We start from the raw sequence: 119,730 nt of genomic DNA, 5'->3' as shown, positions 1-119,730 counted from the left end.
ACACACACTTTACCCACATCTTCCTAGGATGTACTGCCTCATGATGCCACACAAGGGTATAAACTGATGTCAGGGAAGCATCAGTGAAGCCTCCTCCTTTCATCAAGACACCAATATCCAAAGAGTTTGTTGTATTTTTCTCCTATTTATCCAGTGTTTTTATTAAGGTGTGAAGTCTGGTGTTAAAAACTGGGTGTGTTTGGGGTCACCTGGATGGCTCAGTCGGTTAAGCATCTGACTTCGGCTCAGGTCACGAACTTGACGTTTGTGTGTTCAAGCCCCGCGACGGGCTCTGTGCTGACAGCTCAGAGCCTAGAGGCTGCTTCAGATTCTGTGACTCCCTCTCTCTCTGTCCCTCCCCTGCTCGGTGCACTCTCTCTTTCTTTCTCTCTCTCAATCCCTCAAAAATAAATAAAGGTTAAAAAAATACTAAAAACTGGGGTGTTTTGTCCAAGTTAGGTTGTTCAGAAATATTAAATAGCATGATGGAATGATGACATATTTTGAAAAGCTTTATTGAGATATTATTCACATACCATACAATTCAACCAAAGTGTACAATTCAGTGACTCTTAGATATTCACAGAGTTGTACAATCATTGTCACAATTTTATGACATTCTCATTACCCCCAAAAGAAGCCTGGAACCTCTTTGCTGTCACTTCTAACTCCCTCATCTTCCCAGCCCTAGGCAACCACTAGTCTCCTTTCTGTCTCTATGGATTAGCCTGTCCTACACATTTCATATAAATGGAATCGTACAATATGTGACTTTTTTTTTTAAGTAGGCTCCATGCCCAGCGTGGAGACCAACGCGAGGCATGAACTCACGACCCTGAGATCAAGAGCTGAGCTGAGATCAAGTTAGATGCTTAATCGACTGAGCCCCAGGTGTCCCAATATATGACTTTTTCACTGGCTTCTTTCACTTAGCCTAATGTTTTCAAGGTTCATCTATGTCATAGCATATACCAGTACATCATTCCTTTTTTATGGCTGAGTAACATTCTACTGTATGGATAGACCACATTTTATTTACTCATTTATCAGTTAACTGATGGACATCTGAGTTGTTTCCACTTCTCAGCTAGTATGAAGAATGCTCTGTGAACATTCATGTACAAGTTTTCGTGTTCACATATGTTTTCATTTCTGTTGGATATACACCTCAGAGTGGAATTGTTAGATCATATGGTAACTCTATGTTCAATTATTTGAGAAACTGCCAGACTGTTTTCAAAGCAGATGCATCATTTTACATTCCCACTTCCAATGTATGACCGTTTCAAATTCTCCACGTCCTCGTGGACACTTCTTATTATCTTTCTTTCCAAACATAGTCACCTTGGTGGGAGCAAAGTGGCATCTCATTGTGGTTGTGATTTACATTTCCCTGATGGCTAATGATATTAAGCATCTTTTCATGGGTTTATTTTATGACAATTGCTTAATAACCTTTCCTCTTCTGCATGCCACTGTTCTCAGAGAAAGCATTCTTCCTGAGGAAGTGTCCTGTGAGGACAAAACACACAGTGTGGCTCAGCAACACTGACAGTCATAGTGTACTATTTCATTTAGGCCACAGACTCATGGCAAGTCTATGCTTTCCTACCTACCCATTTATTTTAGAATTAGAATGTCCAAGATTTGTTAAAAGTATTTTATAAAATACCTGCTACCAAGCATGTCTACTCTACATCTTCACCTCTCGCATTCCTGAGAAGAAGCTCCATCATCCCATGTCTAGTTGCGTATTTTACACCATTTAAAGGATGACATAAAACATTCCACGTTTACTTCCGAAAGATCAGTGTTACATCTTTGAACAAAGTAAACACATCACATGTAAGTTAGAACACTTACCAAGAAATAAGACACGTGCTCAATAACCCTTCTTATTGTGAATACAACGCATGCAGAAAAGCAATGATGCATGACCGTGTAGCTTAATGAGTTACTGTAAATATCCTTGTAACCACTATTGAGTGCTAGAAATAGAGTATTGCCAATACCTCAAAAGCTATCTAGCCCCTTTCCAGATTATAATCTCTTCTCTCCCCTCTGACCTTTATGATAATGTGTTCCTGGGTTTTCTATATAGTTTTGTTATCTAAATAGGCATTTCTGAAGTATAGATTAGGTCAGACTGTTTTTGAACTTCACAAGAAAATTGTACAGTATGAATTATCTTGTGTCTGGCTTCTTTCATTCAAAATTATGTTTTATAATTTATCCATGTTGTTGTATGTAGGTTTAGTTCCATCCGTTTCACGTCTGTATGATATTTTATATGAATATGTCATTTTCCTTATCTAGTTTCCTGTTGATGGACATGTGGGTCGTTTCCAGTTTGGGCCATTACAATTACAGTGCTGTTCTTGTGAGTGTATCTTGGTGCACATGTACCAAGTTTGTCTAGGGCATACACCTAGGAGTGGAATTACTGTCTTATTTGTAAGATAATGCCAGATTATTTTTGCAAAGTGATTGTTAATTAACATTGCCATTAGCAGTATATGAGAAGTCCTGTTGCTTTACAGGCTTGCCAATACTTGCTATTGGTCAGACTTTTTAAAATCCTAGCCAATGGATATTAAGTGGTATTTCAGTGTGGTTTTTAATTTGCATTCTCTTAGTTGGATAATTAGGTTAAGCGTCTTTTCATGTTTATTGTCCATGTGGAATTCCTCTTCTGTGAAGTCTTCATTTCTTTTTTCTGTCTTCTTTATTGACTTGTTGGAATTCTTAATATATTCTGGATATGAGCCCTTTATCAGTTACACATATGGTAAATATCTTCTTTGCCTCTGTGGCTTGTCTTTTCACTCTTAATGGTACGTTTTAATTGTGATTAGCCTGATTTGTCTTCTCCTTTTTTGTTACTGCTCTTTGATACTTGGAGAAATCATTCTTTACCTCGGGGTTACAAAGTTCTCATATGGATATATAACTACCCCAGTGCCAATTTTCCACTTCTCTGCAGTGCCACCTTTGTTGTAAATCACGTGTCCATAGACAGAAATGTGTTTATGAGCTCTCTTATTTCAGTGGTCTATTCTTCTGATCTTATGCCAATACCACAGTCAGCAGTTACTGACATTACCAAAGCTCTATCACATCCTCCACAGTTTAGTAGAATTAGACCATTAGGATCCACAGAAAACCTGTTGGGATTTTGGTTGTGATTGTGCTAAACTTAGAGATCAATTTAGGGAAATTTGATATATTTACAATATCAATTTTTAAAATTCATGAACATGGTATATGTCTCTACTTTGGAGAGTCTTCTTTAATTTCCCTTAAAGTTTTATTCTTTACTTTGTAGAGGTGTCACATACTTTTTTTAGATTTATTCTACCTGACATTTAAAAATTTGTACACATGCATGTATGTATACTTTATAGTATCCTTTTAAAAATTAATTTCCTACACTTCTCTAAAGAAGACATCCAGATGACCAACAGGCACATGAAAAGATGCTCAACATCGCTCCTCATCAGGGAAATACAAATCAAAACCACACTCAGATATCACCTCATGCCAGTCAGAGTGGCCAAAATGAACAAATCAGGAGACTATAGATGCTGGAGAGGATGTGGAGAAACGGGAACCCTCTTGCACTGTTGGTGGGAATGCAAATTGGTGCAGCCGCTCTGGAAAACAGTGTGGAGGTTCCTCAAAAAATTAAAAATAGACCTACCCTATGACCCAGCAATACCACTGCTAGGAATTTACCCAAGGGATACAGGAGTACTGATGCATAGGGGCACTTGTACCCCAATGTTTATAGCAGCACTCTCAACAATAGCCAAATTGTGGAAAGAGCCTAAATGTCCATCAACTGATGAATGGATAAAGAAATTGTGGTTTATATACACAATGGAGTACTACGTGGCAATGAGAAAGAATGAAGTATGGCCCTTTGTAGCAACGTGGATGGAACTGGAGAGTGTGATGCTAAGTGAAATAAGCCATACAGAGAAAGACAGATACCATATGGTTTCACTCTTATGTGGATCCTGAGAAACTTAACAGAAACCCATGGGGGAGGGGAAGGGAAAAAAAAAAAAAGAGGTTAGAGTGGAAGAGAGCCAAAGCATAAGAGACTCTTAAAAACTGAGAACAAACTGAGTGTTGATGGGGGGTGGGAGGGAGGGGAGGGTGGGTAATGGGTATTGAGGAGGGCACCTTATGGGATGAGCACTGGGTGTTGTATGGAAACCAAGTTGACAATAAAATTCATATATTGAAAAAAATTTAAAATAAATAAATAAAAATTAATTTCCTCTTTTCATAGTTGAATATGTATAGAAATACAGCTGGGTTTTGTATGTTGACTTTGTATTTAGCAACTTCTAGGACATCTTTATATATTCTGGATGTGAGCCCTTTATCAGTTGTACATGTGGTAAATATCTTCTCTCCACTAATATGAATCATAGCTCTAAGTGTAAAAAGCAAAACTACAAAACTTTAGAGGAAAACATAGGAGAAAATATTTGTAACCTGGGATTAAGCAAAGATTTCCTAGATATGACATTGAAAGCATGATCCATTTAAAAAATTGATAATAAATTGGACCTCATCAAAATGAAAAACTTTTGCTCCAGGAAAGATACTGTTAAGAGGATGAAAAGACAAGCTACATAGTGAAAGAAATATTTGCCAGTCACCTATCTGGCAAAGAACTTGTATCCAGAATATGTAAAAAAATTTTTAAAAATATATTTGTAGGTACTGCTATACTTTCCAAATACACAATTATATTATGTGTAATGACTTTCTATCTCTTTAAGGAAATTGCCTTTATTCCAAATTTACTAAGAGTTTTTATTGTGATATTGAATGTTATCAAATACTTTTGCTGCATCTAGTGAAATGAACACAAGTTGTCTCCTTTATTAATAAGGACAAGTCACTTTTATTAATTTGTCAACGCAAAACCATTCATCCATTCCTGGTATAAACCTAACTTGGCTATGACATATGACATACTTTTTTTTTTTAATGTTTATTTATTTTTGAGACAGAGAGAGACAGAGCATGAGTGGGGGAGGGGCAGAGAGAGAGGGAGACACAGAATCTGAAACAGGCTCCAGGCTCTGAGCTGTCAGCACAGGGCCCGATGTGGGCCTTGAACTGATGGACCGCGAGATCATGACCTGAGCCAAAGTCAGACGCTTAACTGACTGAGCCACCCAGGTGCCCCAACATATGACATACTTTTATATAAAATACTGTATGTTTTTATATAATTACTAGACTCAGTAACTATAGAATTCCCTCTATATAGTGCTGGATTCCATTTACTATATATTCGCTCATTTTTATTTTACTTGTAAAATTATCATAGGGAACTAACCGTAAATGGTATTTAAACATTTTTAGTTTCTAACTATACATTGCTAGTATGGAGAAATATGATTGATTTTTGTGTGTTGACCATGTATCTTGCAACTTAGTCAAACTCACTTATTAATTTTAGGAGGTTTTTTTGCAGATTTCTTGAAATTTTCTGTATAGACAATTATAGGGACAACTTCATTCCTTCCTCTGCATACTCTTTTAAAATTTTAATTCTAGTACAGTTAACATACAGTGTTATGGGGCGCCTGGGTGGCTCAGTCGGTTGAGCATCCAAATTCGGCTCAGGTCATGATCTCACAGTTTGTGGATTCGAGCCCCGTGTGGGGCCCTGTGCTGATAGCTCAGAGCCTGCTTCAGATTCTGTGTCTCCTTCTCTCTCTGCCCCTCCCCACTCATGCTCTGTTTCTCTCTGTGTCTCAAAAATAAATAAATGTTACTTAAAATTCTTTGAAAAACCATACAGTGTTATATTAGCTTCAGATATATAATATAGTGATTCAAGAACTCTATACATTATTCAGTGTTCATCACAATAAGTGTACTCTTCAATCCCCTTCCTATTTCACCCATCCCCCCACCCACCGCCTTTTATTTCTTTTTCTTATCTTACTTTACTGGCTAGGACTTCCAGTGCAAAATTGAATAGGAGTGGTAAGGGAATATCCTTAACTTGTCACTGATCTTAGGGGAAGAGCATTCAGCCTTTCACCATTAATATGCCAAATTTATCATTAACATGATAGGTTTTTCATAGATGAGACTCTATAATAAGTAGATGTTGAAATCTGTCAAATTTTTTTCTGTGTGAATTATGTGATTTTTCTTCATTAGACTTTGAGTGTGGTGGATTACATTGATTTGTTTTTCTTTTCTTTTTAAAAAAATTTTTAATGTTCACTTTTGAGAGAGAGAGAGAGCAGGGGAGGGGCAGAGGGCAAGGGAAACACAAAATTGAAGCAGACTCCAGGTTCTAAGCTGTCAGCACAGAGCCTGACCTGGGGCTTGAACTCACAGACCATGAGATCATGACCTGAGCCCAAGCGGGACACTTAACTGACTGATCCACCCAGGCACCCCACATTGATTTGTTTTTCAAATATTGAACCAGCTTGCATCCTGAGATAAACTCCATTTTGTCATCATATACTGTTTTTTTACATGTTGATAGATTCAACTTGCTAATACAGATCTTTCTCGACTTACAGTGAGGTCATGTCCTGATAAACCCATTGTAAGTTGACAACAACTCATGTCAAAAATGCCTTTAATACAATTAACCTACCAAACATCATAGCTTAACCTGGCCTAACTTAAACAGGCTCATTTACATGAGTCTACAGTTGGAAAAAGTCATCTAACACAAAGCCTATTTTATAATAAAGTATTGAATATCTCATGTAATTTATTGAATACTGTACTGAAAGTGACAAACAGATTGGTTGTATAGGTACAGAATCATTCTAAGTATATTTGTTGTCTACTCTTGTGATCTGGAGCTACCATCACAAGGGAGTGTTGTATCGCTAGCCTGAGAAAAGATCAAAATTCAAACAGTTTCTACTGAATGAGTATTGCTTTTGCACCATCATAAAGTTGAAAAACTATACACTGAGCCAGCATTAAGTCAGGGACTGTATTCTGTCGGGGGATTTTTGCATCCCTGTCCTTGGGAGATATTGATTTATAGTTTTCTTTTTGTACTCCCTTTGTCTAGTTTTAGTATCAGAGCAATGCTTGCCTCATAAAATGAGTTGAGGAGTGCTCCCTTTTCTCTGTCTCTGTTTCTCTCTCTTTTTCGGGAGACATTGCTTAGAACTGGTGTTACTTCCTTAAATATTTGGCTGACAATACTAGGTAGATCTGGAGATATTTTTTTCCCTCGGGAGGTGACCATTTCTTAAGTGGTCATATGACTGTGCAGATTACCCATTTCATCTTTGGTGAGTTTTGGTAGTTTGTGGCTTTCAAGTATTTGTCCATTTCACTTATGTTGTCAAATTTACGTGCAGTTGTTTATAACATCCTGTTATTATCCTTTTAATGTTGCAGAGTATTGCATGTAATTTGTATCTTCAGTCTTGCTAGAGATTTATTTTATTATTTTTTCAAAGAACCAGATTTTGATTTCATTAATTTTCTCTATTTTTCTGTTTTCAATTTTATTGATTTATGCTCTTTATCATTTCTTTCCTACTGCTTCCTTTGGGTTTACTTTGCTCTATTTCTAGTTGCTTAAAGTGAAAGCTTAGATTATTTACTTAAGACATTTCTTCTTTTCTAATACCAGAATTTAATACTAATAACTTTTCTCTAAAACTACTTTACATCCTGAAAACTTTATATTTGTATTTTCATTCACTCAGGTGAAAATATTTTCTAATTTCCCTACAGACTTTTTGACTCATGGATTATTTAGAAGTGTTTTGTTTATGGGAATGCAAGCTGGTGCAGCCACTCTGGAAAACAGTATGGAGGTTCCTCAAAAAACTAAAAATAGAACTACCCTACGACCCAGCAATTGCACTGCTAGGCATTTATCCACGGGATACAGGTGTGCTGTTTCGAAGGGACACATGCACCCCCATGTTTATAGCAGCACTATCTGCCAAAGTATGGAAAGAGCCCAAAAGTCCATCGACGAATGAATGGATAAAGAAGATGTGGTGTGTGTGTATATATATATATATACACACACACACATGTATATACACACACATGTGTATATATATATATATACACACACACACACACACACACACACACACACACACACATGTATATACAGTGGAGTATTACTCGGCAATCAAAAAGAATGAAATCTTGCCATTTGCAACTACATGGATAGAACTGGAGGGTATTATGCTAAGTGAAATTAGTCAGAGAAAGACAAAAATCATATGACTTCATTCATATGAGGACTTTACGAGACAAAACAGATGAACATAAGGGAAGGGAAACAAAACTAATATAAAAACAGGGAGAGGGACAAAACACAAGAGACGCATAAATATGGAGAACAAACTGAGGGTTACTGGAGGGGTTGTGGGAGGGGGGATGGGCTAATCGGGTAAGGGGCACTAAGGAATCTACTCCTGAAATCATTGTTGCACTATATGCTAACTAATTTGGATGTAAATTTTAAAAACTAAAAAATGAAACAAGTTAAAATAAAAATAAATAAATAAATAAATAAATAAATAAATAAATAAATAAATAATTTCTATGCATTATGAAAAAAAAGAAGTGTTTTGTTTAATTTCCAAAGTTTTGGAATTTTCTTAGTATCTTTCTGTTCATCACATCTACTTTAGTTTCATTATGGTCACTGTATTTTCCCAATTTTTTTTGTTTTTGTAGTTTGTTTTTAAATTTTTTTAATGTTTATTTATTTTTGGGAGAGAGAGAGACAGAGCATGAGTTGGGTAGGGGCAGAGAGAGAGAGAGGCAGACATAAAATCCGAAGCAGGCTCCAGGCTCTGAGCTGTCAGCACAGAGAGCCCAACACAGGGCTCAAACCCACGAACCGTGAGATCGTGACCTGAGCTGAAGTCGGACGTTTAACCAACTGAGCCACCCAAGCACCCCAGGTTGTAGTTTGTTTTATGACCCCAAATATGTCTGTCTTGGTGAATGTCCCATATGCACTTGGGAAAAAACACATATTTAGCTATTACTGAATAGAGTGTCCTATAAATGTCAATTGTTCAGTCCTTCTATATCCTTGATTTTCTTTCTATTACTTCTTTCTATTAGTATTGAAGTCCCCAACTATAATTGTGGATTTGTGTGTTTTTCTTTTTGGTTCTGTTCTTCATGTATTTTGAGGTAATTGTTGTTACTTACATATACATTTAGGATTTTAGTGTTTTCTTGGTGAACTGACCCTTTTATCATCGGATAATATATGCCTTTATCCCTGTTACTTTCCTTGTTTTGAGTCTCCTTTGTCTGATATTAGTGTTTGCATGGTAGATCTTTTTTCCATCCTTTCCCTTTTGACCTATCTATATCATTCATTATCTTGAAGTTTCTTATAGACAGACTATAATTGGTTCGTGTCTTGTTATTCTAACAAACTCTGATTTTTATATTGGTGTGTTTATTTATTTTTAATGTTTATTTATTTTTGAGAGAAAGAGCACACTAGCAGGGAGGGGGAAGAGAGAGAGATGGAGAGAAAATCCCAAGCAGGGCCCCATGCAGGGCTTGAATCCATGAACCATGAGATCATGACCTGAGCTGAAATCCAGAGTGAGATGTTTAACTAACTGAGCCACCCAGGCGCCCCTGTATTGGTTTGTTGAAAACAGTTATATTTAGGGATGCCTGAGTGGCTCAGTTGGTTACGCATCTGACTCTGGATTTCAGCTCAGGTCATGATCTCATGGTTCATGAGATTAAGTCCTGAGTCAGTCTCTGTGCTGATGGTACAGACTCTCTCCCCCAAACTCTCTCTAAAAATAAATAAATGAACATTAAAAAAAAAAGTTTAATGACTTATTGATATGTTTGGATATAGGGCTTCCATTTTATTATTTATTTTCCATTTTGCCCCTCTTTTTCATTCCTCTCCTTTCTTTCCCACCTTCTTTGGGGTTATTTGAATATATTTTAGCATTCCATTTTAATATATTGTGTTTTGATAATATCTCTTTGTATAAAGTTTTTAGTGGTTCTAGGGATTACAGTATCCATACTGAACTTCATAGTCTATTTAAAATTAATATTTAACTACTTCAAGTGAAATATCAAAAACTTTACTCCATATAGGTCCCTTTACCCTCCCCCTTTATATTATAGTTGTCTTATATGTTACATCTACACACATTGAAAACCCCATCAGACACTGTTCTATTTTTTTTCTTTGCTTCTAAATATCAAGCATATTTTAAAGAACTCAAAAGAAAAAGAATGGTCTATTATATTTACCCAGATATTTATCATTTTTTCACTCTTCCTTCATTCTTGATGTTCTAGCTTTCATTTCCCTTTCCTCTGAAAAACTTCCTTTAGCCATTCTTTCAGAGCGTGTCAACTGGCCACGAATGCTCTCACTTTTCCTCCTTCTGAGAATGTCTTTATTTTGTCTTCATTACTGGAGGTTATTTTTGCTGGATAGAAAATTCTGGCTTGATAGTTCCTTTTTTCAACACCTTAAAAATATTGTGCCACCCCCTTCTTGCCTTCATGGTTTCTGATGAGAATTCAGCATTCATTCAAATCATTGCTTCTCTGCCAGAATGTATTATTTTTGTCTGACCACATGGAAGATTTATTTTCTTTAGTTTTCAGCAGTTTTACTATGATGTGTATGGGTATAAAATTCTTTGGCTTTATCTTGTTTGGAGTTCACAGAACCTTTTGAATATGTAGATTTATGTCTTTTGCCAAATTTGGGAAGTTTTCAGCTGTTATTACTTCAAGCATTTTTCCAGCTCTGCACTCTTTCTCTATTTCTGGAAGTCTAATGGAACAAATGCTGGACTTTTTTTTTTTTTTTTTATTGTTCCACAGGTTCCCTGGGATCTTTTCAGGTTTTTTCCCCCCTCACTATTGTTTAGACTAATGTTTACTCATCTTTATGTTCACAGACTCTTCCCTTTGTCATCTCCATACTGCTTTGGGATACATCCAGTGAGTTTTTAACTTCTGGGCTTTCTTATTTTCCAGTTCTAGCATTTCCATTTTGTTATTCACTATATTTTCTATTTCCTTACTGAATCTTCCAAGTTTTCCATTTGTTCCAAGGATGTTTACAATTGTTAGGGCATTTTTAAAATGGTTGCTTTAAAGTCTTTGTCACATGAGTCCAACATCTAAGTCATCTTAATATTGACACATGTTGACTGTCTTTATTTGTGAGTTAAGATTTTCCTTAGTTACTCGTATGCCAAGTAATTATTCATCTGCCAAGTTTAAGAATGTATCTTAAACATTTTGAGTGTTAAGCTAGGAGACTCTGGCTCTTGTTTAAATCATATGAAGAATGTTATTTTTTATTAGTATGCAATTGACCTAATTAGATTCAGGCTGTAAGTTCCAAACCAGTCTTGTGGACTGTGGTTAGAATTTCATTTTAATTTTCTCACTTTGCAATGGTGTTCAGATCTAGTCCACATGTGTGCTACCCAGTGGACAGCCTGGGACTTGGATGGTGGAAAGTGCAGTTCTCAAAGTCTTACCTACTGATTAAGACCAGACCTAAGTACAGGTCAGGGCTGAGCCCAGGAGTTTGTGAGCAATTTTATAGGGCCACTTCTCCAAGGTGCTCCTTCTCTACGATCTCCCTTGTACTATTCAGGTCTCTGGGGTTCTTCTTTTTGGTTCTCCACCAGGAAGCTAGAGCTTTGCTTAGCTTACTCTGCCTGCCATGCACTTTCATAACTGCACCCGAGTCTGAGACCAAGTGGCAGGAGAACCAGAGGATAAAAAATGGTGAATTCATTGCCAGTTCAGTGCTTCATATTTTGGTCTTCTTCCCCAACTTGTCTGCCACTATTTACTTTTCAGAGTCCTCAAATAGCTTCTGCTCCATGCATTCTGGCTAGGTTTTACAGCTGCATTCAGTGGGAGAGACAGGAGGAATGTGCTTACTCCATCTGACTCCCACTCATGGTTTTCTCAACTATATTCATGAATGACTTTGCCTGTAATTTTCCTTTCTCTACTGGGTTTTGTATCAAGATTATGCTTACCATAAAATGAGTTGGAGTATATCCTCCTTTTTAAAATTCTCTGGAAGAATCTACGAAGACCAGAAATTTCACTAATGAAGGCAAATGGAATTTGTGGGAAGCTTTCTGATTTATTGTTTTTACTAGTTATAGGAATATCCAATTCTATTTCTCCTTGTGTTATTTTTAAGTTATATTTTCTAGGAGTTTTTCATTTACTTTTTCAGTGTTATTAACATACCGTTGTTTGTATATCCTCTTTTGATGTTTATAATGTGTTTAAATTTTTAATGACTCCATTTTTATTTCAGATTTTGAATTTTAAAAAAGTACCATTCTCACATAGGTGTCTTTACAACTTTGGATAGGCGATGGTTTCTTAGATATTACTCCAAAAACACAAATAACCATCATCAAATTTAAAACCTATTGTGCCTTGGGGTGTGTGGGTGGCTTGGTGGGTTGGGTGTCTAACTCTTGGTTTTGGCTTGAGTCATGGTCCTGGGTTTGAGCGTGGGGCCTGCTTGGGATTCTCTCTCCCTCTCAGCTCCTCCCTTACTTGCTTGCACACATGCTCATGAGCCACATGTTGGGCTCCAAGCTGACAGCATGGAGCCTGCTTGGAATTCTCTCTCCACCCCTACTCCATTCACAATGGCTCTCTCTCTCTCTCTAAAAATAAATAAATAGGGGCACCTGGGTGGCTCAGTTGGTTAAGCATCTGACTTTGGCTCAGGTCATGATCTCATGGTTCGTGGGTTTCAGCCCTGTGTCAGGCTCTGTGCTGACAGCTTGGAGCCTGGAGCCTGCTTCTGATTCTGTGTCTCCCTCTCTCTCTGCCCTTCCCCTGCTCATGATTTGTCTCTCAAAAATAAATAAACAGTAAAAAAAATTAAACATAAATAAACAAAAAAAACATGAGATGTTACTTCATATCCACTAGGATCACTGTAATAATAAAAAAAATAAGTATTGATGACTCTGTGAAGAAAATGGAACTCTCATACGATGTTACTGAGAATGTAAAATGGTGTAACCACTTTGAAAAACAGTATGGCAATTTTCAAATGATAAAACATGGAATTACCATATGACCAGTAATGTATGTACTGGGTATAAATACTCACTAATTTCTCTTTTAGGTATATATACTTAAGGAAAATGAAAACACGTATGCACACAAAAACTTGTACATGAATGTTCATACATAATAGTCAAAAAGTGGAAACAACCCAAATCAGCTGATAAATGGATAAATGAGATATAACCATACAGTGAAATATTATTCAACCATAAAAAGAAACAAAGTACTGATATATACCATAGCATGATGACCATTGTAACTATTATGTGAAGTGAAAGAAGCTAGTCACAAAGAACCATACATTGCGTAATTCCAGTTTCATGAAATGTCCATTAACAGGCAAACCTATAGAGACAGAAAGTAGAAAATTGGTTGCCTAGAGCTAGGGAATTTGAGAGGATGGAGTGTAAAATTTCTTTGGGAGTAATGAAAATGTTTTAAAATTGACAGTGGTGATGGACGCACAACTCTGTGAATATGCTAAATGCCATTGAATTGTACACTTCACTTGGGAGACTTGTATGGGATGTGAATTGTATCTCAGTAAAGTTGTAAAAAGATACCATGCCTCTGTCTCAGTCATTCTTTCTCGGATTATTCACTCTGGAGAATGCCAGCTTCTGTGTCGTAACATTTTGAGGAGGCCCATATGGCAAGGAACTGAAGCCTCCTGCCAATAGCCTTGTAAGTGACTTTGGAAGTGGTTAACTTGTCCCCATCAAGATTTGAATGACCGTAGCCACTGCCGATAGATTGCTACCTCATGGGATCCGGAGTCAGGACCACCCAGTTAAGCCTTCAGATTTCTGACCCTCAGAAACTGTGAAATAATAAATGTTTGTTACCTAAAGGTGCTAAGTTTCAAGATAATTTATTAATAAGCAATAAATATACAAGCCCATCTAGCTCTTTAAGACAGGAATTTCTAATAAAATTTCACTTTTTATATTTAATAATTATGACATTTTCTGGTATATTTTGCTGCTTTGATTGAATGTATACTACTAATTATGTCAATCCAAAACAAAATTTTCACAGAGCCTTATGGTTATGGGATATTTTTTAAAAGTCAGTTATAGGGGCGCCTGGGTGGCCCAGTCAGTTAAGCATCTGGCTCTTGATTTTGGCCCAGGTCATGATCTCATAGTTTGCCGGATGGAGTCCTGCATCAGGCTCCATGCTAATAGCCCAGAGCCTGCTTGGGATTCTCTCTCCCTCTCTCTCTGCCCCTCCCACACTTGCTCCCTCGTACGTGCCCTCTCTCTCAAAAATAAACATTAAAAATAGTCAATTATATTTGTATTACATATTTTTGTTACAAAGAAGTATGATAAATTGATCGATAAGTCTTTCAAGCACAAAAACATTCTAACGGGGTAGAATTTAGGGGCAAGTGTTGGAATGGTAGTATGTGTTCAGGGAGCAAAAGTAAGAATCTGAAATTTCTTAGTGTTAATGAAAAGTTTTGCTATGTATTTTTTTAATGGATGGTAGCATCAAATCATGATAGATACCACTGGATACATTTAAAAGAGCAATACAACAATTTCGTTGGAAAGGATCAATATTTGTATTAGAAATTACATCCTTGCCACTAATTAAGTTATTAAAAAATTTAGATGTCAATTTAAAAATGCACAAGAGGCCTGTAGATTTTTATTGTTTATTTTGAGAGAGAGAGAGAGAGAGAGAGAGAGAGAGAGCGAGCATGAGCAGGGAAGAGGCAGAGAGAGAGGGTGAGAGAATCCCAAGCATCCACACTCAGCATGGCACCTGACTCGGGGCTCCATCTCACGAACAATGAGATCACAACCTGAGCAGAAGTCAAGTTGGTCACTTAACCAACTGAGCCATCTAGGCACCCCAAGGCCTGTAGATTTATTTTTTTAATTGTTTAAGGGAGGTTTTGTTTTGTTTTGTTTTGTTTTGTTTGGACATGCTTGGAGTTCGTGGTGCTTCTTGAAACTGTAGCTTGATTTGGGAAATTTGAGTTTGGGAAATTCTCAGCCATTTTATCTTCTAACACTGCTCCAATCTCTCTCCTCTCCTTCTAGCTACAATTATGTCTATAAAACCTATTCCTCATATCCCATATGTTTTTTATGTTCTTTTCTGTGTTCTTCATTCTTTTGACTCTATTTCAGCCTGGATACTTTTCTGCTCTATCTTCTGGCTCACTAATTCTCTTTTCAGTCATGTCTAATCCATTATTAAATTTATCCATTGACTTGTTAGTAACAGATACTATAAATTTTGGTTCTCAAATGTTTAATTTGAGAATCTGAAATTCTCTATTTTAATTCCCCTAAGTCCTTAATCATCGCTATTTTAAAACATAGGTCTGATAACTCCATTATCTGAATCCTCTGGGATTTCTATTATAGGTCTGTCTCTGAAAATGTCTCTGAGCATGTTTTGTCTTTTCATGCTTAGCTATTTTTGGATGAATGTTTTCTATTGGAATTTACTTTTGCTTTTGGCAGGCAGCTCTAGGCTAGAAGCACTAGAAAGCCCAGTCAAGGATTTGTAAGATTCAAAGCTGGGCTTTAGAAGAGCTTCACCTTGATTCCTACTGTACAGTCATAGCCCTCCTGGACCCCACATAAAAACCTGGTACAGGTTTCAGGGTTCTTCCTTTTTGGTAAGCCCTCAACTATTTTCTCCTCCTAGCCTTGTTTACTGAGAGCTCTACTTGGCTTCTCAGCTTCTGCTTTTAGAACTAACAATCTCCTTGAGAGGAAAAGTGGCTCCAAATGTTAGACTCACTTTTCTTGGCTTACCCCCTTCTCCTAGGACTTGGGTCCGCAACTCCTCACTGCTTTGGCAGTCAGTCCTCTGATGCCTTCAGAGAGATTTTGAAAAAACTGCTTCCCCAGCTTTTCTGGTTATTCTCAGCAGAAGAGTTGGCCCTAAGCAACTCTACCATTGCTAGGATTAAAGCCTCCTCTCCTAAATGTTAGACTGATTTCCAATATCCTGTTGAATGCCTCCTGAATACGTTACAGGTGCCCTGTGCTCAGTAAGAATCCACACTGAACTCTTCCTTTGTCTCATCTCCTGCCTCATGGCACTCAACTGGCTTTTCCTGTCGTGGCTATTTCTGTTCATGGTTTTCTAAGCTATAAATATTGTCTGTGGATCTCCTCCCTGCCTCCTAAATGTGGTCAGTTACCAAGTTATGTGTACATTACCTCCATTATTTTTCTTCCATCAGAGCCCGCTGCTCAGTTCCCTGGAATATCATCCTCGGTCCCCCTCGTCTCCCTCCTGAACCACTGTAGGTTCAGTGCAGCACCTTTCCTAACTGTCGTCTCTGCTCTCAGAACCCTCTATGTTTATCTTGCCTGAGATGCCAGATTTCAGAACAGGGTTCTAAGTTGTTGCCTGCTTAAAGTCCTTCAAAGTCTCCTCCCAGCCCCTGCAATTCAGGAATAATCCTCACCTGGGCACTCAAGCCCTCCCTGATTTGACTCTAATACGCTTGTCTTCAGCTGTATCCATCTACTTTCAAGAGTGAAAGCTGTCTCCCTCAGCTACTACTGTTGTGAGCATCCAACAGTTGTCTTCCTTGGCCCCCCTCATGGCTATCTTTTCCCATTATCCTCCACCTAGGGGCAGGAGAGATGGTTTCAAGGAAAAGATGAATGTGAAACTCCTTATGTTGTTGATAGTTTATGCTAGGGATGAGCATTAAACAAAAAGAGGGAGGAGAAACTGAATGAATTGCAGGCCTAAGATTTTAAGTTTCTTAAATGCTTTTCTTCAAAACTTTCTTACATTTCCTACTAAAAATAACGTTAAAAATACATGCTTTAAGCAAATAATTACCTCCTTTTGTCATTAAAAAAAATTTTTTTAATGTTTATTTATTTTTGAGAGAAAGAATGACAGAGCACAAGTGGGGGGGGGGGGGGGAGTGGCAGAGAGAGAGGGAGACACAGAATCCGAAGCAGCTCCAGGCTCTGAGCTGTCAGCCCAGAGCCGGATGCGGGGCTTGAACTTAAGAACTGTGAGATCATGACCTGAGCCAAAGTCGGACGCTCAACCAACTGAGCCACCGGGCACCCCATGTCATTAAAGATACATATAGTTTTCAAGAAACCACTTTCCTGTCCTTTGCTGACCATCTCAGGAGACATTTTTGACCTCTGGTTGGTTGGGTTTTGCTTTTTTCTTTTTTGGGGGGGGGATGGTGGGGGGTTAAATGTAATCACCCATTATCATTTTTATGGTGTAGACAAAATCCCGATATTAAATACTAAAAGAATTAAAAAAAAATTTTTTTAACGTTTATTTATTATTGAGAGACAGAGCGTGAGCAGGAGAGGGACAGAGAGAGAGGGAGACACAGAATCCGAGGCAGCCTCCAGGCTCCGAGCTGTCTGCACAGAGCCCGACGCGGGGCTCGAGCTCACAAACCGGGAGATCAAGACCAGGGCTGAGGTCGCACGCTTAGCTGACTGAGCCACCCAGGCGCCCCTATACTTAAGGAATTTTAAAGAAAACTGCTGTGCTTCGCTGACAGAGGTATGTACATACAAGAGGTTGTACCAATTCTGAGGTGCCCAGAAGACCTGGGTTTCCTCTAGAGCACTCCCTGGGTGATTAATCCCTTCCCACACAGGGGCCTGTTTCCCTATGAAATTCCTAGGTGATCCCTAAGGAGTTTTTCAGTTCTAGAAATGTATGTGTAGCCCTGGTAAGACATACTCGCTGCAAAAAGGCTTTATAAAAGGAGATATCTTCGCCTTTTTATAAAAATACTGTGGGGTAGAAAAATCGGAACGAATTAAGTTTAAGTAATCTCTACACCCACGGTGGGGCTCGAACTCACCACCCTGAGACCAAAAGTCACATGCTCCACGGACCGAGCCAGCCAGGCGGCCCTGAATGAATTACGTTTCAGTCAGGCGTCTCCACAGGTGAAAATAATCCAGGCTGGGTGAATGAATTAACAAATACAAAATTTTTAATAAAGCCAGTAAACAGCTCTGAAAGGATTCAGCCTTCCCAAGGAGCCTGGGAGGGAGGCAGTGCAAGATTCTCTATCCCATTTTCCAAACGAGGAAACCTGGGTTCAGAAAGCGTAAGTAGCTTGCCTCTTCCGTAATCCACCGATCGTTGTCGCACTCACTTCACCTCACCTCCGCCTTCAGCACTAGAGTCCCTCCGAGATGGTAGTCCAGGGTCAGTGCAGCCCCAAAGGCCAGGTGGGTAAGGCTGCTTCAAGTCAAGCCACTTCCGCCTTCCTCAGGCCTGACTGGGCTCACTACCCTCACAGCCCGCGCTGCCCGAGTCACGAGTTTTCCTCGGAGGTCCTCCCCTCCTCCTGCTGATTGGGTGGTTCTTGAACTATTTCTGTCCTCTGATTGGTTGTTAGCCCTTCGGCTCCCACCCCAACACCGCCTAGACCAACCGGATATAGGGGCAGGGTTTCCGCTTCCGCCTTCTCCCTCCCGCTAGTCGTCGGATCGCGGTCGCCGCCACAGCTGCCGCTGCGGGGCGCGGTGTCGGTGGGGCTGTTGGCTTGTCTTTCAACGTTGGTGTCCGTGCCGTTGAACTGCCCGCCATGGCTGAACTAGATCCGTTCGGCGCCCCCGCCGGCGCCCCGGGCGGCCCCGCGCTAGGGAACGGGGTGGCCGGTGCCGGCGAAGAAGACCCGGCCGCGGCCTTCTTGGCGCAGCAGGAGAGCGAGATTGCGGGCATCGAGAACGACGAGGCCTTCGCCATCCTGGACGGCGGTGCCCCCGGGCCCCAGCCGCACGGCGAGCCGCCGGGGGGTCCGGGTGAGAGTGCGGGCGCGTTTGGGGCGGGAGGACTTGTGTAGAAACTTGGCCCAGGGTGGGTCTGAGGGCTCTGTGTAACTTGTTTTTTGCTGAACGGGGTGGAGGGTAAGGAAGAGTGCAAGGAGGAAACGAGACCCTGGCACAGTCATTGCAGAAACCTAGGTTCGGTGAGCCTACTCTGTCGTATGAGTGTGTTTAAGTGCTCCTGGACGGGATAGAGCGAGAAAGCAAAGAAAATAGAGTACTTGTAAGGCTGACGAGCCTGAAGAAGCCGGTTCAGCTCAGGAACTTTTCATTGAGCACTTGCTGTGCTTTGAGCCTGGCCTCTGAAACATAGCCGCATTGGCGCAGTTTGGCTAGACTTAAAGGCAAGTCTGAACCCAGCACAGAACCAGTTACTGGGAAAGGAAGGCAGAAAAAATGAGCATAGTGCTGTCGTTTTGGGGATATACACCAACAGAGGTGGCAATACAGTTCGGCATTTAAGGACTTCAGGGGTGTAGAGTTGGATTATGGGGACGAAAGGAGGCGTAAGTAGGGAACTTCAGGAAGGTGGCCTAGCCCTGGAGGAAGAAACTCCAGCCAAAGAAGGATAAGAGTTTTACCATTTATCGGACGGATTACAGCCAGGATTTCTGGAGCTCTACTTCCTCTAGGAACAGCTTTGGTAAGCAGTGTTGCCTAAGCAGAATTTAAGATTAGCCTGGACTAGCCTTCCAAAAGGTGAAGAGAGAATATTGTGTGGCTTTTCCCAGCCAGGAGTCTGGCAAAAACAAAACCAAAAAACGAGCCTTAGGATGCCAGCCCGACCTTTGAATGCCTTAGCTGTGGGTGATGTTTGGAATTATGGTGGAAGGAAGAGATGAGTGGAAGAGACCTTTCTAGTCATATGGGGAAGTAGGAAATTAGCTAGAAGAAGTAAGACCTGGGTTTTCATTTACTTAAAAAAAAAAAAAAAAAGAATTAAAGGAGAATAGGGCACAGTAGGGCAGATAGGAGTGCTTGTACTACAGCCTTAAAGGGCCAGGCAGATAACATAAATGAGAGAAACCTGCTGGGAATGAGACGCTAAGGAGTATTGGAGACCGAGATTTTGTTGCACTGTAGTTGTGCTCTTCATGGAAGGATTCGGACTCAGAACTCTCAAATTACTGTGCCAGCCAAGCAGAACCATCTTTGTGAGTAGGAGTGGGGAGACTGCTTGTTTACAGACTCTTGAGTTTTTATGCTGCACCATGGTACCTCCTAAGCAAATCAGTCCCCCAATAAAAGCTTACATGAGAACATACGATACACTTGAAAATGCAAATTACAGCAAGCAGGTGGGACTGAACTGTGAACTGGGCTGTGGCAGGAGATGAAGTTGGCCTTAAGTGAATAGGTTTTTGCGGTTGGGTGGTGTTAACATTTGCCGGAGAATCATAAATTTACTTTTTAGATCCTTAGTTTACTTCCCTCATTTAATAAAAGAAAACTTGAGTCCTACAGAGCAATGACTTGCTTAGGAAAAAAGGGCAAGTTTATTTCTGTGCCCCAAGTCCCCCTGCCCTTTGGTTGTACCATGTTCTGTTGCAGTTGTGTCAACAGGGGTTTCGTGGGATAAGAGGTGGTCATTTCTGAAAGGTACAGAAGTAGGCAGTTGTGGCTACCTTGGGTAGGACAGAGTTCAGAGAATCAGGACCCATAGTTAGGAAACTGTCCTGATCCAAGGACAGTGTTACTCTTGCTCACGGTTGTGTCCCCAGTGCCTAGCAGGGTGTCTAGCACGTAATAGATACTCAAAGGAATGAACAAAAATATTAGGTCTGAGAGTCCTGCATAGAAAGACAAATGTTGGTGATGGGCAGTTTGGAGAGGTAAAAGGGAGGGGATAGGTCCCTGTGCATTAAGCTTTCAGCAAAGGGAAGGAAGGGATGGTTGCTGACTTAGTTTCTAGGAAGGACTTTGTTAGTGACCTAAGCGTTCATGGACTTGAAGCCAGTCCCCTGACAGTGCAGTTGAGATCGGTAATAGTGTAGTGGTCAGCACTTCCTTTGGGGATTAGAGAACTAGTTGGGCTCTGCTTTCTTTCCTTTCAAAGAGGCACTCTAGTGGTTAAGATTCTGTGCTGTCCTAGACTGCTTGAGCCCGAGTTTAACTTTGTGGTTTCAGGCAGCTTCCGTAACCACCGCTGCCTTGTACAGATCTACAGAGTTGATAGGATTACATTAGTACCTGTAAAGCGTTAACACACTGTACTTGGTATTACTTGGTAGTAATACCACAGTTACCTGGCTGTACTCTTATTCCTTGGGAGTAGCGGGGAGAGCGAGGCATTACGAGGCTTATGGGCCTTGGGGTGTGCTGAGGAAACAGATTTTAGGAGGAAGCCCTGTATCGGATGTGTTACCGTACAGAAATATATGGGCAGGATGCTCTAACAGATTCAGGAAAGAGGAACATACTTAAACTTTCCCCAGCCTTGGGGGAAACTCCCATGAAGGATGGGAACAGGCAAAAACCGGAGGGCCTGAGCCTTGGATGACTCCCTCGGTTGTTAGGAAGTCTGGAGAAGAGAGGTTAGTTTCGAGGGGGGGAGGGTGACCAGCTGAGTGAAGTGGCTCGCATACTGAAGAGCAAGTAGTCAGGAAAGTGGCAGCATAAGTCTAGACCTGTGGAAAAGCCTCGATCGTGACGGCTAAGGAGGGAGGGGAGACCGTGGGTAAGGAGCTACTGAGATTATGGCAGTGAGGCAATATTTGTTGTTTCTGACAAGTCTATCCTTGGAGAAGGAGGGAGGGAGGCACATGAATTAAAGTTTTCTGGAGGAGGAGAGTTATTTTCTTGGTAGCAGTGGAGGAGAGAATTCAGGGAAGTCTCATGCATGATAATTAGTAGTACTGCCTACTTAATGTATGCCAGCTTCTTTGTGGTTTCACATCCATGCAGTAAGCGCAGGCTAAGTAGTGGCGTCCTATTACAGGTAAGAGCTGATCATGGGGGAAGTTGAGCAGTTTTCCCAAGGTAGCAAGCAAATAACATGTCTTCACTGGAATTCAAACCGATGTGTGCCTGACCCCCAGTGGATGGGGAACGTGGGAGTCGAAGTGGGTTTGGGACAAAGTATCTTCCTTCTCTGGAAACTAATTCTGGCCTTTGTTTCTCTCTGGAGTTCCTGAGATGCCCTAGGAAGTTTCCTTCTGGAGCATCAGGTTACTTAGCTTAGTTACCCTAATAAATCAAGGCCCTAAATGTCGTCTATGCATGTTTTTGTAGCAATAGGAAATTCTTGGACTTGGGCCAGCTGAATGCCTGTACAGTAACTAATGAGCTCAGATCACTTGCCAGTGGGTTTTGAATGAGACTTCAGACCTAAAGGACAGGCAGCATGTGACTTAGGAGGAGGTATGGGATGACAGTTGCTTCTAGTTTTGTATATGGACTAGTGATCAAAGTCTCTTCCTGTTGGGAATGGCCCTGGGTTGGAATATATTAAGGACAGTTGGTGTGTTAAATGTAATAAATTAACCAGAATTTAGGCTTAGGCCTGACCATACTAGCTATTATAAGCTCTAGGAGTCAAGATCATCTCACTCTTTCTGTCTTACAAAAACTAAATTCCAGGTGGATTAAAGAGAGGCATTTTTGTCATTTTAGTATCAGAGGAAAAGTGACTATCTCAGAGTATAAAAGTCCTTCAGCATAAAAGCAGATACAGAAATCCTAAAGGAAAAATTGATAGTGTCCGCATACAAGTTAAGTAGCTCTAGTTGTTAAATATTATAAATCATACAAAATGACAATGGGAAAAATATTTGTAATAAGAGGACAAATAATACAAAGCGAATATTTAGAGATCAGAAGATACAAAAATGGGCAAAATTCTCACAATTCAGTAAGGAAGAAAATCAAACATCAGATACATGACTACCTCACAAGAAATAAGATTGACACAACAAAGCCACCTTAAGTTTTTTCCCTGCTATCAAATTAGCCAAAATTTAAAAACCCAAAATTCAGTCTTTAGTGTCATTAAGAGTCTGAGAAATGGGGGCACCTGGTTGCTCAGTAGGTTAAGCATCTGACTCTTGATTTTGGCTCAGGTCATGATCTCAACAATTGTGAGATGAAGGGCTCTGCACTTAGCACAGAGTCTGCTTGGGATAGTCTCTCCCTCCCTCCCTCCCCCCCCCCTCTCTCTCTCCCTCTCTCCCTCCCCCCCCCCTCTCTCTCTCCCTCTCTCCCTCTCTCTCTCCCTCTCTCCCCCCCTTTCCCCCTCTCCCCCCCATCCCCCCTCTCTCCTTTCCCACCCTCTCTCCCCCCTCTCTCCTTCCCCACCCTCCCCTCTCTCTCTCCCCCCTCCCCCTCTCTCTCTCCCCCCTCCCCCTCTCTCTCCCCCCCTCCCCCTCTCTCTCTCCCCCCTCCCCCTCTCTCTCTCCCCCCTCCCCCTCTCTCTCTCCCCCCTCCCCCCCTCTCTCTCCTCCCCCTCTCTCTCCCCCCTCCCCCCTCTCTCTCTCCCCACCTCCCCCACTTGTGCTTACTTGCCCACCAGCCTGCTTGTGCTAGTGCTCTCTCAAACATTAAAAGAAAAAAAAAAGTCTGAGAAATGGGGCAGTCATGTGCTGATGGTAGTAATAGAAATAGACTAAAAGGGGTCAGTTGGTCAATGTTTAGTTAAAATGTATATCCTGGGGCACCTGGGTGGCTTAGTCCATTGAGCATCTGACTCTATCGCTGCTCAGGTCATGATCTCACGGTTTTGTGAGTTCAAGCCTCACATCAGGCTCTGCACTGACAGTGTGGAGCCTGCTTGGGATTCTCTCTCTGCCCCTCCCCCACTCATGTTGTCTCTTTCATTCTCAAACATTAAAAAAATAAAATGTACATCCTGTGACCAGCAATTCTATATATATATATATATATATATATATATATATATATATATATTTAAGTTTATTTATTTATTTAAGTTTACTTATTTATTTTGAGAGAGACTCTTAAGCAGGCTTGAGCTTCTGACTCTTGATTTGGGCTCAGGTCATGATCTCAAAGAGTCATGGGATCAAGCCCTGTGTCAGTCTCTGTGCTGAGTGTGAAGCCTACTTAAGATATTCTCAGGGCGCCTGGGTGGCTCAGTCGGTTGAGTGTCTGACTTTAGCTCAGGTCATGATCTCACAGTCTGTGAGTTTGAGCCCCGCGTTAGGCTCTGTGTGCTGATAGCTTGGAGCCTGGAGCCTGCTTCAGATTCTGTGTCTCCCTCTCTCTGCCCCTTCCCTGCTCATGCTCTCTGTCTCTCAAAAATGAATAAATGTTAAGAAAAAAAAAATAAAGATATTCTCTCTCTCTCTCTTTCTCTCCTCCCCCGCCCCTCTCCCCCACTTGCACACTCCCTCTAAAAGAAAACAGGGAAAAAAAAATCAAGCTTTATTAAAAAATATGAGAACTATGTTGAAATAAGCAAGAACCATAACCAGCCATTGAAACATAGATCAAAATCCATGAAGGTAGGTAAATGCTTAGATCCTGGCTGTTTGTATTCATGTATCAGATGATCTTTCCTCTGACTTCCTGGCCTGCTGAGGTATTGCACCACTTTTGAAAAGCTGATTATCTCATAAAACATGCATTTATTATTTTTTCTTACATATCTTAAAAAATCAAGAGAGAATATACTGTCATTAATTATTTGCCCCTTCAAGAACACCTTATCTTTCAGGGAACCCTACACCTATTTTCAGGTCATTTGTGAAGGGCTGATACATCTAGGTTTATTGTAAGGATTAAAACTTAACGTGTATAAAATGTTGGACATGGTGCCTGGCACCTTGGAAACAATAGTAGTTTCTTTCATACTAAAAAAAATGAGAATTTAAGGACATAGATGAATGAATTCCAAGAAAGCATATGTTGTAGGAGTCTGGTTTCACTGAAAGCAGTTGCCATGTGTGTGCTAAAGGGTAGAAGCCGATGGGCTGAGCGTTGAAATTATATATTTCTTTCTTCTTTCTCTCTTTTCCTTTTTTTTTTTAAAAAGTGCCTTAGGGAGATGTGCTGGGGAAGTAATCTATAAAAGTTTTCAATACTCAAAGCCAAGAGGAGAGTAATTGGGAGAAGCAAGAGAACCAAAAGAATGGATAAAATGTCAGGGTTGGTTTGGAAAACAGGCAGTTCGAGTTGGGTTTAATTAGGAATCAAGAGCAGAGGAGTGGTTTAATGAAATCCTTGCCTGTTCTTGAGGGAAGGATAAGAGCATCCTGCCCCAGGCCTCGAGGAAAGCCCTGATGTTTCCATAGAGTGCCTTCTGAGGGCCTTGTTGATGGTGGCCCACACTAACTGCTTGCTTGGCGTTCTTTCACTGTGTGGGTTCTTGTGTCTTTTAGGTTCATCTCTTATCTTCCGTCTCTCGCCCCAGGCGACAAGATGGTCGTTGTAGTTTGAAAAAATTGGATACATGATAGAAGTCCTTCATAGTAGGTAGTAGATGTAGGTCGGTCAGCAGCTACAGAGTGCAGAATGTGTAGGTGGAAGCTACATTTTTATGTTGCCTGGATCAGGGCTTTTGAAGGAAGGCAGAGCAGCCACTCCACAGGAATGGCATTCAGTCTGTAGATTGCCTCTTAGTGACTGCTTTTGGATCAGGGCAGGGGTTAGGATGCAGGCTGATCAGGTAACTGAATTAGTGAGATACAGAATGGAGTTTAAAAAAAAAGTGGGACGGGGATCCCGGCAGATAGACCAGAGCACGCTGTATGTAAAGGCCATCCTTTCATAGAGGCCCAGTATTGCCAGGTCGTCCGTCTGCCTGCCTTCATCCCAAAACCTGGACATCCTGGTTTGGGGAAATTTTCTTACTTAGTACTTACTTGTGTTTTAAATATGTTTAGCTTGTGGACCACTGTTTTGTTTGTTTTTAATTTTTTTAATGTCTCCTTGCTTGCTTGCTTGCTTCCTTCCTTATTTATTTATTTAGAGAGCAGTCAGCGCAGACTCCCACACGGGGCTCCACCTCACGAACCGTGAGGTCATGACCTGAGCTGAGGTCAAGAGTCTGATGCTTAACCGACTGAGCCACTAGGCACCCTTGGACCACCATTGTGTACCATATGGATTGATAGTCTCTAGGTCTTACTTGAAAAGGCATTTTTTTACATTTCTCAGATGGACTTTCTCATTTAGCTCATGAGTAATTAATTGTGCAAGACTGGATGGTACACCATACTTTGAGTTTTTTGTAACTTGTGTCCTTGCAAACACTGATTTAATTTGGTATGCCCGAATCTTACTAGCCCAGGCTAATTCCAGGTAGTCTGGAGGAATTAGCAAGAAGTCAGGTGTAAACCCTTGGGTCTCTATAGGCACAGGATGGAGAGTTCTTACCTCCAAGAAAGCACCTTGGTTTGAATATGAAGCTGCATGTCACTGCTGACTGGATGATTCTAGGGCCCACTTTTGCTTTGCCTTCTCCAGAACTTTCATAGACACTGTTGCTCTCTGAGATTCTTCTGCCAGGCGTCCATGTGTTCACTTTCTAGGCCAGAAGATCAAAAGGTTTTGAACTAGGGGCTTGGTGCAGATTTTATCCACATTTTGGTGAAGTAATTTGTGTATAAGTACATCTTGATTTCATTAAACAGGAAGTCATTTGTTCTGTCTAGTGCCTAACAAGGGATAGTATTAGTATAACTTACAGTACCTGCAGCATATAGTATGGTATTATATGCCAGAGTGCTTTGGCCTAGCGTTTGACCAGCCCTGATTGATAGACTGAATTTTATGTCTTGCAGATGCTGTTGATGGAGTGATGAATGGCGAATACTACCAGGTACAGAGTACTCTGATTATGTTGAATGATAGTGGTCAAGGCTTCCTTTCCTGTGATTTGAATTCACTGATCTAGAAAGGACTCCACTCTTTTGACTTTCCTAGATGTATTAGTATTGGGTATGTTACCTGCTAGAATGGAAGGATTTGAAGAGAAGTGACATTGATAGAGCCTTCTTCTAAAATGTTACTGACCTGGCCCTAGTGTTACCAGTTTTATTCTCCAGAAATGAACCTTCGTGATGGTGATGGTAGCAGTGACTAAACACTATGTGCCATGTACTGTGTCAAGTGTTTCTGCTTAATCTCTAATTTTCTCAACAACCTGGGGAACCTGTACTATTGTCCTTCCCACTTTACAGATGAATAAGCTGAGGCACAGAGAGAGTAGTCTAAAAGTAACAAAGCTGGTATGTGGTGGGGCCAGCATTTGAACTTTTGAGATGATATTGAGGGTGGGGGTGGCTGGAATTTTTGGTTACTACCATTATTTTACCTCTTCCTCACTAAGCTTTCAGTTGCTAGCCCAACTTGGATTACCTTAAACACAGCGAAGTTTTAGTAGTTTATGTAATTGAAGTGTTCTCGGACTCTGGCCGCCAAGCATGCATTTTTGTGCTCTAGCTTTTTTCATGGTGGTCGAATGGTGGTCACAGGGCACATTGGGCTTCACGTGTGCATGTCCTTTTATCTAGAACAAGTGGAGGTTTCTCCTCTTCTCCCAAGCACCCAACAAGAGTTGTGTGTTTCCTTCTGGACCAAGTGGAAGTAGTCACTATAGCCTTGGGGGAATAGCATGATGCTTTGCTTATGCCTGGGTTTCTTCTGCCCATCCCTCAACCAATTAAAGAAGGATGTTAGTCTAATTGGTTTAAACCAAGGATGGACTAATTTTTTCGTTAAGTACCAGGTCGTAAACATTTTAAGCTTTGTCACGAAGGTCTCTGTCAGACTACTCTTGCTGTGCTGTGGAAGCGTCCATAGACAGAACATAAGTGAATGGGGACGGCTGTGTTCCAGTAAAATGTAATTACAAAAACAGGCAGCTGGCACGGACTCTAGTTTCCAGTCCCTGGTTTAGAGCTTAATCCTTAGAGTGAGACACAACAGCATTCAGATTCTGGCTCTGTCCCTAACTGGCTGTGAAGTGGCCATGTCAGTTCTGTGTCTCAGTTCTCCAGCTGTGAAATGGGAAGAAAAACTTTGCTTGGGGGATAAAGCTTTTATGTGCCTGACACATGGAAGGCGGTACTAAGTTTTGTTTGTTTTTTAGTTACTAATATTTTAAGTAACTCCCCTTCCATCTTTTATGGTCTGGTTAGGTTAATTTGGAATTTACTTCCTAGTTCAACAGGTGAAAAATCTAAAAGATAAATCTCTTAAAGATTAAATTCTGTTTGAGTCTTTATCAGTGTATCAGCTGTCAGACCTTAGCCACTGTAAAAGAACCTGCCCCCCTACCCCCCACTTGTGACTCATATTTGCTTGCCTTTTTATTCTTTTCTTTGGTGTGACTGTAGGGACTGCACGTTTTCTTTTGGACTCTTTTACCCAGAGTTCTCACATTTTGGTTAGGGGGCATTAAGTGATCTTTTTCCTACATTGTATAATGGCATTTAGAAGCCTTAGGTTCTAGGCCTTTCTGGGCTGTGTATTTACCTTTGTTACTTTGAAGATTCCACAGAAGTTGTGTGTCAAGTGGGGAAACAAAAACCGTTAACACTGTTTCCTAGAAGTCCATTATTACCCGCCTCCCCAATTTTCCTCTCTCCCACTCACGTCCCATTTATTAACAGGTAGGATAAAAACTACCTCCCTTGTAGATTGTAAGGATTCTGTGTAGTAATGTTGGAAGCTCCCTATTGGCACGTGAGGTTGTGTTGTTGCTTTTAAAGGTAATCCTTTAACATTTTACAACAGCCTCCGTGCTGTACATAACCAGGGGTTCTGCCACGGATGAAGTGTGTTTCAGGAAGGAACGTCTGGTACTGATAGAACACAATTGTGTTTTGTGTTAAGGAGAGTAATGGTCCAACAGACAGTTATGCAGCTATTTCACAAGTGGATCGCTTGCAGTCAGAGCCTGAAAGTATCCGTAAGTGGAGAGAAGAGCAAACGGAACGCTTGGAAGCCCTTGGTAAGGAATCCCTTTATATCTTTGGGTGTCTGTTTTCAGTGTGATAGTTGATCTTGACTCTTACCCTTTTTAACTAGAATTAGCCATAATGTCCTTGTCTCGTATTTGGGAAGATCTCTTTTTCAACCTAAATAAAGGCCCCAAGGCCACCCGCATGGCATGGAGACGCTTGATCACAGGCCATTGTGTGAGGATTAGGGCAGCTCGGAGAGTCGCCACTGGCCACCGAGTGCATCCTCTCAGGAAGAGCAGTGCTGTGGAAAGAGTCCTGAGCTTGGAGTAAAAGACTAGGTTCAAGGCCCAGGCTTAACTCTTACCAGCTCTGGGCACTTGGTTGCTCAAACCTTCCAGTGTCTGTTACTTCTTCTGTGGAATAAGATCAGTGTTACCAACCCCAAGGGTAGTCCGGGGTGGTATTTATAAGGGTGTTGTATAAACTTGTAGGTATCCTGTCCATGTGAGAGACTCCAGAGTCCATTTATCATTTGAAGGCTGAATTTAAGGTAATGCTTTAAGAGGAAAATGTAAATTGTAGGAAACATGTACAATTTTGTTTTCCTGTTCTGATAGCTCTGTAAGGTACGTTTTTACCTCTGTAGGTAGGTGAGGAATAGGAGAATCCCAGGATAAGTTTTTGAGTCACTTAGCTAAGAAGTGGTGGAGTCACAATTCAGCTCAAGTCTGCCCTGTTTCATAGTCCAGACCCGTCTGTCCCTTCACATTGCATTTAGTGAACACTATCCCACCAGGTAGGCCCAGCCCAAGATCAGTGCCAGCTGGCCTGGCCTTCGGTGAAGATCTGTGTATGGAGTGTCGCTTTTGGTCAGGATTGGGAGGCTTGGTATCTGTACTTGGGAGTTGCAGAGGTATGGCACAGTGTGGACATAAAGCCATGGGGCAGTCTTCTCAACTTTTCATTAAAATTTCAAACAGAATAGTTGAAAGAAGAGTAAAATGAACTTGTGTGTACCCCCTAGATTCAGTAATTAACATTTTGTCATATTGGGTTATCTTTATATAAATGTAATGTGTGTGTGTGTGTATGTTTTATACACACACATTTCTGGTCCACTTTCAGATACATCACGTATTTTATGCCTAAATATTTTATTGTGTATCTAGAAATAACGATGTTCTTCTGTGTACCCACAATGTCAGCGTTATTCTTTCTTGGGAACCACTGAATTAGTAAACACGTGAGTCCTATTCTTCGGTTGGGGTAGTTGACACCTGGAAGTAGGACCGAGTCTGTTATTTCTCCAGTCCAGTTTATGTGACTTTGAGATCAAAGGACACACCTCTATTTGAACCTTTATGGCACTATCCAGTAGTAATTTCTTTGATGATGGAAATACTACGTTATCTCTGCTCTCCAGTGATGGTAGCCACTAGCGACATGTGGCTGTTAAGCACGGGAAATGTGACTCGTGTGACTGAGCAATCGAATTTTAAATTTTAACAGCCACATGTAGCTAGTAGCTCCTGCATCGGATAAGATGAAAATTGTCCTCGTGGTGCCGGCAGCCTTGGTCCTGGCTGCTGCTTCTGAGTAAGCTGAGAGGCAAGACTTAGCTGGTATTAGTATTTTTCACGCTTCAGAACCCAACTTTATCTTTTCCCTTTCCCCAAAATTTAGTAGAGTTGTCTTCCATGGAGGGAGTACACTTTTGGTGTCTGGAAGAATTGCGTTTTTTCAGTTACCAGATTGGGCACCTTGGGAATGTTCAGTGAATTGTAGTTTTCTTAAGATGCTTTCTAAAAAATTTTTTTTTTAATCTTTATTTATTGTTGAGAGAGAGACAGGGTGAGCAAGGGAGGAGCAGAGAGAGAGGGAGACACAGAATCTGAAGTAGGCTCCAGGCCCCAAGCTGTCAGCATAAAGCCCGACACGCGGCTCGAACCCACGAACTGTGAGATCATGACCTGAGCCAAAGTTGGATGCCTAACCGACTGAGCCGCCCAGGTGGCCCCTTAGGATGTTTTTATGAAGGAAGTCAAACATGTGGCTTTGCAGCTGAATTAAATTGGTCTGTGAACCTTAGGTGTTTTTTCAGTTTTGTTTTGTTTTTTTTTCCTTGCAAGAACTGTGAGAAAGCACAGATGCTAAAAATAGAGAATCCATGTCAGTTGTTTTCAGCTTAGCTGTTGGCTGTGTCCTCAAATAATTTTCCTTTCCATGAGCAGTAATAGGGATTGCCAGAGAAGACAGCCGTCCATGTGCCCTGCTCTCTAAGGGGACTCTTCATCCTTCCCTCCCTCTTCTCCTGCCCAGATGCAGAGATTGTATTGCAGCTTAGATCTCTGCCCTGTTGTACTAAGCATTTAAGAATTCTAAATTCTTATTGCTAGCGTCCCTTCATAAATCTGTAAAAGCAAGTAGATGATTTAAAGAGGTGGTTTTATGCAGCGACTACAATCTGCAGATCACAATTTTTATTTAATTTTTCAGAGAAATAACTTAAAAAAAATCATCATTAGACTACACACAAAGGCAAATACTCTGCAGTCAAAAAGTAATGTTTTAGAAGTGATTTCACCACTCTTGAAAAGGTGACCTTCAATTTTAACCTTGGTACTCTTTGGTTTCTTGTCCACACGCACTGCCAGCTCACAGCATTTCCCATCGCATCGTGGCGTTCTCCATTTCACTTACACAACAGGCTACAGGCTAACAGCTGCTTTAGAATCCGAAACTTTTGGAGAGTTTTTAGGTGCCAGTAGGCTATTTCTAGTAGTTACAGACACAGCCTTTTCTGTAGGTTGTTACTATAAAATGTGCTTGCAAAGGCCCCAAAAATGCTCCCAAATGCTCAGTTTCTTTCCTTCAGGGGGTGACTGGCCACCACCGCTGCTTTGTAACCTCCTCGAGGATGCTACTTATAGGTCGGGCTCTGGCTCTGTGCTGTCCAGACTCTTTTCTGGAGCACTAGTGAGCACCTTCTAGTCACATCTTGTGATTTTTTTTTCTAGGCTTGCTTTCCTTGCCATCCTTCCCTTTGGAGGCAGCTTAATGAAGTAAGAACGTGTAAGCTTTAGAGGCAGATCTGGGTTTGAATCTTAGCTCTGCCACTGACTTTAACCTTTAGGAAAAGTTACTCAAACTTTCTGAGCTATAGTTTGTCTCAGTGCTGAGCATGGGTCTAGAGTTTACCTTCTTGGGATTGTTATAAAGATTAAATGAGGGGTGTATTATAAAACACCTGCGACAGGCACCTGGGTGGCTCAGTCGCTTAAGCATCCAACTTCAGCTCAGGTCATGATCACGGTTCGTGAGTTCAAGCCCCACATTGGGCTCTTTGCTGACGGTGCAGAGCCTGCTTGGGATTCTCTCTCCCTGTCTCTCTCTTTCTTTGCCCCTTCCCCCACTTGTGTGTGCGCACTTGTTGTCTTCTCTCTCAAAGATAAATAAACTTAAAAAAAATTTTTTTTAAATAAAAACACCTGCCAGAGAGTATTTCCTTAAGAACATGTTTAAAAGTGAACTCTCAGAGTAACTTCAGATGTCAACTGCATGTGACCTGCATTTCTGTCTCCTGCTCTCTACTGACTTGGTCTTTTTAGCTAAATGTCTTAGTGAATACTTAGCTGAGAAACTTAATGTTTGAGAATCCAGTATGGCAAACCTAAGTTTGCGTCTTCTAATTTCTAGAACCTTTTGGATAACTGTTAGTGATCCCCTACCCCACCTCAACCCCCAGCAATCTCCATTAGTTTCTTTTTTACTTCTGTCTTAGCTCTGCCACAGACTCACTCTGCAGTCCAAGCAGGAATAGCTATTTTGTGGTCCCCCTCAACATTTACCATCTATATTCTACCGCCTATATTCCTGAATCTTCTCTACCTCTGGTAATTTTAACAACAGCTCCCTGCTTTATAGAGGTGCTTCTACCATTTTTAGTTAAAAGAGAGTGCCAACTTATGTTTTACAAAACCATTGGTTGTCAAACCTAGGCTGTTAAATATAGTTTGGGAGAAGATGTTGTTAGATGATGTAATATTAATTGTCCACCCTGAACTAATATTGACAGCATTATTAAAGAATGGTCCATAGTTGTTTTTTCCCTGGTTGGTGCCCCCAAAGGCTTTTTTCTATTAAGAAAGTATTCCTGGGGCCCCTGGGTGGCTCAGTCGGTTAAGCGCCCAACTTCAGCTCAGGTCATGATCTCGCGGTCCGTGAGTTTGAGCCCCGCGTCGGGCTCTGTGCTGACAGCTCAGAGCCTGGAGCCTGTTTCAGATTCTGTGTCTCCCCCTCTCTCTGACCCTCCCCCGTTCATGCTCTGTCTCTCTCTGTCTCAAAAATAAATAAACATTAAAAAAAAAAAATAGAAAGAAAGAAAGTATTCCTCCCCTACCCCACCCCCAAAAGAAATCCCAAAATTAGTGAATCCACTAATGTCAGTGGATTGAGATAAAATATGAAACCCCTTGAATGGAATCCCTGAGATCAGAGACTGGATGTACAAACAGGGAAAACAGAATTTTGTCTTCCCTCCTGCCTAGTCTCCCGCCAGCACACAGCAGTTTTAATAAGACTAAAAAATTTATGGAGCAGACTTCGATTTGTGTTTCGCCTCATTTTATTTCTTTTCCTTCCCTTCAAAGATGCCAATTCTCGGAAGCAAGAAGCAGAGTGGAAAGAAAAAGCAATAAAGGAGCTAGAAGAGTGGTATGCGAGGCAGGACGAGCAGCTACAGAAAACAAAAGCAAATAACAGGTCAGTCCCCGGTGCTGCCAGCACTGCTTGCTTTCCAGGATGGAATCAAATTCATTTCCAGTGGCCAATGTAGTTCTCACGTGCTGCCTCTTTTAGTGTGAAATGTATTTGCAGGTTTTGGAAAAAAGTACTTGAAACATAAAGGTTGCAGGTCTCTCGGGTCTTATGAGCTTAATCCAGCCTGTCCTTTAGCCATCCCAGTTGTAGTGGATTTAGCTCTTCAGCTAAGAGTTTGGTTAATATGTGTTGCTTGTATCGGTATGAAGCAGCAAAAGGGAAAGTTATGTCATGGATTAAGTCCACATGCAGAAACGTAACCCTGAAATGAAGGGCTGCGTTATGAATATACCAGGATCTCAGTACTTTGGGGATTATAGACTTGGTCATGTTGCAGCCCCTAAATACAGCCTTGCTCTCTGAAAGCTGCTAGGCAGAGGGGCCCGTTAGCAGGGAAATGTGCTTTGTAATTCAGTAGCCAGGGATGTTCCGACACGGTGACTTGAGAACGAAGGGTCCTCCGCGTACATCTGAGAAAATTGACCTAAGATTGACCTTTTGAAAGTGCTCTTTATGATGTACTCCCTAAAGTTGAGGGAGAAACTAAGTGCCTCCTCCTCTCCCCGCCGAGCAGGAGCTGTGGTCTCCATGCTCAGTCTGCTTGGAAGTAGCTCAGAGAGGTGGAGACAGCACTGCTGGCCTTGATGTAGGCCAGTGGCTCGCCTTCCTGCTGCATCCCGAGCCCAGCTCTCAGACGGTCGCTTCACTACCTCAGTGGAAAGAGAGGCTAGACTGAGCCTGGGGATAGTTGTAATTTTCAGGGTAAAGCGCCTTCTTAGGTTCCTGCCTCAGAGGCAGAAGTTGGTTTAAGTGCTTTGGTCTCTGGCAGCTTCTTGCTGGAAATCTGCCAGAAAAGAAGGAGCAGACCGCTTTGCCAGCCAGCCTGTGCCATCGTGGGGCACCTACAGCAGAACAGATGGACCATTGTGTGCGGTAGGCTTCGGCTACCTTTCTCTTGTTGGCCATAGTTGGTTCTGTTGGCTGTGTCTTAAATGCCAAATGGGAGCCTAGTCCTGGCCCCCTTCCTGTGGGGAGGTATTTTCTAGGAATGCTTCTCAGGTTCCAGTGAAGTTCTAATATGGTGGGGACTGCCCTCTGGTCTTCACATTGAGTTGCTCAGGGTAGCATTAACTACCAGGGCTTCTCCTGAGCTTGTGGTCATTTTGAAGTGCTGACAGGTCCAGGCTGCTTTATTCTGTGCTCATTCCAGATGATTTACCACAGATACAAGTTCACATCTCTAAAGGGAGAGGAGCGAGTTCTTTGTGCAAGTACCGTGTGAGGCCCCATTTATTCTAGCAAGTTGCCCGGGAGTCCGTCTGCCCTGAAGTACTTGGTAAAACCGGGCTGACCCTCCCTGTTCAGGGTCCCTGGTGTGTAAACCAGTTGACATACAGATTCTCAGACTTAAAAAATGATTATGATGGGAATAGGCTTCTAATTGCGGAAATTTTTTCAGGCCAGTTTTGCTAAACTGTAGCCCTTCTGGAAAGAAAGGGGTTGTCTGTATACAGTATCAGTTAATCTTGGAGTAAGCACTTCTGTTTTCAGGAGCTCAGTCTCTAAGGTTTAGTCCCTCCAGGCATCGGTTTAGGGCTTTGGTACCTTTCTTAGAATCGTAGAATGTCGGGTTGGATGATGTCATAGGTGAACTTCCCAAGTTCCAAAGAGGGGAAAAGACTTAAACTTGCCACTCATGGAGAATGTGTAGCTGTTTCAAAACCAGGTCACGAAGCGCAGGGCAGACTCTGAGTGTGTAAAACTGGAGGCACATGAGCCATTGTCACCAGGGTTCCAGGATAGAAGGGGTGGTTTTTACATTTTACTCCAGTTAGTTTTCATGGACTAGCATGGGAGCCGTTTAGAGCCACCGTGGGGAACTTCTTCCAATGGCACACACCCCCTCCTCGAGATTGTGACATTGTTGACCACTCCCCCTCCGTGTTTGAGTCTCTAAACAGCATCCTGTGGGACTAAGTCCCATTTATATATGTAAAGGAACTCTGTTCGTAGGTGAAGAGTGAGTATTTTGAGAAAATGAAGTGTTCGTTTCAAGCATGTGCCCTTCTCTCTGGATGACTTTTGTAGCAGCTGGATTTTTAAGGGGGAACACAAAGATAAGTAGAGTAGTTTGAAAGAAGAGATGCGGTGGGTAGCAAGGGCCTATATTTGAGTGTATCGTCAGGCCTCCTGACTTCTAGGTGCCCCAAACTAAAACCTTCTAGGTGCGCAGGCGTGGTGCTGGGCAGATGACCGCAGATCTTGTCTTCACTGCATCTGTAGACTGGTGTCAGTCCTCAGATTGCATCTCCCTGCTTTTATCCCAACTCAGGGTGCAGATGCCACTGCACAAGAGCCATCAATTATTAGTGACAGCTGTGGAAACAAATTCCTCCTCCACGGGAACCAGTCAGGACAGTGTGTACTCCAGACCAGCCACAGACCATGTTCCCTTCCAAACTGACAGAAACATTTCCCCTTTTACAGGGGTCTCTGGTGCTAACTTTTCCCCTCTTTCAAGACTTCTAAAAGTTGGCAGACATTTTTCCCATGCCCCGTTGAGGCTATTGATGTGGGTCACCTCTTGAGCACCCTGTGGTCAGGCCCAAAGGCATTCCTCCTCCCTCCCCCTGCCCCCTTTCCCACAGGCTTCCATGAGGATTGCTGCTTTCAGGCCCTTCTGTCTGGTGGGTGAAGAACAAACAGGCCACTTAGATGATGATTTTCCATTTGTCCTGCTTGTCTGTAACCCGACGCGGATGGGGCTCTGCTGTCACTAACAAGCTCTTTAGTCTTGGGGCTAACTGCAAAGGAACAGAAGCCTGGCATTCAGGCTTTTGTTGTCTTAGTGATGCCTCCACTGGAGTCACTAAACCTTTATTTTCTTCCAGTAGGAGTAAGCACAAACTGAAATTGATTAGGTTTAGCCCTTTGTGTAAACTAAAAGGATTATGGGCTTACAAGCTGTCTGGCCTTTCCTTTCCCGCCCACTCATTGTGCCCACAAACAACTCTGTTTTCCTGCTGACTCACTGAGAGTTACAATCAAATTTCCACAAAACACCTCCTATGTATAAACCAAAATGGGAAAGAAGGCAGGCTGTGGGTGAGTCTAAAAATAAACTGAAATAAAATTACTAGAATTTCCCTTTAAATAAATAAGTGACCCTAGGTTAATAAACAGGCATGATTTTCCTTCCAAATGCCCCTCCCGCTCCTGTGCCCCAAAACCAGCCTGGCAAAGGACAGGGTAAGATTTCCGCAGGGAGGTTCCCTGCCCACCCACAATAGATGGGGTGGGCTGGCTGGGCCCAGGGATTCAGCCTGGGGCAACAAAGTCTAAATAAGCCAGCCTGTCTGTGGGGGTGTAAACTCCACCCAGCGTGCCCCCCTTCCCTTTCTGTCCCACAGAGCCCTGCCACTTTGATCCATTCCTGGTGTGAGTGAGAGGGGAAGTGAAGTTGGGGTTTCTGGACTGCACCTTGTGGTGGCAGTCCAGTCTGGCTGGACTGAGCGGACGAACCAGCTTATTCGGGGACACACAGGAAGACGGTGCCAGAGCCAGGACCCTGGGCTGCAGTCTTTCCGCCAGACCACTTGTGTCCGGCAACTTTTTCCTCATCTGTTCCCAGAATACTGAAAACTGATCCCATTGAGCCAGGGTGGTTCAGAAGCAGTAGTTGGACAGTGGCTTTGGGGCCTAGCGTGTTTGGTGTCGGGCAGCTGGCAGCGTTCGTGCCTAGCGAGACTCCCTGAGGCTGACGGGAAGGCGGCGTGGCTTCCCGGTCATCCGCCAGCAGGGAAGAAGCCTTACTGCACAGTGCAGAGAGCCAGGCCGGCCTGCTTCCGAGTTCTGCCGCCTGGGGTTGAGCAGGTTGCTTCATCTCTAGGCCTCCTGTTACCTGATCTGTAAAGTGTTGGTGAGACCACGTCCTAGTGTTCTCCTAGGTCGTTGGGGTTGAGGATTGGATCGGATGGATTCGGAGTCTCTAAAAGGGCTTACCTGGAAGCGGGCGCTGAGAAAGGCTCGCCGTTGTCAGGAGAAGGTGGGGAAGGAGTTGGCAGGGCTCCCTTGGGAGAACCCGCCCCTGGGGAAGGCCAGCAGAGAACCTTGCCTGCTGGTCTCCAGCACTTGAAGCCTTGCTGGGTGAGGACGGAGCCTTGGGAGCAGCGCCCTGGAGCACAGTCATGCCTCTACTGTGGATTTGAGATGTTTCTGCTTCTCAATGTTCTCTCTTTTTTCCTGCCTGCTTGCCTGCCTTTTGGACCTCTTGCTGTCTAGGGTGGCAGATGAAGCTTTCTACAAACAACCCTTCGCTGACGTGATTGGTTATGTGTATGTTGCAAAACTAATTCCTTTTCTTGTTTTGATTCTACTTTTTGTTTAGAGTTAATGTTCCTGTTATGTCACAAGTTGCTTTGCTTTCTGAATTATTTCAGATTGGCACTCTGGGGATTGCCTAAGAGTTATAAGGTTGGGGGTATGACCCATCGATTTGTCTTGCAGAATCGTGACTCCCTTTAACTCCGATAGCCCTTTTGCACATCCAGGGTTTTGGAGAGAAGGAAGCAGATTCCCTTTTAAAACGTGGGTCATTTGTGACCTTGTCTGGGAAGGCTGTGGGACGGGGGTGGGCTCTAACTTCTTGCTACCTACCTGCCCTAGGTGGGGATGGGACGTGTCCCCACCTGGAACACGTGGAAGCTCTGTGGTTGGGAGCTATTGGGGGCGGGGAGGGGGAGGGAGGCAGGATTTCCTACATTTAATTCTATAGAACGACATGTGGGGTTGGTTTGCTTCTCCCTTGGGGCAGCAGAGTCCAGAGCAGAGGAGGTTGCCTCATTGGGTAAGGGGGGAGCTCTGTAATTATTTCTCTATGGTTTTATATGTTGGAAATTGTTTAGTGGCCACCTTCTGATGCCCCATCCCCCTAGTGTGGCACAAAGAGGCCCCAAGCTTTTTAAGGTCCAGATGGCCAAAGCTGTCTGGTGTGGGCCACTGTGGTTTCTTCTTCCAAAGAAAACTACATCTTCTCTGGAAAAGTACTTAAGGATTCTTGTTTTCAGAGCAGTATTGCTGTTTCCTTAAGAATTAGGACTAGCTTTTGATACAAGGGAGATGAGGGTAGAAGGGTGGACAATAGGCTCATGGCTGTAGAGCCTCTTAGGGCCTGTGACCTTTACACGTTCATCCCTTTAGAATACAGAGCGGGGTTCCCTGGGTCCCCAGATGCATTTGCAATGAGATTTGTGAAATGCTGGACTTACAGGTGGTGTTGGATTGATTTTTTGCACATTCTCTCTGGAGTAGAAATGGAGACTGGAAAGGTCGAGTCTGGGTTTGCTGGGCAGCAGGGTGGCCCAGCAAAGCCAGCTGCACGTTCCCAAGTGTAGCTAGAGTGGCAAGGGCATGTCTAGCTTACTGACCATCTGCATTGAGCTCATTCTCATTTTCTATATCTGACCTAAAGTTTCTCTCCTTGTTTCTTTTCTTCTCTTCACCTTTAAGCACAAACATAAACCATCCTTGCTACAGCCTAGAACAGTTAAGTAAACCTTTCTCACTGCCCCTAACTGTGTGTGCCATGAAGTCGCAGTGTTGTAGTGGCTCTGGGCTTCAGCAGTGTCTGCCACGGCCATCCCTGTGAGAGTGCCACCCCCCGTCCCCACAGACCAGTCATCTCCATTGCTTTTGCTTTGCCCGTGATGCTTGTCGGAGTAGATGAATATAGTGTGTCTTCCCTCCTCCTTCCGCTGTCCTTTCAGGCTGTAGCTCCCACCAGTTCCCAACTGGGGGGTGGGCTGACCTTGACGTGAAAGATCCTTGGAGCAGCATCCTAGCAAAAAGCAACTGACATTGATTGGCTGTTCAGCCATCAGATGCCCACCCCTTCCAGAGAGTGCCCTGAGTGGCCCAAGGCACCCGGCTGGAGGGAAAATGGCCAACTTTGAGCTGAACTGGACAATGTCCTAACAAACCCCCTTCCAGAATGGCTTTAAGTCTCTAGTGCCTGCTCGCATGGGAGCTTTGTCTTGAATTCCTTTTGATCTGCCCTGTTTCTCTCCGGTCTTAGGGATAAATCCAGAGGCTATCGTGCAATGACCGGTGGGCTTTTTAGAAGTCTCTGAATTTACTTGAAACTCAGTAGAGCCCAACATAAACCACTGTTCACATTCTTGACCAGCCTGCTGCTTTGCTCCTGTTAATGAAGGCAGTGCATAGCTGGCCAAGGACTTGCTTTTTTAATGCTCTGTGTCAACAGAGAGAGAGAGTGAGCCCTGCACCAAACACCTGTATTCCAACATTTTACACAGCAGTCCCGGCCCCTGTGCCTGGGAGAACTGGCCACGTGTCTGCTCCTGAATCTGACCTGAGCCAGGCAGGGGCTGTTACTCTTTGGAAAAGCAGATGCCATTCAGTCAGGCATGAAGAGGCAGCCACCAGGTAGCTCACAAGGGGTTCTACATTAAACCAACATCTTTCATTGTTGCTTCCAGGGCAGCAGAAGAAGCCTTTGTAAACGACATAGACGAGTCGTCCCCAGGCACTGAGTGGGAACGGGTGGCCCGGCTGTGTGACTTTAACCCCAAGTCCAGCAAGCAGGCCAAAGACGTCTCCCGCATGCGCTCTGTCCTCATCTCCCTCAAGCAGGCCCCCCTGGTGCACTGAAGAGCCACCCTGTGGAAACACTACATCTGCAATATCTTAATCCTACTCAGTGAAGCTGTTCACAGTAATTGGATTAATTATGTTGAGTTCTTTTGGACCAAACCTTTTTGTCTTTAGAGTTGATCATTGTTTGTGATTGCATGTTTCCCTCAACTGTGTTCTCCCTGGCATTCAGAGAGGAGGGGGAGGAAGCCTCCCAAAGGTAGCCTCAACCTCTACTTTTGTGCATTATTCTGAGAATAAATTTGTTTCAGAAACAACCATGAAGTCTCATTATTGACCTCAAGATACACTGCACGTTGGAGTAAGATTGGAAAGGATGATGGATTTCCTTTTATCACTTCTAGCACTGAGGAGGCACAGCCACGGAGTGTCCACTCCCGCTCTGAACTGAAAGAGCTCCAAGTTACTGCCATCTGTATGTAGTAGGATGCTGTGGAAGTTTCTATTTGAAAAAAGGGAGTCCCGTGGCTGAAAATTAACCTCCCATTGCTCCCCAGAGAGAGAGCTGTGAATCCCCTTACCAACCCAGATATTTTTCCCAGCCGGCTCTTGTCACTGTCCCCTACTCTAGGGGCTTGGGTAGTATTTTTCACCAGGGGTCTCTCTGGGGTATATATTATTCCATCAGATTGACCCAGTAAACCTGAATCAGGATGGCATTACTTTGTGGCTAGCCCTGTTACTCTGAATTTCCACAGCACACATTGGGGTCTGTGCCAGCCCTAGGACTCCACTCTTGCTCTTGCCAAACCCTTCATGTAGGCCTGGCTAACCAGCACACTAGGCCCGTGTGCTTAAATTAATTAAAATACATTTCCAGCCCTAGATTTCATATGCTTAATGGCTGCCTGTGGTTAGGTAGCATCCCAGCCATCATCACAGAAAGTTCTGGACCATACTGATCTACATGACAGGTAGCACTAAGAGACTGTGTACTCCATTCAGGCTTCAACACGTGTTATATGCCTTTCAGCCTGTCACATTTTAGGTGATAGTTCAAGCAACTAATAAAGCCAAATCAGAAATACATGCTTCTAGTTACCTGATACTATTTCCAAGTTGGAGACTGCTGTAAACTCCTGTAATACCACCCAGGAGGGGTAGTAGATATTGCCAAGAAGGAAAGTTCACCATCTCTCCCATGGTAATTGTATCTGGAGGGGAGAGGAACCTTCATTACTTTTCTGCCCATGTCCCCACCTCTCTCGAAGTGCTTAGGTTGGGCATTCCTTGATCTGGCTCACATTTCTGGCCTCTGCTCACTCCTCCTTCAGCCACTTTTGATTGCAGTCAAGTAATCACTCGCTGTTCAACCATTTATTACTTCTGGACCTTGCTAATGCCATTCAAAATGTCAAAATCCATCTTAAGAACCAGCTCAAAGGTCGCCTCCAAAATGCTTTCCCTTACTCCCCTCGGTGAGCTCCCATGGCCTTCTACGTGGGGCAGCTTACCTTTCGGTATTCTGGTGGCAGTATCTAGGCTGGTCTTGCCTCTCTCACACCAGATGGGCTTCCTGAGGGGAGATGTGGTGGTTGTAAAAGATCCATAAAGTCTGACATTCCCCAGATCAAGAGGTGACTGGTTGACACGACAAAAGGACTGCTCTGTGACTTCCAAAGCTAGATCAAAGGCAACACAGCTTACAGCTGGTCTGTTGAAACACGCAAAGCTACACAGGCTGGTAAGTCCTTGAGTCACCCTGAAGCCAATTCTGTGAGGAAGCCCAGACCAGCCCACACAGAGAGATCCTGAAACTACAAGCAGAGACGTCTGGCCAGTCCCTCGTGTTCTAACTTCCCGCTAGCCCAGCTCTAGCCGCTGTAAATGCAAATACATCCGATACCTGGAGTCGGAACTGCCAAGTAGAGCCTTTCCTAAATTCCTAGTCCACAGAATCCGAGAGAGAAAGGATTACTGTTTGAACCTCTTAAGTTTTTAGGGTGGTTTGTGACAAAGCTGTAGTAACTTAGAATTGTTCCTGATAACCTGCATCCCCCACATGGGGTTTCATAAAAAGGAGGGAGTTCGGTCCATGGACTCAGTAGAGTGTTCAACATTCAGTTTCAAACTTCTTTCTTTGGACCACTTTGCTTTTTATGTCAAATTTTAAATGTTAACATAGTATTGGAAGTCCTAGCCAGAGCAATTAGGCAAGCAAAAGGCACCCAAATTGTCAGTTTTTGCAGATAAAATGACATATAGAAAACCCCAAAGACCAAAAAACTGTTGTAACTAATAAATTCAGTAAAGTTGCAGAACACAAAATCAATACACAGGAATCTTGCGTTTCTGTACACTAATAACTACCAGAAAGAGAAATTAAAATAATCCCATTTATAAAACGGCATCAAAAACAAAATACCCAGGGATTTTTAAACAAAAACATGAAAGACCTGTACACTGAAAACTGACATAAATGAAACTGCAGACAAATCAATGGAAAGCTACTCCATGCTTAGGGATTGGGCGAATATTGTTAAAATGTTCACACTACCCAAAGCAACCTACAGATTCAATGCCATCTCTCAAAATTCCAATGGCATTTTTAAAAAACACCCCTAAAATTTGTATGGGACCCCGAAAGGCTCCAAACAGCCAACACAATCTTGAGAAAGAACAAAGCTGGAGGCCTCATGCTCCTTAATTTCAAACTATATTATTACAAAGCTATAGTAATCGAGTATTGGCATAAATACAGACCTAGATTAATGGCACAGAATAGCCTAGAAATAAACCAATGAATGTATGGTCAGTTAATTTATGACAAAGGAGACAAGAATATATAATCAAGAAAAGACAGTGTATTCAATAATTGCTGTTGGGAAAATTAGGTCACTTATCTTACACCATACACAAAAGTTAGCTCAAAATGGATTAAAGAGTTGAATAGAAGACATGAAACCAGTAGGCAATAAACTCCTTGACATCAGTCTTGGTGATTTTCTGAATGTGACACCAAACGCAAAAATGAAAAGTGGGACTACATTAAAATAAAAAGTTTGTGCACAAAGGAAACCAACAAAATGAAAAGGCAACCTAATGAGTGGAAGAAAGTATTTGCAAATCATATCTGATAAGGGGTCAATCCAAAATATGTAAAAATTCCTATACCAGAACAAAAAACCAAACCCGATTGAAAAATGGGCAAAGGATTTGAACAGACATTTTTCCAAAGACATACAGATAGCCAACAGCTAGCTAGATGCATCGATGCTCAGTATCCCTGATCATCAGGGAAATGCAAATCAAAACCACAGTGAGAATGGCTATTATCAAAAAGACAGGGGGCACCGGGGTGGCTCAGTCGGTTAAGCATCTGACTTCAGCTCAGGTCATGATATCACAATCTGTGAGTTCGAGCCCCGTGTCAGGCTCTGTGCTGACAGCTCAGAGCCTGGAGCCTACTTTGGATTCTGTGTCTCCCTCTCTCTCTGCCCCTCCCCTGCTCATGCTGTCTCCGTCTTAAAAATAAATAAAAACATTAAAAAAAAAAAAAAACAACAACGGGGAGAATGTGGAGAAAAGGGACTCCTCGTACTATGTTGGTAGGAAGCAAATTGGTGCAGCCACAGTGGAAAATGGTATGAAGTTTCCTCAAAGATTTAAAAATAGAACCAATGTATAGTTCAATTGCACTTCTGGGTATTTTAACAAAGAAAATGAAAAGACTAACTTGAAAAGATAAATGCACCCCTTCTTCACTAGAGCATTATTTACAATAGCCAAGATCTGGAAACAACCTGAGTGTACATCAGTGGATAAATGGATAAAGAAAATGTGGTATCTGTGTACACATACATGTACACGTACACAAACACACACATACACACATTATTCAACCATAAAAAATGAAATACTGCCATTTGTGACATGGATAGGCCTTGAGGGCAAAGTCAGAAAGACAAATACCATATGAAATATCCACTTCTAAGTAGAATCTTAAAAAAAAAAAACAAAACTCCAAAAACCATGCTCATAGAGAAGAGGTAACACACTGGTGGTTGTCAGAGGTGCAGGATGGGGAAGGGGTGGGTGAAACGGCTGAAGGGAGTCAAAAGATACAAATTTCCATTTATTGAGTCATGGGGAAGTAATGCACAGTGTGGCAACTATAGTTAATAATACAGGCCTACCGGGACTCCTGGGTAGCTCGGTCGATTGGGTGTCTGACTTTTCAGCTCAGGATGTCGCGGTGAGTTTGAGCTCTGTGTTGGGCTCCGTGCTGACATCTGAGAGCCTGGAGCCTGCTTCAGATTCTGTGTCTCCCTATCTCTTGGTCCCTCCCCTACTAATGCTCTGTCTCCTCTCTCAAAAATAAACAAAAAATAAATAATACAGGCCTACCTTGTAGATATTGTAGGTTCAATTCCACACCACTGCAATAAAGGGAATACTGCAATAAAGTGAGTCAAGTGAATCTTCTGGTTCCCCAGTGCAAATAAATGTTTACATTATAATACTGTAGTCTGTTAAGTGTGCAGCAGCATTATGTCTAAAAACATACATATCTTAATTAAAAAATGCTTTATTGCTAAAAAATGCTAACCATCATCTTAGCTTTCAGTGAGTTGTAATCCTTTTTCCTGGTGGAGGGTCCTGCCTCAATGTTGGTGGCCCCTGACTGATCAGGGTGGTGGGTGCTGAAGGTTGATGTGGCTGTGGCAAGTTCTTAAAATAAGACAACGATGAATTTGCCACATTGATTGACTCTTCACAATTTCTCTGTAGCATTTAAATGCCATTTGATATTCGCCCACAGAACTTCTTTTGAAATTGGAGTCAATTCTCTCAAACCCCACACTGCTTTATCAACTAAGTTTATGTAATTTCTAAATCCTTTGCTGTCATTTCAACAGTCTTCACAGCATCTCCACCAGGAGTAGATTCCATCTCAAGAAACCACTTTCTTTGCTCATCCATAAGGAGCAACTCCTCATCCATTAAAATCTTATCATGACAGTAATAGCAATCCAGTCACATCTTCAGGCTCCACTTCTAATTCTAGTTCCCTTGCTATTTCCACCACATCTGCATTCACTTCCTCCACTGTAGTCTTGAACCCCTCAAAGTCATCCATTAGGGTTGAAATCAGCTTCTTCCAAACTCCTGTTAATGTTGATATTTTGACTCTTCCCATAAATCATGAGTGTTCTTAATGGCACCGGACTTGGTGAATCCTTTCCAGAAGATTTTCAATTACCTTTGCCCAGATCCATCAAAGGAATCACTATATATGGCATTAGAGCCTGATGAAAGGTATTTCTTAAACAGTAAGACTTGAAAGTTGAAATGACTTCTCGACCCATGGGCTGCAGAGTGGATGTTTTGTTAGCAGGCTTGAAAATAACATTAATGTCATTGTACCTCTCTATCAGAACTCTTTGGTGACCAGGTGCCTTGTCAACGAGCAGTGGTATTTTGAAAGGAATCTTTTTTTTTCTGAGCAGTAGGCCTCAACAGTGGGCTTAAAATACTCAGCAAACCATGTTGTAAACAGATGTGCCGTCATCCAGGCTTTGTTCCATTTACAGAGCACAGACAGAGTAGATTTAGCATAATTCTTAAATGCCCTAGGATTTTTGGAATGGTATATGAATGAACACTGACTGGTTCCAACTTAAAGTCACCAGTTGCCTTAGCCCCTAATGAGAGTCAACCTATCGTTTGAAGTTTGAAGCCAGGAACTGACTTCTCCTCTCTAGCTATGAAAGTCCTAGAAGACATCTTCTTCCAATATATGGCTGCTTTGTCTGCATTGAAAATCTGTTGTCTCATGTAGCCGCCTCCGTTAATGATCTTAGCTGGCTCTTCTGGATAACTTGCTGCAGCTTCTGCATCAGCACTTGCTGCTTCACCTTGCAACTTTATGTCACGGAGATGGCCTCTTTCCTTGAACCTCATGAAGCCACCTCTGCTAGCTTCCAACTTTTCTACTGTAGTTTCCTCACCTCTCTCAGCCTTCACAGAATTAAAGAGAGTTAGGACCTTGCTGTGGATTAGGCTTTGGCTTAAGGAAATGTGGCTGGCTTGATCTTCTATCCAGACCACTGAAGCTTTCTCCATACCAATGATAAGGCTGTTTCGCCTTGTTACCATATGTGTGCTCATTGGAGTAGCAAGTGAACTTTTCATTTCCTTCAGGAACTTTTCCTTTGCATTTACAACTTGGCTATCTGGCGTGAGAAGCATAGCTTCGGCCTGTCTCGGCTTTTGGCCTGCCCTTCTCACTCATTTCTAGCCTTTGAGTTAAAGTGAGAGATGTGTAACGTTTCCTTTTGTTTGAATACACAGAAGGCATTGTAGGGTTATTAACTGGCCTAATTCCAATATTGTGTCTCAGGGAATAGGGAGGTGTGAGGAGGGAGACAGATGGAGGAACGGCGAGTCAGTGGAGCAGTCAGAACACACATATTTCTTGGTTTAAGTTCACCATCTCATATGGGTGCAGCTTATGGTGCCCCCAAACACAACAGTAACATCACAGATCACCACAACAAATATAATAATGAAAAAGTTTGAAATACTGCGATCATTACCAACTAGTGACAGAGACACAAAGTGAGCAGATGCTGTTGGGAAAATGGTGCCAATAGATTTGTGTGACACAGGGTTGCCACAAACCTTCAATTTGTAAAAAAACAAACAAAAAAAAAACCAAAAAAGAAAAACCACATTATCTGTGAAGCGCAGTAAAATGAGGTACGCCTGTACCTCAAATACCATATATTTGAAAGTTGCTACAAGAGTCGATCTTAAAAGTTCTCATTACAAGAAAAAAAAAAGTTCTGTAGGTATGGTGATGGCTGTTAACTAGACTTACTGTGGTGATCATCTGAAATATATAAAAATACTATATAGCAGTACTCCGTATTATCAAAGATTATTTGTTTGGTTAAGAAATCTGTACTAGATGCCTTAAGAAGTTACATGACCTTCAAAAGGTAAGCAGTGCAACAACATAAATTTCTTCTGGGAAGGGATTTTAGCTAGACAGTTAATTAAGAAAACAAAATGCAAAAATGTTAGGATTTCCACAAAGAAATATATTTATTTTTTCTTTAGAATGTGGCTCAGAACAGTAACATACAAATATTTACACTAAAATAAATTAATATGTGATTTAACTGTCAGTAATAATTATGTTGGAATATATTAATTATCCTTTCTGTGAATTCAATAAAAACTAAGATTTGGTTTTAGATTTAGAACCATCCTTCCAAATATTTGGTATGAAGCCTGGTAGCAATGCAACCGTCTGGTGTCCAGAGCAGTTACAGATGTCGCCCAGGAACAACTGGTGTCCCTTCCCAGGACACCACCTCACCCCAGACGCTGACGCCAAGCAGAACTAGCTTCCTTCCTAGGAATCACGGTGGAATTTTTCAACAATAACCAGGACCTGGAGATTATTTCAGGGCCGGTGGAGTTCTTGGAATCAGCCAACCTATCTATTCACATTAACCCACCAGGAAGGAAGTAGTTCAAATGCAATAGTGATTCTTTCACACTTTATTTTGTATGCTAACACTGAAACAATAGAAACTTTCTGGTTTTCCTAAAATAAGAATCTGAAAAACATGCATATGCTTTCTTAGATCATCTGAAAGTACCCATAAAAACCTGTATTGGCAAAATGTCCACAGCAGAGAAGAATATTTGATTAAATTTATCACTGAGGGACAGCATCAAAGACAAATTGAGTCATCTGCTAATGAGACAGTCTTATTAAAGCTGTTGTTAGTCTGAACTAAATTAGGATATATTTACCTTCTGCAAGGTTTTTATTTGAGGGGTTGTGTGGCTTAGCAGAAAAGCACAGATGGACCTGGGAGCAAATCCTGTTTCTGAGAGTCACTAGCCACACAGCTTTAGGTGCCATCACTTAAACGCGCCAAGACTTAATTTGCGGTTGTATAAAATGGAAATTAAAACACCTACCTCCCAGGTTGTGAGAATTTAGAATAACGTATATGGAGCACCTAGTTCAGAACCTGGCACACAGTAGGCACTTAATAAATGGTGGGTATTCGTATTTCTTCCAGGTTGAAATTGATAGCAAGAACCCTAGCCTTTGTATCTAGACACCAATGAAAGCACAAAATCGTATTTCGCCAGAATCCAGATTCACAGATACAGGCTCCACAAACGCTGCCTTAGGAGATACTCCAGGGTCATACTCCACATTAGCATGAAAAGTTATTGAAGGGAGAGGTGTTTGTCCATAGCGAAGATCCTTTGGGGATGGTTAATCTCCTTTCAGAGGCTGTTAAGTCCTAGTGGCTTCTCAGCTGTCCTTAAGAAGATAAGGACAAGGTCACTTAAAGCCACTGTAATTCAGATCCCTAAAGTTGCTCAAGACTCTCCAAGAGTAGTAGCAAATAACATCTTTAAGCAGATGACATTTGGGGGTGACAGGTATGTCCAATGTCTTGATTGTGGTGATGGTTTCACAGGTATATACATATGTCAAAGCTTACCAAATTGTACACTTTTAAAAATATCTCAGTAAAGCTGTTTTTAAAAAAGTTTACTTTAGCCATTCACGGTGAGATTTCCTTCTGTTTCCTGACTGGATCCCTTTCTGCAATCTGAGTTTAAGGTCAGAGTAGGAAGGATTAATAATCCTAACTCCAGTATCAAGGTCCCATCTCAAGCAAGGCCTGCAGGTCTAAGTGGTACGTCTGGTGAGCAGAGTCCTAAGGCTTCCTTGTCTACTATCACAGCTCCTTTGGCACAGAAAATTGTGACTGGTACTTACAGGGTTTGAGCTAAAATGACCCCAGAAAGAGCAGCATCTACCAAAATGGGTTGGGAAAAGTGACTTTGGAAGAGGAGACTAAAAGCAAAAACTTAACTGCTGAAGTCACCTGCTAAATACCAAATTTGCTTTGTAAGAAACGCTCATCTAAAAGACAACCTGATTCCACGAAGAAGTTCTGAGTCTTGGTCCATGTCCCCTCCTGGGAGGCCTAGCAGATCCTGCGAGTTGTGTAGTCCAAAACCATGCTGGCGGCACCGAGCAGGGCGGGATCCACCAAATCCGAAACTACCACGTCCACATCCTGAACCGAGGACAAGGCTTGCTGGCGGATGACATCTTTGACGATGTGGATGTAGTGACTGGCTAGGACTCCAGAGAGGATCACAAGGGAAGGATTTATAGTGTGGAGGATGTTCACAACCCCAAGACCCAAAGCCGTTCCAGCTACAAGACAACAAAAATGAAAATAAGTCTCAAGGAGAGAGCCAAATCAAAAACACCAGAGGACAGTGGAAAGAGTCAGCCGCCCAGAATACTCACTACATTCACACTACGTAAGAGAAAGTGGTACTTTTAAAGCTGTTTGTGACTTATTCTTTTTTTTAGGTTTATTAATTATTTTTTAATGTTTATTTTTGAGATGGGAGGCAGAGAGAGAGGGGTACAAAGAATCCAAAGCAGGCTTGTGCTGACAGCAGAGAGCCTGATGTGGGGCTCAAACTCATGAACCATGAGATCATGACTTAAGGTGAAGTTGGCCATTTAACTGACTGAGCCACCCGCTCCTATTGATTTTGAGAGGGAAAGCGTACGCTTGAGTGGAGGAGGGGCAGAGAGAGAGAGAGAGAGAGAGAGAGAGAGAGAGAATATCCAAAGCAGACTCCTCACTGCCAATGCAGGCTCAAACTCACCAACTGTGAGATCATGACCTGAGCCAAATCAAGAGTCGGATGCTTAACCAACTGAGCCATCCAGGCGCCCTCATGATTTATTCTTAATATGAGAAAATGTTGTTATGCTTCGAAATTTAAAAAAAGCAAATATGGTAATACTACACCATATGCTCTCAACTATGTTTAAAAAAAAAAAAAAAACTGGAAAAGACTGGAAGGGAATGCTAATAGTTGACTATCTCTGAAGAGCAAAACTTGAAGGGATACTTTTTCAATTTTTTTTAATGTTTATTTTTGAATGAGAGAGAAAGAGCGCATGTGAGAGAGTGGGGGTGGGGCAGAGAGAGAGGGAGACACAGAATCTGACACAGGCTCCAGGCTCTGAGCTGTCAGCACAGAGCCGGACGTGGGGCTCGAACTCTCAAACAGTGAGATCATGACCTGAGCTGAAGTCGGATGCTCAACCGACTGAGCCACCCAGGCTCCCCAAAGGGATACTTTTTCCTACTCTCCTGTATTTCTCTAGATCTCCTATAAAATGAACAAGTAGTTTATTCATGGTTGTAAAACAAAACAAAAAACTTGTTTAATAAAGCAATGCTGCCAAATACCTTGAATGCCATTTCCTTTTTTTCACTCTCAGAAAGCAGGGAAAAACGGCCCTGAACACACATTCCAGAGCATTGGTCCCGAGGGGGGCTGGGTACGTGTTGGAGCCCTGGGCGGTCTGAGGGGCCCTCTAGGGCACAGCTGCCCAGAGCCACATGCTCACCTGTTCTCAAGATGCTCTGGGCCTTCACGTTGCCAAGTTTTGCGGCTTGGATGAGATGGACTGCACTCACGGCCTCGTCTTTTGGCACTGACATCCCTTCCACCAAGAGCAGGTCTTCTGTTAGAGAAGAGGCAAGAGGCAGCAGTCATCACTGAGCTGTGGCAGCCCTGCAGCAGGGCCAACCTTTTAAGTTTGCCTGCGGGCAGCAAGCCCCCAAGTGGGAAGACATGGTTTCTTTTCACATTTGCAAAGCTTTTTACCACGCACAAATGTCCACATACAGTTTCCAGAGGCCGCCGTCCTCTTGCTGTCTTGGTTACCTATCATCCAGAACTTCCCCACCTGGAAAATCCTCAACTCCAACCACAGCCTCCTAGCCGGCTCTCTAGTTTCTTTACTTCTCACCTCCACGTGAAACTGAGTCCTTAACGTTTTTTTTCCCCCAAATTATCAGACTCCTCTGTATTTATCTCCTTCCTTTATCCAGATGCAGGTCACATTACTGTGAGTGCCCCACGTTCCACGGCAGGGCCTGAAGAACTGACGCTGACGGGTTCTCAGTTGCTGGCGCTCGGCCACTACTAGCTGCACAACCCTGTCCACGTCACGCCACCTGCAGACCCTTCTCTTCTCTATAAAACGGGTAACACCATGTACCCTGGCAGGATTATGTGAGGAACTGAATGAGGTTAACAGATATCAAGTACTTAGTTAAGTGCTGGCCAGAGTCAATGCTCACTAAACATGTCTATTATCTATAGTCCTGGTCTTTTCTGCCCCTCACCCTGCCCGTCATCAACCCAGGTCAATCTGCCTCTTCGTCTGCTGTCATACTTGTGTGCTGATGAGAGAAAATCCCAGCCATGCAGGCTGCCGCCTAGACCCCATCCAAGGATCTTCTCGCAGCTGCCCCTGCCAGCGCTCTCCCGTCCCCCCCCCCCCCCCCCGTGGCTCTTCTCAGTTTCCACCACCTCACACCTTATACCCCACCTCCTACCACAGGATTTCCATCCTGCTGGCCTCTCTGCTAAAGGACACCAACAGGCAGCAGTCCCCTCACTTTTCTGCCCCCACCTATAGACATATCTGTTTGCACACCTTCACTCATCCTTCCCCTCCCTTGGGCCCTCTGTCGAGGCCTTGCAGCTCATCTCCTACCCCCTCACCAGGAGCTTTATAGTAGGGACTCAACTGCCCTTTCCCTCCCGCATTCTCAACCCTTGCTTCCATTCCTACTGTCTGCTTTCCACCGGCAGGTGGTCACAATTTCCATGTCTTCAAAGCACTTCTTCCCTCTCAGCGTAGTCAAGTTTCTGCTCCTGTGATTTGAATGTGCTCTTTCTTTTTTAATGTTTATTTATTTTTGAGACAGACAGAAACAGAGCATGAACGGGGGAGGGTCAGAGAGAGAGGGAGACACAGAATCTGAAGCAGGCTCCAGGCTCTGAGCTGTCAGCACAGAGCCCGATGCAGGGCTCGAACTCACAGACCGTGAGATCATGACCTGAGCCGAAGTCGGACGCTTAACCGACTGAGCCACCCAGGCACCCCGAATGTGCTCTTTCTTAAGACATGCATTTGCCCTGATGGGGACCAAAACTGGTTCTTGGGGGGTGGGGGCAGTTTATAAGCTTATTCTTCTTATACAAATAGTACATAAATACAAACAGATCAACAGATATATGGTATTAAAGTATTATGGGGGGGGGGGGGAAGACTAAGAAAAGTCTGAACAGGCTCCTAAGGGGGGCTGAATGTAAAAAATGAGGTTGAAAAATAGTTTTCAGGGCTTCAAATAGCGTCCTCATGGCCAAAATCAATACCTTTTTCTGATTTTCTCTCTCAAAAGCAGCACCTGACATTCCCAACTATTCCCTCCCCAAAGCACTCTCCCTTTTGGCTTCTGTGCCTTTACCCATTCCTGGTTTTCCTTTCTGCCCATTAAACACTGTTTTGCAAGGTTCCACCTCTAACTCTTGCCTCACTCCAATCTCATTCAATTCAAAGGTTTAACTGCCACCTCAGCACTGATGATTCCCAAATCCCCACCTCTAGTCCTCTCTCCCGAGCACCAGACTCCTGTAGCCAGGCTCTGCCTACACATCTCCACCCTATGTCCCATAAGCACCCAACCATCATCTTCTGCCACAACTTGCTCCTCCTTTCATATTCTCAACCCCCAGCTGTCCGACTAGAAAACGGGAAGTCACTCTAGAATTGTACTATTTAAAGCCACTCCATTTGGAGGGATTAAGGCAAGATGGTAGAGGAGTAGGGTGACTCCAAGCTTGCCTCCTCCCCCAAACTGCTAGATAAGTATCAAATCATTCTGAACACCTAAGAAATTGACCAGAAGTCTTACAAGACAAAACTGCATGTCTACGAACAGAAAAAACAACCTATGCAAGGTAGGAACTGTGGAAGGTTGAGTCACTGGAAGAAAAGAATGGCTGACCCTGTGAAGGGGAGGGATCCCTGATCAGGGGGAGGGGAGACAAGAATGAAGAAAAAAAATAAAATAGTGAAAATACATGCAGGGGACTACACAAAAAAACTGTTCCCCAAAACCAATGATGGGGAAAAACGAGAGGGTGGAGTGCAGAGTCTGAAGTTTTAGAGGTCAGTTCCCTCGAGGAAGCAAGGCAGAGCCCCGGAGTGGGCAGTGTGGTCTGAGGATCCCCTGGAGTGCATTTGGTAGAGGCGACATGGCCTCCCAAGCAGGCAAAAGCCCTGGTGGGTACCACTGAGCTGCCCCATTCACCAGTATAGGAACAAAGATGCTGGCTGCGTGTTGCAATTTACCATAAACTCTAAGCCACTGCTGCTGCACAGTCGCGCAACTGTTGCTTAGGACAAGCCGGCACCAGCCACAGTGCAGCAAAATGTGGTCCCACAGGATTCAATGCAGGCCCAAGCTGCAGGGGCCTCTGAAATGTGGGGTTTTGAAACACAGCTGTGTCTGAGATAAAACCCAGGAGGGTGGCACCATATGGCAGGTGGACAGCGCAGACAGACACAGGGTGAATGAAGGTGGGGAGCTGACAGAATCTGGGGACACAGGAGGATGACTGATTGCACATCTGTGGGGGCACAAACTTCCCTCTCTGGAGACTACAGAGTGGGGTGAAGCCATTTTCACCCCTAGCCCATCAGCACTGATCAACCTCAGTGAGGTAAACAGCGCCACCAAGTAGAGAATGGAGCCACCAAGTGGAGAACAGAGCCAATACACCAAGCCCCGCCCCCTTGCGCCCTCCAGGCACATCTCTGGTAGAGCAAGTTGGCCTGAGAATCAAAGTAGTAGGCCCCTCAATGAGAAGACCAACACAAACCGCTTCCATGCACTAGGTCTACAGATCATAGAATGCTGCAAAGCTTCAGCTCTAGGGGAAACAGGATCTAGCTTCCTTCGGGTTTTGTTTCTTTGCTTTGTTTCTATTATTTGTTTTTGTGTTTTTTTTCCTGGGATACAGAAAGCAAATTTTTTATTTTTTATTGTATTTTATTTTTTTTAATTAAAAAAATTTTTTTTTTACCTTTTCTTAATCTTTTTTCTTCTATCAAGCTTCAAGCTATACACCAATGATCTAGCTTCCTTTATTATTTTTTAAATTCCATTTTATTACTTTTTTCCCCTCCAAAATGACAAGATGGATGAATTCACCCCAAAAGAAAGAACAGGAAGAAATGACAGCCAGGGAATTAATCAATAGAGATATAAGTAATATGTCTGAACTAGAATTTAAAACAACAATTATAAGGATTCTAGCTGGGCTTGACAAATGCTTAGAAGACTGTAGAGAATCCCTTACTGCAGAGATAAAAGCTAAAACCTAGTCAGGCTAAAATTAAAAATGCTATAACCAAACTGCAAACCTGAATGGATGTCACAACAGTGAGAATGGGTGAATCTGAGAAACAAATCAGTGATACAGAAGTTAAAATTATCGAAAATAATGAAGCTGAAAAGAAGAGGGAAACAAAGATAATGGATCACGAAGGTAGACTTAGGAAACTCAACAACTTATTAAAACGGAGTAACACTCTTATCATAGGAGTCCCAGAAAATGAAGAGAGAGAGAAAGGAGCAGAATGTTTCGGTGAGCAAATTATAGCTGAAAACTTCCCTAATCTGGGGAAGCATGCAGACATCAAAATCCAAGAAGCATAGAGAACTCTCATTACATTCAACAAAAGCTGGTCATCACCAAGGCATATCATAGTCAAATTTCACCAAATACACAGACAAGGAAAGAGTCCTGAAAGCAGCAAGGGGAAAAAGTCCTTAACCTACAAGGGAAGACAGATCAGGTTCGCAGCAAATCTGCCCAGAGAAACTTGCCAAGCCAGAAGGGAATAGCAGAATATATTCAACATGCTGAATGAGAAAAATATGAAGCCAAGAATACCTTATCCATCAAAGCTGTCATTCAGAATAGAAGGAGAGATAAAGAGTTTCCCCCAAAACTGAATGAATCTGTGACCACTAAGCCATTCCTTCAAGAAATATTAAGAGGGACTCTGGGGGGAAAAAAAAAGACCAAAAGCAACGAAGACTGGAAAGGAACAGAGAACGTCATCAGAAACACCAACTTTACAGGTAACATAATGGCAGTAAACTCCTATCTTTCTTTCAATAATCACCCTGACTGTAAATGGACTAAATGCTCCAATCAAAAGATACAGGGTATCAGAATGGATACAAAAAACAAAAACAAGACCCATCTATAACCTGTCTATAGGAGACTTATTTTAGACCTAAAGACATCAGCAGATTCAAAGTGAGGTGATGGAGAACCATCTATCATGATAATGGATACTAACAGAAAGCTGGAATAGCCATACTTCTATCAGACAAACTAGATTTTAAACCAAAGACCATAAAGAGAAATGAAGAAGGGCATTATATCATAATTAAGGAGTCTACCCATCAAGTTCTAATTGTAAATATTTATGCCAACCTGGGACACCCAAATCAATTACTAACAGACATAAAGAAACTCACTGATGAAATACAATACTAGTAGGGAGTTTTAACACCCCACTTATACCAATTTACAGATTAAGCAGAAAATCAACAAGGAAACAATGGCTTTGAATGACACACTGGACCAGATGGACTTAACACATATAGTCAGAACATTTGATCCTAAAGCAGCAGAATACACATTCTTTTAGAGTACACACGGAATATTCTCCAGAATAGATCATATATTGGGTCACAAATCAGCCCTTAAAAGACTGAGATCAACCATGCATATTTTGAGACCACAACGCTATGAAACTTGAAGTCAACCACAAGAAAAAATTTGAAAAGATCACAAATACATGGAGGTTAAATAACATCACACTAAAGAATGAATGGGTTAATGAGGAAATTAAAGAAGAAATAAAAAAAGTACATGGAAGCAAATGAAAATGAATACACGACAGTCCAAAACCTCTGGGATGCAGCAAAGGCAGTCTTAAGAGGGAAGTATCTTGCAATACAGGCCTACCTCAAGAATCAAGAAAGGTCTCAAATACACAACCTAACGTTACACATAAAGGAGCTAGAAAAGGGAAAATAAAGAAAGCCTAAAGCCAGCAGAACAAGGTAAATAATAAAGACAGAGCAGAAATAAATGATACAGAAACAAACAACGACAACAAAAAAGAACAGAGCAACAAAACTAAGAGCTGGTTCTTTGAAAGAATAAAATTGATAACCTCCTAACCAGACTTGTCAAAAAGAAAAAAGAAAGGACCCAAATAAATAAAATCACAAATGAAAGGGGACAGATCACTACCAACACCTCAGAAATACAATTATAAGAGAATATTATGAAAAATTACATGCCAACAAACTGGGCAATCATAAAGATAGACAAATTCCTAGAAACATGCAAACTACCAAAACTGAAACAGGAAGAAATAGAAAATTTAAACAGACTCATAATTAGCAAAGAAATTGAAACTGTAATCAAAAAACTCCCAACAAACAAAAGTCCAGGGCCAGATGGCTTCCCAGGGGAATTCTACCGTACCTTGAAAGAAGAGTTAATACTAGGGTGCCTGGGTGGCTCAGTAGGTTAAGCATCTGACTCTTGATTTTGGCTCAGGTCATGATCTCACGGTTTGTGGGATTGAGCCCTCTCTCAGGTTCCATGCTATTAGCATCATTGGGATTCTCTCTTCCCCTCTCTCTGCTCCTCCCCAGCTTGCGCATGCACATTGTCTCAGAAATAAACAAACAAACTTAAAAAAAAAAAAAAGTAGTAGTAATACCTATTCTTCTCAAACTATTCCAAAAATCAGAAATGGAAGGAAAACTTCCAAACTAATTCTACAAGGCCAGCATTACCTTGATTCCAAAACCAGACAATGACCCCAATAAAAAGGAGAATTACAGGCCAATATCCCTAATGAACATGGATGCAAAAATTCTCAACAAGATACTAGCAAATTGAATCCAACACTACATTAAAAGAATTATTTACCACAATCAAATGGGATTTTTTATTCCTGGGCTGCAGAGCTGGTTCAATATGTGCAAATCAATCAACGTGATACACCACATTGATAAGAGAAAGGATAAGAACCATATGATCCTCTCAATAGATGACAAAATACAGCATTCATTCTTGATAAAAACCCTCAACAAAGTAGGCATTGATGGAACATACCTCAACATCATAAAAGCTACATATGAAAGACCCACAGCTAATTAACCATTCTCAATGGGGAAAAACTGAGAGCCTTTCTCCTTGAGGAACAAGACAAGGATGTCCACTCTCACCATTACTATTTAACATAGTACTGGAAGTCTTAACCTCAGGATTCAGACAACAAAAAGAAATAAAACGCATCAAAATCAGCAAGGAAGAAGTCCACCTTTCACTATCTGCAGACGACATGATACTCTATGTAGAAAACCCAAAAGACTCCAGCAAAAAATTTCTAGAACTAATACATGAACTGAGCAAAGTTGCAGGATATAAAATCAACATACAGAAATTGGTTGTATTTCTATACACCAAAAACGAAGCAGCAGAAAAAGAAATCAAAGAATCAATCCCATTTGCAATTGCACCAAAACCCGTAAGATACCTAGGAATAAACCTAACCAAACAGGTAAAACTCTTGAAAACTACAGAACACTTATGAAAGAAATTGAAGAGGACACAAAGAAATGGAAAAGCATTCCTTGCTCATGGATTGGAAGAACAAACATTGTTAAAATGTCTATATTACCCAAAGCAATCTACACATTTAACACAATCTCCATCAAAATACCACCAGCATTTTTCACAGAGCTAGAACAAATAATCCTAAAATTTCTATGGAATCATCCCTAATAGCCAAATCAATCCTGAAACAAACAAAACTGGAGGCATCACGATTCTGGATTTCAAGCTATATTACAAAGCTGTAGTCATCCAGACAGTATGGTACTGGCATGAAAACAGACACATAGATCAATGGAACAGAATAAAAACCCCAGAAATGGACCCACAACTATAGGGTCAACTAATCTTCAACAAAGCAGAAAAGAATATCCAATGGAAAAAAGACACTAAATTCTACTCCTAAAACCAATACTGTACTGTATGTTAACTAGAATTTAAATAAGATTTTGAAAAATAAAGCCACTCCATTCAACTACTATTTTTCTCCCAAAAAACAGAAAAAAATTCAGATCTGACCATGCTTTTCCCCTAAAAGTTCTCAATGGCTTCATTAGCTGCTGGTCCTGGCCTCCCTCTTGCTACGCTCTACCCTACCTTGCCCTTTATGTACCCATACCACTGTTTCCCAGGCTTGGAAGCATCCCTGGCTCATCCCAACTTGCCCTGCTAATTCTACTTACCCTCTCTCAACCTCCAGACAGCACCCTAACACTCCCTTCCCCATATGAAGAGGGCAGGGAGAGAACGCTGGTGTCCTTCTATACGTCTACATTCCTTGGCCATCATTCTCAGTGCACTTGACAATGTATTATAATGATATTAAATTACTCCTTTTTCTTAGGCTAGAAACCATCCTTTTATTAACATGTCCAGAAATAGCTTTAACTCAAATAGACTTCTCAGACTTCACAACTGTAGTATGTTAATCCATTTACTTCTTCATTAAAATGTGTATTAAGTGGGGGGACGGGGAGCGCCTGGGTGGCTCAGTTGGTTGAGCACCTGACTTTGGTTCAGGTCATGGTCTTGGAGTTTGTGGGTTCGAGCCCCATGCCAGGCTCTGTGCTAACAAACAGCTCAGAGCCTGGAGCCTTCTTCAGATTCTGTATCTCTGTCTCTCTGTCTCTCTGTCTCTCTCTCCCCCCACTCCCCAGCTCATGCTCTGCCTCTGTCTCTCAAAAATAAATACATGTTAAAAAAAATTTTTTTAAATGTGTATTAAGGGGGCACCTGGGTGGCTCAGTTGGTTAAACATCCAACTTTGGCTCAGGTCACGATCTCATGGTTCACAAGTTCGAGCCCCACATCAGGCTCTGTGCTGAAAGCTCAGACCCTCGAGCCTGCTTCAGATCCTGTGTCTCTCTCTTTGCCCCTTCCCTGCTCACACTCTGTTTCTGTCTCAAAAATAAACAAACATTAAAAAAAGAAAGTTTTAAAAATGTGTATTAAGCACCCACCCTGTGCTAGAGGCCGAGGAAACAAAAATTAAAAAAATCCTCCCTGCTCTCCTGGAGCTCAAGACCCTTGTCCACCCCCAGCATTGGAGAGGAAAGTGTTAATATGGGTCAAGACTAAGGGTACCTGGGAGTTTTAGTATGAGGAACCCCATCTTTCCTCCAGGAAGTGAGAAGGGTAGAAGTTCTGGCTTCAGTGTTCAGCTCTTTTTGGAATATGTACTTTGAAATACTTGTCTACAATTTAGCAATTTAATCCCTCAGGAGAAAGAAACCAACCATCATGTAGCTTTTTTGCTTCCCTCTGTAAGGCCATTCCAGAGGCATATGCTTCAATACACCCATGACTTCCACAGGAACAATCAGGCCCATCCAGAGACACAACAAGGTGGCCAAGTTCTGCAGCACAGAAGGAGCTTCCATGGATCAATTCGTGCTGATGGATGATACCCCCGCCAATTCCTACAGCGAGAGACAATAATCACTGAGGTGGCTCTTCCCCTGAAACAGAAAGCTGAAATATGGCAATGCCTCATGTGTTTAGCAAAGCTTTAGAATGTGTGATTCTTTATGATGCCCCTTTTCCTAAATAGCGGAAACTTACTAAGTATTAACACTTCACCTGGAAGCATTTTGGAGGAAAATCTATCTAGCAGATCCTCTGATGCCCTGTGTCACACCTACGTGGCTCACTGTGATTTCAAGCACAGCTGTGGGGAACAGATCCATGCAGGCTCAGACTCACCGTGTGATGCCAGTGTACCACCTCAAGCTCACAATGCCTGTTCTCACCAAGGCCATCTCCAACACTAACGTTAGAGCCTAACTGTCCACGTGAGCACAGGGCATCCTCAACCAAGCAAGGTAAGAGCCAACAGATTCCAGTGGACAATTCTGGATGATATTCCACAGGCTTCTTGGGAGGTTCTGGTTGATTTCAGTCCCCACTGCCCTCAAGGCAACTTGGATAACGGTTTTCCATCTACTCTGTTCTACTCTTCTCACTCCTTTACTCCTGCTTCTCAGGATCACCTCCAACATAAAATTCTCACACCTAAGTCCTCATCTTGGGATCTGCTGTGGGAGAAACCCAAGATAAGACCATCTTTCCCAAATGTATCGCACACCACCTTTCACACACCACTTTCTTCCTTAAACAGAGAATATTAAGATTTTGCCTCTTAATGCCACCATGTCCAAAAATCTATGATTCAATGATTATGAATATCAATGACTCTTGTTACCAAGTTTAGGAGGAGTTATTAAGGAGGAAAGCCTGAGAAGACTATTTTTAGAGCTCTCTTGCCATCAGTTACTTCCTGTGGCACCTACTCAACTCCACCCTTCTAATTTGCAAATTACCTGCTCTGAACTAAGAAATGATATCCAAGCTTGCTAAAACTGTATCTGCAACTAAGAGAAGAAGGGCCTGAGCTTCAAGAGGAGGTAGCATAATTCAGAGTTTAAAAGCACACAAGTTTTGAAGTTACATATATCTGGGATAAATGGTGGCTCAACCACTTACTAGGTCAGTCTGTTTTTCATTCCAAAAGTAGGACATCAGCAAAAATGGCAAAGTAGGCGACTCCAAAAGTCCATCCCTCCACTAAAGCAATGAATAAACTGGCAAAAACTCTCAGAACCAATTTTTTTTGGAACTCTGGAAACTAATCACAGGTTTTGTAACAACCAGGGAATGCTTACTCGAGAAAAAAAAAACAACTGAGTCTTAAGAGCTCCTTCTGGCATTTTCTGGTCCCACCACCCACTCCCCAGTTTGGTGGCCTTGAACCAGCCCACATCCTGCACAGAGACGGCAGTACTGGAAGAAGCAGGACCAACTTCATTCTCGAAAACCTGTGGTTGCTTGTTCTGACCTACTTGGCGGCTAGTGGAGGACCAACTCGAAGAGTTCACCTTTGTGTCACTGACCTCAGAACTCCCCTAGAGCTGGGGAGGCACTCAGGTGGCCTTTGCCAAAAACATTTAAAGGCAAAATATATTTATTCGTCTCTACTGCCTAGGGCGACAGCTGAGAGATGACGCAAATAATATACTAACCAAGAAGACTGGGAGGCAAAGCTGGGAATGAGAAGCTTTGGGGAGTAAGAGCTTTGAACAGCTCTGACAAGTTCCTAGCAATCTGAGGTCCACACACATGCCCAGGGCAGGGCATATGCCCAGGAAAGACTGAGAAGGCCCTAAGCTCTCATGTGGGGCTCACCTCCTGGCTCTACTCAGGCAGGAAGTGAACACTAAAGCACACTCACAAGCTGCCTGCTGGTGCTGAAGGCATGCCCCAACACCCATTCTAGCTCCTCAAACAACCTCTTACTCCTCTTACCTGTACCTGTGATAAGTGTCACAAAGTTTTCCAGGCCCTTTCCTTGGCCAAATTTCCTTTCCGCCAGGGCAGCACAATTGCCATCATTGTCCACCCACACAGGGAGATGTAAGGTGTCAGACAGGGGGGTCCTGAGGTCCACAGAGTTCCATTCTTGAATCAGTTTAGTTGAATGCAGCACAATTCCTTCCCGAGGATTTACCCGGCCACCCGTGGAAATACCTGAGCTCCACCACACACACAAGGAAAATAATTCTCATAAGCAACCTTAGAAAGTATGCCAACTTACTGGGTTTCAAACACAAATTAATTCACCCAAGATCTCCTAAGACAAGCATTACCAAAGATTGCAAGGAAACGTCAGGCAATTCTGAGCAAAATCTGTAGCTCCCCACTAATGTACCCATAACAATTACTGGGGTTCTAGGAAGTCCTCACGCTTGGGGCCCACAGATAGGCCCTGGAGCCATCTGTACACAGAGCAGTGACATGATGGTCAGTCATGCATCAGAACTTGGAAAACTCTGTATGTCAAAATGAACATTTCTTAACAAATCAGGAGACTATAGACGCTGGAGAGGATGTGGAGAAATGGGAACCCTCTTGCACTGTTGGTGGGAATGCAAATTGGTGCAGCCGCTCTGGAAAACAGTGTGGAGGTTCCTCAAAAAATTAAAAATAGACCTACCCTATGACCCAGCAGTAGCACTGCTAGGAATTTACCCAAGGGATACAGGAGTGCTGATGCACAGGGGCACGTGTACCCCAATGTTTATAGCAGCACTTTCAACAATAGCCAAATCATGGAAAGAGCCTAAATGTCCATCCACTGATGAATGGATAAAGTAATTGTGGTTTATATACATAGTGGAATACTACTTGGCAATGAGGAAGAATGAAATATGGCCTTTTGTAGCAATGTGGATGCAACTGGAGAGTGTTATGCTAAGTGAAATAAGTCATACAGAGAAAGACAGATACCATACATTTTCACTCTTATGTGGATCCTGAGAAACTTAACGAAGACCATGGGGGAGGGGAAGGGGGGAAAAAGTTACAGAGAGGGAAGGAGGCAAACCATAAGAGACTCTTAAAAACTGAGAATAAACAGGGTTGATGGAGGGTAGGAGGGAGGGGAGAGTGGGCGATGGGCATTGAGGAGGGCACCTGTGGGGATGAGCACTGGGTGTTGTATGGAAACCAATTTGCCAATAAATTTCATATTAAAAAAAAAAACGAACATTTCTTGAATATGTAATTCACAATCTCACCTACTCCCAAAATTCTGCAGTTCAGTTTTACAGCTTCTGCTGCAGCTTCAACACACATCTGTAGGATTAAATTAATCCTCTCTTCATAGGTTTTAGGATTGAACTGAGTATACTTCTTGACAATTTCACCCTAAAAGAGAAAAAAACAAGCCCTGTCTCATTGATCTAAGCTAAGAAGCAGCCTGTGAATCTTCTGACCTTTTTCACGATACATCAGACTTCACTATAGGATACAGAGTACTGTAGATTTAGACGACTGCCAGGAAGGGAGCTGCTCTGATGTGGGCCGGCCGTGGGGTATGTCCAAGTAGTTTCCTGAGAAACCATTCTGGCACATGGCTACTGAAGCAACAACAGCTCACAGCAAATCACGGCGCCCCTCTTACGCATAAAGTCAGTGCTGGCTAATCACAATCTTCACGAAAAGGTCACAGTTTACTCTTTCAGGCTGAAAAAACTTCCTTGCTTAAAAACTGAGGCACCTAAATATATATCCTAGGGAGGTAAGCGCTGATCACCTCCCATAAGTGAAGCCAATAATGCCATGGTTCCAAAATGTTTAAATTACTGTGCTTTGTGATCTGTTTTAAAGCCAGTCAAGGAGAGTCTCTCCCAATTATGGTTTTTAAGTTTTTTCTTTGCTCTTCTCACTTGTGCATCATTTTGAGTAAATTTCAGAATAATGTTGCCAAACTTTAAAAAAATCCCACTGAAATGTTGACTAGAATTGTATTAAACTTGTAATTCAATTTGGAAAAGTGCTGACATTTTAAAAATACTCAGCATTCCCATCTAGGACACTTTTCAAGCCTTTACATTATTTGTTGAAGTTTTATACTTTTCTTCAAATAGATAGATTGCGTAAGTTGTTAGTTTAGATGATTCTTACAATTTTGGTTGTTGTTCTGAATAGGCTCTTTCCCAATCTTTTGTTATTAATGGATTTTATCCATTTACAAGGGTTAAAGCAATCACTAATGATTGTCATTAAAAAGACACCGAAAGTGGGGCGCCTGAGTGGCTCAGTTGATTAAGCATCTGACTTGATTTGAGATCCACACCGGCAGACTCTGCGCTGACAGCGAGGAGCCTGCTTGGGATTCACTGTCTCCCTCTTACTCTGCCCCTCCTCCACTTGTGCACACACATGTGCAAAAGTAAATAAATATTTTTTTAAAAGGTAAACCTAAAGTTGTGTTTCTCAACCTTCAACAAATAGTGAACAAATAGTGATGCCCTGGACCCCACCTGCAGAGATTCAAATAGCCTGGGCATCTGTGTTTTTTTTTAAAGCTTCCAGGTAATGCTAATGGGCAGTCAGGCTAACAAACTCACCAAGAGGAAAACTCAAAAATCTGCCTAAAATTTCATGTAAGTAGAAAGTTACTGATCTTTTTAAATTTTATTTATGTATCTTGAGAGAGACAGCACAAGCAGGGGAGGGGCAGAGAAGGAGAGATTGTGCTGTTTGTTCCTTGCTTTATCCCTTTGTGACTCCCCCAGAATTATGTGAAATAATGTTGCAGAAAACGTTTCTTTTCTTCTTGATTTTCTCTAGAATTTCACCACTACAAAGGGTACTGACCACTGATACAGAATAGATCATCTTCAGGTTAAGAAAATCTTCTATTATTTTTTTGAATGTTTATTTTTGAGAGAGAGAGAAAAGAATGCGTGAATGCAAGCGGGGGAGAGACAGAGGGAGAGGGGGACAGAGGATCTGAAGTGGGCTCCACACTGACACAGACAGCCCAGTGGGGGGCTCAAACTCACAAATGTAAGATCATGACCTGATCCGAAGTTGGACACTTATCCAACTAAGCCACCCAGGTGCCCATTCTATTAATACTTTTTAAAGAGTATTTACAAAGGAGACCACCACTTCTTTTGAGAAAATTAGGTTTTGTTTTGCTCTATTTGATCTAAACAACTTTTATTTATGTTTTTTAACGTTTATTTATTTTTGAGACAGAGAGAGAGCATGAACGGGGGAGGGTCAGAGAGTAAGACACAGAATCTGAAACAGGCTCCAGGCTCTGAGCTGTCAGCACAGAGCCCGACGCGGGGCTCGAACTCACGGACCACGAGATCATGCCCTGAGTCGAAGTCAGACGCTCAACCGACTGAGCCACCCAGGCGCCCCTAAACAACTTTATTTTTTAAGACCTTACTATTTTTCATGGACTCCTAAAACTTTATATATCCACAAGATTTCAGAACCTTCTCTGGTAGGCTTTTTTTTTTTTTTTTTTAATCTTTACTCATTTTTTAGAGACAGAGCACAAGCAGGGGAGGGACAGATAGAGAGGGAGACACAGAATCTGAAGCAGGCTCCAGGCTCTGAGTTGTCAGCATAGAACCCAATGCAGAGCTAGAATTCACCAGCCTTCAGATCATGACCTGAGGCGAAGTCAGATGCTCAACCAACTGAGCCACCCAGGTGCCCCTCTGGTAGGTTTATTCTTAAGTCATCAGAGATCTTTTAACATGAACAATTTAGTGTTTTTATGATGCTCTCTCAGTCTCTGTCAACAGTGCTGATTTTTTGGTTAAGGGACTGAAGTATGCTGTACTCAACTAAAAATCATGTTCTAGAGGAGATGCAATTCCCTTCCCCATTTGCTGATGTCTTCCTCTGGATAATGACCGTAATCAACATGCTACATGCTGTTACCAAATATAGAATTCCAGGTCTCCTGGGTGGCAAGAGCCCTCTCTGGTGCCTAAGGGGTCTCCCATGGTTAATTCAAGTCTCACTAACTTGGATTCCGGAGAATTTTATTTCTCTGAAATGTCAATAATTTGTAAAATACTGCGAGACAAACATTGTAATGGATCTAAAAGTCAATCCTGTGGGCAAATGATTATAAACTCTAATGTATGTTTCTAGTCCTACCTTCCAACCATACTTTAAAGAAAAGATCAGTTATTTATATGAGGTATGAAGTTAAGACTTAGGCATTATTTTACCTTCATGCTGACTATTGCAACTCGGAGGTTTGTCCCACCGAGATCAACAGCCAAGGCACTTAGAGTTTCAAGAATATGGTCAATATCTTGAGAGATATTCTCCTTCACAGGAGGAAAGCAGAATTTCTTTTGCAGTGGCTCTTGAAGATCAATAGATTTGAGAAACTTCAAAATCCTTGGAACAGCATTTCCATCCCCATATATCTTTGAACTGCAGTATCAAAAAAGTCAAATTAAATGCTTCTCTCATACATGTGAAATGGTATGGAGGACACGGTACTAATAGAAACCAAGACTTCAGATAATAAAGTTGTGCTTTTCATTTTAAAATAACATCTGATATCTTCAGCGTATTATCAACGGAATGTCTAACTCCACTGTTGGTTGAAATACAACTATTCCAGACTGGGATACCATTAACAAATGTCTCTATCATCAAAGACAAATTACCTTTGTTAAGCCAATTTCAGAATATAACATAATTTGGGACAATGAATCTATTTATTTATTGCTTTTTAAACCTTTACATTCGTGAGGAAAAAAAAGTTATTTTCAGAATTCAAACATTTCAAACATCCAAATAAAAGAAAATCTCATTAATTTGAAACAGAAAGGTGAGGAGTCTAAATTAAAATGCTGAACTAGACTATTTTTAAAGAAAATCAGTTATTTTCTAATATTTATAAAAAGTGAAAGTAGGTTAAGGCAGTATTTCCTGGCAGAAGTGCTATATTAATTAACTGAGACAAATAAAAAACAGCTATCCTCCATTGGAACCCCTGGTAGAGTAACAGGGGTTCTACTGCCAAGCCCTGTCTCCCTGACAGCTAGGGACCCCTAGGGATATATAACAAAAGCTCTGTTAAAATGACTGAAGAATGATCACAGCTTAAAAATGGTGCCCACAGCTCCCCCTTTTAAATCACTTCTTTAGAAAGGGTATATACTCACCAAGGGTACTGTTTGCCAAACTGAAGATGCAGTGCCTGTAGTATTTTGTCTTGGGTATCAGCATCCCGGACATGAAGGACATTCTCCCCTAGATGAACCCAGTGACACATTACAATGATTTGGAAGTGGAAATATCCAAAGAATAAAGAAATTAGCAATGTGTTGTGCTCATTATTAACCCTGAAACCCAGAGGACTTCAAATGAGTCTATCAGAGAAACATCGACTTTTCTCCTTTATACCTTTAAAGCACTTTCAACAAGATTTCCATGTACCAAATACTTAAGGACACTAGGGTCCTTTATTCCCAAAAAGAATAAATCAAGTTTTTGTTGATTTACTGAAATAAATGATGTACATTAATCTAGTACCCACTTACCCCCCACCCCTCATCTAATCGTTCAGTGCGTCCATTCTTTCAATCCACCCTGCTTTCCATCTACTTGGCCAGGTGTTCATCAGCAGTCAGGCCAGTTCGTTCCATTAGTCTATCAGCCAGTCAGCTGTTCAGTCACTTTTTCTCCATATATTTTCTGACCAGTGCAATGGAGTAAATACAGTGAATAATGGCCATATTTTTCAACAGACCTAGCTAAGAAGAGAAGAGCTGGAAAGAGGCATGGGGTTGAGGAAGGGGTTGGTTTTCAGACGTGAGAGGCGAAGGCATGTTTAAGTGATGAGGAGGCTAAAGAATCATGGTAGAGAAAGGATACCCCTGAGGTCCCTGAGAAGGCAGGAAGGGTACGGATCTAGAACACGGGTAGAAGGCTGAGCAATGGGCAGGAAAGAGATGCCAACCCTTCCAATGTAAAGAGGTATGGAGGAAAGGATGGATGGACATGTGTTTATAGAAGTGTGGTGACAAATGACAAAGTACAAGACTGCCTTTGACTAAAGACCCGATGCCAGATCCAGTGTTCAATTCTTCTTTCACATTGTCCTTGCGTTCAACACCATCTCCTGGAAACATTTTCTTTTCTGGGCTTTAATGCTATCACACTCCTGGGTTTCCTCTGGACTCACTGGCAACTCCTTTTCAGTCTTCCCACTGGCCCCCTCCTCCTCACCAGAACTCTAAATGCTAACTAGCTCCGGCAGTTGGTTGTGGATTCCATTCTCTTCCCTATTTACATGTTACCTGTTACAGGTTAATCTCCTATAATCTCTTCATTTTATTTTAAAAAAAAATTTTTTTTTGTAACATTTATTTATTTTTGAGACAGAGAGAGACAGAGCATGAATGGGGGAGGGTCAGAGAGAGGGAGACACAGAATCTGAAACAGGCTCCAGGCTCTGAGCTGTCAGCACAGAGCCCGACGCGGGGCTCGAACTCACAGCCCTCACGGACCACGAGATCATGACCTGAGCTGAAGTTGGCCGCTTAACCGACTGAGCCACCCAGGCGCCCCAATCCCTTCATTTTAAATGACATCTCTGGCAGGGTGCACCATTATCTCCATATCCTTTGTCTGTACTAGCATCAGAATTTTTAGCCAGGCATCTGATAATCCAGCTCAAGACTATATTCTTTACCTTCCCCTACTGCTAGCTGTGAGCCTGTGACTATGTTCTGACAGGATACATGAAGAAATATTTGAAATTTACAGGTTGTGCTTTTAAAAGAAGGACATCTTCCCTCCTCTTCCTTCCCAATGACTAAAATGTGGACTTGATAGCAAGATTAGCATCCCTCAAGCAGACAGATGGAGGCTAAATTTCTGATAACCATTGAGTTATACGAATGAGAAACAAAGAAAATCCCACTTAGGCACTATTATCTTGGTTCTCTCTGTTACAGCAGATGAACTAATATCCTAACTAAACAACATCCACATGCCAATCACTCTAAAACTTCTATCTCCAACTCTGACTCTCCCTGGAACTATCTAGCTGCTTGTCTGCCATGTCCACTTTGATATCTAATAGGCATCTCGAACTTAACACAGCTATTAGAGAACTCTTAATTGCACCCCTCCCAAATGTGTTCCTCCCACGGTGTCCCCTATGTCAGCAAAGAGTGCCCCCACTGCTCAATCCAAAAATCTGCAAGTTTCTTCCTTTCACTGCTCACATCCAAGCAGCAGCAAGTCCTATAACAATCCCCAAATCTAACTTTTGTCCATTTCTGTTATTATCATGTACTCTAAGCCACTATCAACTCTCATATCAACTGAAATAACCTCTCAAGTAGTCTCCCTGCTTCCACTCCTGTCCCACCACATTCCACTCTCATAGAGCAGCAGAGTGGTTTTTCCAAAATGCAAGTCACATCGTGTCATCCTCCCATAAATGGCTTTCCATGATACTTGGAAAAACCCCAGATTTTTTACCCTGGCTTACAAAGGTCTGCCTCCTTCTCTGACATCATCTTGTATCGCTCTTCCTCCCGCCCAGTACCCTCCTGCTACACTGGCCTTTTGCTGCTCAAATACATCAAGCTTGTTCCTGTCTTAGGATCTTCTCACTGGCTGTTCCCTCTGCTTCTCTCTGATCCTCACACAGCAGATTCACTGTTACTCAGATCTCAGCTGAAGTGTCATCTCCTCAACGAGGCCTTCCCTGATGCAGTCTAATGTAGCCCGGCACATCACCTGCAGGTTACACCCTGCGCACTACACATAAATTCTGACAGTCTTTTTTTTCCTTTTTTGTCTATCATCTATCTCCCCTCCCACTAAAATGAAATTCTACGAGAGCTCAGCCCTTGTTAGTCTGGTTTACTGACAAATCCCAGTGCCTACACATACTAGGTGTTTATTAAATATTTTCTTAATGAATGGAGTCAAAAGAATTTCCATTCAGTGGTTTGTATTTTCTCTGTGAAGTGGGGAGCAAGGTAATATGTCAAGAATGAAAGGGGATATCAAACTCAATACCCAAAAAACAAATAATCCAGTGAAGAAATGGGCAAAAGACATGAATAGACACTTCTCCAAAGAAGACAACCAGATGGCCAACCAACACATGAAAAAATGCTCCATATCACTCATCATCAGTGAAATACAAATCAAAGCCACACTGAGATACCACCTCATCACACCTGTCAGAAGGGCTAACATTAACAATTCAGGCAACAACAGATGTTGGCAAGGATGTGGAGAAAGAGGATCTCTTTTGCACTGCTGGTGGGAATGCAAACTGGTGCAGCCCCTCTGGAAAACAGTATGGAGGTTCCTCAGAAAATTAAAAACAGAAATACCCAAAGACCCAACAATTGCACTACTAGGTATTTATCCAAGGGATACAGGTGTGCTGTTTCAAGGGGACACATGCACCCCAACGTTTATACCAGCACTATCAACAATAGCCAAAGTATGGAAACTGCCCAAATGTCCATCGATGGATGAATGGATTAAGAAGATGTGGTGTATATACACAATGGAGTATTACTCAGCAATCAAAAAGAATGAAATCTTGCCATTTGCAACTACATGGATGGAACTAGAAGGTATTATGCTAAGCGAAATTAGTCAGAGAAAGACAAGTACCATATGACCCACATGAGGACTTTAAGACACAGAACAGATGAACACAAGGGAAGCAAAAATAATATAAAAACAGGGAGAGGGACAAAATATAAGAGACTCTTAAATATAGAGAACAGAGAGTTACTGGAGGGGTTGTGGGAGGGGGGGATGGGCTAAATGGGTAAGGGGCATAAAGGAATCTGCCCCTGAAATCATTGTTGCACTATATGCTAACTTGGATGTAAATTAAAAACAAATAATAACGTAAGGGAAAGAAGACCTAAAGACAACAGAAAATTAGGGTAGCAATTACGAATAGAGAAAAAGCAGAGCTGAAACTAACCTCCTTGATTCTAGTCTTGTTCTTTTTTCACAAAGTCCATACATTTTTCCATTAGCTACAGAAATATATTTCCATGTATAGTATTAGAATTTAGACTACTATTAAAAACAAGATCTAACTCAATTAGCAAATTAATAATAAAATTTCTTTATCCTTCAGTTATTAAGGGAGCATCTTAGAGTTTTCATGCTCAAAACTACTCACTAAAAGTACTCTACTGTACCCAAAAATGAGACTAGCATTCATATACTTATAATACATTCAACCATTCTAACTTACCCACAGCCATCAAAGACCATAATCAGCTAAGAAACTCTTAGCTCTGATATTACAAAGACAATAAAAATAAATGTAGAGCCCTAAAAAAATTTGGTAATCACTTTGTGCTATTTACAGATTTTAGGCTACAACTGGTCATTAACCTCATTCACTCACTGATTCATAAAAATATATGCCAGCACTGCCTTGTAATAATTCATACACAGAATTTTAAAGATGTTACAGATGTATGAGGGGGAGCCAATACTTAATGCCTCTTCTCTCACCTTCTCCTAGCTACTGCCTACCATGGGAGGCCAAGTTACTAATCTGATTGGTTAGACAGCAGGGCAATGACCACACTGTGCTTGCCAGAGCCACTGCTTTCATATATATCTCTAGATAGCTGAGACATGGACAAAGGTAAATACCTGTTTCTCTTCCAATCTGACGTGTTCCAAGATTAATCACAGGTGTTCCAAAAGCTCCAACCTCTCGTACTCCACAGCTGCTGTTCCCAATCATACAACCAGCATGGGCAACCAGCTGTATAAACTGGTCAAATGGGACGTGTTTAACTGCACGGAAGTTGGGATGATGCTCAATGCCCTTCTTCCGCATCACTCGAACCATCTCTTTGCTCCCTGTGAAAATGAAAATCAACTGTTAAATGGTTTATGAGATTAAAAAAACCATTTTCACTGGCAAGTATAGCCCCACTTAAAGAAATTGTTCTATGCAGATGCACAATGGTTATTAGGGAGATAATAATTTTAATTACTGATCTTTCCAGGAATGATGAATATTTAAAATGTGTGGTCAGCTCTCTGCTTCAACTCATCTAGGAACATTAAACAGCATTCATCAAAGTAAATACCTCTTACTAATGCCCCAATAAAAGCCTTTACATTAAACAACAACTAAGAAGCAAGACCGGCCAACAGTCTCTCTCTCTTAAGCTGGGAGTTCCTAAATTGAAAGGTCTCGGGCTCCACACACCAAGCTGATTAGAGAGCCTCTGCCTTAGCTATGCTCATATTTACCCTAACAACTGCTCAACTGGATAGCATCCCTGATTACATGGACTAAACTCCAATAAAATGCATGTAGAACCTGATATTGTGGCTGGTATTTTATATTAAATGCAGGATTATTTAAAATGGTACAGGTGTATGAAGGGGGAGGCAATAATTAATGCCTCTCTGCTTGCCTCTTTACTCACCCTTTCCTAACCAGCATCTAACAAGGGAGATAAGGTTGCTAATCTTATTACTTAGACAAGACCGTGAGCACCAAACTGTGTTAGCACACCATATTTAATGGTGGGCGGAGCCACTGACGTAACAGAAGTTGGGCACACATGTGCTTTCTCTCTTTTTAACTTTCTCTATGTGGCAAGGTAGGTGACAGACTCAGGGTCTAACTCCCTACCGCAGGCCTGGCCACCCCTCTCTAGATCCAGTTCTGCCAGAGCACGTCAGTTATCAACTATAATTATTGTAGTATTTAGTACGCCAGAAGGTAGTACTATTCTGAGATTCAGATTTAGTCTCACTGAAGGCTTTCTCTGGCCTTAAGCCTAAACCACAGACACTACTTCTATTCTCCTCCATTGGGGAATTGGGCACTAAGCCTCATAATGATAAATGGATGCCGTGATTCTTACTTCCCTAAAGTTCCTTGTGTTAATTTTATCAAAAGCCCCGTGAGGAGGAGAGGGGCATGTAGCAGACATGATTTGGGCATTCCTGGGACCCTTTATTTTCACTGGGGAAAAATATCTCTAATTCTAAAGTGTGTACAATCAGGAAAGTATATTATAAACAGAGTATCGCGGACAATGAATATTGAATCAGAGATATATAATTACATTACCAAATATTTATAGAAAATTTAAAGGGTTAGAAGAATCAATATTAACATTTTTGAAATACTAATATGTTACCGGGATGAAACCTGGGTTGGGAGTTCTTCTTTTTTCCAACTAACATCCTACTTTGTTTCCCCTAATAGAAAAGATTATTCAAGAGACACTAAGAAGGATACTTTCAGAGTAAGATGCTGACATCTTGATACTGCAGAGAAGAGTCCTGCCTCCTTTACCAAAAAATGCCTAAAAGCTCAGCAACGAGTGGTGTCAGCTAAACCAGTACTTGAAAATTCTGTAGCACCAGGCCCGGCTCTGCATTTCTCACTTATAGCTCACATTCCCATTAACCTGCCTAAGGTCTCACTAGCACCAAAGGCTACAGTACCATCCACCAGTAGGTGATCAACCAGGTCAGGCTTAAGGACAAACTGGTTGGGGACTCCGGATCTAAACTGCCTGTGCTCAAGATTAAGGTATAGCTAATATAAATAAGGGAACAAGAAATAACAGTAAGGGCTATTTTGTTGCACTCACTCGGATCATTACTTTCCTAGAGATACCCTTTCACTCTCTAAGGTTTGTCTTTTAGCTACTGCATTTTCTCATTGGTGGAAACTGGGGGACAGAGACTAAACTTGGAACTACAGTGGGGATTAGAGAAAACTTTTTTTAAGTATTTCTTTCTTTCCTACCCAGTTTCTATCAGACTTGGTAAAAACATCACAAACTTCAATCTACTACAATATTGGTGACCCCCTAAAAACTGGAATGCATTTCAGAATACAGTGGCCTTCAATGATAAGATAAGATAGGAGGGGCAGTCAAAAGGGGACATAATAGAAACATAAAATCAGAAAAGGAGGTGGCATAATTTCATTTCCAATTACCTGCATCAATGTTTGGAAACAGAACTAGGGTCCGCTTGTTAAATGAGATAAGCGCATCCAATGTTAATTCAAACATTTTTATGGAATGCTTAATGTCAGTGGTCACAGGGTGCTGTAGCGCAACAATGTAATCTTTAGATTTTACATCATCACCTGTTTAAAGAAAATCAAACCCCGTTGCTTCATTAGTTAAGAATCTTAAAGAGGAAGAAGCAAATTCTAAAACGTTAAGACCCCAAAGTCTGTGTTTTCAAAAGTTTTAAGGAAAAAACAGTTTGTCACATTCCAGGTAGAGTATCTGGACATAGGATCAAACACTAAGAACTTGGAGCGCCTGGGTGGCTCAGTCGGTTAAGCATCCAACTCTTGATTTTGGCTCAAGTCATGATCTCACAGTCCTGAGATCAAGTTCCGAGTTGGGCTTGGCACTGGATGTGGACCTTAAGATTCTCTCTCCCTCTCTGCCCCTCCCTGTGCACTCTCTCTCAAAAAAATAAAAAAAAAAATAAATAAAAAAGTAAGAATTTAGAGCACCAAGTCCAAGAATCCAGCAAATTTTATAAAGGTGCTTGCTACCATAAACAAAATATCTAACTTTAAGTAGCTGTCACTAGAACCCATTGTTTTAAAACCCAAAATAGTTCAGGGGCACCTGGGTGGCTCAGTTGGTTAAGCATCTGACTCTTGATTTTGACTCAGGTCATGAGATCAAGCCCCACGTCAGGCTCTGCACTGACAGCATGGAGCATGCTTGGGATTCTCTCTCTCCCTGCTTCTCTCTGCCCCTCTCCTGCTCACATGCACACTCTTGCACTCTCTCTCTCTCTCTCTCAAAATAAACTTTAAAGTAAATAAATAGGGGCGGGCACCTGAGTGGCTCAGTCAGTTGGGCATCCAACTCTTAGTTTCAGTTCAGGTCATGATCTCAGTCTGTGGGATCAAGCCCCACACTGGGCTCTGCACTAACAGCATGGAGCCTGCATGGGATTTTTTCTCTCCCTCTCTCTCTGCCCCTCCCCTGCTTCTGCTCTAAGTGAACATTAAAAAATAATAATAAAAATAAATAAATTAAATAAAATCCAAAATATTTCAAAGCATTAGAAAAATGTAAATCTTCTCCGTTTCTAGCAAATTACCAGCAGTATTAATGAATCGATGAAACTCAAGATTGCTTTAAGGTGTAGCTAAACATGATCTCAGGGTTCATGAGTTCGAGCCCCACATCAGGCTCTGTGCTGACAGAACAGAGCCTGCTTGGGATTCTCTCTCTCCCTCTCTCTCTGCCCCTTCCCTGCTCACACGTGGGTGTGCAGTCTCTCTCAAAATAAGTAAAAATAAAAACTTGAGAAGTCTCAGAGAGGTGAAGTCATGCCATAAGGTGAGATCTATGAACTAAAACTTTAGCCTTCCGATTTCTAATGGAATAGTCTACCTACAATGGTTTCTGAAAGAACTGAAACATACCCAACACCGACAAAAACCATTAGAGTGAATAGAGTTTGATACGTACCTAACCACATCCGAATGATGCTCATGTAGTCTTTGTTCTTGGCAGAGAGAAGTTTGTCATAGGAAGGGCAGCCTGCCAGAAGGATGCGATCATGGTCCTCACACATGGATATCAGGTGCTGCTCTGCACTTCGGGTGCAACACACATGATAATGAGCCAGTTTTGTTATGGCATGTCTGATAGAATCGTCAATGGTCCCACTGACTTCTCCCCCTTCAATATGAAGGATTCGGATATTCATCAAGGCAGCAGAAGTAGCCAGAGCCAGGGCATCAAATCTGTCTCCATGAACAATCATGATATCAGGCTTCAAACGATTAAGGACATCTGGTAGCTTCACTAGGGCCAGGCCTACTGACTCCACCATGGCTGCCTCATCTTCCCCCCTAACAATCGTGTGTAGCCTGGTGTTAATGTCAAAGTCATCTTGTTCAATCATGCGATATGTGTTCCTAAAGCAGGAGAGAAATAAAGATATGAGAGCATGTTCTTCAACACAGGACCATAAAAACATATGAAAAACCAATCTAAGAGCAACCCTGAAGGGAGAAATGTTTTATAAAATGTACTTGTTAAAATAGACAAACTGAGGTGTAACTTACACACAAAAATTAAAAAGCATAGATCATTAATGTACAGATCCCTTGATTATCTTACATAAATACCCCTATAGCTACTACCCAGATCAAGATATAACATATCCAGCACCCTCACTAGTGTCTCACTAGTGTCCTGGCCAATACCTGGGCACTCAGGGTATTGGGGGAGAATTTTTTTATTAAAATAGAGACCAAAGTTTTTGGTGGTTGACTTTTTCTCTTTTTATAAGTTTTTTTTAAAACAATACGCTACCTAATTTTAAAAAAATGTTACTTATAAAAGCTCATTTTTTATTAAAAAAAAATAGGCAATCAGGATCCCTGACATGTCACTATACTATAAATTTCTGAATGATGGAAATTCTCTTCTGAATTTGTACTGTACCATTAGTGCAGCATAATTCTGAATGGGGTGTAAATGTAGGTTTTACAGCATTAAATTGGCTATAAAATGTAATTTCATGTCTGTTTCATGCTTTAGTAACAATAGCAATTCTCAGTGCCTCAAAGTTTCCTGTCTGTTATGGCTGATTTAAAAAGATATGGTTTTTAATAAACATGTAATAATGTAATTCTGTATAATTTTTCAAAATCTGTATTTTTAAATTGGAAAATATAGAAAATTATCCTCCCTAAACCTACCACTCAGCAATATCAGTGTAATCATTTTTATTTTTCTTGCCATTTTATGCATGATATCTTAACATGGGGAGAACACACACAATTTTATAATCTATTTAATCCATTTCACACAATATTTTCTCTGATCATGAAAGATTCTTTACATACCTCATTTTACATCATGTGGATGTGCTAATAGTCATTTTACAGATTCCTTGGAATTTTCCTACACAAACCATCATGTTGTCTCTAACAACGGTCTTTACCAGATTGAGTAATTTCCCTTCTATTCAAAGTCTGTTAAGAGCTTTTATCATGACTGATTTAATTTTGTCAAATGCTTTTTTGACCTCTCTTGAGATGATCAGGTATTTCCCCTTTATTCTGTTAATATGTGAATAACACTGATTTTCAAATGTTCTATCAGTCTTGATTTCCTGAGATAAACCTACTTGGTTATGATGTATTAGCTGTTTTTTATATTGCTGAATGTGATTTGTTAATATCTTGTTAAAAAATTTCATGTCTATGGGGGCACCTGGGTGACTCAGTCGGTTGAGCATCTGACTCTTGACTTTGGCTGAGGTCATGAATCACAGGGTGACAGGATCGAGCCCTGCATTGGGCTCTGTGCTGAGCATTTAAGGTCTTCTCTCTCTTTCTCTCCCCGACCCCCACCCACATGCTCTCTAAAATTTAAAAAAAAAAAAAAATTATATCTATGTTCATAAGGGATACTGGTGTAATTTTTTTTTCTTACAATGTCTCTGTCAGGTTTTATTATCAAGATTATGCAGATTTTATAAAACAATCTGGGAAAGTTCCCCTCTCCTCTATTTTCTAAAAAAGTTTATGTAGGATTGGTGTTATTCCCAGGGCGCCTGGGTAACTCAGTTAAGTATCTGACTCTTGATTTTGGCTCAAGTCATGATCTCATGGTTTGTGAGTCTGAACCCTGTATCGGGCTCTGCACTGACAGCATATCGTCTGCATAAGATTCTTCTCCCTCTCTCTGCCCCCTCCCTCACTTGTGCATGCTCTCTCTCTCTCTCTCTGAAAAATAAACTTAAAAAAAAAATTTTAATATAGAAGAATTTTGGTGTTATTTCCAAACAAAGGGGGAAAAAGAGAAAAAGACAAACCAAGAAACAGACTCTTAACTGTAGAGGACAAACTGATGGTTACGGCGGTGGGGGGGGGGGGGGCGGGCAGGAATACATGAAATAGGTGATGGTGATTAAAGAGTATACTTATCATGATGAGTACTGGGTAATGCATACAATCATGATATTATATACCTGAAACTAATATAACACTGTATGTTAACTATACTGGAATTAAAATTAAAAACTAAAAAAAAAAAAGACTGGTGTTATTTCTTGCTTAAATGTTTGATAGATTTCGTAAGTGACCCCATCTCTGTAGGAAATTATTTTCATGGGAAGTGTTTAATAATGAACTCAATTTCTTTGATACAGGACTATTGTGATTTTTCTATTTCTTCTGTGTCAGTTTGGTAAGCAGTGTTTTTTTTCAAAGACTTTGTCCATTTTATATACACTGATTGCCAACTTTACTGGCCTAATTTTTTTTATTCTTTTAATGGCTAGAAGATCAGTAGTGATATCCTCTTTCTCATCTTAAATTGGTAATCTCTGTGTTCTGTTTCTTATACTCTGCTAGGAATTTGTCAACTTAATATTTTTAAATATAATTCTTTTATTGCTTACCCTACTTCTGTTTCATTGAATTCCACTCTTCATTCTTTTCTCCCTTCTACTTACTTAGGTGTCTTCTCATCTTTTTCTCATTTAAGAAAGTGAAAATAGACCATTAACTCAAAACTTCTCCTTTGTTACCTAAGTACTTAAAGCTATAAATTTCCTCCAAGCACTCCTTCATCTGTACCCACAAATTTTGATATACTGTAATATTATTCAGTTCAGAAGATTTTCCAATTTCCCTTAAAACTTACTTGGTCCACAGGCTTAGAACTCAACAGTAAGAACGGGGTGCCTGCGTGGTTCAGCTGGTTAAGCATCTGACTTTGGCTCAGGTCATGATCTCACAATTCGTGAGTTTGGCCTTGCATCAGGCTCTCTGCCCTCAGCTTGGAACCCACTTCGGATCCTCTGTCTCCCTTTCTGCCCCTCCCTCACTTGCTGTCATGCTCTCTCGCTCTCTCTCAAAAATGAATAAACATAGGGGCGCCTGGGTGGCTCAGTCAGTTAAGCGGCCGACTTCGGCTCAGGTCATGATCTTGCAGTCCGTGAGTTTGAGCCCCGCGTCGGGCTCTGTGCTGACAGCCTGGAGCCTGTTTCAGATTGTGTCTCCCTCTCTCTGACCCTCCCCTGTTCATGCTCTGTCTCTCCCTGTCTCAAAAATAAATAAAACGTTAAAAAAAATTTTTTTTAAATGAACATTAATAAAAAAATTAAAAAAAAGAAGAACTCAGCAGTAAGAGAACACAACCTCATTTTTTTAATTTGAGAGAGAGTGTGCATGAGCAGTGGAGAAAGGCAGAGGGAGAGAGAGAATCCTAAGCAGGCTCCACACTCAGCCAGAGCCTGACACAGGGCTCAATCCCACGATCCAGGGATCATGGCCTAAACCAAAATCAAGAGTTGGATGCTCAACCAACTGAGCCACTCTGGTGCCCCAAAACAACCTGATTTAAAAATGAGCTAAAGACCTTAACAGACACCTCATCACAGATGATACAAAATTGGCAAATAAGCATATGCAAAGCTGCTCCCCATCATAGAACACAGAAATGCAAATTAAAACGAGATACTGCTACAAACCTATTAGAATGGCCAAAATCAGAACACTGACAACACCAAATGCTGACAAGGAAGTGGAACAACAGGTACACTCACCCACTGATGGTGGGAAAACAAAATGATACAGCCACTTTGGATGACAGCTTAGTAGTTTCCTACAAAACTAAACATATTCTTACCACACAATCCAGCAATCATGCTCCTTGGTATTTCCCAAAGGAGCTGAAAACTTATGTCCACACAAAAATCTGCAAAACGGATATTTACAGCAGCTTTATTCATAAATGCCTCAACTTGGAAGTAACTAAGATGCCCTTCAGTAGGTGAATCAATCAATAAACTATGGTATATCCAGAAAATGGAATATTATTCAGTGCTAAAAAGAAAGGAATATCAAACCATGAAAATGCATGGAGACTTAAATGCATATTACTAAGTGAAAGAAACCAATCTGAAATGACTGTGTACTTTATGATTCCAACTATGACATTGTGGAAAAGGCAAATCTATGGAGATGGTAAAAGGAACAGTGGTTAAAGAACAGATTTTTAGGGCAGTGAAAGGAAACGACTCTGATACTATAATGGTAGATACGTGTCATTATACATTTGCCGAAACATATAGGATTTAAACCACCACGGTGAGCCCTAATGTAGACTATGGACTTTCGATAATAATGAAGTACCAATTTAAGTTCAACTGTAACAAATGTACCACTAGCGATGGAGGGCTGATGTGGAAAATGAGAAAGGCTATGCATGTGTGGAGGCAGAACCCTCTGCTCAATTTTGCTGTAGACCCAAAACTGCTCTAAAATTTAAAAAAAAATTTTATTACCAACTCCTAGGAAATGAATGAACAAATGAATTTCTAAGTAGTCTGTTGTTACTTATTTGATTTTCTTTTTCACCCAATTCTTAGGAGTATAAAAATACTACGTTTTTAAAAAATGTTTATTTATTTGACAGAGAGAGAACACACACGTGGGTACAAGCAAGAGAGGCAGAGAGATGGGGGGGGTCGAGGCGGTGGGTAGAGAGAGAGAATCCCAAGCAGGCTCCATGCTGTCAGCAAAGAGCCCCATGCAGGGCTCAAACCCGTGAACCATGAGATCATGACCTGAGCCGAAATCAAGAGTCAAATACTTAACCAACTGAGCCACCCAGACACCCCTAAAAATGCTGTTTTTAAAAAAAGTACCCAGGTAGTTGAAATAGAAGGTAGCTTATTTTTCTGTTGTTTTAATGTCTTTTAATATAATAATACATTCGAATGGTTTAAAATTTAAGATACAAAAGGTTCTACAGGGAAAAGGCTACCTTCTCACTTTTGTTTCCCAGTCATCCAGTTCCTCTCCCAGAAACTTATGTCAGTGTACTTCATACAGCATTTCCATTAAGTACCAGTCAAGTTTCCTATCTATCAGTCTCACCAAACAAATACTGCCTTTCTAACCTTATAGTGGCTGGCAGATAAGAAACCTAGCACAAGTTCCTTCACAGCCTCTCTTCCACTAGTCTTCCTGTCAAATTCTTCTCACAGAAGTAAAAGAACCACTTAGACTTTCATCTCAGGCTCTGGCTAAAATTTCTCTTCTACTTTGCTCTATGTACATACGAAAACCCAGTGGATTTTCTTAGATAGCCAGAATTCATTTGACATGTTTAAAACCTATGAATTTTTGAGCTAGCCATAAGTTTCTTCTCTACTTTATGTATTTACCTAGAGCGGACTGGTTTTTAGAGACAGGTTTTTGTTTGCTTTTGCTGTTGTTGTTGTCTTGCTTTTAAAGAATAGTCTGAAAAAGGCAATTGTACTTTAACACAAGGTTCTCTCACATGTAATAGTGTATTATTGATATCTTTGGAAACTGCATTAATATTTTTATGCCACAAGAGTGCACTAAATGCCACTTTATTACACAGAACACAATGAATGTTTATCTCTGGTTTAGACATTCTATTCCAAGATTTCCCAACTGTCATTTTTTCAAATTTAGACTGTGATCAATAATAAACCTAATATCACCAAAATAAATACCAATGGTAATGTAACATTCTACCTTATGTTGTAGATCAATTAGATTTTTAAAATCTTATTCCATATCTACTACTTGGGATGCTGTCAATCTATACATGAGTTTTAACAAAGTACCATTAGAAGTCACAAAATACATTACAGGTAGCTACATTATTGTAGTCACACAATATAGATTTATAAGTAGCATTTCTCCTGAATGTAACAAGTAATAATAAAAATATTTATGGCTTTCATTTATCAAGCACCTATTAAGCAGCAACACTGTGATGGACGCTTTACAGCACAATCTCCGTTCTCCACAGTAACATGCAACATAGGTTTTCATTCCATTTTATAACTGAGGAACCTGAAGATGCAACTTCTCCAAGCCATATAAAAACTAAATGGCACAACTGGGATTTGAAGCTAGGTCCACATGAGGCCAAGAGCCAAGCTCTCTGCACACCTTGTTGCAATTAAGAATATCATAAGAAAATGCTTTCATCTTACCCATAATCATCTATCAGATGAGAGCCAAGTACCACCACATCAAGTTCAAAGAACTCAGGTTCCATTTTAATGCCAAACATGATCGGGGCAAGTTTAGAATAATCAGCACGGTTGCAAGTCGCAACACAAACCCGAAGCTTTCGGTTATTCCCATTCTTCTCCATGACTTGTTTCTTTTGCTTTGAGAGATTCTTAAAATAGAGTTCCTAAAGTTGCAAAAACAAATTATTTATAACCAGAATGATAGGTCCTAGATACAAACACAGAATTCTGCAGTTCTAATAAGCCTTTAACCAACATTTAACACAGTGCTTCTTAACCTTTTTTCCACCCCCACTCCTGTGCGACACACCCACTGGTACACCCAGAGCTAAGAAATTCCAGCTGACTAATTCCACTCCTTTCTGTGACACTTAAGAAAACACACTGGAATGCAATTAAGAAACAGTGATATAAATCAACTCCTCTTTGAAGGGCAAGGAACCATCAGCTCTTAATTAGTTAGAAACCACTTTCAATGTCTCACAACTGATCCCAACATACCGGTCTACTACAAAACTATGACTGAGAATAACTGATCTAGTTCAACTCTCTCTTTTACAAAAAGGGAAACACAGGTCTTGAAAGAGGAAATTAACTCAAGGTTCAAGATCACATTTTATAAGGGATAACATCTATTCACCCTCACACTAAATACCCACTATATACAAAGCACTGTGATTAGTGCTGAGGAAGAGAACGGTAAAATAAAAACCCCTACCTTCAAAGCCTCATTAGCACCTACAGCCAGTGCCTACAAACTTGACAACTCCAAATGCCTACGAGACATCTCTTGTCTTATACACACACCTTAAAGTCAGTAGCCCAACCCAAACTTACTTTTTTTCCCCTCATTTCTGTTCCTCCTTCCTTGTTATGTAAGTCAGTTATGAACTTCCATTCATCCAAATGCTCTGACATCCTTGTCTTCTCTGTTCCTTACCTTGTACCTCCCAAGCTCTGTCAATTCCACCTCCTAAACAGCTTTCAAATCTAGCTCCTCCTCTTCCTCCCCACCAGGACATCTCCCAGCCCAACCTCTCATTTTAGGTTTGAACTACTGTTAAGAGCTGCCACAGGGATTTGCCTGTTGCCAGTCTTTGCCTGCCTCGCACAGGCTTTCAGAGTGATCGGTCCAAAGTTTGTAAATCTGATTACCATGATCAACAGAATACATAACCTATGGATGAAGTACGAATTGCTGATCTGGGCCTAGCCCATCTTTCCAACCACTTCTCCTCGACCTACAATTACCTGTACTCGGTGCCAAAGCCATACAAAAGTGCCTGCGGTTCAACCAGTGAGTCTTCAAATCTCTGTGCCTTTCTAGATAGAAGTACCTCTACCTAAAACTTCCTTTTCCCCTTGCCCGGCCTCCTCCCCATTCTTCAAAACCCGGTCTCAGGGTTGCCTCTTACTGAAAACCCTGACGTAAACTTTGGTCCCTCTCCACCTCACCCCTTTTAGTTGCTATCTTCCTCTGAGCAGTATGGCCTTACCATACACATATATACTTTTGTTCAACTCCTCTGCCCTCCTGCCATCTACACCCTTCATTCAAAAGTAAAAATTGGTGGCAAGGGATAAGAGATGTTTTATGGAGCATTTTAAACTTCTCTATATCAATGTAAAATTCCACCTTATGGATGCAATGCTTTTGCTTCAGGAAGTGTGTCAATATTTAGAACTTGCAATCAGTAATACAGAGAAGCTTGAGTAAAGATGCCAGTAAAAGGGGAGCTGCCTTTTAGACCAGGATACTCTAAAACCCGCTGGAAATCTCATCAGTGGCCATCTCACCTCTGTATTGGGCTAGAACTTCTGTGAGCACACAAACTGCCCCATCATTAGGCCCATTCTGAACTTCACAATCTCTGGTAAAAGCTAATGGCACCCAACAGAAATCATTTATAAAATAATGAAATAAGCATCTGTCAAGACAGTTGTATTCATAAGCTCTAAGCAACTACCAATATCGTTAAAGGCAAAAATATTTTTCCAAAAATGGTTATTTTAAATGTTCTTGTGCATTATCCCTCTTTCACTGATGATTAAATTTGAGTTGAATAACTTGTTGGTGATATTCAACTTGCTGGGTGGGGAAAAGCAAATCTTTCATGGTTGGTTAATTTGTTTTCATTTTAGAAGAACAGTAAACTCTATCTTGCAATACTAAAATACTTAGTATTTACCGAGTCAAAGATTATTCTAACAAAACTGAGAGTAACCTAGCTAAATAAACCAACAATGAAAAAGGCAAAAATGTTATTAAGGCCAAAGCTTTAAGGAAAGAAAGTTAAATCTTAAAAATATGGTAAAATGGCTTAAGGGGAGAAGTTTTATATATATACATATATATGTATATATATATATATAATTTTAACTTATTTTTTGATTAGGTAATACATTTGCATGGTTTAAAACTAAGAAGTCACAAGAGGCTACATAGCAAAAATTCTTCTCATCTGTGTTCCCCAGCCATGTAGTTCTTCTCACTGGATGCTATGAGTTACTATATTCTTATCTATACTTCTATAAGTAAACTATATGCATATATAAATACAGATGTATTTGCTTACAAATACATACAGCACATATTATACAACTGGTAACATTCTACAAACTGATATCGATACCTTGCTTTTTAAAATGCTTTTAATTTGGGGGCATCTGGGTGGCTCAGTCGGTTGAGCATCCGACTTCAGCTCAGGTCATTGTCTCACGGTCCGTGAGTTTGAGCCCCACATCAGGCTCTGTGCTGACAGCTCAGAGCCTGGAGCCTGTTTCAGATTAGTCTCCCTCTCTCTCTGCCCCTCCCCTGCTCATGCTCTGTTTCTCTCTGTCTCAAAAATAAATAAAAACATTTTTTTAATTTAAAAAAATAAAATGCTTTTAATTTTGTTTCTGAATTGAATGGGGAAATTGGAAAACTTAAAAGGCACTGGAAATATTAAACCTAAAGGTGCAAAGTTTTGAAAATTGCACCATCAACTCTTCAAATATATGAAGGGTATGAGAACCCCAAAAGTAAAAATAATCAATGTCACAAACATTTATGTGCAGAAAACTATGAAGAGAGCTGAGACAGACACAGAGCTGAGAAAGACCTAGTCTCTGATTTTTAGAAACTTAAATCTAATACCTGACACCAGGCCACATAATAGATCTTAACTAGCTCACTTTCCCAAATAGAAGCACCAGAAACAAAATAATTTTTTTTTCAGCCCAGTATACATTATCATTTATTCTGCATAAGAGGTCATACCCAAAGATACATTTTTATACTGAGAACTGTGACCAGAGTCCCCATAACCAGTATAGAATGAGTAAATGTGTCAAAATGGACTTAAACTATACCAGCATGATTTAAGTTGCATAAAGTGCAATGTAAAGGAAACAAGATAAAACTCGTTTCTTTACACTCTGGAATGCCAGACAGCAATTAAAAAGAATGGATATGTCTATATTTGTCCACACTTATGAATCTCAGCAACAGAACATTAAAGGAAAACAACAAATTCTAAAATCTTAGATACAATAAGGTACCATTTTTTTGTAAATGTCTTAATGCATAATGTACTGTTTAAATGTATAAAACATATGTTATTTCTCTACAGTAAAGTTACACACCAACTCAGGAAAGTAGTTATTATCTCTGGAGAGGGAGAGAAGGGAAAGAAAAATGGGGCTGAAAAGGCTTAGGTAACATTTATTTTTTTAAATCATACCATAGGCAGAGATGTGAAACAAACATGGTAACATATTAATATGTGTTAAATCTTGGTGACTGGTAGAGGGTGTCATATTGTCTTCTGTCCTTTTCAGCATACTTGAAATTGTCACTATCAAAACAAGAAATCTTTTTTTTTTTTTTAAGAATCTTTTAAATAGACACTGTGAAGTAGGTATGTTGCCCACATTTCCCTCAAGCCTAAAGCTCAGAAAGTCAGGAGGGGCTGGATATTTACACCATTTCACCTATTAATTCCAGAATTGTAACTAAAATATAGCTAAATTTCAAAGAAGTATGCTTTCATCTCGAATTCACTGGCAGTCTCTGAGAAACCCAATTCTTAAAGCCCACTTCCTGCATTCTCTCAAGAGTGACCATTTTACATACTAACAAAAGGTGATCAACATGATCAACACTTCCCAGAAAAATATTCCTCTGGACCTCTCAACTGAACTGTTGGAAAAAGACTCACCAGCACTTGGCTCAAGTAGTCACTGAGCAGAGGAAACAGTAACAGTAAGCATCTGCTAAGTACTTCTGAGGTGCTAAGCACTAACTATATTTAGAGCTTTACATTAACCATCTCATCCTGAGAGCCCTCTCACCAATCCCATTTTACAGACGGGGACACTGAGGTACAGACAAAATAATTTACCTGCCCCAAAGTACAGTTTGTTGCCAGAACTAAAAATCAGACCCAGCACGCAGGATATTACACATCCAGTGTTTGCCTAGTGTCTGTTCCTTAACATCCACGGGCCGCCTTCGTGGCAGGTCTTGCCAGGCTCCACAGCAATTAAGAGAACATGACATACCACTCTTCCCTCGATGCAGCGGGGATGCGACTTACAATTAAGACGGAAGGAGCTATGTAAAAGCGGCCTGAAATTTCTGACGCCTATTCCTGAGCTGTAGTTTGGTTTGGCCTCTTCCAGAGCTTCTCTGGCTGGGTTAGCCAATTATCTAGACTGCTACACGGCACTCCTCTCTTTCCGAGGAGCCCAGAATACTTGTTCGTGCTCTTAACAATTTTACAGGTGTGCTCAAGATTGGAGAGGAAAATAAACGCGCATCAAACTACTACGGAAGCCCAGACTCAGAATGGCAGGGCTGGGCGCAGACCTTCAAAATCATCTTTTAATCCAACCCTTTACACCCCAGGGCAACTTGTCTGTCAAGGAGCTCTCCGCCCTCTTTTGCACACCCCCGTAACAGAACCCTCACTATCTCCCAGGACAGCCCCTTTCCTTACTGGGCAGCGCTGCCCGGGGGAGGGAATCATGCCAGGCCTCCGGCTACCCGCCCAGGGCCCGCAATGAAGCGGTCTGCTCCGCGGGCCTCAAGACGGAGCCCGTAACAGGAATACGGAGGGGCCCTGGCACGTAGGCCTGCGAAGACCGGGCGAGGCCAGGGTCTGTGCCGGCCTGGGGACGCGGAGAGGTACCGGGCGGCCGCCGGACCCCGGGGGCCACGAGGCGGGGGTCGGGGGAAGAGGCCGTGGGGGTCCGAAGGATGCTCTCCCCGGCCCGTCTCCCGAGTCCCGGCCGACGCGGGGCCCTCACCACACGCTGGCGCGCAGCTCCCTCGCACGCCGCCGCCGCCCCGCCTCGCGGGCAGAGCCGAACACAGCACCAGCAAGCGGGCCGGCCCAAGACCGCCCCCGCGGCTGCCGCACGTCGGCCGAGCGCGCGGACGACTCGGGTCTAGATCCCAGCCACGCACTCCCCTGCACACCCACCCCGAGCGCCGAATCGGCGAACGCGCCCTTACGTAACCTGAGAGCGACCCTGTGATTGGCTGCGCCTTCCCGTGCCCCACCCCCTAGCCAAACGGTCTTTGGAGGGGGTCGGTGCGGGGGCGCCGAGTGCCTTCCGTTGTCGTGGCGGTCGGGGTCTTGCTGGTCTCGCTTTGTTCCCGCCCCGACGCCTTCTCTTGCGCCGCTACGCACGCTCGGGAGCCCGGGTCCTCACCCAGGGTAGTGGTTTTGGCCTTGCACCCGGGGGGAATTAGGCCTTGTATTCCCTCCGGCATTTTATAGGCTATCACCAAAACAATTCTGCCGTGCAGCCGGTTAGCCACAGAGCCATCTCTTGAGTTAAACCCTTGTCGCTCCAGGACCGTGTCTCCTAGAAGGCTCTGATGGAGTGTTGATGACCCAAACAAGCCACACACCGGCTGATCCTTATAAGACGCTCAGCCTAGGCCTCCTCTTTAGGAAACTTCCCACCAGCCCTGCCCCAGGGACGTCGGTCAGGGAACTTGGCAACAACAGAAAAGGTGTCCGGGAAAAAGCTCCCACAGCTCCTAATAAAGACTTTTTAGTGATCTTTTCAAATTGCTAAGGCACCAGTGACAAACGTTGAATGAGTTGGTGTTACAAAACAGTAAAACATTTTTTTACAATCCTTAAGTAATTTACCACAGGTAAAACTATTTAAATAATCTAACAACCCATCCAGAGTTGTTGCTATAAAGCAAATTTCAGGGGCACCTGAGTGGCTCAGCTGGCTAAGTGTTCAGGTCATGATTTCACAGCTCCTGAGCTCAAGCCCCAGCTAGGGCTCTGTGCTGACAGCTTAGAGCCTGGAGCCTGCTTCAGATTCTGTCTCAATCTTTCTCTGCCCCTCCCCTGCTCATTCACTATCTCTTCAAATATAAATAAACACTTAAAAATTTTTTTTTCAAATCCAATCAAACTTTTGCACATCGTGTATTTCAATTCATGATGAAGTTCTAGGGGTGCCTGGGTGGCTCAGTTGGTTAAGCGTCCAATTTCAGGTCAGGTCATGATGTTACAGTTTGGGAGATAGAGCCCCACATTGGGGCTCTGTGCTGACAGCTCAGAGCCTGGAGCTTGCTTTGGATTCTGTGTCTCCCTCTCTGTCTGCCCCTCCCCTGCTTGTGCTCGCGCGCTCTCTCGCTCTCTCTCTCAAAAATAAATAAACATTAATAATGAAGCTCTAATTTGCAGAGTACTCAATGTACTATCAGTTACCCTGCAACTAGCTTGGAGCTACTAGAAGGTCATATCAGACACAAAAGGAGAGATCTTAAGGGGATTTGTGTAAGGAAGTGCCATCAGATTTCTTTTTAAAATATCACTTGGGCTACTATGGGGAGAATGGATTAGCATTTAAAGAATAGCGGCGGTGTAAAAAAAAAAATTACTGAAAGGATGCGTAAAAAACTGGTAACACCGACAGGCTGCAAGGGGATGGACTTTTCCAGTGAATACCTATTTATAATATCTTTTGCATTTTGCAATACATATACATATTTCATATTAAAGAGAATACAATTAATTGTAAAAAAAAAATCATGGTGGCAGTGAAACTCAACTGAAGCGGATGGCTATGAGGTTGAGTTTGGAAGTAGAACTGAAAATTCGGGATTGGCTATGAGGGAATGACAGAAAAGGAAGGAAAAGAAACAAGGGTGACTTCCAGGTATCTGGCATTAGTAATTGGTTGATGGGTGCCATTTACCAAGATGAGAGAAAAGCTGAGGCAGGAACCAGGTTTGGGGAGTTAAAAGGGAAGCTTTAATTGGGTATATGTTTGAGATGCCTATGAAGTAGCCAGATGAAGCCACTAAGTGAGCAGTAAGATACATGATTCTGGACACGGATTCACCAGAGGGTGTCTTAGTTTCCTATTGCTGCTATAACAAATCACATCAAACTTAATGACTAAAAACAAATATATTATCTTGACAGTTCTGGAAGTTAGGAGTCTGAAATGGGTTTCACCCAGCTAAAATCAAAGTAGCAATGTTGTTATCATCATAAGAAAAAAATTATAACTATGTTTGGGGATGGATGTTAGCTAGACATTGCGGTGATCACTTCACAGTATATACATATACCAAATGTTTATGGTGTACCCTTGAAACTAATGTAATATATATATAAAATATAATATATATGTCAATTTTTTTTAAAGGTATCAGTGGGGGGTACCTGGTGGCTCAGTCAGTTAAGCAGCTGACTCTTGGTTTTGGCTCAGGTCATGATCTCATAGTTTTGTGAGTTTGAACCCCACGTCAGGCTCTGTGCTGACAGCACGGAACCTGCTTGGGATTTTCACTCTCTGTGTCTGCGCCCCCACTCTAGCCCCCAGCTCATGCTGTCTCTGTCTCTCTCAAAAATAAAATAATTAGGAAAAAACAAAAACTTTCAGCGGGTCTACCTTCCCTAGGGAGCAAGTAACAACGTTTCCTGGCCTTTTCCAGCTTCTACAGGCTGAATTCCTTGATTTGTGGCCCTCTGACCTCTGCCTTCCTTGTCACATCTCCTTGGATTCTCCTCCTCTTTCACTTAAAAAGACTCTTGTGATTACATTGTGCCCACTTAAATAGTCCAGGATAATCTTCCCATCTCAAAATCCTTAATCACATCTGCAAAATCTCTTTTGCTGTATTAGGAAACATTCACAAATTCTAGGGATCATGGCTAGATGATCATGGCTGTCTTTGGGAAACTACTATGTTGCCTACCACAAGTGCTATTGAAACTCCCAGGAGATGTTCAAGATGGGCATATTGCTTTTAAAGTTACATGCCAGGGGCACCTGGCTGGCTCAGCTGGTGGAGCATGTGACTCTTGATCTCGGGTTTGTGAGTTCACCCCATGTTGGGTGTAAAGATTATTTAAAAATAAAACATTTAAAAATAAATAAAGGTACACGCCACAGCAGCAAATATCCAGAAAAGAACACTAATTTTTTTCTTTTGAAAGTTACAAAAAATTATTTTTAAAAAACAATGTAAATGTTCAGTTTTTAAAAATCTGGGTGCTTATTACATGGGTGTGTTTAGTTTATTAGAACTCAAACTGTACACTTAAGATATCTGCACTTTTTTCTATGTGTAAATACAATATAATTTTTAAATGTTTATTTATTTTGAGAGAGAGAGAGAGAGAGAGAGAGAGCAGGGGAGGGGCAGAGAGAGAAGGAGGCGGAGAATTCCAAGCAGGCTCCGCACTGTCAGCACAGAGCCCCATGCGGGGCTTGAATGCACAAACCGTGGGATCTTGAGCTGCAATCAAGAGTCAATGCTTAACTGAGCTACGAAGTACCCCCAAGTACAATGTTTTTTTAAAATACTTAATGCAGGGGCACCTGGGTGGCTCAGTTGGTTAAGTGTCCGACTTCGGCTCAAGTCATGATCTCATGGTTCATGAGTTCAAGCCCCACCTCAGGCTCTGCACTTACAGCCGAGAGCCTGGAGCCTGCTTCAGAGTCTGTGTCTCCCTCTCTCTCTGCCCCTACCCTACTCGAAATCTGTGTGTGTGTGTGTGTGTGTGTGTGTGTGTGTGTGTGTGTCTCAAAAATAAATAAACATTAAAAAAAGATGATAGCTAGGAAAAAATGTAACTAGAAATATAAATACATTTTGTAAAGATAATACAATTTTGAGAATTTGTGCCTTATTAAGCCACTTGTAGATTTTATGTTTGCTTGACCAATATTGAGAACTGTATATTTCCATATACAGTCTAGTAGTTCTGTGTTCATGGAATCCTTTCACCTTGAAATGAAAATGAAATGAATGAAATGGCCCTCTTTTTAGAATTTTCCCCTATATTCTCTTAAGATGTAGTTGTAGCAAGGAGCTGTAGGAGCATTTCCCTCTGGCTTTTTGAGATCACATTTCTATAGGTAATATTATAATTCTGGATCTCTGTTACTTTGCTATTTAACAGAGTGAATTAACATATCAAAAATCTTCCCAAGTCATTACATTCTGTATGCTTGGTTTGGCTTCCTTTGGCTTTAATCTGAGGGCTCTACAAGCTATAAAAAAGTACTTTTATGGCTTTATAATACAATAAAATCATATTTTTCTATAGATTACTCCATAAACAGAATAACTTTAAGCATTTATGGCATAATTAGGTTATCAGAGAATCCTAAATCTTTTTTCCTTTGAGATAAAGAGAGTGAGTGACCTCGAGCGGGGTAGGGACAGAGGGAGGGAGAGAGAAAGAGAGAGAGAGGGAGGGAGAGAATCTTAAGCAGGTTCCACACCCAGCATAGATCCCGATAGTGGGGCTGGATCCCACAACCCTGGGATCATGACCTGAGCCCAAGTCAAGAGTCAGAGATGTTTAACCAACTGAGCCACCCAGGCACCACAAGTATCCTTCATATTAAAAGATTATCTAACCCACCCTTTTCATTGAAGGAGGAGACCTCTCTAAATCATCCCCGACAGACGTTCATCTGACTTTGGGAACATTTCTTCTAATAGGGACTTATTTTCCTCTTTTATTTGGTGGTTTAACTAAAAAAGTACTCTGCTTCTCTATAAATTCTGCCCATGTATTAGTACTCTACTATTCTAAAGACTTTATTTACATTCCCTCAGTACTCCTAACAACAAAATTGTAGATTTCATCGCCCCCATTTTATAGATAGGGGGAAACCACAAAAGGGAAAGTTGCCTATGGTCACACAGTTGTTATACCGAAGAACCCAGGCCTTGATCCCACATGTTTAGCCACTACCCTATATTTTCTCTTTATACTAAACAGAGTCCTTCTTATGACAGAAACCTATCTTCAGGTTGAACTTGCTCATCAATCTTTGGGTATGCTGTTCCGCTAGTTAAGAATTACATAACTCTTGGGGTGCCTGGGTGGCTCAGTCGGTGAAGCATCTGACTCCTGATTTCAGTTCAGGTCATGATCTCACAGTTCGTGAGTTCGAGCCCTGCATAGGGCTCTGCGCTGACAGTGTGGAACCTGCTTGGGATTCTCTATCAGTCCCTCTCTCTCTGCCCCTCCCATGTTCTCCCTTTCTCTTTCTCTCTTAAATAAATAAACTTAAAAAAAAAGAATTCACATAACTCTTCTATTATCCAGCCACATCTCTCTGAATTGCATACATAAATGTCTTAAGAGACTTTTAAAGATATCTCCTTTAAAATCAAGGTATACAATGTCTATGACAGTCTTCTGCCACTCAAGTTTTATAAAGCCTTCAAAAAAGAAAATGAGATTGGTTTGGCCCTTTTTAAAAAAAAATCAACTTTTTATTGAAATATAACAAGGAAACTTGCACATAATAAGTATGTGTTGAATTCTGAATTTTCATAAAGTGAGTATACCTGGATAAGTACCACTAAAATGAAGAAATAAAACATCGCCAGTGTCTGTGGGCTGTGTACCCAAGGACTGCCTGTCCATGGCCTATGAAAAGACCTAGCACCAAGGCTATGCTTACTAATAGACACTAGGGTACTGATTAAGCATGCTATACTAGCTCTTGGAAGCATTTAGACTGTGGAATACTGGGAGGACTGGCTAGTTGGTAGTGGATTGGAAAATGAGGCACAAATCATAGTCACAGCAGATATGTTATAAAAGGTAGAACAGGTGGGCCATAGGGAAAGAATCCAGTCCCTGACTTGCCTTGGATCCTGAACAACTTCAATCCATGTGTGTCCTTAAAATAAATCCTCTTTTTCTTAAGGTGCCCTGTTTCCTTGCAATCAGAAGATACTCACGTCAAAAACGTAAACCGGGAAGAACCCCCAACCCCATCATTTCAATTCCCAACTCTGACCATTTGGTAGTGGCTGCTGAGAAAACTGCGTGGAAAATGGAAAAGACTGTGTTCAATGGAAAAGAGTCTTCTGGTATCTGTTATGTTGTTTTGGGGTAGGATGGGAGGAAGGCAGGGACGGTGCCACGTACTTGCCATTCCTGCCCTTAGCCAGTGTCATGAAGAAATCAAGACATGGAAAAAATTGAGCAACTAATCACCATATTACGCTGGATATTTCCCCTTTAATAAATATCCTTTCGTTAACTGTTCCCCTCACCCTACTCTGTATCTCAGGCACAACACTTTTAATTGCCGGAATCTCTTGAGGATATAAAAAAGATAAAACACATCTTACAAACCAGATATCACTGCGTAAGATTGTTTATAGCCTAACCAAGTCATATAGGCACCTTCATAGAACAGACAGGATTTCTCTTACTGCTCTGACGAGGCTACACTTCATAGGGGGAAAAACAATTCTTTTCCCTTTAGGAAAAGCACATAAGGATTAAGGTTACATTGACTGAAAATAACTCAGTAACGTCCTAAACTGTATGCCAACTTCAGGTTTGCAAGAGCATGAGCTGGAAAGATATGCTTACAAAGGTACTGATTAAGGTATTCATAACAAGAAGAGAGGCCTTTTGAAATTCATATTTCAGTATTCATCACTATTCATTAATCACTATTCATATCCCCAATGGCTAATCAGTGTATTATGTCAGCCAATCAGCTTTTTAGAGCACCTGTGGTTGTGAGCCATCCCTGGGCCAGTTTTCCCAATTATAGAAGAAAAGTACAAATAAATGCAATGACCATGTGTTTGCTTTTGTGAAATGTTGCCCTTTTTTGGGATCTTTAAGTCTATCTTTATTTTTTTTTTTTAAATACTTATTTTTGAGAGAGGGAGAGTAGAGACAGAGAGAGTGCACGAGGAGGGGAGGGGCAGAGAGAGAGGGGACAGAGGATCCGAAGCGGGGTTCTGCGCTGATAGCAGAGAGCCTGGTTTGGGGCTCAAACTCACAAACTGTGAGATCATGACCTGAGCCAAAGTCGGATGCTCAACCGACTGAGCCACTCAGGTGCCCTAAATGTACCTTTCTTTATGAGCTATGAAAGGATCATATTTCAAACCAGTAAATAATTTTATTTGTCTGCTCAGGGAATGTGGTAAGCCAGAGACAGCTCAGCCATCCCTGACCAATCGGAGTCCACAAAGTTTAATTTGCACAGCTCTTCCAGAAGAACTGGAAAAGTGTTAAAAACTAGTTTGTCTTTAACCTTGGCTCCGTTATAAAAAGTTAGATCAACAAAATTATGTTCTAAAATACCTGCTTATTAAAGACTTCTGAGAGAAGGATATTCTTTTGGACCTAAAAGGAGCTGGCTAAAATGAACAGCGCTCAATACCAGCAACAAGCCTTTGGGGAAACTTCATGATTTCTCAGCATAGGCTGAGGAACCAGCCGAGATACTGGTCCAAACCCCCTGGAGCTGAGGAATAGCCCCCACCTGGTAGTGAGCCTGCAGCTAAGGATGAAGGTGGGTCCCACAGGGACATTCCCTTGGACTGAAGTGGGCTCCTTCATACTTGTGTGAATGCTTGAGACACATCCAAGTACACATAATTAACGTCTATAAATCCTAAGCATGAGCATAAAGCCTCAACCTTTCCCTTCTCATGACTTTCATGCCCCTACCCTGGAACGAATCCAATCCAACCTTTCATATCATTCTGTGTTTCTTCCCTGCCCTGCTTCCTGTCTCCAAATGTGGGTATTTCCTAAGGATTACGCCTCTGCCCCCTGTCCTCTACATACTCCATCCTTCAGTTTTATTCACTTTCAAGTCTTCCATTTTGACTTCTGTGTAGATAATTCCGTGGATGCACACTCTAGCCTGACCTTTCTTCCTAGTTCTAGGCCCATGTCCCAATTGCCTGCTAGACTTACCTCAAACTCAATATATAAAATTTGATTCATTATTTTTCCTCTTGACTTCCCCATGTCTTTTAATGGTACCAACTTGCCACTTGCATTCAGACTCAAAAGCACGGTGTCATTGTAATCTTCTCTCTGACTTTTAATATCCAGTGTCTCAACTTCTTCAAAATGGTTTTGGATTTGTTTTTTAAAGTTTATTTATTTATCTTGAGAGAGAGAGAGAGAGAGACAGCAAGCATGGGTGTTTGTGTGTGCGGGGTGGGGGGGAAGGCAGAGGAAGAGAGAGAGAGAGAGAGAGAGAGAGAGAGAGAAAGAGAGAGAATCTCAAACAGGTTCCATGCTGTCTGCGTAGAGCCCACATGGGGCTCAATCTTACGAACTGTGAGATCATGACCTGAACCAAGATCAAGAGTCAGATGTTTCACCAACTGAGACACCCAGGCATCCCTCCCTTTTTTTTTTTTGCAGCTACTCTTTCTTTCCTATTCCTACTATCACTATCTTAGTTCATCCTGTTATTTCCTTAATTCTTTTTTCTTTTTTGAGAGGGAGAGAGAGAGAGCAGGGGAAGGGCCAAGAGAGAGAGGGAGAGAGAGAATCCCAAGCAGGCTTCACGCCCAGCACAGAGCACAACATGGGGCCCGGTCCCATGATCTGTGAGATCACGACCTGAGCAGAAATTAAGAGTCTGATGCTTAACTGACTGAGCCACCTAGGTGCCCTTATTTCCTTAATTCCAAATTGCCTACATTTTTATGTTTCATACCTAAAATCAAGATTTATCTTATAATCAATGTGTGCATTTCATGTAGAATTATTTTTATTACAAACTCTGTTATGTCAATAGTGTCTTGGAATTAGGAAAACATGGCATCTTAGACCTAAATTACTGTGCCTCTACCTGCTCACCCAGCCTGTGTTCCCTTGCTTTGTAATCTGTCCTGCACATTACCACCTGGTCAATCCCCCCTTAAAGGACTGCTTTCATGAAGTCATTTCTTTGCTTAAGAAAAACTTCAGTGGCTCCCCATTCCCTGCTAGGCAAGGTATGCCTAGGACATCAACTTTGGCTTTGAAGGTCCCCCAGAATCACACCCTGACCTCTTCCTGTCACCCACATTTTGTCCTACCCAAATCCTTTTGTCCTGAACAGATCCTTCTCTGCCTCACTTTGTGTCGTTGCCCACAATGAGAAGGCCTTCATCCCTCCAGCTACTTACATGCCTACTCATGCTTCAGGTCCTATCTCTGTTTTAAAACCTAATCAGAACACCCTATCCCAAAATAATCTCTTCTTCTTCTAAATGCCTGTAGCATTTGTCTTGATTACTCATTTCACACTTAATTACCTGGTATCTTTGAATGTATATATTTATGACTGTAAAATAATGGATCTGATCTTTTATAAGGAACCTAAGAAAATTGGTCACTTTAGTTACTCACTCTCTATGTCCTATTTTTCTCATCAGATCAGAAATTCCTTGAAGTTTGTTCTGTTGGGTATATTTGTCTCCCTGATAGTTCCTTGAACCATGACTTATGTAAGAAATGCAATCTGGGGGGTGCCTGGGTGAGCTTCCGACTTCAGCTCAGGTCATGATCTCATGGTTCATGAGTTCAAGCCCCACATCGGGCTCTGTGCTTACAGCTGGGAGCCTGGAGCCTGCTTCAGATTCTGTGGGTCTCCCTCTCTCTGCCCCTCCCCACCTTGCGCTATTTCTCTCTCTCTCTCTCTCAAAAATGCATAAACATTAAAAAAAAAACTTTTAAAAGAAATACAGTCTGGGGCGCCTGGGTGGCTCAGTCAGTTAGGTGTCCAACTCTTGATTTAGGCTCAGGTCATGATCTCACAGTCACCAGGCTGTGTGGTGATGACATGAAGCCTTCTTGGGATTCTCTCTCCCTCTCTCTCTGCCCCTCCTCCACTCGTGGGTGCACCCATACACGCACTCTTTCTCCCTCTCACAAAATAAAGAAATAAACATTTTAAAAAAGAAATACAATCTAATAAGCATTGAGTGAAATGGGGGGATCCTATCTCTTATCAAAGAGTCATTGCCAGTCAGCTGGCTGGCTCAGTCGGTACAGCATGTAACTCTTGATCTCAGAGTTGTAAGTTTGAGCCCTATGTTGGGTGTAACGATTACTTGAAAGAAATAAAGTCTTAAAAAAAAAAAGTCCCTGTTCCTTTCTCTATGGCTAGTCCATGTCACTTGGATTCAACTTCCCCATCTCCCCTCCTCCAGCACCCAAGCTTATGATCTTACTAGTACAGCACCAATGCTCGGACTTTACAGGGGATTCAGTGTAAAAAAAGCATGGTGCGTTGAAGAACAGGGGAAACTTAATGGTGTTATACGCTGGATGTGGAGGCAGAAAGCAACGAGATGCAGCTAAGATATGGGGTAAAGCCAGGTCAGTGAGGGCCTTGTAGGATGTCTTGCTGAGGAGGTCAGGCTTTCTTTCTCCTCGCTAGAACGGGCAGGTTTTGTAAATCAGGGGAGTGACGTGAACAGATTTGCTTAATTACAACTGTGGAAGATGGGTCGGGAAGAGGGGGAAGGACTAGAAGAAGGCAGACCAGTCAGGAATCCTATTTCAGGACCCGAATTAAGGTGGTGGTGTGGGAACTAAGAGGATGGAATCAAAAGAATGTGGAGAAAGCACGGACCGAACTTGATGGCAGAGATGAGATGGGAGGCCTGATGATGTAGGAGAACGACTGAGGTTTCTATTTCAAGCAGCTGGGTGGCCAGCAGAGCCGTCTGAAACAGAGAAGGAACAGGTTCTGGGATGGGCTGGAGGCGGTGATAAGATAGGATCTCTGATTTGGATATGTTGAATTTACAGTGCTTAAAGGGCATTTTCCTTTGATTGGGGACCTAGAGAATGATATGGGTCAGAGATTCCTATTGTGATACGCATAATTCATCCAACAAAATTCAAATCTATTTTGAAATACACCGCCTGGCACACTCTAGCCCAAGGCACCCAACTACATTTCTTGTTCTACCTGTTTCGCCAGACATTTTTAATGCCCCTGATGCCCAGCCCAGTTTGTTATACTTTTACTCCTGGCCGGTTCAGCACGCTTTTTCTAATATTCTACATATAACAGTTTTCTAAGTCCTAGATGATTAGACTCTTAGACATTATCAGGGTATAAAACTCTGTGGAGACCCAGAGACTTCAGTGTGTTGTGTGCTATGTCAAACATTCAGTGGTGTTTTCCTGGCCAGTTCCCTCTTTACCCACTCATTTTTTCCGATTGCCCGGGCCCTTAGTCTTTTCTGCCCTTCGGCGGCTCTTCTCTTAACCCCTTCTTTACACTTGTCACTGCCTCATTCTTCCAACTTTGTACTTCCCAGGCTTCCATGACACCTGATTTCCTGCCCACCCGCAACCTCTCTGGCTGCTATCCTTCCTCAAACCACTAACCCCCAAAGCTCATGTTTTCTAGGAATTCCCTTCTTAGCTTACACTCATCTCACTTCCCTATACACCTAAGGTGACCTCATCCACCTACATGGCCTCACAAACTAGCATTTTAGGTTTTTGCTAAATGTGAACCTCCAGCCCGGTCTTCTCAGTCCAAACCCAAATAACCAACTCCTTTCAGGACATCTGCGTTTGACTGTGTTCCACCGGCACTTCAAATCCACTTGCCCAAAAGAAATTCTCTTCTCCTCCATAAACTTGGGCTTTCTCTACTCTAATTCTCCGTGAAGGGTATCATCCTCCACCCAGTAACTGGGAGGCTTCTTCGACTCCTGCCCCATTAGCTCTCAAATTCACTCTGTCATGAAATCCTATTAATTTTACATTTTAGATAGGCATCTTTCGAGAAGAGAACATGGTGTGGTTGAACATAATAAGGGAGGGACAATAATATGTAGAGGAGACTAGCGTGACAGGAGAGAAGTTTTGTTGAGGAATACTGGAAAATATGGGTGTAGTATTAAGGGGAAGAGTATCTTGAAAGGGAGCTTAGAAACTACATACAGTATTTCAGAGTTGATGTGGTTGTAGAACCACCAGACATTAGGCAGATGGGTGAAATGGTAATTTCAAGGCGCATCAAAAAAAAAATTAGTCCCATGAAAAATGGGAGTCAGAACAACCATTACCTTTGTAACTAAAGACAACCATTTCTTAGATTTCATTGAAGACATGACAGGGGAAAAAAAAAAAAAACCTAAGAAGTTCCAACTCAGAACTCAGAAAATCTGACCTTGAGCCTAAACGTAAGTGCAACTGCTACAAAAAAATAAAGATAATAAATTCTCAGTGAGGAAGGCAAATTGAAATTAGGCATTAATGATACATAGCTGGAAGTCGACTGTGTTGACAATAATTGCAAGAATGATGTTATTTGATTGAAAACTGCTCATAAACCATTCCTTAACTGTAGATGATCTTTATTTTTTTAAATATTTTATTCTTTTAAGTAATCTCTATACCCAATGTGGAGCTTGAATTCCCAGCCCTGAGACCAAGAATCTCATGCTTTACAGACTCAATCATCCAGGTGCCCCTATGTGATCTTAAAAACAAACTATATATATTTTGTTGTTGTTGTTTAATAACCAAATTGAAATGTGATAATTCCTAAAACATCTGGATTTCCATACACCTTAATAAAAAATTGAAGTTAAATAAGTTACATTATAATATACTACAGTATATGACATAGATATATTTTAATAAACATGGTAATTTCCATTATCATTGGATACTAATTAACTCAGAGTAAACACACTCTTCTCCCCCATGTGGTTAGTCAATAGTTAAATAATTGGGAGAGAAAGGAGTATCAGCTGGGCCCCTCTATGCATCATGTACCAAAAACAAAGGAGAAAGTAAAAATAGTTGCAACAAACATCACACTTTGGGGAATAAACTGCATTTATGAAGCAGAGTTTCATAAAGTAAAAGCAAACCCACTTTATCTGATGAAGACATTAGGAATCTGAGGGAAAGAGTTCATTTTCAGCTCAGTTTAGAAATGCTAAGGAGACTGGGGATTTCAGCACAGTAACTGAGAAATAAATAGGAACCACAGAATGACTAACCTGAGTTAGCAGTAAAAAGAAGACGTTAGGAAAAAAAAAAAAAAAAGATGGCTGGGACAGACTTAAAACCAAAGCTTTCCTCTTCTTCCTTGTAATGTCCTCATTTTTTCTGACTGCAATTTTCATGATGAAGCTCTATCGAATTGCCAAATTACTTACATGAGGTCCTTGAAAACATAACTTCCAGTGAGGATACACATTGATTTCCATCCCGGAGCAAAAAGCTTTGTAGCACAAGCTCTGGACCTGGTGTTGTTCAAATTAATGAACAGGGCAGCTGTTTGTTCTCTTGGCTTAGCTGCCACAGAGCAGTCATTAATAGGCATCTGAACTCCAGACTAAATCTTGAGCCCCGCCTCTCTGAAAAGGAAGACCAAAAAAAAAAAAAAAAAAAAAGATTCTAAATTCTTCCTGTATTCCTGGACAGTAGCTTGAAAGTATGAGAACAGTCAGTGTCTGTTACTTCTCTGTTTCTACCATTTGATTCTAGGTTCCACTAGAAAAAGTATTTTCTTCTGAGTTTATTGAAGGTAGAAACAAAAATCTATCAGAATCCCAACTGATGTACTACTCGAGCAAAGGAATAAAGCAAAGAACTTAAACTAAAATTAAATTGAAACTAAAATAATTTAAAAATTTAATTGAAACATTAAACTAAAATTCAAGGAGGGTTTCAAGGTTTTTAATAGTCACAGACCTCAACAGATTTAGAATCCTTAGTTTCATGAGATTGAAGGAAAAATCAGTACTGTTACATTTTATTTAAGCTAGGTAGAATAGAAAATTATTGCAACATTTTATCAAGGATGTACCTTGCACTTTTGGTGCTCAGGAACCCTTGCAGCCAGATTGGTGGCAAAGGGTATAGGCTGATCATCTGCTTATTTCCATTTCATTGGTGTGTGTTCATTTGAACACATCACCAGCCTAGCTTTATCTACTACACAACTTTACATTCTACTTTGGAATACTTTATATCGCTGTTTTTAAAACCAATGAACAGGGGTGCCTGGGTGGCTCAGCCAATTGGGCTTCCAACTTCAGCTCAGGCCATGATCTCATGGTTTGTGAGTTCGAGCCTCATGTCAGACTCTGTGCTGACGACTCAGAGCCTGGAGCCTGCTTCAGACTCTGTGTCTTCCTCTCTCTCTGTCCTTCCCCTGCTCATACTCTGTCTCTCTCAAAAATAAATAAGCATTTATTTTTAGTTGGTTCAGTCGGTTAAGCGGCTGACTTCAGCTCAGGTCATGATCTCGCAGTCTGTGAGTTCGAGCCCTGCATCAGCACAGAGCCTGGAGTCTGTTTCCAATTCTGTGTCTCCCTCTCTCTCTGGCCCTCCCCTGCTTGCTCTCTGTCTCTGTCTCTCTCTCTCCCAAAAATAATAAGCATTAAAAAATTTTTAAAAATAAACATTAAAAAAAATTTTTTTAAAAAACAATGAACAGTGGGAAGCATATACACTAGCATAGGCTAGCACATTTACTGAACCAGCGCAAGCTAGCACAAATCAAAAATGAAATTGGTTTTAGGGCGCCTGGGTGGCTCAGTCGGTTAAGCCTCCGACTTCGGCTCAGGTCATGATCTCACGGTTTGTGAGTTCAAGTCCTGCGTCGGGCTCTGTGCTGTCAGCTCAGAGCCTGGAGCCTGCTTCGGATTCTGCGTCTCCTTCTCTCTCTGCCCCTCCCCCACTTGTGTTCTGTCTCTCTCTGCCTCTCAAAATTAAATAAATGTAAAAAAAAAAAATAAAAAAAAAAAGAAATTGGTTTAAAGACTCCCAATCAAACAAATAAGATCAGAAATGAAAGAGAAATAACAACCAATACCACAGAACTACAAAAGATTATAAGAGATTATTAAAAAAAAAACTTTTTTAGAGAGACTATTACGAAAAATTATACACCAACAAATTGGAAAATCTAGAAGAAATGCAGAAATCCCTAGAAACATATAACCTCCCAAAACTGAATCAGGAAGACACCAAAAATTCAAACAGATCAATTAGCAATGAAATAGAATTAGTAATCAAAAAACTATCAACAAACTAAAGTCCATGACCAGATGGCTTCAGACATGAATTCTACCAAACATTTAAAGAAGAGTTAATACCTTTTCTTCCCAAACGATTCCAAAAGATAGAGAGAAAGGAAAGGTCCCAAATTCAATCTACAAGGCTGGCATTACCTTAATAGCAAAACCAGACGAAGACACTACAAAAAAAGAAAACTATAGATGAACACAGATGCAAAAGTCCTCATCAAAATATTAGCAAACTGAATCCAATGATACATTAAAAAAATCATTCACCATGATCGAGTGGGATTTATTCCCAGGATGCAAGTCTGGTTCAATATTCACAAATCAACCATTGTGATACACCACATTAACAAGAGGAAGAATAAAAACCATATAACCATTTCAGTAGATGCAGAAAAAGCCTTTGACAAAGTACAATATCTACCATAAGAAAAATTCGCAACAAAGTAGGATTAGAGAGAACATAGCTTAACATAATAAAGGCCATATATGAAAGACCCACAGCTAACATCATCCTCAGTGGGTAACAACAGAACTTTCCCCCTAAGATCAGGAACAAGACAAGGATATCCACTCTTACCACTTTTGTTCAGCATAGTACTGAAAATCCTAGTCAGAGTAATCAAACAAAAAGAAATAAAAGGCATCCAAATTGGTGAGGAAGAAGTAAAGCTCTCACTATTTGCAGATGACATGATACCATATATGGAAAATCCTGAAGATGCCACCAAAAACCACTAGAACTGGTAAATGAATTCAGTGAAGTTGCAGGATACAAAATCACCGTAAGAAATGTGTTGCATTTGGGGTGCCTGGGTGGCTCAGTAGGTTGAGCGTCAGACTTTGGCTCAGGTCACGATCTCATGGGTCGTGAGTTTGAGTCCCGTGTCGGGCTCTGTGCTGACAGCTCAGAGGCTGGAGCCTGCCTCAGATTCTGTGTCTCCCTCTTGTTCAGCTCCTCCCCCCCCACTCTCTCTCTCTCTCTCAAAAATAAATAAACATTTTTTAAAAATTAAAAAAAAAGAAATGTGTTGCATTCCTACACACTAATGATGAAGCAGCAGAAAGTGAAATTAAGAAAACAGTCCCATTTACAATTGAACCAAAAACAATAAAAATATCTAGGAATAAACTTAACAAAAGAGGTGAAAGACCTATACTCTGAAAACTATAGTAACACTGATGAAAGAAATGCAAGACAATGCAAAGAAATGGAAAGACCTTCCATGCTCACGAGTTGGAAGAACAAATAATGTTGCAATGTCGATATTATCCGAGGCAATCTACACGTTTAATGCAATGCCTATCAAAATAACCACTGTTCACAAAACTAGAACAAATAATCTTAAAATTTGTATGGAACCACAAAAGACCCCAAATAGCTAAAGCAATCATGTAAAAGAACAGAACTGTAAGCAACACAATCCCAGATTTCAAGATACACTACAAAGCTGTAGTAAGCACAACAGTATGTATTGGCACAAAAATAGACACATAAATCAATGGAACAGAATAGAGAGTCCAGAAATAAACCCGTGATTATATGGCCAATTGATCTATGACAAAGGAGACAAGAATAAACAATGGGGAAAAGGTAGTCTTTCAACAAATAGTGCTAGAAAACTGGACAGCTACAAGCAAAAGAATGAAACTACCACTTTCTTATGCCACACACAAAAATAAACTCAAAATGGATTAAGGACCTAAATATGAAACTTGAAACCATAAAATTTCTAGAAGAAAACATAGGGAGTAATCTCTTCGACATTGGCAATAGAAACATTTTTCTAGATATGTCTCCTTTGGCCAGGGAAACAAAAGCAAAATTAAACTGTTGGGACTACACCAAAGTAGAAAGCTTTTGTGCAGTGAAGGAAACTCAATAAAACAAAAAGGCAACCTACTGAACGGGAGAAAATGTTTACAAATGCTATATCCAATAAGGGGTTAATATTCAAAAAATAGAAAGAACTTACACAACACCAAAAAAAATTCCAAATAATCCAATTAAAAATGGGCAGGAGACACTAACGGTAGACATTTTTCCGAAGACATACAGATGGCCAATAGACACATGAAAAGATGCTCAACATCACTCATCATCAGGGAAATGCAAGTCAAAACCACAATCCAATATCTCACATCTGTCAGAATGGCTAAAATCAAAAACACAAGAAATAGCAAGTGTTGGCGAGGATGTGGAGATAAACGAACACTTGTGCACTGTTGGTGGGAATGCAAGCCGTTGCAGCCAACAAAAATAATGAAAAAAAGTTTGCAGAAAAAAACGAGGTGAAGAACTTACAGATATGAAAACAATCTATAAAACCACAGTAATTATAACAATGCAGTACTGGAGTGGGAATTTATTTGTCTAATAAATTAATGAAAGAGGATAGAGTCCAAAAATTTATCTGTGTACTCATGGGATTTTAGCATATGGTAAAGGCAGAATTTCTAAATAGTGGGAAAATGAAAGAGTATTCAGAAAGAGGAGCACCTGGGTGGCTCAGTTGGTTAAGCATCCAACTTTGGCTCAGGTCATGATCTCGGGGTTCATGAGTTTGAGCCCCACATCAGGCTTTGTGCTGACAGCTCAGAGCCTGGAGCCTGCTTCAGATTCTGTGCATCTTCCTCTCTCTCTGCCCCTCCCCTGCTCACACTGTCTGTCTGTCTCTCTCAAAAATAAACATTAAAAAAGAAAGAAAGAAATAGTACTGGCACAATAAAAGAGCCACAAGAACAAAAAAATGAAGTGACTTCCTACCCCATACCATACTCAGAAATAAATCCAGACTGATTCAAGACCTACATTATGAAAGCACTAAAAGAAAACACAGGGCAGTATCTTTATAACCATGGGATGAAAAAGAATCAGTATTCATAAGCAAAAACAGATTTTATTAAATAGAAATTCAAAACTCCTCATAGTAAATGACTAGAAAACATATTTGCAACATATACCATAGACAATGCTTAACTGTAATATATAGAATTTCTATAAATACAGGATTAAAAATAAGGCTAATAGACAAAAAAGAGTAGAAACACAGATAATTCTTAGAAGAAGAAACACAAATATTCCAGTAAATATTTGATGGGGTACCTAAGTGGTTTAGTCGGTTAAGCTTCCAACTCTTGATTTTGTCTGAGGTTGTGATCCCAGGGTCATGGGATCCAACCCCAAGTCAGGCTTCATGTTGACCCTACTTGCGATTCCTTCTCTCTCCCTCTGCCCCTCTCCCCTGCTTGTACTCTCTCTCTCTCTCTCCAAAATAAAATTAAAAGAATAAAAATAATTGAAAAAGCTTAAAAAAAACTAACAAAACCCACAAATATTCAAGTAAATACTTGAAAAGATCTTCAACCTCACTAGTTCTCAGGGAAACATAAATGAAAACAAAGACAGAGTAATTATCTTTTGCCTATCAAATCTTCCAAAGCTAAATTGATCTGGGGACACCTAAGTGGCTTAGTTAGTGGATCATTCAACTCTTGATTTCAGCTCAAGTTATGGTTCCAAGGGTTTGGGATTGAGCACCCCATCAGGCTCTGGGCTGAGCATGGAGCCTGCATAAGATTCTTTCTCTCTCCTTCTGCCCCTCTTCTCTACTCGTGTGCTCTCTCTAAAATAAAAAATAAAATGAAATAAAATGATTTGATAATATATAATGATGGCAACGATGTTGGCAGAACAAGAACTTTCATTCTCTGCTAAGAGTATAAATGGTTGCATCCTTCCTAGGGAACAATTTGGCAATATCTATCCGTTTTTTTAAAGTTCATTTATTTATTTTGAGAGAGAGAGAGAGAGAGCGTGCACGCGTGCATACTTGAGCAGGGGAGGGGCAGAGAGAGGAGAGAGAGAATTCCAAGCAGGCTCCTTGCTGTCATCGCGGAGCACGACGAGGGGATCGAACTCACCAACCATGAGATCTTGACCTGAACTGAAACCAAAAGTCCATCAATTAGCCAGCTGAGCTACCTAAGCACCTCATCATCTAGCGGTATTTTTAATTTTAATATATATACTATTTGATTAATCACTGCCACTTCTACTCATCTATTACACCTATGTACCTGCAAATGCATACAAAGATACTTGTACAATCATGATCATTGTACCTTTTAAATAAACTGGAGATACCCTAAATAACTCTAATAAGAGACTAGGTAAATAAATGTAGAATATCCATACTATAAAATACCATGTAATTGTTAAAAGGAACATGTATGTCTGCACAGTGAAGGAAACAATCAGCAAAACTAAAAGGCAACTGACAGAATGGGAGAAGATATTTGCAAATGACATATCAGATAAAGGGTTAGTATCCAAAATCTATAAAGAACTTATCAAACTCAACACCCAAAAAATGAATAATCCAGGGGCTCCTGGGTGGCTCAGTCGGTTGAATGTCCAACTTCGGCTCAGGTCATGATCTCGCGGTCCGTGAGTTCGAGCCCTGCATCGGGCTCTGTGCTGACAGCTCAGAGCCTGGAGCCTGTTTCAGATTCTGTGTCTCCCTCTCTCTGACCCTCCCCCGTTCATGCTCTGTCTCTCTCTGTCTCAAAAATAAATAAACATTTTTAAAAAATGAATAATCCAGTGAAGAAATGGGCAAAGACATGAATAGACACTTCTCCAAAGAAGACATCCAGATGGCCAACCAACACATGAAAAAATGCTCAACATCACTCATCATCAGGGAAATACAAATCAAAACCACATTGAGATACCACCTCACACCTGTCAGAATGGCTAACATTAACAACTCAGGCAACAATAGATGTTGGCGAGGGTGAGGAGAAAGAGGAGCTCTTTTGCACTGCTGATGGGAATGCAGCCACTCTGGAAAACAATATGGAGGTTCCTCAAAAAATTAAAACTAGAACTTCCCTACGACCCAACAATTGCACTACTAGGTATTTACCCAAGGGATACAGGTGTGCTATTTCAAAGGGATACATGCACCCCAATGTTTATAGCAGCGCTATCAACAATAGCCAAAGTATGGAAAGAGCCCAAATGTCTGTCATGGATGAATGGATAAAGAAGATGTGATATATATACATCATGGAGTATGTGTGTATATATATATATATATATATATATATATATATATATATATATATATATGGAGTATTGCTTGGCAATCAAAAAGAATGAAATCTTGCTGTTTGCGACTATGTGGATGGAACTAGAGGGTATCATGCTAAACGAAATTAGTCAATCAGAGAAAGACAAATATCATATGACTTCTCTCATGAGGACTTTAAGAGACAAAACAGATGAACATAAGGGAAGGGAAGCAAAAATAATATAAAAACAGAGAGGGGAACAAAACATAAGAGACTCTTAAATATGGAGAACAAACAGAGGGTTACTGGAGGGGTGTGGGAGGGGGGATGGACTAAATGGGTAAGGGGCATTAGGGAATCTACTCCTGAAATCATTGTTGCACTACATGCTAACTTGGATGTAAATTAAAAAATAAATTAATTAATCTAAAAAAAAAAAAAGGAACACACGTGGAACACTTCTAGGACACACTGTTAAATGAAAAAGGAGTATCAGGGATGCCTGTGTAGCTCAGTCAGATAAGCATTAGACTTTCGATCTCAGCTCAGGTCTTTATCTCAGGGTCATGAGTTCAAGCCCGAAATTAGGCTCCATACCGGGCATGGAGCCTACTTGAAAAGAAAAGGAAAGAAAAGATAAGGAAAGAAAAGAAAAAGGAACATCAAAACTATATGAATAGTATGATCCCATGTATGTAAAAAAGAAATCTAAACTATATTCTATACACTTGATAGTTATGTATACATATGTCAATAACTATTGTAGTCACGAAATCACATTTTATTTCCAAAGCAATGTAACATTCAAAAAAGCACAATTCAAATAGGATTTCCAGTCTTCACTTAAACCTATTATAGATTTATAAAATTCAGATATATAGTCTTTACTATTTAATTATTTTAGTATTATGATACACTCGACTATTCTTTTTCCTCTTTTTTGCTTTTCCATATAAATTTTAGGATCAACCTGTGAAGTTTCATGAGAAACCCAACTGGGATTTTTATTGGTTTAATTCATTTTTAAGTTTTTTCTGTCCCTGTATACTGAAAGCTCTTTGATGAAAAGAGGCCATGTCTGTCTTGTTCTCACTGTGCTCCTAGCACCTAACCCAGTGTCTGAAGTACAGTAAGTACTCAATAAATATTTGTAGAATGCTTGGATGGATGAATGAATGAATGAATGAATGACCTATAATAGCGTAATTACTCAACATAAAATGTTTTGCGGGAGTTTAAATTTTTATCTTCACTGTATAGTTAATTACAGGAAGAAGTTTTAGTCTATAGTTAAATAATTTACTGGTTTGTAAACAACAGAAATGTACTTCTCACAATTCTGGGACTGAAAGTCTGAGCTCAGGGTACCAATATAGCTACGTTCTGGTGAAAGCAAGCACTGTGCTAATTCTTCTAATCCCTGAGGGCTCCACCCTCATGATCTCATGTAATCCGAACTACCTCCCAGAGGTCCCATCTCCTACCACCACGCTTGGGGGGTACGGTTTCAACATATGAGTTTTGGGGGAGACACAAACATTTGGTCTCTAAGAATGCCTCATAAGATGGGCCCCCTTCTTCCTTGCCCCGTCAACATGGGGAGGCTACAGGGGTGAAATAAATGATATGGCACAGTGAGGCAGAAGAAGGCTGGAGCTGAATTTCTCAGAAGTTCATCAAAGAATTCATCAAAGATTTCTTTGATGAAATTTCTCAAGCTCTTTGATGAAAAGAGGCCATGTCTGTCTTGTTCTCACTGTGCTCCTAGCACCTAACCCAGTGCCTGAAGTTCTCATCTTTCTCAGCTACTCTTGACTCACGGTCGTTCTCAAGGGATGTAGTTCCATCCCCAATGGGGTATATTTTTAAATGGAGCGGGGAGGGCCTGGGTGGCTCATTCAGTTAAGCATCTGACTCTTGGTTTGGGCTCAGGTCATGATCTTACGGTTCATGGGATTGAGGCTCATGTCGGGCTCCGCACTGACCGTGTGGAGCCTGCTTGGGATTCTCTCTCTCCCTCTCTCTGCCCCTCCCCCTGCTGTGCATGCTTGCACACACTCTCTCCCTCTCTCTGTCTCTCTCAAAATAAATAAATAAACTTAAAACAATGTGTGTGGAGGACGGGTGTTATTTTCCACTGTCACAAGGGGGAGTGGGTGCTTTTGGTTTTCACTGGGTGAGAACTTTTGTCAATGCCAGAAACTCTCTTGCCCAACAAGAAATTTTCCTGTCCCAAAAGGCAGGACCATTCCCACTGGGAAATTCTGCTGAAGTATTACGCCCACTCTGTTTTCACCACACGTAGAAAGCTTAAGGAATTTGTACTTATATAGAAAATAATAGAAATGTCTTCTGCCATTTCGTCGGGACATTCAAGGGTGTCATGCCTCATGAGTCTCCCGCCCCCAGGCACAGAAATTCCTAGTGAACCATTATATATTGACAGATTATGAAGCAAGCCATGGTTTGAATTTAAAAGCAGTGTTGCAATCAGAGAAACCAGCTGGGCCACCAAAGAGGATTTTTAAATAACTCAATTTTTTTTTCTTACATTTGCCAAAAATGACTAAGGGTGTACAAAACCCTCAGCAACACTCTTCCGTTAAATCTCCACACTTCATTCCCAACTATTTCCTCACATCCAGTCTGTTCCTCTTCACTTACCTAAAACCTCTCGGGGAAAAAAAGTCCTCCTCTCCCCTCCCTCCTTTTCCAGTCTCTGTCACAAGGCTCAGCCGTGAGGGCTAAAACTGAAAGAATGTTCTCGTCGCTGGCTTGCAGGCTGGGGTCTGCGAGTCAGATGGCTCAGCTGTGAACAGAGTAACTCTCCTACATCTGCCCTTTGGTCTCTCTGATTATCAAGTACACACAAGGCTGAGGATGAGCCCGACTGGGTAAAGATACAACAAGCCACTTTTGGGGGGCCAGCTCCCCTGGTCTTTGTCCCACACACCAGAAAGGACAATACAGAAGCCAGCTGGCTGCTTCTGTAGAAAGGTAGGACACCCGCTTTTGAAGAGCCCATTCTGGGCTGCAGCTGAGCAGTTTAATGCTCTGAAGGTCTATTTTGAGGGGACTGAGGCAGAAGGCCCCTCACCGCATCAGAACCTAGAAGGTCTTAAGAAATCGTGTCACCAGGGGCGCCTGAGTGGCTCCGTCGGTTAAGCGTCCCACTCTTGGTTTCGGCTCAGGTCATGATCTCAGAGTATCGTGGGCTTGGGCCCGGCGTCGGGCTCTGTGCTGGCAGTGTGGAAACTGCTTGGGATCCTCTCTCTCTCTCTCTCTCTCTGCCCCTCCTCCACTCACGCTGTCTCTGTCTCTCTCAAAATAAATAAATAAAGCTTAAAAAAAAAAAAAAAAAAGAAATCATGTCAAGATATCCTCCCAGAGAAGTTGGGGAGGGGAGAGATGGCCCACAAGCCTCCCATCCCCTCATGTTAAGGTGCCTTTAAACATAAACACACATAAAACAAGGTTTTCTATTGATCCATTGACAAAAACGTTGTGACCAGAGATGTGCAGGAACGTAACCTTACATTTCCCTTGGGAGCAATAGTATTCACTGATTCAGTATCCACAGTCACCTCATAGAACATAACTACTGCAAGTAACGAGAACAGGCTACATTATTGTGAATATAGGGGTATAGTTTGGGCTTCACACACAGCCCTGGCAAGTGTCTCAGGGCCCCTCTCCCTTCCCCAGGGTCCCCAGACCATACTTTGAGAACCACCGCTCGGTGTATGCTATGGCACTTCCGGTAGACTGTAAACTCCATTAGGGTTGGCCACAGCCGTTTTCTTCATCTTTGTGCTTCCAAAATCTTGTATAATGCCAGGCACATAGTAGACACTCAGCAAATAAGTAAATAGTGAGTTCAATGAAAGTGAGATAATTTCTGCTATGATTACCCCCATGATTTCTGATATAAATGGGGGTAAGAGCACTAAAAAAAAAAAAAAAAGCTGAGAAAGATAAGAATGGTCTCTTTGGTGCTGAAGGTCAGTTCAGTCTTAATCTTCATGATTTTATGTCTAGAGTAGATTATTTGATCGATTAAAAGTAAATAAACATGGGGTGCCTGGGTGGCTCAATCGGTTGAGCGTCCAACTTCAGCTCAGGTCATGATCTCACGGTTCCTGGTTTGAGCCCCGCGTCCAGCTCTGTGCTGACAGCTCAGAGCCTGGAGCCTGCTTCGGATTCTGTGTTTCCCTCTCTCTCTGCCCCTCCCCTGCTCACGCTCTGTCTCTCTTTGTCTCTCAAAAATAAATAAAACATTAAACAAAAATTTTTAAGTAATTAAACACATTTTGGATTATTTAAAGTGACAACTATATCAAAGATATAAAAGAGAATTTTTTTTTTAAAGAAAATCAGATGTGGAGACAGTATACTCTCCCATCCTCAAAGAGTATAATAAATTGATAAATAAATACCAATCTCTACTGATGAAATATCTTGATTATTGAAGTGAGTGGATTTTACAGTGTGAAGTCTTTTTCGTGATGCAGGATTTGAAATGAGGCCTGCCCTTACATTTTTCCAGCGGCTGTGGTAACGGTTATGTAAATTTTAACTATTCTAGTTTGGAAAACATACCCTCATTGTTCCCTATCTTTTCTTATACAAACATGCCTGAGCATCGGGTCTGAGGTTTTCATGAAGAACAATCTCTGACTCCATGGGTCGAAGTCAGCCCACGCCCTCCTTTCGTTTGGTACCTGGCTTCTTCCCCAGCAAAGGCCAACAGGTGAAGTGCACATTCCAAAGAGGCTCCACAGTTCCATCGGTCCCGCTGCCCCCCCCCACACGGGGGTGTGGGGTGTGCTCGTACCCAGGGAGACCGAGGAGCAGGCACCTCGAGGATTCCTGGGCCTTGGTGGCCGCGGGCCACGTATCTGGAGAGGTGAGAGGGTGGGAAATGACTGAGCTGACAGTAAACCTACGGAGGGTAGGACTTCTGGGGGCATCAGGAGCAGACACACAACACACGCTTGCTGACTTGAGACGGTGACAGCGTGGGGGCCCAAGGCCGAGCAGAGAGCCTGAAAGACACCATCCGCGCTATGTCCCTGGAGACGGGCAGTCTGTGAGGCCTGAGGCGGGCAGGCTTGCAGGGCTGGGTGGGCAGGAGGTTCGAGGGCACTAGAGGCGAAGGGTCCTGACGTGGGATGGGGGCCTGGACTCAAACCACCCAAGTAGCAGAAGCCGGGAGTAGGAGGGAAGGACTGCTTCTAGCCTTTTCTCACAGGTGGGCAAATGTGCAGGTGATGGACCACAGCAGAGAGGTGGGCAAGAGGGAGCCTCCGGCTATTTCCTGGTGGCATTCGTTTCCTATGGCAGCCAACAAGTTACCACAAACTGGGGGCTTAAAACGACGACAAGTATTCCCTCCCAGTTCTGGAGGTCAGGAGTCCAAAATGGAGGTGCCGGCAGGGCCACGCCCCCTCCGGAGATTCAAGGGGAGATTCCTTTGCCTCTTCCAGCTTCCGGGGGCTGTAGATGTGCCTTGGTTTCTTTGGCTGTGGCCACGTCACGCTCACCTCTTGTGCATCTTCACATGACCTTTTCTTCTTCCGTCTTTTGTAAGGATGCTTGTCATTGGATTAAGGGTTTATGTCGGAGGATCCAGGATGTTCTCATCCCAAGATACATAATTACACCTGCAAAGGTTCTTTTTTATCAGTAAGGTAACACTTACTCACTGGTTCCCAGGGTTTGACGTGGACATATCTTTTGAGGGGGTGTGATGGTTAATTTCATGTGTCAGCCTGGCTGGGCCATGGTGCCCAGATATGTGGCCAAAAATTATTCTGGATATTTCTGTGAGGGTGTTTTTGCATGAGATTTACATTTAAATCAGTGGACTTTGAGTAAAGCAGACTGTCTTCCACGATGTGGGTGGGGCTCGTCCGATCAGTTGAAGGTCTGAATGGAACAAAAGGCTGACTTCCACCAAGCAGGAGGGAATTCTGCCAGCAGATGACCTTTAGACTTCATCTACAATATTGGCTCTTCCTGGGCCTCCAGCCTAACTGCCTTTGGACTCAAACAACAACTCTTTACTGAGTCTCCAGCCTCTCAGCCCCTTCCATCGGGGAGGTTTTGGACTTGCCAAGCCTCCACGATCATGTGATCCAATTCATGAAAATAAACCTCCTTATTATCTATCCGTATATTGTGTATCAGCTCTGTTTCTCTGGAGAACCCTGACTAATCCAGGGGACTATCACTAGATCTACTACACCAATATCCCTTCTGTGACACTGCTTCTCAGACCTGAATAGGCACGTGATTTTGCTCAAGTGCAGATTCTGATTCAGTAGATGTGGAATGAGGCCCAGGATTCCCCATTTCTAACAAGCTTCCGGGTGCTACCGGTCAGGGTGACCAATGTGTCCCAGGACTATCCCAGTTTTAGCGCTGAAATGTCCTTGTCCCCTTGTCCCTCAGCCCCAAGCCAACCGAGTTGGTTGACGACCCTAATACTGGTCCAACGGCCCGCACTGTAAGCAGTAAGGAGCTAGAGATCCCTGTGAAGGGGGGACTGTGAAACTTTGAGGCCCTTCAAATATGGGGATGAGTGTAAAAGTATCTTGCCACAGGTAAATCCCTAAGTAGTTCCCAGCATGAGGAGCCATGGGTGGTTGCAAACTTACTGAAGGCTTTCCTTTTCCAGGGTTTGTATTTCTTTTAATTTTCGATCATATCAAGATGAAAGTTTCAGTCAGCGTGATTTCTTATCACATCCCCCACAGTGGCCTCACCAACAACTTCGTGGAGACAGAGAACCTCCCAAGGAAACTCCCTCATGCTTCCTCCCCTAAGCTGAATGTTTTCTAAACACTGACTCACCCTCTTCTCCGTGCCTGGCAGAGAGTAAAAGGAGCCAGGCAGAGGAGTCAGCCAGAGCTGTGTTTGAATTCTGCCTCTGCCATTTGTAGTTGCTTGACCTTGGGCTTTTCTAAGGTTGATGATACTTCCGAAGGGAGAATATTCAGAAGACTGTTGCCAGGTCGAAGGGGACCTCTATGCAAAATGCACACCCAGCACCTGACACTCAGTGACACTGAGTGTCACCCAGTGAGCTCCTTCCTCTCCCCAGGCCCGGGCAGAATGGGACACAGGCGCTCGTGGGCGGAGGGCAATGGGAGAGACCGTGTGTCTCAGTCTGATGACTGCCCTATCTGCTTGTAATATTGTTTTACTTTTATTTTTCCTGAAATCAACTTCAAATCGACTCTTTGTTTCTCTTTACTTAACCTTGAACTAGCGAATAATATTTGTGACATCATGGGTTTAACTGACTAATTATATATTTTTCCAACGCACAGATCTTTAAAAGATATGGAGTGACTTTTATGCTTTCCATAGGATTACCATGCCAGTTAATAGATTTTTTTTCCAACACAAATGATAATGAATACATGTAGCCATTCATTTAGCAGATAGTAGAGTTAGAACAGCCTGGCACAAATCTAGGCCCTCAAGCACCCATGCTGAGGCAGTCGGCCCCAGACCCCCCTTGTTCCTGGGACTAAGATCCATGACTTGCCACACTGGTTAGGAGGGTCTGTTATGTGTTTACCAAGAAGCCCAGGCAGAGTGCACTCGATCCCAGGCCTTGGGTGGGAGGCTTTCTTGCATTCAAGTTTATTTATTATTATTATTTTTTTAAGGAATCACGACACCCCATGTGGGGCTCCAACTCACAACCCTGAAATCAAGAGTTGCACGCTCTACTGACAGAGCCAGCCGGGCGCCCCCAGGAGGCTTTCTTTTGCCCTTCCACTGCCACGATGCAGTGGAACGGAGGGAAGTTGAAAGGGCTGGGGGCTGGAAGGTCTATTTGAAGGCCTGAGCATCTTGTTCTTACTTTCTCATCTAAGTCTTCCTTATAGGTAAGTGCCACAAACAATCGACTCAAGCCTGCTGTGTGGGTTTGGCCGTCTTCTGGGTGTGTGTGTTCCTCTCTCTCTCTTTGCCTTCAGTTCCTCTTTCCGGGCGGTTGCAGAGTAAATTGGCTCAGGGCCACGGCGACTGGGTAAGCCAGCCACACTTACCCTCTTATCTTTTCCTCAGGGTCCTACATCCTTCTCATAACATTGCTTGGGGCTCCAGGTCCATGCGCTGAGATGCCAAGGTTCGGATATGGGGGTGGTTTGGGAGATGCCAGCTCTATGCTAGGCCAAGAGCTCCACCCGGCTTTGTCTGACTGTCAGATGTGCGTGCTGCTTCAACACAACAGACTCTCACCTCAGTCTGATTTTCCAAGGCTCCTCCTTCACTGGGACTGGGGCTTGCTCAATCATCCCCCTCGTCTTTTGCCTTTTCAGTCCCCTCCTCTCCCGACAGGCCTTCCTATCTGTGTACCAACGTGTCTCTCTAGGACAAAAACAAACACAATCAACCCAAACCAGTTCTCGATACTGTAGCCACTTTGCATGGGGGGAGGGGCATCTCCTTCCTTCCTCTCGTGACATAATATTGTGAGAACAGGTTACACTTAGGGTTTCCACTCGCCAGCCACCCGCTTTTCCTTGACTTGTCCAGTCTGCCTTCGGGCCCCACCGCTCTCCTGAAACCGCCATCTGAAAAGTCAGCGCCATCTGAAAAGTCAGCACCCTTGTCCACCTCGGCAGCCCGTGGTGGCGCATTGACCCTCCTTTGGCTGTGGCACCGGGGGGGCCTTGTGTGGCTCCTTTTCAAGGCTTTTCCTGACTCATCTTCTGCCCCCAACCCCCCCCCCCCGATGAGGGCAGCCAGGGGGCTGTTTTCTGGTCTCTTTCCCTGTCTCCCTGCACTCATCAACCCTCTCAGAGCAGCTCTGGCCGAGCTGCCCTTCCACACAGTGTACCTTCAGCCTTCATGAGACATTTTCTCTCTCATGTTCCATTCTCATGACCCCTCAGAGCCCAGAACTAAAAATAGAAATGTTGAAAGCCACGTGACAAGGCCTCTGAGAAGGTCATTAGGAAAAACCCGGGGTTTCAGAAAGGAAGCATGATCCACGGGGAGTCAGGTGGTTCAGAAGAACAAGAAGATTCATAACGAATGAGACATAGCAGACCAGCCGCCTTGCTTTCTGTTGGCAGGAAGCAAACTAGTCAGCTGCCTGGGGCACTGTGTAGACAGGGGCCCCTGGTTCCACATGGGTGTCAGTCTGAGCTGGTCAGGATAGACTTACTGTCAGGAGGGAGACCTGGGGGTCAGGTGAGAGTGAAGTAAGACCGTTTACCGTAAAGACTTGTGGGTGGGACTTAGGGAGAAGGAAAAGCCCCTGAGGCACCGTGACCGTTTCAGAGTGACCCGAGACTCAGGTAAGGTCAGGAAAACAAAGGCCTGAGGAGTGTTCCTGTGACAGCCCGTGGGCAGCCCCCTCCCCTGCTGCCATTCCAGGCTCCTTCAGCACCCCGTAGCCCACCTAGTGCTCTCTGCCGAGACCTGGAGGCCCTTACACGCACTCCTTTTTATCAGAAGGTGGCAGAAACCTCTTTCAAAAACATCAGCGGCTTCTCTGCCAGTGGGGAAACAGGTGTCCTGGGGAGGGGTGACAGGTGTTTTCCCTAGAGCTGTACTCACGGGTTGCTGGAATGTGAGCCCCAGGTCCTCCCGATGACTTGGGCAGAGCTGCCAGAGTGTAATGAGGGGGTTGGGGCGCCTAGGTGGCTCAGTCGGTTGAGTGTCCGACTTCGGCTCGGGTCAGGATCTTGCGGTCCGTGAGTTCAAGCCCCGCCTCGGGCTCTGTGCTGACAGCTCAGAGCCTGGAGCCTGCTTCAGATTCTGTGTCCCTCTCTCTCTCTGCCCCTCCCCTGCTCATACTCTGTCTCTCTCTGTCAAAAATAAAATAAACATTAAAAAAAAAATTAAAAAAAAAAAAAGAAGAAGCGGGCGGGCCACCCCGTCCACCCCATTACAGCAGTGGTTCCCAGAGCCAGAGCGGACGGGTAGGCTTCAGGCAAAACTAGGAAGGAACCCACCCCCCAGGCTCTGATTTATTATCAACAGGTGTTTGTTGTGAAGTTGCAGCACCTGTAACACATTGGTCTGGGCCAGTGTGTGTGTGTGTGTGTGTGTGTGTGTGTGTGTGTGTGCGCGCGCGCGTTGGTTGGGGGATATATTGATGAGAGTATAAAATAAAAGACACAGATACAGAGAGGAGGAGCAGAAGATTCAGAGGGCGGGGCTGGGTGAGAATTGAAGCCAGGAGAGCGGAGCCAGGGGAGGCATGAGACCCACAGACGCTCACGGCCTCCACCAGCAGATCTCCTAAGCGTGGGATCTCCCGGCGCTGGCCTGCGTTTTCCAAGAGATGGTGTCCCAGAGGAAGAGGCGTCTATCACGTGGAAGACAAAGAGGACTATGGACCAGGGAGGTCGGACACGGACAGGAAGAGCCCATGGCCTGGGAGCAGCAGGGGTAGAATAGGGGCCCCAGGGGTGATGAGAACACCAGGCGTCATCCCCGCCTTCCCTCTGCCCCCTCATCTCTCTGCTGTTAGAGGGTGGGCCAGAATCGAAATGAATAATTTAAACCTTTTCCCGCCAGATGTTTTTCCCTCTTAACAATAAACTTTTTTTTTTCAATGAAATACAGAGGCAGGAAAAGAGAAAAATGTAACTGCCTAGCTTTTCAATGTTAGCATTATGCCATTTTGCAGTAAGTCTTGTAATGAGATTAATATCACAGATAATATCACAGAGGGGTCCGCCCTTCCTGTTTCTAAGGGGCGACTCCATTTCCTTCAGCTTCTTGTCGGGGGAGATGCCTTCTGGCAGAGGAGCACACGTCCCTTGGTACTCGAAGGCAGGCACTAAAGTAGACCCTAAATTCGCTCTTTCCTGCTCAGAAGGGGAAGCAGACAGCAGAAGGTGGATATGTGGGAAGATCTGTTGTTAACTGAGGTGTAAAGAAACAGGATGTGTAAATATCTCTACCCGTGTCACTAAGAGCACAGCTGAGCATTGGCACCGGTTTTACTCATTCATGACTTTAATCTTGTTGGTTATCCGCTCACTCACATATTTATTGCATTTGCACCCTTATTTATGGTATACCCTTTTTAAAAAAAGTTTATTTTTGAGAGAGAGAGAACGAGCAGGGGCAGAGAGAGGGAGAGAGAGAGAGAATCCCAAGCAGGCTCTACACTGTCCATCTAGAGCCCAACAGAGGGCTCAAACCCACGAACTGTGAGATCATGACTTGAGCCAAAATCAAGAGTTGAATGCTTAACCAATGGAGCCACCCAGGCGTCCCTATGGTGTTCCCTTTTAACCACTGGGGTTCATGAACCATTACTGTAATTTTCCACTTACATAACATGATCTGCCGATGGGTGTTACCATACTTACTCAAATATTTCCTGCTCATTCACCTGCAAAATTAGGACAATAATACCTCTTTCAGAGATTTGCTGGGGATTAAGTGAGATAATATATGTAAATCACCTAGCGTGGCAATTGGCAATATACGCAGTAAATGTTTTTTCCCCTTCTTTTCTAATTGCTCATAAAGCATCTGTTTAAAACTCTGCTTAGCATTCTCAAAGTGTTGCCAATAAGCTCCACAGTTAGAATTTCTGGAAACTACTTCTGGTTCATCAATGGAAATTGTGGCAGATCTTTTCTTCTGATTAACCTGCAGGAATTAACAGTGTTCAAGTATGATGTTTTCAAAAATGTAAAAATCTGACTCCCGGGCAAATATAACATGAACAGGGGTCAAAGATTTTAATCAAACCCATCAGTTCATAAGGGTACCAGTAAGATGTTAAGACTGTTTCAAAGGAGAATGTGAGGAACAGAGAGGCAATGAGGAAAGATAAAATGGTTTTGCTAATACATGCAAAACTAATTAATATCCTAGTGCAATAGAATGTCATGTTTGGGATTATCTTTTCTGCAGAGAACAAATTGCTTGTATCTTTACCAGACAACATTCATTTGTATTGCTATGGATAAGAACTACTTGCATTACTAACAATTTGGGTTTTGTTTTGTTTTGTTTTGTTTTTTTAGGTTGTTTTTTTGTGGGTTTTTTTGTTTTGTTTTTTAGAAAGAGAGAGACAGAGAGTACTGGAGTGGGGGAGAGGGGCAGAGAGAGAGAGAGAGAGAGAGAGAGAGAGAATCCTAAGCAGGCACCATGCTCAGTGCTCAGCTTAGGGCCCAACTTGGGACTTGATCCCAACCCTGGGATCATGACCTAAGGTAAAATCAAGAGTCAGACACTAAACTGACTGAGCCATTTTTCACAGGTTTGCTTCAATTCCTACAGAGTTGGAAAATAGCTCAACCACCAAGAAATCAGTCAAGCTGCACAAGTCTATAGAAACAGAAAATGACAGAGATTCTGGGGTGCCTGGGTGGCTCACTTGGTTAAGCGTCCAGTTTCAGTTCAGGTCATGATCTCCCAGTTCATGAGTTCGAGCCCCGCATCAGGCCCTGTGCTGACAGCCCTGAGCCTGGAGCCTGCTTTGGATTCTGCATCTCCCTCTCTCTCTGCCCCTCCCCTGCCCATGCTCTGTCTCTCTCTCTCT

The 119,730-nt window shown here is 42.0% G+C and overlaps 2 protein-coding genes, 1 long non-coding RNA gene and 1 other non-coding gene across 13 annotated transcripts; 2 read left to right on the top strand and 2 right to left on the bottom strand.

Annotated features, from left to right (window-relative positions):
* Positions 1–18,556: 18,556 nt before the first annotated feature.
* CLTA (clathrin light chain A) lies at positions 18,557–40,549 on the top strand. Of its 4 annotated transcripts, XM_015079441.3 has the most exons (7): positions 18,557–18,911; positions 26,675–26,712; positions 28,731–28,848; positions 33,451–33,562; positions 37,901–37,954; positions 39,128–39,163; positions 40,117–40,549. In XM_015079441.3, exons 1-7 carry the CDS (start codon positions 18,695–18,697, stop codon positions 40,286–40,288), a joined length of 747 nt encoding a protein of 248 aa, XP_014934927.2. In that variant the 5' UTR covers positions 18,557–18,694; the 3' UTR covers positions 40,289–40,549. The 4 variants fall into 4 exon arrangements, with proteins under 4 accessions (XP_014934927.2, XP_014934925.2, XP_026895242.1 ...); XM_015079439.3 differs by lacking the exon at positions 37,901–37,954; XM_027039441.2 differs by lacking the exon at positions 39,128–39,163.
* On the bottom strand, positions 38,007–43,769 carry LOC113593674 (uncharacterized). The gene is made up of 2 exons (XR_003413972.2): positions 41,334–43,769; positions 38,007–39,455 (listed from the first exon to the last, which is right to left on the bottom strand). It is a non-coding gene; the product is annotated as an uncharacterized LOC113593674 (long non-coding RNA).
* Positions 43,770–47,340: 3,571 nt separating this feature from the next.
* Positions 47,341–100,368, bottom strand: GNE (glucosamine (UDP-N-acetyl)-2-epimerase/N-acetylmannosamine kinase). 7 transcript variants are annotated; one of them, XM_053204932.1, is made up of 13 exons: positions 87,080–87,190; positions 84,421–84,623; positions 81,746–81,951; positions 75,214–75,665; positions 73,704–73,856; positions 71,378–71,590; positions 66,880–66,967; positions 65,929–66,139; positions 62,959–63,088; positions 61,688–61,909; positions 59,623–59,805; positions 50,721–50,837; positions 47,341–49,499 (listed from the first exon to the last, which is right to left on the bottom strand). In XM_053204932.1, exons 3-13 carry the CDS (start codon positions 81,907–81,909, stop codon positions 49,264–49,266), a joined length of 2,169 nt encoding a protein of 722 aa, XP_053060907.1. In that variant the 5' UTR covers positions 81,910–81,951; positions 84,421–84,623; positions 87,080–87,190; the 3' UTR covers positions 47,341–49,263. The 7 variants fall into 7 exon arrangements, with proteins under 7 accessions (XP_053060907.1, XP_053060906.1, XP_014934937.1 ...); XM_053204931.1 differs by lacking the exons at positions 84,421–84,623; positions 87,080–87,190 and adding an exon at positions 100,242–100,368; XM_015079451.3 differs by lacking the exon at positions 84,421–84,623 and having other exon boundaries at positions 86,770–87,223.
* TRNAQ-UUG (transfer RNA glutamine (anticodon UUG)) lies at positions 58,865–58,949 on the top strand. Its single transcript has one exon. It is a non-coding gene; the product is annotated as a tRNA-Gln (tRNA).
* Positions 100,369–119,730: the final 19,362 nt, after the last annotated feature.

The sequence above is a fragment of the Acinonyx jubatus genome, chromosome D4, assembly GCF_027475565.1.
Source record: "Acinonyx jubatus isolate Ajub_Pintada_27869175 chromosome D4, VMU_Ajub_asm_v1.0, whole genome shotgun sequence".
Classification (NCBI taxonomy): domain Eukaryota; kingdom Metazoa; phylum Chordata; class Mammalia; order Carnivora; family Felidae; genus Acinonyx; species Acinonyx jubatus.
The sequence above is the reverse complement of the archived record's forward strand: the minus strand, read 5'-3'. Positions and strand labels throughout refer to the sequence as shown.

What these genes read in the sequence shown, in the direction of transcription:
- CLTA (XM_015079441.3), top strand. Translation starts at nt 18,695, where the DNA reads ATGGCTGAACTAGATCCGTTCGGCGCCCCCGCCGGCGCCCCGGGCGGC. An exon ending in AAAACAAAAGCAAATAACAG is followed by an intron (nt 33,563 to 37,900) that starts GTCAGTCCCCGG and finishes CTTGCTGTCTAG; the next exon opens with GGTGGCAGATGAAGCTTTCT. An exon ending in GCTGACGTGATTGGTTATGT is followed by an intron (nt 37,955 to 39,127) that starts GTATGTTGCAAA and finishes TTCACCTTTAAG; the next exon opens with CACAAACATAAACCATCCTT.
- GNE (XM_053204931.1), bottom strand. Translation starts at nt 100,292, where the DNA reads ATGGAAATCAATGTGTATCCTCACTGGAAGTTATGTTTTCAAGGACCT. An exon ending in CTGCAGAATTTTGGGAGTAG is followed by an intron (nt 61,910 to 62,958) that starts GTGAGATTGTGA and finishes GGTGGAGCTCAG; the next exon opens with GTATTTCCACGGGTGGCCGG. An exon ending in GACACTTATCACAGGTACAG is followed by an intron (nt 59,806 to 61,687) that starts GTAAGAGGAGTA and finishes CTCTCGCTGTAG; the next exon opens with GAATTGGCGGGGGTATCATC.